Below are 139996 nucleotides of genomic sequence, written 5' to 3'. Positions count from 1 at the left end.
TGTTCGCTCAGAAGATCAGCTTGCCGATATACTGACAAAGGCAGTTAATGCTAGAAGCTTTGAGGATGCACTTTGCAAATTGAGTATCGGAGACCCCACTACTCAATTTGAGGGGGAGTGTTAGAAAAGGAATTGATTCTGCATTCATTATGGAGAATCAATTACTGCAATCAAGGATGAACATAATATATTTCAGAAAATAGAATGATATGTTTTCCTAGTTAGAACTTACCATGTACATGTTTCTACTCCCTATTTAAAGGGATCTCTACATAGTGAATTCATCATCTCATTCTAAACAAACCTAAACGTGTATTGTGCCTTCTTTATTCTAAATTAAAATGGAACATAGATATATTTCGATTAAATTATAAGTAAATTTTACAATCAAGAATTATTTTATATTTTAAATTTGAACCATCCAATTTATTTATGTATTATTGTATTAATATTAATAGAAATTGAAAGGTTTTATTTTTAGTTACTTGTTTATTGACAAATTGTTGAGTGCACACACGCTAAATATAGTACTATTAAATGTGATGCTATGCTTTGATTAAAGAGATGTTAGTGAGTCGCTAACTCAGCTCTCAGCGTTTAGTGAAGTTGTTAGTTAATTTCTTTGAACTCTATGCATAGTTTCTTTTCTTCCATTTACCTATTTTCTTCATTCTTCTTTCTTTTTCAACACGAAGCAGAAATGGATCATTTAATATCTATATTTAAGCAATCGAGTTTCATATAGCATGACTTAACTGCACTGTGGCTGTGTGATGGCCGATCGACGGGGACGATAATGGAGCGGATGACTCAAGGTGCGGGATAGAGGGCTTTATGGATGTGTGATTCTGAGTGATGGAGCTGCTTTTTTTAGATTTGGGTTATAATAATGTGGCATGAACAAGCTAGGATGACCATGTGCTTGTTTTAGGTCAATATATACAAAGATTGGCGAGAAGCCCATAATTGTCAAAATGTTTGGGCGATTAAATTTGGAGCTACTTGGAAATTAAGGCATTGTTTGGCAGCTGTGTGACTGCTGACGTGGACAACGACCGCGCGGTGGCCGGACGATCGTTGCTTTTTGACAATTAAACTGAGCCTATTAAAACTATTCTAATAACGATAATATTAGTGATAATGTTTGAGTTGGGAGGAATGAACAAAGGAGCCAACCAATTCTTATCAACATTCTTATCTTGAGGTAGTGCCCTCAGCCAACCAAAAATTATCATTATTGATGAAAATGACATTATTAGAAAAGTATTCACAGAGAATAAAAGTAAAATATCTTATTATTAAAACTCAAAACTTAATTAAACACCCCAAGACTTTTCATGCAATCACAAACTTGCAAAATTCTGTCCAAAATATCCACCATCTCATAGGCCGTGGCCGTGGCCGTGAATTAACGTTGTTTCTATTCCTACTGGAAAAGGAACCCTAAGATCCTGTGTGATGATCCTAAGCACGCATGGTTAAATTAGACCGCCTCTTCGGCCCAAAACCACCGTTCCCGAATTTTTGCCAAAAAATGGTATTAGTTGAATCGTAGCACTACAGATTTTTCTCATAAAAAGTTGTAGTGCAACGATCCTACACCTCTACACATGGCTAAATTAGTAGGCTCGAATTTGAATCACAAATCTAATTTTCAAACTAAAATTGGCAAAAAAATCGAATTTGTTCAACTTGTCTAGTTAAGATTCCAAAAATCAATAATAATAATAATAATAAAAACGTTGGACAACTGGTTCTATCTTATTTTCATCTTCATCTTCATCTTCATCATGCTTGACTATGCTCTCCCAGAGTGGACTTCCACCAACATTTGAACTAACTGTTTATATTTTTCTTGGTTATAAAGCCCAACCAAAGAACGGCCCATTTCTATGATTTGGGCCTGCAAACAAACAAAATTTGTTCAATTATTCGTTTATTCAATAATCGAGTCCCTTGCATTCATTCAATTATAAATATAAATTAAAAACCACTATGATGATCTATTGATTCAACGCCAATTCTACGGTAGCATCCTTTTCTAATTTATTACACCACATGTAGGATATAAAATTATTTAAATATTTACTGTCTCTTTATTATATAAAAATTGATTAATAGAGTTGATAAATTCAAACTAGGATATATTATATTTTTAAATTTAATTTTTGAAATAAATATTAATCAAAATGTTTTATATTATGACAATTTCTATTTTTGTGATAATTAATATATCAGAATAATTAATTTAGCAGTGGGACACTGTGAGACCAATAATAAGAGTGGCGAATCTAGGGGGCGCGAGGGGCGGCCGACCACCCGACTGCCAGGAAAGCCTAGTTTCCCGTAGGTGTTGCCGGAAAATTTTGTTAGTGCCTTGCGATCGGTCGAACAATTTGCTTTTTGAAGAAGAAAATGTTTATAAATTTTATTAACGTAACTATAGAAAGGCCCAGTTAAGTTTAAAGCCTACATGTCAAGGGCTTTGTCTATAAGCCCATTGCCGCAACAACAATCAATTAATAAAAATACACATCCTCTAAAAATAAAAATTTTGTTGACAACACATATACAAAATTGAAAATGTATACAATTAAGAAACAAGAAAAAATTATTAAAGTAGTATTTAATAATAATGATATTCACATCATTAATAATTGTGTAACGCTGATTAAAAAGTTTCAAAATTAAAAAGAAACTAATTATATGAGACTTATCAAAATTATAAAAAAGATTACTTTTTGGGTCTTATAGAATAATAAATTATTTCTTGGTTGAAATAAAATTTCTTGAGCCACGAGGAAATCTGTGTTGACCCCATTACAGTCTAGAAAATAAAGATATGAAAGTATGAAAAATAATACTAATATTATACACATAAAAGCTAAATAGTTGGTATAAATTTGATTCCAAGGGTATAACACTGGAATTTGAGAAAAAAATTAGCTAGTCAAACAAGTTATACCGTCATATAATTCTGATTTTCGACCAGTTTCTGACCTTACAGCGCTCAATTTGCGACATCCGGCCGGGTGGAATTATAGGGTAACAATTTACCCGGTCGCGTGAGATTTTCTAGACAGCGCAGTGTTTGTAAAACGGCCATAACTTCTTCTACAGAGCTCCGATTGAGGTGTTTAAGATACCCACGCAAAGCTCTTTCGAAGACGAAGAGAATGATATGCATTGGGGGTTGATTGGAATTCAAGATTTCCAGTAAAATTGTCTCAAACCAAGGCTGCTGCGCATCCACCTATTTTGCACCTTTTTATACACATTCTTAACAAAATGGTCAACATACCAACATAATAGAGAAGTAGATATAAACACGTCTAATAAGAAACGATATATGATCAAATTTATACAAAACCACCCTCTAAACCCATGTAAAATCCAAGTATGTCATGTGTCCAAGTGCGCACCAGTTAGTAACCCTCGGCGGTTACGGTCAATGTCCTTGATGACAGACATCACGTCTGTTGACTCCATCAATACCCCTGCGGGTGGACTTGGCCTATAAATAGGCATGCATCCATTGCATTCTACACAGAACATACACATTCATTCTTGCATACACGCTCTCTCCCTCTCTGCATAATCTTCCCGTCGAAGCTCTGCCCTCACCTTACTCCCGTTCGCCGGAGCTCTGCTGCTACTTTAGAGACGAAGCGTTTTTATCTTTGGGGACGACACGCCAAACCGAGAGCATTACCGGGGCGTATCTCGTCTTGCGGAAAGAGGACTCCTCGACTCGACTTACATCTTTACGGTTTATTGTTTCGAATTCCTCTTTGTATTCAGTTTATTTCGGTTTAATTTCTCCATTCTTCATTGGGTTGTACTACGCCCGGTTAGTGTATCTTTGTATCACAATCCTTTTTAACAACAATACTGAAAGATTAAAAATTACAAGGTAGTTTGTGATGGCAATAAAGGAAAGACAAGACTGAATTTATATGAAAAAGCTAATCCTATGCGGTTCGATAATACGACTCTGGAAAGAACCGACAAAGAAAACCCGAGAAGGATAGATGGGGGTGTTGTAGGTCAGGTTGAGGGTGTTGGATTAAGAGGTTTAGTAGAGTCGATGACAAAGTCAAAGTTGTAACAACTGACGCCGGTGTACATACCATCTTCATAAACAGTTTCAGAGAATGTGCCGTCAGTGGAGCTCTGCTCCGACTGAGTGTAGGAGTAAGGTATATCGCACTTCCCCATCGAAGCCACGTAGTGAACCGTAGCGATAGTCCTCGGATCCACTTCAATTGAACCCGTAGCAGTAACCGATGTTGTAATAGTCTTGGCGGTGTCCCACTCGAACGTCTCTGTCGCTTCAAAGCTAACTTCGATAGATTCGTCGACGATAAAAGGAACACCGGCATTGATGGTGGCTTTGACCCCCGCCTTCAAAGATGTGCTGCGGCTGAAGGTATAACTCTTGCTGTCTTGGTACGTTAACTGCACGTCTATTCCACCCTTTTCATTTGAGTGGTTGGTTGCTGTGGTGGTGCCGGCCAAGTAAGGCGTGACGTCATAAATCCTCGCGTCCTCCATCCGATACTTGACCTGGGAAATAGTCCTGTTCGTCACGAGCTCCTCTACTGTCATCCTTGCTTCGTTCACGATGGTGTCAGCCCCTGCGTTCAGGCACCGCGTCTTGCGTTCGTAGTCGAGGCTTCTGCAGAATCTGTTGTTGGCATTGCAGCGAAGTGCGATGGTGTCCCCGTCGACTCTCACAGGCCAGAACAGAGTGTCGGATTCGTTTCCAGGGTCCTCGATTGACGCATATATCCAATCATGCCCGTACTGCCAATACCTAATCATGATGATGACGGATAGTACTGTAACTGAATTGCAGTAAATGATTAACTAAAAAAAACTCGCACGTTTTTCCCTCACTAATTAGTGTTTTTATATATACTTTTTGAAATAATCGGATCTAATCCGGAGAGAGCCGTCGGGCTGGAGGTAGACCCGGTGGCCGGAATGCTCGCTGTTGCGATCCTCGGTAGCAAACTGCAAGTACTGATGGTCCTCCGCCCAGACGCCCCCAAGGTAGCTCTGGTTGTAGCCTTTGAAAGCGACGTGGCTAGGAAGTTTAACCAGCGTGCTCCAATTCACAAATTTTAGAAGGCCCTCATCATCCTGGGCATTTGGTACCACGTGGAAAGGGGTGGGGTCTGGACTGCCAGAAGCGTCTCCGACCACCCGGTGCCCGGTCTGGACGTGTCGGAGGAAGAAGACCATGGAGGTGTATTTATCAGTGGATATTTGCTCAAACAAAGTAGAGGAAGGGTCGGTGAGGTGTTCCACCGGCTTGGTGGATTCAGCCACAATCGAGTTGTTGTCTGGATTTCTCCGCCAGTATCTGTTGGAGCTGCTGAAGCGAAGGTGAAAATAGCTGTCGTTGATTGAGGATGGTTCCACTTCGATCTTCGCTCGCTCGCTGAACACGCTCTGTGTTCCCATAACTACCGACTTGCTCACTTCATCGCGGACTGCACAGCGCCCGCTGGAGTGAAATGATGTGATCACGATGAACCTTGTTAGCTTCTCCGACATCTTACTCCAACCTCCTAATGTAGACACATTTCACAAACAAAGTAAATCCACTATTATTCTAATAAACTCATAAACTAAAGGAGAGGATTCATGATTACCGCTTTCTTCTTTCCACCTTACTTATGTTGTGATGAATCATGATCTCCTTCACTCTATTCTATTTATACATACATTTAAGTGTACGTGTAGTTAATATTCTACTGTAATTGTATCACAAACAAATCAAGTTACAACCAGAGTATAATTATTTTTTTATCTATAGCCTATAGAGGGACAATCCAAAACAAATACGTTCACCACATCTTTTAAGAAATATGCATAAAAAGTAGGTGAAACAAATAACGGAATATGGGACACATTTTTATATAAAATTTATACTAATAAAATGTGAGTGGAATGAAGCAGTGGAATGTGAGACATATTTATCATGTCTAATAACAGTGAACCAAACTCCTAATCGGCCGACGTTCTAAATTGGCAAATCAAGACTACTAATAGTGGACGGATTTAATAATCCTTCCGTCCTATAAAAATATGTACACTTTCTATTTTCTTCCGTCGCACAAAAATACGTACATTCCATTTTTAGAAAGTTATATCAATTTAATAATATAGGTCTCACTATTTATTAATACTACTTTAACTACCAATCTCCTCATCTCTCTTACTTTACCATACCATACCTATTGCTCATATTTTTATAGGACTTAGGAAGTATGATTTAAATTTGTTGCCTCTCTTGTAATAAAGTAGAAAATAATGAAAACGTACCTCTCATAAATTTTAGCATCAATTATATTATTGTTATCTATGATTAATGCTAAATATGTTGTTTCTATAAATTTTAGCATCAATTATACCATTCTCGTACCATACCTATCTAATAATATAATTAATGCTAAAATAATGAAAACGTACCTCTCATAAATATGTTGTTTTATTAAATTTATTTGCCGAAATAATAATAATAATAACAATAATATAATTGCATCGGTTTTGGTTGGCTTTATTAAAAAACACGTGCTTTTCGATAAAACACAATAAAAAGTTGTATATTTTGTCTTGGTTCGGCATTAGTTTAATAATAATGCGCATAAATTACTAAAGAATAAGTGCGTTGTATTTATGACTCTCAATAGATAAACCTTAATTATTAGTTAATTTTTTATGTGTATACTTCAATTATTGCCTTTTATATATTCTAATATTTTCCTTGAAAGGTTTGTTTAATTTTTGGCTAGCCCCACCAGATAAACTTGTTTAAACAATATCCATTAACTGGCATTTAGAACGAGGATTTAATTATTTTCCTTAGATCGTAATCATAGTATGCATTGATGTGACATTATTAGGGTAGTTAGAACCTTGTCCCACATGCCGAATTACGGATATAGGAGTACATACATGTAATCAACCTTAGTTATCTTCAAAAATAGGAAACATGCCCAATTAATGCAAGTAGTTAATTCAAGTTGAATATTGTCAATTCAATTATTGCCGGCTCCAGTCCTAGGAGAATAACACTTTTCAAAATTAGGATATTAGTCTTATAAATTAGTACTGTACTATAAATTATTGATGAATTTTGATATTTTTCATGAATTTTAATTATGATCTTAAAATTACAAATTTAATGATCAGTGTCGATGTTCCATGGCTAATCAATTTTCAAACCTTGAAGTTCTACGTGACATATTTTTTCTCATTACGCTCATATTATCCAACATCGAATTCAAAAAGGATATTGAACGATGGCATTCGTGAATAATTCAAATTAAGCCTCATAGATTTCACGACTAACCACATAAGATCAAAATATGCCAAAAAATAATTATTCGGGTAGGGTTGGAAAAATTGTACACTTTCATATTTATGAATATTGTTCAGTTAAGTATATATATATATATGGTCCAGTAATTATCGGTGGGCTATAACCGCCGATAAACTTGACGCTAATTTAGGTGCGTCGGCGAGCCGCCAAATCAGCCTGTTAATTTATCAATAGATAATTCTACATGATTCAATATTATACATGTTTAGGTCAATTTAATTGTAAGCTAGCTTAAATTTAAAGATTTAGAGTTTTTTTTTAAGAATAGTAAGATAAGATTGATAAATATATAGATGTAGCACACTTATAGGCTATAGCCAGTTCCATTTTAACTGACTTTACTAGATATTTCTTAATTACCATTAGATCATGGTTGGTTGACGGGAAAGTAAAGTTGACAATGAAAATGATTCCTAAGAAAATGAATCTCGAGAATATGATTACTAGTAAATTTACTGTCCTTTGTTTGGAAAATCAAGATTTTAAATTTATGTTTAATTTAAACACCAAACTAAAAATATACTTATTATTATTTATTTATAAAAAAGAATAATAATGTAAAATATTTTATAAATTATTAATTACAAATAATAATGTAATTTATTATTATATTTATTATTACGATGGATAGTTTAAATATGGATTCTCCATCATAATATATAATAATATAATTTTAATTATAGTTATATGGAGTATTATACTCATTTAGTACAATAATAAATATAATATTTATGGATATTATAATTGAATAAATTTTATAAATTAAAATTGCACTATGAATTTATTGATTAATTATTAATTTGTAAAATATAGAAATTATTATTTATTATATGATTGATATTATATAATTATATTTCAATTATTTAATAAATTATTAATTACTATTATGAATTATTATAAAATATAGTTATAATTATGATAATTTTAATCATAGTTCTTTATTATACTGAAATTAAGTATGATTTATAATAATAAATTATTTGTAAAACATTGTAATTAATAATAATAATAATAATAATAATAATAATAATAATAATAATAATAATAATAATAATAATAATAATAAAAAAATTATATTGCATTAAATATGTAAGAATCCTAAAACTTGAAAAAAAATACCTAAGAAAAGTTAGGATTCAGAATCTTGGAAAGTTATACTAACTTTCATTGTTCTCGGATTCTGATTACTTTCCCATTTTGATTAAAAAAACGAAATAAACATAAAAATTTAAAATTTAATGAATCAAATTACTTTTTCAGACCGAGTCCTGGCAACCAAACATGACCTTAATTTTTTTCTTAATTTCAATTATATTATCTTGTAAACATGCTCTTTCGCGTGGTAGTGGTACTTATCATCACATACAACAAAATGGTTAAAGGTTAATGCTAAAATAATGAAAAAGTACCTCTCATAAATATGTTGTTTTATTAAATTTATTTGCCGAAATAATAATAATAACAATAATATAATTGCATCGGTTTTGGTTGGCCTTATTAAAAAACACGTGCTTTTCGATAAAAAAAAAAACAACAAAAACTTGTACATTTTGTCTTGGTTCGGCGTTAGTTTAATAATGCGCATAAATTACTAAAGAATAAGTGCGTTGCATTTATGACTCTCAAGAAATAAACCTTAATTATTAGTTAATTTTTTATGTGTATACTTCAATTATTGCCTTTAAACTTATTTGCAATGGAATCCAAGGTGGCGGAGATTATTTGATTGGTATTGTGTTAGTAGTGTTTAATTTATAACTATACAACAAATTTATCCAGCTGATCTTTTCTCATGGTTTTTTTCTGTTTTATTATAATCATCTATATTATTCTAGTCTACCATCATCTATTATATTCTCTTAATTAAATAGTTTATTCTCTTGTAATCATCATCTATATTATCAAATCTTTTCACAATAGTTTATTCTACCATCTATATTATCAAATCTTGTAATCATCACAATAGTTTATTCTACCATCTATATTATTCTACCATCATCTATTATATTCTCTTAATGCGCATAAAAAGTTTATTCTCTCTTGTAATCACCATCTATTATATTCTCTTAATTAAATAGTTTATTCTACCATCTATATTATCAAATCTTTCACAATCCAGTATTGAAGACATTAGATTTTTTAAATATTCGTGATTCAAATATAATCCATAAACAAAAGTTTTATTAATAGTTTATCAATTCTATAACCAGTGGCGGTTCCATATACTTGAGATATATAGTTAAATCGACATGGAGATATAACTTTTTTTTTGTCGTTATCTCAATTTTTTAGTAAGTCACTTCATTGTATATAAAAATAGATGAAATTTAAATGTTATTAGTTGAATTTTTTTTACTACAGAGTACTATTTAAATAGAGGTTATTTTCTAATTGAGAACTTATTTCAGTTTTAAAATAGTTTTTAATATTTAAAATAAAAGAAAATGCATCATATAATTTATAGAATTTCAAATATGAAGATAATTGAAAACTATAAATAATAAAGATTAGATTCAACTGTACATGCTTTTATTGTGTAAAAAACAAATGAAAAAATCAACTAATAAATTATACTACTCTATGTTTAATCGTACATTAGATAGATATTATTAATAATAGTAAATGCTTAAATTCAGTAATACGTATTAGTAAAAGTTAAACAGTTAATAAATCCAAACAAAAATATAGACTAATAGCAATAAAAACAAAACAGTTAACAAATGAGAGCAAAAATAAAAGACTAAATAGCAAAAATCACACCTAGGAGATTCAAACTTGGGTCTTACACTATAAAAATAGGAGTATTTTACCACTAGGCTATTCAGCATTTCGAGGGTACATTCGTACCCCCTTGGCCTTAACTATGTTCGCCATTGTCTATAACATTTCATATTTGTCAACTTTATTCAATATTTAGCAATTAAATTGTTTATATTATAATCTTTTAAATTTATTAGTTTTGTTTTTATTTTCTAATTTGTATCGATTTTATCAAAAAAATTTTACATTTGTATGTAGAAAATAAAATGATATTAATATTATGACTTATATTCAAAGTAAAATAATAAGTCTATCATGTGATATGTCATGTCACAGCTCAATTGTTGAAGTGAAATTTGCATGATAAAATTGTAAATTAGCAAAATGATAGTACAGAATTGACATTTTAAAAATATTTATATACAATTTTGAACAGATTCGGATAAGCTTTACAACTCGATAATCTTTTTGCAATAATATTTCTAATGTATGCAATAGTGTATCCATATTATCAAAAAAAATAATCTCATCTTTCTATTGTCGTCCATCCTATTGTCGTCCATCGACCAAAATTAGGCTTATACTGAAAATAGAACATTATTCCTAATTTATTACTCAATTTTTAATTTTTTTCTTTCCTGCTTTATTCACATTTCTCTGTCTCACCTCTATTTACCCACTTAACTCTTATACTCCATTTTGAGTACCAATTTCACATTTGAACTTGTATCATAATTAAATTTTTTATATTTTATAAATACAACTAAATTTTATTAGTATTATTTATTACATTGATTGCATATTAATTTTATTGGTATCAATTCGATTAATATGCTGATCTAACCCGAAACCCGAGCTTTTAAGGTTAGTGTTGTACTTTTATAACCCGATTAGCCCGCATCCGATTGACTTATAACCCTTGTAGGATTGGTTTGAAACTCGCTGGGCCGACCCGATTAACATCCCTGATTATACGAATGGACGGGACAGAAATTAAAATCTCAGATAAATTTGGAGCGGACCCTTTCTTTCATGATAGAAATTCGGATTTACTAGCAACGTCGTCATCATTATGAAATTATCTGAAAGTCATTATGAAATATACTATTTCACATTCATACCCTTTTATTATTAAATCAATTAAAAAAATTGTACACGTCACTTTTACAGCCATTTGATCAATAAAGCTAAGGTCAATGGGCACATTATTTAGATCTTAGTTTTTATATGGAAAACATTAGTAAATAGTAAATAATAATACAGGAAAAATAAACTCTCTAAATCAATAAAAATAATAAAGGTTAATTCATGTTTAACAAGGAGAACTAGAAATGCCTTGCAATTTCATAAATTGGGGCAATTCGCATATACTCTCTCCGTCCGCCATTAGAAGTTCCATTCCATGGCGGCACTAGTGCTGACACGGTACGGTATACCGTACCGAAATGAGCATACCACATACTGTATCGAAAAATACGGTATGAGAAAACACGATACCGTACCGATTTTTTCGATATATCGCATTTCGGTATACCGAAAAATTCAAAATGATAAAATTCCATCACCATCAAACATAGTTCATGACATTAAAAAAAGATTGAGGCCATTCCCACAACTCAACCAAATCAAGGACATTCAAAACAAATTCACTTTCAAAGATTCAAATTTCTTCACTCTCTTATTCTCATCTATTATGAGTGATGTTTCTGTTTTAGGATATAATCCCTTATATACTATTTGTGGCAGTTATTTTGATACAATGATAATTTATAAACATTCGCCCTTATATGTAGTACTCCCTCCGTCCTAATTAAGATAATACACTTTCCTTTTTAATTTGTCTCAACCAAGATGATACACTTTCCTGTTCACGGCCTGACCGGTCCGATTTTTAAAATACTGGAAATATCCATCCTATAAAATATGTCATATTTTTTTATCTGTTCTATAGAAATAGTCCACATCCATTTATGATAATCTTTTTTTCATTCTTTTTTATTTTATCATTTATGGATCACACTAGATAGTAGATAATTTAAATTACCTTTTTTATATATTATTTCTTACTTTACCAATTATATATTGAAATCCGTATTAATCCGAATTTTGTACAAATTCGGGTTAGCCCGTGTCCCGTAGGCCTACCCACTAGCAATGCTAAGGCCCATGAATATATTGGGCATCCAGTTAATTGTAGGCCCAATAACGGTCGGCCCACTATACTAATCCTACATGTCGTTCAGTTATTTGCCGCCGGTTTCACTTCCCCGTCGACCACTGAATTTATCTTAACCATGGCGGCGGCGGTTCCCTCCGGCGGCGTTCACCTGCTCCATCCTCGCCCGTGGCTGCGGAACCTCCGTCGAACAGCTCGGCCGCTCTCGGGAATCGCGGCATCTTCACGAGTCGACCACGCTGAAGAACTGTTAAGGCCTTATTACCTCAACGTGATCGGCGGCGGGGTTGCGCGGCGATCCAACGATAACTCCGGCGTCCTACACAGGATCGGCGGCGTCTTCTAGCAGCGGCTGTGCGCGGAGGATTCTCCGTCGGGCAGCGGCGAACTAGGTTTAGATAAACTCACGTATTTTGTGGGCAAATATTGTAATTCTTATTCATCCGTAACTTGATAAACAAAGCCCTATTTATAGACTAAGGACCCTAGGGTTGGTTCGACTTCTAAACCTAATGCATCTCGGGAAAGAACCAACAAAGAAAACCCGAAACGGAGCTTATAGATATGCTCGACTCATTAAAATAACTAAGTTACCAAAAATAAGAAAGACATAAAAAGGAAATAAAATCTAAAAGGAAAAAGAGAATCCTAATTCTACTTCGCGACGTAATCGCCGAATCGGAGAGGCGCGCGCCGAACTCTTCTTCCCCTTGTTGTCGCGACCGACGTCTGCATGTCGTTCTCGCCTCTCGCTGATCTTCCCTCCGATCTCTCGACGTCGCCATGCAGATTTTCGGCGTCGCCATGCAGCTCGGCATTGTGCTCTTCGGCGTCGCGCAGCTCGGCATCGTGCAGCTCGGCGTCGCGCAGCTCGGCGTTGTGTTGATGCGGTGGTTGCCTGGGAATCGTATTAACTCCCCCCTCCATAGCAACCTCCTTGTCCTCAAGGAGCACATTTGGAAACTTGCGCTGCACTAGTTCCAGCGGTTCCCACGTCGGCGACTCAGTTCCATCGGACCAACGAACCAACACATGCTCCAAGGGTCGATCATCGTGCCATAACATGCGTCTGTCCAACACCCGGACCGGATAGACAACCGGCCGATCTCCAAAGAATTCAGACGGCAGGTCCATGCCCATTCCCGAGTCGTTGCCTGCCACAAACGCGCGAAGGAGGCTCACATGAAATACGTTGTGGATCCTACTCCCTTCCGGCAAGCGCAATCGATATGCAACTGGTCCAATACGCTCTAATACCTCAAACGGGCCATAGTAGCGACGAGCTAGCTTGGCCGACCGTGGACGAGCCACCGAGTGCTGCCTATATGGTTGGAGCTTCAATAGGACCAAGTCACCCACCTTAAACTCCAAGTGGCGACGATGTTTGTTAGCGGATTCGCGCATACGCTGCTGTGCGCGTTCCAAATTTCGCCTTAACTCCACCAATAACTCCCCTCGTTGGCGTATCAATTCCGCCGCCTCCGGTGGCGTCGACCTCGAAGGTTCCGCAAAAATCAAGCTCGGTGGGTCCCGGCCATAGAGGGCCTTGTACGGAGACATTCCCAAGGCCGCATGATGGAAACAATTCAAAGCCAGCTCCGCCCAAGGTAGAAAATTTGACCACTTGGATGGACGATCGGCAGTGAACGCTCGCAGATACTGCTCCAATCCCCTGTTCCGTACCTCCGTCTGACCGTCCGATTGCGGGTGGTAAGCCGTTGAGAAGTTCAATTTCGTGCCACTAAGCCGCATCAAATCCTTCCAACATTGGTTTAAGAACACCGAGTCCCTGTCCGAGACCAACGTCTTCGGAAAACCGTGATGGCGAACAACTGTATCAATAAACACATTGGCCACTTTTATCGTATCAAAATTCGTCGGCAATGGGGCAAAATGTGCATATTTAGACAAACGGTCCACGGCCACCATGACTACAGTGTAGCCCCGTGATTGCGGCAAACCCGTAATAAAGTCCATGGAGACATCCTCCCACACTTGGGACGGAATTGGTAGCGGTTGTAACAACCCTGCAGGCTTCTGGGTAGAGTACTTCGTCGTCTGGCACACCACGCAAGCTTCGACGAACTGCTTTACCTCCTTCTTCATATTCGGCCAGTAAAAATCCGCAGTCACGCGACGCAGCGTACGCTCGAACCCAGGGTGGCCCGCTGATTTCGAGCTGTGGTATTCGATCAATATAGGCGTCCGTGCCGATGATCGTGAGCTCACAAATATTCGACGATTGTAGTATACCAGCCCGTTCACCAATGATAAATGCGGTAGGGCCCGCCCCTCCTTTATGTCCCTCGTGATCTCCCGCATCTCCGGGGACGAAGATGTTTCCCGACGAAGCAAGTCCACAAGGTGCGGAATAGGATGGGACGCTGCTGTGAGGAGGGCGCACGCGTGCGCTGCTTCGTCGCCCTCGTCGGCGTCCGAGGTCGTGTCTGTGTCCAGGTTCGCCTCGGCTGTCGAGGACGCGTCTTCGTGCAGGTCAGGCTGCTCGGCTTCCTCGCGGCGGGACAACGCGTCGGCTGCTCGGTTTGTGCTCCCCTTCTTGTACTCAATACGGAACTTATATCCCATGAGTTTGCGCGCATACAGCTGCTGATCCGGCGTTTGCACTATCGCATGGAGCAATTCTTTCAAGCTCCTCTGATCACTCCGAATGACAAACTCCCTCCCTAACAGATACTGACGCCATTTCTGCACTGATTCGACGATGGCATATAATTCCTTGTGATAAGTGGACGCGACCCGTCGTCGCGGACCCAGTTTCTTACTGAAGAATGCAATTGGGTGATTGTCTTGGAGTAGCACTGCCCCAATGCCCGTGTTCGAGGCATCCGTCTCGACGCAGAAAGTCTTATCAAAATCCGGCAGACGAAGTACGGGGGCTGTCGTCATTGCTCCTTTCAGGTCTAAGAAACTCGAATCTGCTTCCGGGGTCCATACAAAGGCATCCTTTTTCAACAGATCCGTCAAGGGAGACGCAATCAAGGCGTATCCGGCTATGAAGCGGCGGTAATAGCCGGTTAATCCCAAAAACCCGCGAAGCTGTCTCACATTCTTTGGTTTCGGCCAAGCCGTCATTGCACTAATTTTATTTGGGTCTGCTTTAAGGGATCCATTGCTGATCAAGTGTCCCAAATATTCCACGGTCGATTTGCAGAAAGAGCACTTTGATAATTTGACGACGAAACTATTGGTCTGCAGAACCATCAATACTGCGGACAAGTGTTCTTCATGAACTTCCATAGTCGGGCTGTAAACCAGTATGTCGTCGAAAAAGACAATGACGAACTTTCGTAGCATAGGTTGAAAAATCGCGTTCATTGCCGCCTGGAATGTAGACGGGGCATTCGTCAACCCAAAAGGCATCACCAAGAATTCGAAATGTCCGTCATGGGTACGAAAAGCCGTCTTAAATACATCTTCGTCATGCATCCTTATCTGATGGTAACCTGATCGCAAGTCAAGCTTGGTGAAAACACGAGCTTTACCCAATTCATCAAAAAGCTCGTCCGCTGTCGGGATAGGGAAATGATCCGGCACTGTGGCGGTGTTCAGCGCACGATAGTCGATGCAGAAGCGGAAGGTACCGTCTTTCTTACGAATAAGGAGTACCGGTGAAGAAAACGGACTGTTGCTTCTCTGGATGATACCTTGCTCGAGCATCTCTTTGACCTGCCGCTCTATCTCGTTTTTCTGAAAGTAGGGATAGCGATACGGCCTGACGTTGATTGGCTTCGTGCCTGGCAACAAATGTACCCGGTGATCATAGGGGCGTGACGGAGGCATCCCGGATGGCATGTTGAACACCGGTCGGAAGGTCTCCAACACTGTCGTGATGGGTGGTGTTAGATCAGCAGGAAAATCCTCCCGGACATCTTGTGTGGTAATAGTGGTTTCCGGTTCCAAGAGCATGATCTCAAAAACCTCTAACCCGATCGATGGAGACATCAAAGCAGCCAAGGACGTTCTGTCTATCTTGCGGGGCGGTGGTACCACCCCCTTCAAAGTAATAGGTCGCTCCTTGTGAGTGAATTCCAAAGTTTTTCCTGCGAAATCTGCGGTCACCTTGCCCAACGACTCCAGCCAATCCATTCCTAGAATTACATCTGGGCCGTGAATAGGCAGTATATGTAAATCCACCAAGAACACCGACCCTTGTACCTCCAACTTCGTCTGTTTGGACACGTGAGTGCACAGTAAGGCCCCCCCGTTGCCTACAACTACCTTGAACGGCCTTATCGGCGAGAGGGGTAAGTGTAACGATTCCGCAATCTTAGGGTGTAGAAAATCCCTGTCGCTACCCGTGTCAATTAAGACACACACCTCGTGGTCCTGTATGCATCCCACGACCTTCATCGGACGAGAACGACGACCACCGTCCATCGCGTGAATATGCGAAATATCTGTTGGCACAGACTCATCAACCGCTTGGTCCTCCGCAACACCGTCGTTCTCATCGTCCTCCTCCGCATAGCATAGCAATCGCTGTTTGCACACGTGCCCTACAATCCACTTCTCGGGGCAATAATAACACAAACCCTGACGAGCTCGCTCCGCCTTTTCCGCTTGGGATACCCGTATCATGCCGGGTCGCGGCCTTTCCCCACTGCGACCCACTGAACCCGTGGTCTGGCCCACGGCGGTTGTGACCGATGTGGATGTCGGTGCTGCCGAGGTACTTGACTGCCCCCGTCCATCACGATTCTGCCAAGCGCGACGAGGCACGGTTGAAAAGGCTGCCTGTGCCCCACGGTCATGTATCTCCTCCGTCCACTCCAAAATCAAGGCCATCGCGGCTGCCAATGATTCCGGTCTGTGCAACTTCACGCGCTCCTGAATGTCCGGTTTGAGGCCAGCTACGAACAAAGTGAATAACTCTGATTCCGGGACTCCATGGACCCGATTCAAATATTTTTCAAATGTATTGTGGTACTCCAAAAGTGATCCCGTTTGCGTGAGTTTGGCCAACAACCCAAAGTAATTTTGAAAACTCTTTCTATCGAAACGGTGGCGAACGTCCCCCAGAAACTCATTCCACGTGACGAATTCGTTATTCGCGCAGTAATTAAAGACCCATTCAGCTGCAGGTTGATCAAACAGCATCACCGCGTAATGTAATCGTTGAGCCTCGGGCATCATAAGGTGATTGAAATAATATTGGACTCTTGCGATCCAATTAGTCGCGTCTGACCCGTCGAACCTGGGCGGATCCATCTTTACCCCCGGTGGTCTGTCGAAACCAGGCACGGTACCCTGATATCGCTGGGGGGGGTCCCAGCATGTCGGAGGCCGGTCGTATGATTGATCGAACCCTCCGGGCGCCAGCCTCGAGTTGGGGGTTCCCTGCATCGTCCATCCCGGACCATGGCGACCCCATTGATCGCGTCTCAGCCTCGTGTCGGGTTGCCCCTCGCGTAAACCCCAATTAGGGTTTTTACCCCGAACAAATGTCCCTCCGTTGCGCATGCGACGTGTCTCATCAAATCCCCAATCGTCTTCGTCGTCATACTCTGGCGGATTCACCGCTCCGCGTGACCAAGAACTTCCAAGATTCCCGCCGCGGCGATCCGGATCTTCCCTCGCTGAATCGAATTTCTCCAAACGTTCCAACCTCTCCAAAACCTGAGCCAAGGTAGTAGTGTTGGTCTCTTCCCTGCGCGACTCCTCGGGTTGGCGAATCTCCCCCTCGCCGTCGTCCCCATGTTGTCGGTGGAAACCCCCACCGTCGCGGCGGTTCGTCCTCGGCGGACGACCCCCGAATCTGTATGGCGGGTAGGAATCGTTGTGTCCCCCCCCCCAAACGGCCTTGCCGTTATTGTCGAAACCTTTCATGAGTACTGGATGAAAGCACCAGATGTTAAGGCCTTATTACCTCAACGTGATCGGCGGCGGGGTTGCGCGGCGATCCAACGATAACTCCGGCGTCCTACACAGGATCGGCGGCGTCTTCTAGCAGCGGCTGTGCGCGGAGGATTCTCCGTCGGGCAGCGGCGAACTAGGTTTAGATAAACTCACGTATTTTGTGGGCAAATATTGTAATTCTTATTCATCCGTAACTTGATAAACAAAGCCCTATTTATAGACTAAGGACCCTAGGGTTGGTTCGACTTCTAAACCTAATGCATCTCGGGAAAGAACCAACAAAGAAAACCCGAAACGGAGCTTATAGATATGCTCGACTCATTAAAATAACTAAGTTACCAAAAATAAGAAAGACATAAAAAGGAAATAAAATCTAAAAGGAAAAAGAGAATCCTAATTCTACTTCGCGACGTAATCGCCGAATCGGAGAGGCGCGCGCCGAACTCTTCTTCCCCTTGTTGTCGCGACCGACGTCTGCATGTCGTTCTCGCCTCTCGCTGATCTTCCCTCCGATCTCTCGACGTCGCCATGCAGATTTTCGGCGTCGCCATGCAGCTCGGCATTGTGCTCTTCGGCGTCGCGCAGCTCGGCATCGTGCAGCTCGGCGTCGCGCAGCTCGGCGTTGTGTTGATGCGGTGGTTGCCTGGGAATCGTATCAAGAACTCAATTCCACGGCCGAAACGCCTGAACCTCCAATGAGCAGAAGCGCGGAGAAGGATACGGCGGCGTATTACCCGAAGCGAGGCGATTCTGGAGCTCGTGTGTGAGAGCTTAGCTTACAAAGGCAAGGGCTTGTGCATTGTCGCCGGAACCGGTTTCGTCGTCATGTGCTGACTAATTTTAATAATTTTATTGATAAACCCAATTACTTTGGATTTAGGTTGAGTTGCTTATATTTATGATTGCTAATTTACATCTGCTGGATTATTAGAAGATGGAATGGCTGAATTTTGAGTTGATTATTGAAATGGCAGGTGAAGCAATTGGAGACAATTAGTCCGCGTTGGGATATGGTAGAAGCGCCATGTGAGTATGCATCACATTGTGGAGGTTGTAAAACACAGAACTTGTTATATGAAGCTCAGGTTAGGGCGAAGGAGCAGCAGGTGCGCGAACTGGTTGTGCATGTTGGAAAGTTTTCGAATAAAGACCTTGATGTTGATGACATCATGAAGCCTATTGTTCCTTGTGATATCCAGTTCCACTATCGGAACAAGGTCAGTGTGAACAGATACTCCTGGTATACTTTTATGCACCTTATATTTTCCATTGTTAGGAAGGAGGTTCATCGAAAGAGTACTTGTTAGTTGCTATGTATGTTTTCCATGTAATGCAATCAGAACATGAATTAGTCATGTTTGATAATCATGCAATACTAATCTACAGGAATGAGATCTGCAAAACTAATGGGGGCTGAAATAGGGAGAAATGAGAGAAATTTACGAGTCTGATCATTTATGTGGCTATGTAGATGGAATTCTCCTTTGGGACCAAAAGGTGGGTGCCGGCAGAGATGTTACCACTAGAAGTTGAATAGCCTGACAAGTATGCTTTGGGATTGCACGCTCCTGGGTTTTTTGACAAGGTTCTTAATGTCAATAAATTCTTGTTGCAAAGTGATCCAGCAAACAAGGTTGGTTCATGTTTCATAGCTTACCGTTTCACATTAATAAAACCTATCATTTTTTGGTATCGTGTGAATGTTGCTGGATTTATTCACATGTTTCTATGAATCTGAGACAAGGTATGCATGTCTGCTGACCCAATGATTAGATATAGACATGCTAAGTAGGTTATTTAATGGTATCATATTCCTTTGTCAACAAGCATAGGAATATAATCTATCATCACATACTTGAATGTGTTTGTCTGTTGGAGTTAAACTAAGTCTGATTCTACATGTTCAGAGAGCTCACTACAACAGCCGCGTCTAAGATTTTTGATCTGGTAAGCCATAAGAGATGTGTTATAGCTTGTTCAAATGTGGATATGGTCCGAATATGACAGAAAAATGCACGTTTCTTATTTATTTTGCTGAGCATTATGATCATTTAAAGCAGCTGCTAATGAAGAGAATGGGCTCTTAATCGCACTGAAAACATAGAGCATAAACATAGTTCATCGTGGTTATTGTGCTTATAAGTGATTGCTGATTTGGCCTTTTGATAGAGTATATCCTCATCCTTGAATTCCATTTCTGGCCGTGATATTTTCTTTATTGAAAGGCTCATAGCCCGTCCTCAACCTATGTGCCCCACACAATCAATACATCGGTGGCTGATCCGGGAAACAGAACACAAGGGATCAGACACAGTGAAGAAAGTGAAGGTCGTCGTTGTCCCCCGCCTAAATCCACTATTGACACACATAAAACCAACTTGGACCCTCTCCTAGTTTCACACACAACAATAAACTAGCACAAGTAGAATAAAGAAATCAAAACCAAGAGGAAGACAACAAACACACAGGTGTCTAGTCTTACTTAGAGAGAGGCTCAGATTTTTCAACGATGAAGCTGAAGTTGTAAGCATTGACGCCGGTGTAAACACCATCAATCTGATCAGTCTCTGTGATTTTGCCATCAGCCGAACTCCTATCCTGCTGAGTGTAGGAGAAGGGAACATCGCACGTGCCCTTCGTACCCACATAATGAACCACAGCTACACTCCTCGCCGGCACAGGAACCGACCCCGTTGCCTTGATCTCTACAGAATTAGTTGTTGTGTTGTTCCACTCGAGCGTTGTACTGATCTGACTCATGATCTCAATGCTTTCCTCCCCAATGCCGGGGACACCTGCCGTGATTGAGCTAGTGACCCCCACAGTTATAGACACGCTGCGGCTGAAAGAATAAGATGTCTCATTTATATACGTGATCTCAACGGAGACTGAGCCTTCCTCGTCTTCGTAGTTGGTGGCGGTGGTGGTGCCGGCCAGGTATGGCGTCTCCCCGAATATCCTGGCGTCCTCCATCCGATACCTCACGTTGTAGATCTTCCTCTCCATCACTAGCTCCTGCACTTGCAATCTTGTCTCGTTCGTCAAGCTGGACACCGCCGCATTAAGGCAATTGTCCATCCCGTCGAGGGTGAGGCGCTTGCAGAAGTTGTTGTTGCCAGCGTTTCTGAGGGCGATCGTATTTCCTTCGATTTTGATTGGCCAGAAGAGAGTGTCTTTGTTGTTGGCCGTGATGTCTTCGGAATCCGCCCAAATCCAATTAGGGCTCCGCCGCCAGAACAAGCCCCAATGATCGGACTTTATCCTGACGTGGCCGTCGCTCATCAGCGACACCTGGTGGCTCGATAAGTCGTCGTTCGGATCGTCAGATGCAAACTGGAGGTAGTTGTGGTCATCGTAATACGCTTTGAGGTATTTCCCGTTGTTTCCTTTGAAAGCGACGCGCTCAGGCAGTTTGACCAATGTATCCCAATCCACAAACCCTAGAGGCGCGCCAACACTGTGTTGGTCAACATAGAAAGCGCTGGTGGAGTTGTTCATCATCACGCGCCAGCCGGTCTGGGCGTGGGTGAAGTAGAGCACACCAGATTGTAGGCTTGACTCGAAGAGCGTGCATGACGGCTTCGTTATGTCCTCGTCAGGTTTGTTTGACACGGCGACAATGGAGTTATCGTCTGTGCTTTTTTGCCAATATTTGTTGCTGTAAGAAAATCGGAGGTGAACGTGTTTGCTGTCGACTTCTGCTAGCTCGATTTCAATCTTGACGAGCAGGCTGAACATGTCGTCGTCTCCAGCAACGACGGAGCCATCGTCCTTGCGGTATACATAAGTGTTTGTAGCAGCTTTTGGGACGTTCAGCACAACAAACTTGGGAAGCGCAGTAGTTGCCATGTTTCTCTAACTAGGAAATTAACGCAACAATTTTATTAGACTTAACATCAATGTACACTGAAATAGTGATTTTTACCATTTTTGCTATGCCTATAAAAATTAGCCTTGTTTTCATTTTTTTAAGTATAAAAAATTAATTACTATATTAGTAATATTTCTATGTCAAGCCATATATGTATGTATACAGCTGATATAGAGAGTAAACCAGCATTAAAGCAAATATGTAGAAGTTAACAAGCAAGATAAAATTAACAATAACAAAATGTATACTAAATAAAATAAATGAAAACTACAAGTATACTAAAAACTTTAACGATATAAAAGACTAAAATATAGTAATACTTGAAAATAAAAGACGAGGAGAGAATATTACCAAAACTAAAAAGAAGAAATAATTGTGGTGTATCCTTCAATCTTTCAACTTTAGATGTTTCTTTCTTAAAATGATCATATCTCTATTTATATACAAATTTATGATGCTGCAACCAAATACTACATTAATTTATTTTCGTACATTGTGTTTTGCAAAATTACGTGGTGTGTTTTAATCCCAAAGATATTTAATTGTTTTCTTTGAATTATTAGAACTTTTACCTAATCAACTCATCAATCCAATTCAAGACACCTAATCTACCTATTAAGGACAAATGAAAAGATAAGATCCCAACATATATTTATATATTAAATTCTGTCGTTACCTAAATAAGGTTGATGACTCTGCTCCCCACTAATAAAATAAAAAAGAGGAAGCAAATCTCCATTTGCTTACTATTTATAATTATTAATTAATACTACTTCCTTATCATCCCAATTCCCAAATAAATTATAATCTTTTGTATTTATTGCTGTTTTTATTTTTTTAAATATAGTAATTTAATCAAGTGCATGTCTTGATTTTGTGTCGACCGTCGAGTAACATAATTTGGAAATAAACAATCACCCAACATTTATTATACGAATGGATGGGGGCCATAAAATCAAAATGATAAATTTGGAGAGGACCCTTTCTTTCATGATAGAAATTCGAATTTACTAGCACCGTCATGGTCGTCACTATGAAATCATCTCATAATTCCATTTTTTCTTGTTAAATTGGTAATTAATGAATAACATATAGTATATTATATTTATAACAAAATAACAATGAAAATTAATTGTTTGAAACTTTCCATATTCAGAAACTAGTCTAATTTTGATCGATGGTCCAAAATGGTAAAACTGATCTATTTTTTGATCGACAGAGGTATATAATCGAGTAATTTTAGGAAATGTCATCACAGTCATAAAATTAATTGACTTTCATACTAGATCAATTTAATGTCTGTCAATTGGTCTTTATGTACATTATTTAGATCTTAGTTATTATTTGAAAAAAAATATTAAATAAATAAAATTACATGAAAAATGAACTCTCTAAATAAATAAGGAGAATTAGAAATGCATTACAATTTCATAAATTGGGGCAGATCTGGATCTAATTTTGGACGAATTCGGGTTAACCCGTGTAGCGTGTACCGTTGTGTAGCGTGTACCGTAGACCTACCCACTAGCAAGGCTTAGGCCCATTCATACATCGGGCCGGAAAGTTAAATGGAGGCCCAATCATGGTTGGCCCACTATATTAATCATTTATATCGTCAACTGGTTGTACATGTTGGAAAGTTTTCGAACAAAGACCTTGAAGAAAAAGTTACTACCTCGTCCCACGTTGATTGTCACATTTACTGTGAGCACGTGTTTTAAAAAATGTAAAGAAAAATGGATTGAATAAATTAGTAGATTATGAACCTCACTTATATATATTAGTTTTATAATAAAATATGAGTAGAATTGGTTGGTGGAATGTGAGGTTTACTTACCATTTATGGTAAAGTGAAATGTGACTCTTATTGTGGGACGGATCGAAATGGTAAAATGTGATACTTATTGTGGGATGGAGGTATAATTGTTTGATGGCTTAATTTGTTCATGAATCACTTAATTGAATTTTAAGGTATGGAAAATTAACAGTTTCTCTTTCCTAACTAAAAACATGGAGTACTGAAAGATAAAAATTTACAAGGTAGTTTGTGATGGCAATAAAGGAAAGACAAGACTAAATTTATATGAAAAGGCTAATCCTATGCGGTTCGATAATACGACTCGGGAAAGAACCGACAAAGAAAACCCGAGAAGGATAGATGGGAGGTGTTGTAGGTCAGGTTGAGGGTGGTGGATCAAGAGGTTTAGTAGAGTCGATGACAAAGTCAAAGTTGTAACAACTGACGCCGGTGTAAATACCATCTTCATAAACAGTTTCAGAGAATGTGCCGTCAGTGGAGCTCTGCTCCGACTGAGTGTAGGTGTAAGGTATATCGCACTTCCCCATCGAAGCCACGTAGTGAACCGTAGCGATAGTCCTCGGATCCACTTCAACTTTACCCGTAGCAGTAACCGATGTTGTAATAGTCTTGGCGGTGTCCCACTCGAACGTCTCTGTCGCTTCAAAGCTAACTTCGATAGATTCGTCGACGATAAAAGGAATGCCGGCCTTGATGGTGGCTTTGACCCCCGCCTTCAAAGATGTGCTGCGGCTAAAGGTATAACTCTTGCTGTCTTCGTACTTTAACTCCACGGCTATTTCACCCTTTTGATTTGCGTAGTTGGTTGCTGTGGTGGTGCCGGCCAAGTAAGGCATGACGTCATAGATCCTTGCGTCCTCCATCCGATACTTGACCTGGTAAATAGTCCTGTTCGTCACGAGCTCCTCTACTGTCATCCTTGCTTCGTTCACGATGGTGTCAACCGCTGCATTCAGGCACCGATTCTTGCCATCCCAGTCGTGGCTTTTGCAGAACCTGTTGTTGGCATTGCAGCGAAGTGCGATGGTGTCCCCGTCGACTCGCACAGGCCAGAACAGAGTGTTGGATTCCGTTCCAGGGTCCTGAATTGACGCATATATCCAGTCATGCTGGTACTGCCAATACCTAATCATGATGATGACGCAGCTCAATTGATACATACTACTGTAACTGAATTGTAAAGATTAACTACAAAAACTCGCCTTTTTATATATACATGTTGAAATGATTAACTAAAAAAAACTCGCCGTTTTTATATATACCTGTTGAAATGATCGGATTTAATCCGGAGAGAGCCGTCGGGCTGGAGGAAGACCCGGTGGCCGGCAACCTCGTTGTTGCGATCCTCAGCAGCGAACTGCAAGTACTGATGGTCCTCCGCCCAGATGCCCTGGAGGTAGCTCTGATTGAAGCCTTTGAAAGCGACGTGGCTAGGAAGTTTAACCAGCGAGCTCCAATTCACAAATACTAGAATGCCCTCCTCGTCCTGGGCATTTGGTGCCACGTGGAAAGGGGTGGGGTCTGGACTGCCAGAAGCGTCTCCGACCACCCGGTGCCCGGTCTGGACGTGGCGGAGGAAGAAGACCGTGGAGGTGTGTTTATCAGTGGATATTTCCTCAAACAAAGTAGAGGAAGGGTCGGTGAGGTCATCCACCGGCTTGATGGATTCAGCCACAATCAAGTTGTCGTCTGGATTTCTCCGCCAGTATCTGTTGGAGCTGCTGAAGCGAAGGTGAAAATAGCTGTCGTTGATTGAGGATGGTTCCACTTCGATCTTCGCTCGCTCGCTGAACACGCTCTGTGTTCCCATAACTACCGACTTGCTCACTTCATCGCGCACTGCACAGCGCCCGCTGAAGTGAAATGATGTGATCACGATGAACCTTGTTAGCTTCTCCGACATCTTACTCCAACCTAATGTAGTACAGTATCACATTTCACAAACAAATTAAATTGACTATTATTCTAATAAACTCATAAACTAAAGGAGAGGATTCATGATTACCGCTTTCTTCTTTCCACCTTACTTATGTTGTGATGAATCATGATCTCTCCTTCACTCTATTCTATTTATACATACATTTAAGTGTACCTGTAGTTAATATTCTACTGTAATTGTATCACAAACAAATCAAGTTACCACCAGGGCATAATTATTTTTTACCGATAATCTATAGAGGGACAATCTAAAACAAATACGTTCAGCCACATGTTTTAAGAAATATACAGAAAAAGTAGGTGGGACAAATAACGGAATATGAGACACATTTTTATATAAAATTTATACTAATAAAATGTGTGTGGAATGAAGTAGTGGAATGTGAGACATATTTATCATGTCTAGTAAAAGTGAACCAAACTCCTAATCGGCCGACGTTCTAAAATGGCAAATCAAGACTACTAATAATGGACGGATTTAATACTCCCTCCGTCCTATAAAAATATGCACACTTTCTATTTTCGTCCGTCCCATAAAAATATGTGCATTCCAATAATATAGGTCCCACTATCTATTAATACTACTTTAACTACCAATCATCTCTCTTACTTTACCATACCATTTTCAATCTCTCTTATTTTATCAATTTTATTTTAATTCTCGAACCATACCTATTGCCCATATTTTTATGGGACAGAGGAAGTATGATTTAACCACAACAGAAGAGTCAAAGTATAAATGTCACTCAATGCTATCCAAGCCATTTAAGACATTTTTTTTGGACGTGAAATTTAAGTGGAGAGACTAAAATAGAAAAAAAAAAGTAGAAAAAAGAAAGAGAAAATAAAAAAAATATAAATGGAATACAATTAGTAGAAGTAGAGTCTATTATCATTTATGGAATTCTACCTGAAATTCCTAACATGAGACTAACTAAAATGGACAATACTACTAGTGGAATGTAGGAAGTATAATTTATTTAAAAATTGATCGATCAGACATGAATTGTGGCTCTTCGTCTCCACATATAATGATATAAATGACCTTTCAATAATAAGATAATGAAAAAGTAGCTCTCATAACTTTTTTGATTTTTTTTAATTGCTCGGTTTTGGAAAAATCGTGCCTTCTCGATTTGGAATTAAACAACAAAATGTACATTTTGTTTTGGGTCGGCGTTAATTTAATGATGGATGACTATGTGTAGAATCAGTACGTTATTTTAACACACTTGCTATTATGTAATCATTAGCTGATTTATTTATGTGTATACTTCAATTATTGTGTTTGAATAACTCATAGAGGGATCAATAATGCTTCAAAAATTCTTAGCATTGTACCAAAAAGTTTCAGTAGTAAAATTACTGACATTCAATCTGTTACGGACTTTTATGTCTCATATTAGTTGCGAAGCACTGTTCGGTTTTTATATTAAATGGGTTCCGTCTCCTAATAGTCTAGTATTTTAGGTTGTGTGATCTGTAATATCAGTGTTCTATTTAGAGGTAAAATGATTCGAAGTGGTGGTATAGGAAAGAGATTAATTGTGACTAACAAAGATGTTTGGGAGCCGACTTGGAGTGATGGTCGGACAAAGAGTCCTGAAGGATAATCGACTTTTATATATTCTAATATTTTCCTTGAAAGGTTTGTTTAATTTTCGGCTAGCCCCACCAGATAAACTTGTTTAAACAGTATCACTTAAATTAAATTAGTAAATCACGGGCATTTAGTACGAGGATTTAATTATTTTCCTAAGATCGTAATCATAGTATGCATACATGATGCATTGATGTGACATTATTAGGTAGTAAGAACCTTGTCCCACATGCCGAATTAGGGATATAGGAGTACATACATGTAATCAACCTTAGTTATCTTCAAAAATAGGAAACATGCCCAATTAACGCAAGTAGGTTAATTCAAGTTGAATATTGTCAATTCAATTATTGCCGGCTCCAGTCCTAGGAGAATAACACTTTTCAAAATTAGGATATTAGTCTTATAAATTAGTACTATACTATAAATTATTGATGAATTTTGATATTTTTTCATGAACTTTTAATATGGTCTTAAAATTACAAATTTAATGATCAGTGTCAATGTTCTATGGCTAATCATTTTTCAAACCTTAAAGTTCTACGTGACATATTTTTTCTCATTACGCTCATATTATCCAACATCGAATTCAAGAAGGGTGTTGAACGATGGCATTTGTGAATAACTCAAATTAAGCCTCATAGATTTCACCACTAACCACATAAGATTAAAATATGCCACAAAATAATTATTCGGGTCGAGTTGGAAAAATTGTACACTTCATATTTATGAATATTGTTCAGTTAAGTATATATATATGGTCCAGTAATTATCGGTGGGCTATAACCGCCGATAAACTCGACGCTAATTTAGGTGCGTCGGCGAGCCGCTAAATCAGCCTGTTAATTTATCAATAGATTTTTGGTGGTAATCTTCCACTAATACAATCATACTTTAAGTCTGACGGTAAAAGACGTGTTTTTGGTAGTGAATTAGTTTTCACATTGTTGGGGTACAAACCCATCCGAACAAACCCATCCCACATCGGATGAGTAGGGGAAGTTGGAAGGTGCATATAATTCCTGTCCAACCCCAATTAGTTTGAGGCCTTTTGGGAGTGACCCAAAAACAAATCCGTGCGGGCTTGACCCAAAGCGGACAATATCAAACTAATGTTGCAGTCGACGATCCTAACAAGTGGTATCAGAGCCCAGGTGGCTATGGGTTGTGCCTGGATGAGCCCCGGTTAGGGTCGGGCCCTGAAGGACTCAAAGCTAGAGGCGGGCCCAGGATGACCCAGGGGCCAGGGCTGGAACGACCCATGTTCGTGTCGACTGCGTTCCCGATGTGGTCTCGGTTTGAGGGGAGGTTTGTTGGGTTACAAACCCGTCCCACATCGGATGAGTAAGGGAAGTTGGAAGGTGTATATAATTCATGTCCAACCCCAATTAGTTTGAGGCCTTTTGGGAGTGACCCAAAAACAAATCCGTGCGGGCTTGACCCAAAGCGGACAATATCAAACTAATGTTGCAGTCGACGATCCTAACAAGTGGTATCAGAGCCCAGGTGGCTATGGGTTGTGCCTGGATGAGCCCCGGTTAGGGTCGGGCCCCGAAGGACTCGGGTTAGAGTCGGGCCCAGGATGACCCAGGGGCCAGGGCTGGAACGACCCATGTTTGTGTCGACTGCGTTCCCGATGTGGTCTCGGTTTGATGGGAGGTTTGTTGGGGTACAAACCCATCCGAACAAACCCATCCCACATCGGATGAGTAGGGAAAGTTGGAAGGTGTATATAATTCCTGTCCAACCCCAATTAGTTTGAGGCCTTTTGGGAGTGACCCAAAAACAAATCCGTGCGGGCTTGACCCAAAGCGGACAATATCAAACTAATGTTGCAGTCGACGATCCTAACACACATTTCCCTTGTAACAAAATTGAATCTTAGATAATTCTAGACAATTCAATATTATACATGTTTAGGTCAATTTAATTGTAAGCTAGCTTAAATTTATAGATTTAGATTTTTTTTAAGAATAGTAAGATAAGATTGATAAATATATAGATGCAGCACTCTTATAGGCTATAGCTAGCTTCATTTTAAGTGACTTTACTAGCTGTTTCTTAATTACCATTAGGCCATGCTTGGTTGATGGGAAAATAAAGTTGCCAATGAAAATGATTCCTGAGAAAATGAATCCGGGAATATAATTCCTAGTAACTTTACTTTCCTTTGTTTGGAAAATATCATGATTTTAAATTTATGTTTAATTTAATCACCAAACTAAAAATATACTTATTATTTTTTAATTTATAAAAAATAATAATAATATAATTTTTTTATATATTATTAATTACAAATAATAATGTAATTTAATATTATATTTATTATTACTATGGATAGTTTAAATATGGATTCTCCATCATGATATATAATAATATAATTTTAATTATAGTTATATGGAGTATTATTCTCATTTAGTATAATAATAAATATAATAATAATTATTATTATTATATATTTATAATATTTATGGATATTATAATTTAATAAATTTTATAAATTAAAATTGCACTATGATTTTATTGATTAATTATTAATTTGTAAAACATAGCAATTATGATTTATTATACGATTTATATTATAATTATATTTCAATTACTTAATAAATTATTAATTACTATTATGAATTATTATAAAATATAGTTATAATTATGATAATTTTAATAATAGTTATTTATTATACTGAAATTAAGTATGATTTATAATATTAAATTGTTTTAAAAACATAATAATAATAATAATAATAATAATAAAATTATATTGCATTAAATATGTAAGAATCCTAAAACTGGGAAAAAAATACCTAAGAAAAGTTATGATTCAGAATCCTGAAAAGTTGTACTAACTTTTCTTGTTCTCGGATTCTGATTACTTTCCTAGTTTGATTAAAAACCGAAACAAATACAAGAATTTAAAATTTAAGAAATCAGATTACTTTCCCAGATAGAATCCTGACAATCAAACATGACCTTAATTTTTTTCTTAATTTCAATTATATTATCTTGTAAACATGCGCTTTCGTGGTAGTGGTATTTATCATCACATACAACAAAATGGTTAAAGGTTAATGCTAAAATATTGAAAACGTACCTCTCATAAATATGTTGTTTTATTAAATTTATTTGCCGAAATAATAATAATAATAATAATAATAACAATAATATAATTGCATCTTGGTTGGCTTTATTAAAAAACACGTGCTTTTCGATAAAAACAACAAAAAGTTGTACATGTCTTGGTTCGCCGTTAGTTAATAAGCATAAATTACTAAAGAATAGGTTCGTTGCATTTATGACTCTTAATAAATAAACCTTAATTATTAGTTAATTTTTTATGTATATACTTCAATTATTGCCTTTAAACTTATTTGCAATGGAATCCAATGTGGCGGCGATTATTTGATTGGTATTGTGTTAATAGTGTTCAATTTATACAAAGATCGGTGAGAAGCCAATCTTTGGAGCTACTTGGAAATTTGTAATTAAGGCATTGTTTGGCAGCTGTGTGACTGCTGACGTGGACAACGACCGGGCGGTGGCCTCACACGCCGGACGATCGTTGCTTTTTGACAATGAAACTGAGGCAATTAAAACTATTCTAATTACGATAATAATAGTGATAATGTTTGAGTTGGGAGGAATGAATAAAGGAGCCAACCAATTCTTATCAACATTCTTATCTTTAGGTAGTGCCCTCAACCAACCAAAAATTATCATTATTGATGAAAATGACATTATTAGAAAAAAGTATTCACAGAGAATAAAAGTAAAATATCTTATTATTAAAATTCAAAACTTAATTTAATTTGTATAAGACGGGGTGGGCTTAATATAACAGGCCCATAAAGTTGGGCTGCTTTTGCAATCGTTATCTGTAGTATTGATTGGGCTTTTTAAGGTGGCCCAGTTCCGTGATTAGGTAACCAGTTAAGGATATAAATAGTGTGCGAATCTCTTTTAGATTCGTGATAGGCTAATCTTAACAGTTGTATCAGAGCAAACTTTCTGAATGTGTTTTTTAACATTCTCGATTTTCATTTTAAATTTCATATGCCAAGAAGAACTTATTCCAAATAAATTTATATGCCTTCTGCCCCTTAACTGAAATGCGTCTGTGATTTATATTCTAGGAACATAATTTTGTTATGCGTACAATCAGTTCGACGAAATGTCCCTCAAGCATTTTGTGATTGAGTATTCTCTCTTACTTTTTTTCCTTCTTTCTTATTTTACCAATTCTACATTAAACCCGTGTCATTCACAATGAGCCATATTTTTCATGGACGTGGGAGTACATGCATATACTAAAATAAAAAATATTAATTATTTATCAAACATAAACTTAAAACCAAGTAATTATTATCAGTATACAAATTTAAATTAATTAAGAACGATATTTGATGAATCCTGCTGAATGATTTAATATAGTATCAAAATATTTTATGATTGTTAATATATGTGTAGTAATTTATAAATTAAAATGGAACATAGATCTATTTCGATTAAATTATAAGTAAATTTTACAATCAAGAATTATTTTATATTTTAAATTTGAACCATCCAATGTATTTACATGTTATTGTATTAATATTAATAGAAATTGAAAGGTTAATTCTATTTTATTTTTAGTTACTTGTTTATTGACAAATTGTTGAGTGCACACACGCTAAATATAGTATTAAAGAGATGTTAGTGTATCGCTAACTCAACTTTCAGCGTTTAGTGAAGTTGTTAGTTAATTTGTTTGAAGTGCGTTTCTTCTCTATGATTAGTTTCTTTTCTTCCATTTACCTATTTTCTTCATTCTTCTTTCTTTTTCAACACGAAGTAGAAATGGATCATTTAATATCTATATTTAAGCAATCGAGTTTCATATAGCATGACTTAACTGCACTGTGGCTGTGTGATGGGCGATCGACGGGGACGATGACGGGAGAGATGGGGAGGACGACTCACGGTGCGGGATAGAGGGTTGTATGGATGTGTGATTCTGAGTGATGGAGCTGCTTTTTTAAGATTTGGGTTATAATAATGTGGCATGAACAAGCTAGGATGACTATGTGCTTTTTTAGGTCAATTTATACAAAGATTGGTGAGAAGCCCATAATTGTCAAAATGTTTGGGCGATTAAATTTGGAGCTACTTGGAAATTAAGGCATTGTTTGGCAGCTGTGTGACTGCTGACGTGGACAACAACCGCACGGTGGCCTCACACGCCGGGCCGGACGATCGTTGCTTTTTGACAATTAAACTAAGCCAATTAAAACTATTCTAATAAGGATAATAATAGTGATAATGTTTGAGTTGGGAAGAATGAACAAAGGAACCAACCAATTCTTATCAACATTCTTATCTTGAGGTAGTGCCCTCAACCAACCAAAAATTATCATTATTGATGAAAATGGCATTATTAGAAAAGTATTCACGTAGAATAAAAGTAAAGTATCTTTGTGATATATAATATTTTTAAATTTAAATTTTGAAATAAAGATTAATCAAAATGTTTTATATTATGACAATTTCTATTTTTGTGATAATTAATATATTAGAATAATTAATTTAGCAGTGGGACACTGTGAGACCAATAATAAGAGTGGCGAATCTAGGGGGCGCGAGGGGTGGCCGACCACCCGACAGCCAGGAAAGCCTAGTTTCCCGTAGGTGTTGCCGGAAAATTTTGTTAGTGCCCTGCGATCTGTCGAACAATTTACTTTTTGAAGAAGAAAATGTTTATAAATTTTATTCACGTAAGACCATCCGCAGCGGTGAGCAGCAGCATGCTCACCGCCGTCCTTGCCGCTGGCAAGGACAGAGCTCGTCCGCTGATGCGCCCTGCCGCTGGCAGGGTGGTGCTCTTAGCTAAGAGCACGTCCGTGCCAGCGGCAAGAGCACGAGGTGGCGACGTGGCAGCTTCTGATTGGCCCGTTGATTTATCATTTTTTATTATTATTTTTTTAATAAAATCGAAAAAATCTGAAAAATTCAAAATTAATAAAAAAAATATTTTCTCACTTCCTTATAATATATATCCATTTTTTCCACACTTTTAATTTATTTTTTTTTCATTATTTTTACCCCAAAATTCATACTTTCATCTATAAATACTCTCATTTCAAACACAAAAAATGACACTATACTGAACAACTCTCTAAATCTCAATTTTTATGAGTTTAATTATGTAATTTTTAATTTTTAGGAGTTTAATTATGTAATTTTTAATTTTTAGGATTTTAATTATGTAATTTTTAATTTTTAGGATTTTAATTATGTAATTTTTAATTTTATTTGTAATTTGTAATATTTATTGTGGTTTTTTAAATGAATTTTAATATTATGGAAATGTTTTTGTTTAATTGAATTTTATATTAATTGTGCTCGTCCTTGCGGAAGAGCACAGTTGTGGGTATTGTGCTCTTGCCAGATAGCAGGCATGAATAGTACCGCCCGGGCCCACAACCGTGCCGCTGGCAAGAGCACGGTTGTGGATGCTCTAACTATAGAAAGGCCCAGTTAAGTTTAAAGCCTACATGTCAAGGGCTTTGTCTATAAGCCCATTGCCACAACAACAATCAATTAATAAAAATACACATCCTCTAAAAATAAAAATTTTGTTGACAACACATATACAAAATTGAAAATGTATATAATTAACAAAACAAGAAAAAATTATTAAAGGAGTATTTAAAAATAATGATATTCACATCATTAATAATTGTGTAACGCTGATTAAAAAGTTTCAAAATTAAAAAGAAACTAATTATATGAGACTTATCAAAATTATAAAAAAGATTACTTTTTGGGTCTTATAGAATAATAAATTATTTCTTGGTTGAAATAAAATTTCTTGAGCCACGAGGAAATCTGTGTTGACCCCAACCCCATTACAGTCTAGAAAATAAAGATATGAAAGTATGAAAAATAATACTAATATTATACACATAAAAGCTAAATAGTTGGTATAAATTTGATTCCAAGGGTAACACTAGAATTTGAGAAAAAAATTAGCTAGTCAAACAAGTTATAACCGACGGTTGCTAATTTGCTATCCGTAGATGTTGATAAATTGATAAAAATATGCAATACGATTAATGTATCTTTAGATCACAAAATACCATTAATTTAATCTATTATGTGTAAAATAAATAAATTATGAATATATAATGATTTACTTGTAAACCTTGATTGCATAACATTTAGTCTTAATTAATAGAGGAGCTAGTGCACGAACCCCAATCAAGACGTGGACTCCACTAATCCCCATTATACTAGAAAATTGGTTTTTTATGACACTTCAAAATGCCACCAGAATTATGTTAACATTACACTTATATCTATAATGACACTTGAAGTAAGTGTCAGCCACAACAAAGGTAGTAATAGTTCATGTGTAAGTAAAGATCAATCATTGCTACACTAAAAAATGTAATGAAGAATCACATCTAATGGCACTAGAAAGTGCCACAACATGTTCTATTAGACTACACCAATATACTTGACTAAAATTTAAGGAATACCTCCATAAATATATATTATTACAATTTCATCTTACATTTTAAATAATTTACAATCTAGTCTACAAATTTCTATAATTTATATTAACATCCTTCAAATATTAATAAATTATATTTTAATCCTTCAAATACTTAAAATTATATTTGACTTATATATATATATAGTGTATATATAATATTCTAGTTTCACTTCCAACATACATAAAATTCATATTAAACTATAATTATTCATCCAACAAAATTTCATAAACAACAAATTCCAATAAAACGCGATATTTACATAACATAAGGTCAAAGTATCTAATGCCAAAATGTAACGCCATATTCACGACGATGATGATGGGGTGCGACTCAGGCAGCGCTGGATTTTCGTCGAGAAGAGAGCTCAGCAGCAGCAAGGCTGACCATGACGGCGATGGACTCACGCCTGGAACACGGTGACAAGGAGCGACCCCAACAGCGGCTGCTCGGTGATGACGGCAGACCGAGACAGCAACAGCGCCGCGAAGCAAAGGCAGCGGCGAGTTAGAAAGAGAAGTGACGAGGTTGAGAGGGAGGCCGAGAATGGAGGGATCGAGAGAGACATGTTGGACTGATTCTTTGAGAGTGAATTGGATGGAGAGAAATAGTTGCAGACGACACGTGCGTAAAGTCACCCATTGATTTAATGTAATCCATTTCCTTAATTAAAACACATGCCCCAAACTTAAAATTAATTCACATAGCACACAACATTTAAATATATCAAGCCAAAACTTCTTCAACTTCCCTCACCTTACGTGATCAGTGAACTCCCAAAATCAGAGAGCTCCAGTTACTCTTTTGTCTCACGCGATTCGTGTCTTTTTTAGAACGAAATGGAGCACAAGTTCAGGCTTTAAACGAATGAGGTTGGCTTTCTTTTTAAATAAGGACTATATCCTAAGTATATTTATTTTTGCGGAATATGTTTGTCATGCCATGTTTTTTTGTGTTGCTTTGAGACCTATCTGAAGTGGCTTTTGCCATGTATGGTTAATCGAATTCGGGTCTGACTAGGGAGCGAGTCCCTACTCAGGCTAGTGTACACCCCGAAGATCGTGAGCTATCTCTTTGAGTTGACCGGTCTAGTGGCTTGGAATGTGGCCACATTCCTTGTCATGTATGTTCAGATATGGTATGGTGATGTTGATGATGTTGAGGTTGATGATGATGACGTTGGTCAGATGTTTTAGTGACTCGGGCCCTTTCAAAGTTAAAACCCGAGGTCACTCGTTAATGGCATGATAAATAATTTTTATAAAATATTTTCGCCATGAGTCCACTGAGTGCATCAAGTACTCAGCCCTGCATGTGTTTTTTCTATGTGCAGATTGAGCTGTGACGAGCGCGGTGGGTGTTGAGCATAAAAGTGAAGAATTTCTTTTAAATGTTCAGAATATGTTGTGTCTTCATACATAGCATTATTCTACTCTCGAATGCTTCCGCTAAATATTGTTTCTTTTGAGTTCGTGTATTGTAGAGATATTTTCATTTGGAGTTGTTGATTGTTGAATTGATACTCTGATTTTATTCAAGCTATTCCCATTTGCTTCGAGCTTTGGTCGATCTGTCTTGTTTTCCCCTTTCTTCCCCCTTCTTTAATCCTCCCCTAGTCGCGATCAACCGTATTTTCTATCCTTAGAAAATGTGGGCGTGATAGGTACTCCACCCGGATAAATAGGCATATCCTGGAAAATCACTAATTGTCAATAACAATGAAGCACGTAGCTGAAAATTTTGCTTTTTAGATGCGCCATACGTTTCAACTCCTACTTCCCACAATTCCTTTAGATCAGCAATAAGTGGTTGCAAATAAATATCAATATTTTGTCCATAGAGATAACATAAAAGAAGACTCTTTCATGCACATCCATGGAGGAAGGTTATATGGAAACAATATGACAGGCCACGTGCTGTGTGATACACTCATATTTTTGAAGGGATTAATTCCATCTGACGCTAATCCCAATCGAACATTGCGAGATTCCTCAGCAAAATTAGGATGAAAACTATCAAATGTGCTCCATGCTGGGGAATCGGCAGGATGTCTCATTACCCATCCTTCGTACGACTTTCATCATGCAATCTCATATGGGATGCCGTTTTTGAAGACATGAACGACCTTTGCAACCTTGGTTTGAGTGTAAAATACCACAACACCTTTTGGGAAACCTTTCTTTTCTCACCCGTGGGATCTTATCAGTAGTACACCATCTAGGCTTATGGCATGTGTCACATGAAGTTTTGTTTTCATTCACCCCCAATATAGAGTGCAATCATTCGGACAAGCATCAATTTTCTCATAACCAAGTCCTAGCTTTTTCATCAATTTATCAGCTTAATAATAAGACTTTGGTAGACCAACCATGGCATCAGGAAACGCATCTCTTAGTAAGTCTAATAGCATATCAAATACCTTATTATTTAATCTCCCAAGACACTTTAAATGCAACAAACGGATTATGAATGATAGTTTTGAGAATTTAGCACATCCTTCATACAAAGGCTGGTTTGAATCATCAATCAATCTATAGAACTCTCTTGCTTGCCCATTAGCAATTTCAGAATCCATTTGGGAATTAGTACCGTCCGTATATCCATCTTCATTTGGAACTCCAAAGACATCATGAACTAAACCCTGCATATCATCATCACCTAAAGCCTCTACATTATTATGTTGGTTTCCACGCCTAGAAGCAAGAATACTAGAAAGTTCTCCATGAGCTATCCAATCCGTGTATCCAGGAATAAATCCATCGACTGTCAAATGTTCATACGCCTCGTCTCTACTCGCAAATATTGCCATTTGGCAGCGTTTGCATGGACACAATATCTTATCATTTATGCTTGCATTGCGAATACCATAATCTAAAAAGTACCAAAGTCCATTTTGGTACCCATCTGTTACTCTTGACTTGTCATCCAACTTTTATCCATATTAATAAATCCCTACCAAACCTATATAGATCATAAATTAATATAGACAACTTAGTCAATAAGAGAATGAATAGTCATATAAAATGTCAAACAACATGAGATAAACATATTAATTTTGTAATATTAATTGTGATAAATTCACAAACAAGTTATATGCAATAAAAAAGTGTTAGTAGTTATCTGTATTGAGTTTCCTGATCGATATCAAACTAAACAAAAATGTCAAACTAAAACCAAGCTTTATTGTACCTTGATTACCCCCTCCGCCATACCTGCCGCCGCTGGCCTCGCCCTCACAGCCACCACCTCTGACGACGACTTCTTCCCTAGTCTCCAACAAACCCAAGCCGTCGCCGAATTCCATCAATTCGTTCCACAAATGCCGCCACCACGTCAGATTCGTCCGCTCCGCGACGACGAGAATGTAGGCGACGAGGTTGTAGGGGTGGGCTGCATACTCGGCAATCCCGAGACTACAATCCCGTTGATTTCAGCCTGATTCCCCCTTCTGTGTTAATCCCAAAACTGCAATCCCATATTCTCCGAGGAATTGATCGGGCTCTGCTGCTGGTCTTTCAAGTTAGGGCTTTCCGAACCCTCCCCTCGTACTCCCGAAACTTGTCGTTGTTGTTATCATTCTCTTCGGGAAGGAAGCTCGTGCTCTCAATTCCGATTCCGCTGCCATTGTGGGAGGCGGAGGGGACGAATTTGTTCCGTTACCATTTCGTGGGCTTCTTCACTTTGGGCTTGCAGTCGTGGAAATTGTCGGCGGCGGCGGCAGCACCATTGACGAGGTTGGTTAAAGGTCGGACCTTGTTTGGGGATGAAGGGGATGAGATGATGGATGAACAAAGACAATATGTGTAGGACCAAATAGGTAGAAGTTAAAATTATTAATCCAGTCAAAATTAAGTTAATTGGCGTTGGCCGTCAAATTTTTGATGGAATTGTCCAAAATGGACCAAATGTGACCCGTTTTTATTGGTGAGAGACCGAATAAATCAAAAGATAATGTTTTAGACAAAAATCAAAAAATCACAATATTTTAATGACCAAAATGGGCCTTTAGTCTATTTTCTTTTGAGCACAAACATATCAAATTATCATAGCATGATTAAATATGTGAGAAAGATTTCTTTTTTCAAGCTCCCTGTCTACTACTTTTTTTTTCATTAAGTTTATTTCTTTGCCACATAGGGGTTATAGTCCTTGTGAAGTTTCCGGTATTTTGATAAAGGAGGATTAAGCCCAAATTGATTTTGTATGTAGTATCACTTTGAAACAGTGTAGACCTATCGATTATCATTTGACAGACATAAGTTTTGATGTTAGTATGGTGTAAACTTCTTTTGTAGGTAAGCATCATTAATAATGTAAATACTTCTGTGGGAAACACATCCGTGGGAGAGCAGGAGTATACACATCCGTGTTGACTCCATCAATGCCCTGCTGGTGGACTTGGCCTATAAATAGACATGCATCCATTGCTACACATAACATACACATGCATTCTTGCATACACGCTCTCTCCCTCTCTGCATAATCTTCCCGTCGAAACTCTGCCCTCGCCTTACTCCCGTTCGCCGGAGCTCTGCTGCTAGCGGTGCTGCTACTTCAGAGACGAAACCGTTTTATCTTTGGGGACGACACGCCAAATCGAGAGCACTACCGGGGCGTATCTCGTCTTGCGGAAAGAAGACTCCTCGACTTGTCTTACATCTTTAAGGTTTATTGTTTTGAATTCTTCTTTGTATTCAGTTTATTTCTGTTTAATTTCTCCATTCTTCATTGGGTTGTACTACATTAGTGTATCTTTGTATCACAATCATTTTCAACAACAGTACTGAAAGATAAAAAATTACAAGGTAGTTTGTGATGGCAATAAAGGAAAGACAAGACTGAATTTATATGAAAAAGCTAATCCTATGCGGTTCGATAATACGACTCGGGAAAGAACCGACAAAGAAAACCCGAGAAGGATAGATGGGAGGTGTTGTAGGTCAGGTTGAGGGTGGTGGATCAAGAGGTTTAGTAGAGTTGATGACAAAGTCAAAGTTGTAACAACTGACGCCGGTGTAAATACCATCTTCATAAACAGTTTCAGAGAATGTGCCGTCAGTGGAGCTCTGCTCCGACTGAGTGTAGGTGTAAGGTATATCGCACTTCCCCATCGAAGCCACGTAGTGAACCGTAGCGATAGTCCTCGGATCCACTTCAACTTTACCCGTAGCAGTAACCGATGTTGTAATAGTCTTGGCGGTGTCCCACTCGAACGTCTCTGTCGCTTCAAAGCTAACTTCGATAGATTCGTCGACGATAAAAGGAATGCCGGCCTTGATGGTGGCTTTGACCCCCGCCTTCAAAGATGTGCTGCGGCTAAAGGTATAACTCTTGCTGTCTTCGTACTTTAACTCCACGGCTATTTCACCCTTTTGATTTGCGTAGTTGGTTGCTGTGGTGGTGCCGGCCAAGTAAGGCATGACGTCATAGATCCTCGCGTCCTCCATCCGATACTTGACCTGGTAAATAGTCCTGTTCGTCACGAGCTCCTCTACTGTCATCCTTGCTTCGTTCACGATGGTGTCAACAGCTGCATTCAGGCACCGATTCTTGCCATCCCAGTCGTGGCTTTTGCAGAACCTGTTGTTGGCATTGCAGCGAAGTGCGATGGTGTCCCCGTCGACTCGCACAGGCCAGAACAGAGTGTTGGATTCCGTTCCAGGGTCCTGGATTGACGCATATATCCAGTCATGCTGGTACTGCCAATACCTAATCATGATGATGACGCAGCTCAATTGATACTACTGTAACTGAATTGTAAAGATTAACTACAAAAACTCGCCTTTTAGTGATGGTTTTCAGTCACTACACATGATTAAAAAGCTTGTCATTAATTCCCTCACTGATTAGCCTTTTTTTTGGGTAGTGTGACCCCATACATACATGTTGAAATGATTAACTAAAAAAAACTCGCCGTTTTTATATATACCTGTTGAAATGATCGGATTTAATCCGGAGAGAGCCGTCGGGCTGGAGGAAGACCCGGTGGCCGGCAACCTCGTTGTTGCGATCCTCAGCAGCGAACTGCAAGTACTGATGGTCCTCCGCCCAGATGCCCTGGAGGTAGCTCTGATTGAAGCCTTTGAAAGCGACGTGGCTAGGAAGTTTAACCAGCGAGCTCCAATTCACAAATACTAGAATGCCCTCCTCGTCCTGGGCATTTGGTGCCACGTGGAAAGGGGTGGGGTCTGGACTGCCAGAAGCATCTCCGACCACCCGGTGCCCGGTCTGGACGTGGCGGAGGAAGAAGACCGTGGAGGTGTGTTTATCAGTGGATATTTGCTCAAACAAAGTAGAGGAAGGGTCGGTGAGGTCATCCACCGGCTTGATGGATTCAGCCACAATCAAGTTGTTGTCTGGATTTCTCCGCCAGTATCTGTTGGAGCTGCTGAAGCGAAGGTGAAAATAGCTGTCGTTGATTGAGGATGGTTCCACTTCGATCTTCGCTCGCTCGCTGAACACGCTCTGTGTTCCCATAACTACCGACTTGCTCACTTCATCGCGCACTGCACAGCGCCCGCTGGAGTGAAATGATATGATCACGATGAACCTTGTTAGCTTCTCCGACATCTTACTCCAACCTAATGTAATATCACATTTCACAAACAAATTAAATCCACTATTATTCTAATAAACTCATAAACTAAAGGAGAGGATTCATGATTACCGCTTTCTTCTTTCCACCTTACTTATGTTGTGATGAATCATGATCTCCTTCACTCTATTCTATTTATACATAGATTTAAGTGTACCTGTAGTTAATATTCTACTGTAATTGTATCACAAACAAATCAAGTTACCACCAGGGCATAAATATCTTAAAATCAAAGATGCTTTTTATTATTTTATTTACTTTTTTGAAATTATATGTAGTACTAGAAAATAAACAAGTCAAACTTTAATCCTATGTATATTATAATCAATAATAAACTTAGATACTTCCCCTGTCAAATTTTTGGGGACGAAGGTTATAAAATTGTGTTAAATAGTGTGAGGGAGGAATAAAGTATGAGAGATAAAAGAGTGAGTAAAGTAAATGATTAAACAAAGTAATAGTGATTGAATGTTTTATTTTTTTTAGAAAAAGAAATGACCCAGTTTAGTTGGGACATTCCAAAAGGGAATACGACTCAACTTAGTTGGGACGGAGAGAGTATTAAAATAATTAAATATATAAAACAAAAAGAATTAAAAGAAATTGATATATTGAACTTCCTCAAATTTGCATCCCATAATTGCTGCTTGTGTTCTAGTATGTGATTAAGTTTTCTTCAACCATTTGTTTTACGCGAGAGTTTATCTTGTGGCTTGTTAAGGAGTAAGATCCTAAATCAAATTGATGTTAGATCAAATTTCTGTTTAATTGATTTAATCAACTGCACCTTTTCATGATTATCAATGACTAGGTGTTTGACATACCGACTGATACAACTGTATGACCTCAAGATGTTCGATAAAATGTCTGCACTAATTTTGGGTGAATTTCTTGTGGATCAATCAACTGAATATTGCTTTCCTTTCATCACTATTTCTACTGAGCTACCCAGCGAGAATTCTTCTATTTAGTAATCAAAATTTGGATATTAATCTAATATTTTCGACTAGCTGCTTGATGAAATGCCTGAACGAATGTCTGCCATCCAAATGTTTGTGAATAGTCGAGAAATAGTATTTTCCGTTTTCTTAAAATTTTTTAAATTCTATAATTTGGCATCTGCCCATGCCAGCAGCCGACGAAAAAAAAATGTTGGCATAAACATCTCATTTAAATTATTTAGTCAAATAGTTATATAAGTACATTTAAAACTATACTACTTACATGAGGAAGGCTCTGTCCCTGCCCAATCTAGCTCATATCCCTGCCCATTGGGCCTGTTGGCCCTCACGTGTGGGCCGGAATGACACATCGGACTTCCATCACGTGGGCAGACAAGAGAAGAGATAAAGAGATATAATCCATCATTGACTTTGGCCCGCTCTGATACCATATTAGAAATGGGCGTATAAAGGCCTTAATAAAATTTCTTCTTTTTCTCTCCATCTCTTTAGTCAACGGTTTTCTCTCATCTTTTACAGTTCTCTTTTGCTTCAATGGTGGTTTCTCCGTCAATGTGCTTCTCCAATTTTCACAAGGTTTAGAGTTAAACTGATTATGATTCTACCCCATGTCACAGACAGGTTACTAAGCAACATTATACCTTGTTCAAATGTGGATATGATCTGGAAATCGACATAAAATATGCAGTTTCTTAATAAATCCTCATCATCCCCTTCCCCTAACTCACAGCTTAAAATTTTATTTCTGGTAGTATCATTTCTTCAAACACAAGTTGTGCAGTCGCCTTCAAAATATATAAAACACACAAATAAAAGGTTTTATTTATTAAAAGGCAACACAGGCAATAATACATGTCTTATTGTGAGGGAAAAAACCAACTTGGAAGAAGTTGATGAAAAAAACCCTCATTCCTAATTTCACACACAAATGCAGAGGAATCAAAAACAACAAAGCGAAATTAGCAGGAATGTATTGATCTCGTCTTACTGATCAGGGAGAGGCTGATATTTCTCGACGGTGAATTGGAAGCCGTAATTATTGACGCCAGTGAAAACACCATCAATCTGTTCAGTCTGCATGATTTTGCCGTCGGTGGAACTCCTGTCCCTCTGAGTATAGGAGAAGGGAACATCGCAGGTTCCCCTCGTCCCCACATAATGAACCACCGCTGAACTCTTCGCCGGCACCGGAACCGTACCCGTCGCCGAAACCTCCACCGACTCGGCCTTCGTGTCGTTCCACTCCGTCTCCGTACTTATCTCAGCCGAGACCTCAATCCCCGCCTCTCCAATCCCGGGTATCCCCGCCGTGATAGTGTGAGTCACCCCCGCAGTCAAAGAGACGCTGCGGGTGAAATAGTAAGACCGAGTGTCTGTATACTTCAACGACACCGCGATCGATCCCTCCTGGTCCGCGTAGTTGTTGACCGTGGTGGTCCCTGCCACGTACGGCGTCTCATTGTAAATCCTGGCGTCCTCCATCCGAAACGTCACGTTGTAGATCCTCCTGTCCATCACCAGCTCCTGCACTTTAAACCTCGCCTCCTTCGTGATGTTGCTCAGCGACGCGTGGAGGTAATCGTCGTTCCCGTCGTCCGTGAGCCGCTTAAGGAACCGATTCGCGCGAGTGCTTTTCAGCGCGATTGTGTTTTCGTCGATTTTAACCGGCCAGAAGAGAGTAGTAGTGTCATTGGCCGTGGCGTCGTCGGAATCCGCAAAAATCGAAAACCAGGCCATCCGCCAGTACAAGCCCCACTGATCGGACTTTATCCGGACGTGGCCGTCGCGCATCAGCGAGACCTCATAGCCCGATAATATCTCGTTTGGATCGTTGGATGAGAACTGAAGGTAGTTTCTGTTATCCTTATACGCCTTGAGGTATTTATCGTTGTCTCCTAAAAAGGCCACGTGTTTCGGCAGTTTCACCAACGTGTCCCAATCCACGAACCCAATAGGCGCGCCAACGCTGTTTTTGTCCACGTAGAAACCCAGTGTGGAGTTGTTCAGCATCACGCGCCAGCCGGTCTGGACATGCCTGAAGTAGACCACATCATCCGATTGCTGGACGGGCTCGAAGAGCGTGCAAGACGCCTTCGTGGTGTCCTCTTCGGGATTGGTTGATACCGCCACGATGGACTCATCATCTTCGTTTTTTTGCCAATATCTGTTTTTCTGACAAAATCGGAGATGAACGCGTTTGTTATTGGTTTTTGATCGTTCAACTTCGATCTTGACGAGCTCGTTGAACTTGTCGCTTTCTCCATCGGCAACGGAGCCATCGTCTTTGCGGTATACATAAGTGTTTGTACCGGCTTTTGGGACGTTAAACACAACAAGTCTTGGAAGAGAAGTAGTTGCCATTTTCTCCAACTTCTGCAAAATTAACACAACAATTTTTTACAATAAAAAGTGAAATGGGAGTGGAATGGACTAAAAATGATATGTGATATTTATACGAAAATAGAAAAATGGGATATTTAATGACGGACAAAAGGGTATACTTTTAAGGCCTATGACGAATATGGCGGACAAAGTACTTTATGAGAATAAACTAAATACTCATTCTATCAGCAATAAGTACAAGTGTAGTGTGCAATTGACAGGAGTTTTAAAAAATTTAAGGCCAAAACGGGTTCTAGGTTCTTGGTACGATTTAAGTATGTATGAAATTAAAATAAACACATCACGTTTGAAACTCAAAGAAGAATGGAAGGCAAATACTTCCTCATAAATTAATACTACCTACAAAAGAAATTACGAAAAGATAAACTAAGAACTTAAATAAAATGAAAGAGGGATCGATGATTACCGAAATTTAGAAAAGAGGAAATGATTTTCTCTTGCGCTGAAGGTTTCTGAGCTATGTTGTGATTTCACTGAAATGGGAGGACTCTATTTATAGATAAGTTTGAAGTAGTTACTACTATTATAAGTATTGTTTCAGCTCGTTATTTAAATTGTAACTGGCCCCACCAATAATGTTATTTGTATTTTAGAAAACAGTTTCATTCATTTTTAGTAGTGGACCTCACATTCCATAAATTCATTTCTACTCACATTTTATTATAAAATAATATAAAATTAGGACTCACACTTTCTATTATAATATCTAAAAATCGGTGTCGAGTCAAATGGTGACAAATTATAAAAGACGGAGGAAGTATATTGTAAGTTGACGGTACACTCCGCTAATCATTAATACACACCTTATAAGAGAACTCGTACCTAGAAAAATACTAGTGTATTAGGAAAAAATTACCATTTAGTCCATAAATCTCACACTAACTTGCAATAATTGGGGTACAATTCTTAATATGAATAATTGCATATAAAATCATTATCTTCGTTTAATTTGCAATTGTAGCACCACTTTCAAAGTGTAGCAAATGTGTAAACATTTTTGAATTGCCCGATGCATCGTCCGCACCCTATAGATCGTCCGCGGACGATACGCGGATGATAGGGTATCGTCCGCCCACTGTGGGCGACGCGGACGATGCAACGCGTTTTTGTTTTTTTGTTTTTTTTTTAATTCTGAAAAATTTATTTATATAAATACCCCTATCCCACCTTCATTTGTAACCTTTCCATTCACTTTTCCACACTCAAATTACACTATAAAATGGATTCCAATGAATACCCAAGTCCGAATAGTCCAATGTTTGGGGGTGGTGCACGTTGGCCGGGTACAGACCCCGACGAATATCGGTCGTTCGACTCCAACACGCAGTAAGATCCCGAATTCAGTACGGTCTGTCTGACATGGAGCCGACTCCAACTCGCCCCGCCGCCCCTTCCCTCCGCACCGCCGCCGTCGCCGCCCCCGCCAGAAAGAAGCGGAACCGACACCGGGCGTACAAGGTGCCACCTTCGGAAACGAATTAAGAGTACGCCCCCGGGAGGACGAACTACCAACCGGATGAAACCCTCGTCTTGGCGAGGTGTTGGGTGGATATTTCGGAGGACCCGATATTCGCGAACAACCAAAAGCAGGTTGCATACTGGGAGCGCATTGCCGAGCGCTACAATGAGGCGAAGCCGCCGAGCGCGTACAAGCGCCATAGGGAGCAGCTCTGCAAGCACTGAGATCAGGTGAAGAAGCAAGTCAACCTGTTCTCGGCGGAGTATGAGAAGTGCCTGAGGGAGCAGGGTACCGGCGAGAGCTTGAGCGATGTGCGCGATAGAGTGCTGTTGTCGTACCAGTCAATGTACGGTGACTTCAAGCATTTCAACATTTGGGCGCTCTTGAAGTACAAGCAGAAGTTCCAGGGCGGGATTCTACCATCGGTTGCGCCAAAGAGGACGAGGACCACCGAAGCTGGTGCTTACATAAGCAGCGAAAGCGGCGCATATCCGGTGGACCTCAACCGGACGATGTACGGGGAGGAGGAGAATTCCAGCACACCGGTGTCTTCCCGACGTCTCATTGGCCTCAAGGCTGCGAAGAACAAGGGGAAGGCGAAGGCGACATCCTCCTCGCAAGCCGCGGCCTCCCCCATCGCCGATCCCGATCCCGATCCCGACCCCGACCCCGACCCCGACTCCGGCGGCACTTGCCTACGCAGAGTTGGCAGCGGCCGCCAACCGGAGGACGTTGTTGGACACGCACAACGCCCTCATGCAATGTCAGGACCCGGCCAAAGCCGAATACCTCCAGGGGATGATCGATGAGCTGCGCCGCAAGTTGGGACTTTTGTAGAGTAGTCAACTTTTTTTTCATTTCTAACTCGTGTAAAACTTTTTTTTAATCAATGTAGAATTTTCCGTTTTTAATTAATCGTGGTATTTTTTTAATTATTTTGCATTGACATATTTGAAAACATTTAAATTAATTAACAAAACGATAGTGAAACCTATAGGGCGGCCTTTAGGGCGGCTTATAGGGCGCCCCACTGCAGGTGGAAGGGTAGGAGGATAAAATGCTGACGTGGCGGTGTATAGGGCGGGCTTTAGGGCGTCCCTTAGGGCGCCCCACTGCTAATGCTCCTATGAGTACTGAATTATTGCAATTGGGATCATGTTATGATATGACTTATGAGTACTATATTTTTCTATGGATTGTTAGGGTTTGACCTAATTTATTTTGGAAACCTTTTGTATCTTCATATTCTATAATCAAAACCGATCTCTCTGTTCTTGAAATAAAATTATTAGCAAGTTTTATCATTCTCTCTTTTTTTCTCAGAAATCAATCTCTCTCTTGTTGAAACAAATTGCACCTTTTCTCTTTTAAAAAATGGAATAACTTCTTTAATTATTTTATATTAATATCCATGTTATTTTTAAAAAATGGAGGGAGTATTATTTTACTAAGTGTTAATTCAGAATCAATATGGATCAACAATCCACATCGCATTAGAATGGGTTGCAATACATGGTGTATGATCATCCTCAATATTTTAGAGGGATTTGGAGATAAGTTTTACAAGAGGCGTGGAAAATTAGTAATAGATCATCCAACAAAAGACAAAAGAAAAATATCATAATCAGCTGATAGATAGACAAGAAAAATAAATAGTCGTACCAACCAATCAAATTGAATGCTCATAAAATGAAATATGTATACTTTTGGCAGTTCGAGCAGGCTATGTTGTGGACTTTATAAAAAAAAATAACAAGGCATACCGACCCTACAAATTGAATGCACATGAAATTAACTAGGCATACTTTTGAAAGAAGTCTTTTTCTAGCTGGCTATGTTCAGGAGAACTTTATAACAAAATAATTGCATTGCTTAAACTTTATAAATATCACTGTAAAAGATAATTAAGTGGAGTTCATAGATCAAATGGATCTTTCTCTCCTAACATTATACTAATTTGTTTGGTCACATAACAAATTAAGTGGTCTTGAGTGGTCCATATGATTGAGCTTTTCTCCTCAACTAATACACAAGATTTGATAGTATTGCATGTGCCAATCATATTCGTGAATAATTGAGTGGTCGATAATATATTAATAGTAAAATTCACGTGTCAATTAGATCAATAGTCTCAATTTCAGCTTCACCGTTGGAAAATCTTTAATGATTCTACATCAACTTCTTCGTCTTGTTGATGACTCCTTTATTCCACTAGTTTATTGTTGTGTGTGAAATTAGGAGGGGTTTTTTCTCTTCAAACTATTTCATGTTGGATTTTTCCCTCGTATTACATACTCCCTAAGTCCCATTATTTTGTGAAACATTTGCTTTCAGTACGGATATTTATTATGTAGTGTTGTTTTGTGAGTTAAGTACAGAGAGAATAAAGTAAGATAGACAAAAAAAAGTAAAGAACTATATTTCCATTTGAGAGAAAGTAAACAACAAAGGAAAATGAGAATTTAATCTACGAATAATTATATCATTTTTCTTTTTTGGACATCCACTAATACTTGTTTCATTCAACTTTTAGTAAATCACTTCCATATTCCGTACAAACAAACTTGTGAGGCAAGAGTTGGACAAGATGGGGGTTCCGTACAATTACCCTTTTGGCACAGGAAGGTATTGTGTTGGTTTAATGATGTGGTAATAATTGTAATGGTTGAATGGGCAGGAAATCGTGGTCTAAAAGAATCGGACTGGGTTCGGATAAAGCCCAAGTGTCAAGCACAACGACCAATTTCCACGATCCAAGATGATCAACACGGACATTCACCCTAAAAATGGTTGATTGTTGCAGAGTCTGACGGCCATATCAAATGGACTTTATCTCCTAGCATTCTAGTTTTTTGAGGAGTCCTATTTGTTCACCTAACAACCTGTTTTAGTAAACGCAAAAACTGAGTGGTCCAAAGTTTCCACGTACTCCCTTCGTCCCTCTTAGCTGAGTCGTATTCCCTTTTTGCAAAAAAACAACTTTTCTTATCTCTTGCTTAACTCTCTCTTACTTTATTCTCTCTTCATCTCTCTACATTTTTCCTTTTCTACTTTATTATTCATTTGTTTAACTCACTTAACACAACTTTTCTTAAATTCCATACCGAAAAGAAATATCTCTACTATAGAGGGACGGAGACGGAGGGAGTACTATGATTGAGTTGTGGTCCAAGTATTACGTACATTCACGTGCCAATCAAATTCATCTACAATTGAGTGGTCCACAGAATGTGAAAGGTAATTACTTAGAAAGAGAGCCAAAGAAATGAGAGTTTACATGATTTTATGAAGGGGAGTAGATATTTTATCATTCATTCTTCCTAATAATAATAAAAGAATTCACACATATTTATATTTATTGCAAAAAGATCTCCTACAAATTAGAAAATAAATTAAATCCTAACAATTAAGGAATGAAAAATCAAATCCTAAACAACTATAAATCATAAAATAAGCTAAATAATAATATGGAGATTATCAGCTCACTTTGAAATAAAAGTAAAAGTCTAGGTTCCTGTATCAATTCTCCTACAGTTGAAATACATCATGCCCTTAAGGTGGAAGTCAGAAAAATGATTTTTATTGTCCTTGCTTTGATAATCGTTTGCAATCAAAAGTGCATCATTTAGCTACATGAGATTTCTTCATAGAGACATAGACGTAACTGATGATGACAACTAAAGGTTTTGGACGGTGGAATTTTGGATGAAATATGGTTTCCACCAAAGCTATTTCCTCCTCCAATATTTACTGCGATTCGTCATCGTTCTTGACCGTCTCTTCGATGATGTGATCAAACTTGACGTTGGTTATTGATAAATACGCAATTATCTCCACCATTTCTTCTGAAGAGCGGACCGAAAGTTCTCCCACGAACCATCTGGATTATTACTTTGGTAGTCTTGGAACCATTCCAATGCCAGATGGTCAAGCAACAGATCTTCTAACTAGTCATACCAACCAACCAACAGAGCTGGCTATGTTGTGGACTTTATAAAAAAATAACAAGGCATACCGACCCTACAAATTGAATGCACATGAAATTAACTAGGCATACTTTTGAAAGTACTCTTTTTTCCAGCTGGCTATGTTCAGGAGAACTTTATAACAAAATAATTGCATTGCTTAAACTTTATAAATATCACTGTAAAAGATAATTAAGTGGAGTTTATACATCAAATGGATCTTTCTCTCTTAACATGATACTAATTTGTTTGGTCACATAACAAATTAAGTGGTCTTGAGTGGTCCATATGATTGAGCTTTTCTCCTCAACTAATACACAAGATTTGATAGTATTGCAGTTGAAAGTGAAAACATGCAGTTAAATCATATAAATAAAAGTGGAACCCACACTTTATCTATGTGGACACACCTAATTGGATTACACTGTACATCTAGTTCAAAAACGTCATTCAAAATCAAGCTTCTGAATAAAAGCATTATTCACATTGAGAAAATTTAACTAGGTTTGCAAGCTTATCATTTTAATGGCCTCAAAAGTTTTCCGTGGGTAATTCGCAAAATTCTATGGACTGCTCAATTATACTCCCTTTGTCCCAGGGAAGATGACCCCTTCCTGGGATGGCACGGGATTTTATGCATATTAATTTTAAAATGTTAAAGAATGGAGAGAGAAAGTTGTTGGGTGTTTAAAGGTAGGAGAGATGAATAAAGTAAGGGAGATAATAAGTTGTTGAGTGTTTAAAAGTATGAGAGATGAATAAAGTAAGAGAAATAATGAGTTGTTGAGTGTTTAAAAGTATGAGAGATGTAAAAAGCAAGAGAGAGAAAAGGTTGTTAGGTGTTTAAAAGTAAGAGAGATGAATAAAGCAAGAAAGAGAAAAAATAATTGAATTTTTTAGTTTTTTCCTAAATAAGAAAGGGGTCATCTTGGTTTGGACGTACGAAAAAGGAAAATGAGTCATCTTCAGTGGGACGAAGGGAGTACATGATTCTGATTGGCACCTGAATTTAAGTCTGGACCACTCAATTATAAACTCTGGGACCATTCAATTTCTTACATTTCCTCAACATAGTGTTATGTGATCGGTCAGTGTTCGAAGAAAGACCACACTGTTCATTCCTCAATGAGGAAATAGGTAATTGGACCATTCAATTTCTTACATTTTCTTGCAATATTTATTTTCTTGCCGTTGGAAATTTTACCAATGGATAATATCTCTGGGTAAAAAAATTAGCGTCGTGTCTTTTACTCATGGCTATTATCCCTTGGTAATACCGTTTTCCAACGGATAAATTGATATTACCCACAGATTTGTTTCATTGGTAATTTGCTTGTTTTTTGGAGTGTGATGGTAAAATGAAGTAGTCCTATTATTTTTGCAAATGAAGAAACAAAGGCAACATGATTTAACCCCGTGGGTGTTAGGTGTTATTGAGTGGCACGGATTCATCCATGATCCATCTTTATTTATAGCTCAGGAAATTGATTCTTGACTCTTAAGAAGCAACTTTGAATCCCTTAATCACCTCTCTAACCATCTAATATGCCCACAACTCACAATATTAGTGGGCTGGAAGATGGAGATGGAGTCGTCGTGTTCGTTTTTCTGCTAATATCTCGTGAATTTTAACCGTGAGGGAGTTGATACGAGCATATTCCTAAATTATCTCTATATCTTATTATTCATTTAGCATTGATTTATCTTATCTTTTTCATAGTTAGTTATTGATTCTCCATATCTTTTGCTTAGGATATTATTATATTTGATTTACTAGATTTTGGTTGGATATTATTGTATCCCCATTAGAGGGACAAATAGAGGGAATAACATTATTTCAATGCTGGTGCGTCCATAAAAGTTAGTTTTCTTTTATATACATATTAATCCATTATATCAAATTATTTACAATTGTTACAATAATCCACCACAATAACTACATAAGATATAAGTGTAGTGTAATGTAAAGGACACGAGTTTTAAAAATTTATTGGAAATATATGGTCAAAATGGGTGCTAGGTATGAATACATACGTATGTATGAAATTAAAATAAACACGCCATGCGTGTTTGAAAGAAAAAGATGAACAAAAGAAACCTACTAGAAATTAATAGTACCTCCTAAGGTAATTAGGAAAACTTAAACAAATTCAAGGGGGGGTCGATGATTACCGAAATTTAGGAAAGATGAAATAATTTACAAATTCCAACACATTATTGGATATGGTGTTACTGTTACCATTTAATTAATTAAGAAGATATTATATACTGTAAATTACAAACATGGACATCGCCGGTTTGAGACTTGTGTATAGACATGCCCACCGGTTCCGGTTCCGGCAGTTAACCGCCCAACCGGAACCGGCGGTTCCGGAACCGGAACCGGAACCGGCGCAATATTCCCGAACCGGAACCGTCGCAATTCGGTTCGCGGTCCGGTTCAGGTTCAAGATATTTCGAACCGGAACCGTCACCGAACCGGCGGTTCGGGACGGTTCGGAACCGGCGGTTAACCGTGGAACCGCCGGTTCCGGCGCTTAAATCGAGGCAGGGGGATGGGGGCCGGTGGTGATCTTCAAAACCGGTCGAAACCGCCGGTATTTCGGCGGTTAACCGGCGGTTAACCGGAAAAACCGGCGGTTAACCGCCGGTTTAGTGGCTTTCGAGGCGGCGCGGAGCACGAGGCGACAATGGAGCAGCTTTTGCAGACGGTTCGTTGACCGAACCGGCGGTTTTATTTCGGAAACCGGCGGTTTTGGCCCGGAAGCAAGGTAAGAGAACTACGTGGGCTTTGATTCCTCAATAAAATTGTGGATACGTAGGCACCTCAACTTAAATTTGAAAAGTTTAACTTCGAAAGTTTAAGTTGAGCTCAAGCCCTTTTCAATTTTTTTTTTCCCCCTATTTCATAGATCATTCCGGATGCGGCTATGTTGTACTTGAAGATCATTAAAATATATTCCTCATTTGATAAATATCAAATGCGGAATATATTTTAATGATCTTCAAGTACAACTTAGCCGCATCCTGAATGATCTATGAAATCTTACCTTGGAATCAACCTTTTTTTCTTGCAAAATGTTGCCCATTTTCTAAGCAAACACATATCAGCACGCTATATACACATTGCTGCATTTCTAATAGGGGCAATTTGATCTCCCAAAGCAATCAATGCATCTCGAACACACATAGTCAGAACATTATTCAAGCATCTAGCATGGAAAAAATCAGAACAAACTATCTATTAGTACTAATTTTTTCAATGCTAGATGCTTGAATAATATTCTGACTATGTGTGTTCGAGATGCATTGATTGCTTTGGAAGATCAAATTGCCCCTATTAGAAATGCAGCAATGTGTATATAGCGTGTTGATATGTGTTTGCTTAGAAAATGAGCAACATTTTGCAAGAAAAAAGGGTTGATCCCAAGGTAAGAGAACTACGTGGGCTTTGATTCCTCAATAAAATTGTGGATACGTAGGCAACTCAACTTAAATTTGAAAAGTTTAACTTTGAAAGTTTAAGTTGATCTCAAGCCCTTTTCAATTTTTCCTTTTTCCCCCCCATTTCATTTTTTTTTAAATTTACCTTCCGAGTCCGACGAGGCGACGAGCCGACGCCCGACGACACTTGTAAATTATATTACATTGTTGTATGTTGTTGTATTATATACTTATGTGTAGCCAACATTTGTTGGAGCTAGCTAGACAGATTTTTCCATTAATTTATTTATGATTTTTTATTTTCTTATAGTAATCTTAGATTAAACTATTTATCTAATAATTAATTCATTTGTTCGATTTTCATTATAAAATTTGAAACAATTATTCACGGATGATAGATATTCACGTGTGATAGATAGTATTTGATTCCATATATAAAATATATTTATAAATCGACAATTTGGATGTGCCTATGAATCGACAATTTGAGTAGTCAGTCCACGGATGAAATTTTAATTATTTATTATAATAAAGTTATTGGTGGTGTCATCATTATCATGCCCATAACGGAACACTTAACTCCAAATTAATCCCCTTTAGAAAAAAAAAATCCGCCTCACTTTCAAGACAAAATTCCTTCGAAATCCGCCTCATCTTTCAAGAAAATATCATAATCATAGTGACCTTGGAAAATTATTAAATCTTTGATATTATTATTCTCTATATCCCAATTTAAAAAGTTACATACATTTATTTTAGATATGGATATTAACATTATATTAAATTGAGACGTTTATTTTGAACACCAAATTAAGAAATTATATTAAGGTTAAATAAAAAGAGAGATAATGAAATAAGAGAAATAATTAAGATAAAGTAAAATAAGAGAAAAAATAAATAAAGTGATTAGATGTTTTGGTTTTTTTTATCAAAAAATGACTCTTGAGACATTATATAAAAGGAATACGACTCAACTTAGTTTGGACAGAGAGACTTAATTAGAGAATTAGAGTGTTAAATCAAATCCTATGATATATTTATAAATTAATTCAACATAACTATCTAAAATTCTATAATCTTGTTTTAGCTCCATCAGAGCTAGTTTTTTCCCCATTAGATAAATTTAATTTAGAAAATATCATATCCAGTACATAGATATGAAAGTCTTAAAATGCCCAGAGTTGTTTTGGGGTAATTTTGGTACAAAATTGTGATGAATAGATGAATGTGATTACACCTTAATCTAGGAACTACCCATAATATTTTAAAGGTCAGCGTGCAAAACACATAGTTCAAAGACTATTTACGTAATTCACTCTAAATTTAAAATATTCTTTTGACAATTATTTCTTTCGTCCCAATTAAGATGAGATTTTTTTATTTACATGAGAATTAAGAAATTATACTCCCTCCGTACAAATAAATATTCTTAAAATCACTAATGCACTAGCCTTATGCCATTAGGCCCAATATAATTTGGGCCTACCTCAGCCCAGAAATTTTATACTACTATTAAAGGTGTTTTGCATTTATTATTCAGAACCAAACTATACATCTTTCAGTGAAAAATGTAGCACTAACAATTAAAAGTGATCCAAAACCCAATCCAAGATTTGGTGTGATCTGCAAATATGCAGCCAATTCCCACATAAGTTTGAGCACACCAACCCATCTCCATACTCACAGCTCATCGTGTCGACGGTGATCGATCACGGGAGCTCCCATCCGGCTGTCCGAGATGTACCGGACAACTAACGATGCGTGAAGAGCTGCGCCCACAGCAAGGCCACCTTCGTTGATGGTGAAATGCGGCGAGTGATGGAAGGTCGGCTGCTCCAGCGTCTCGTCTTTCATCCCAACGAAGAAGAAGTAGCCGGGCATGATCTCCTGATAGAACGAGAAGTCCTCCGATCCCATCAACGGCTGCATCTCTTTCACTCCGGCCGTGCCAAGCATTTCGCCTGCAACTTTCGTAAAGAGTTCGTGCAGATCATTGTTGTTCACGGTCGGGGGGAAGAAGATCTTGTTTTCTGCTTCGAAGTTGACGGTTGCGTTGCATCGTAGCACCGCGGCTTGCCCTAGGATAACCTGTGAAAAAATCAACGCTTAGCCGAACCTAAACATTCTTCGCGTTTATATGCTAGCCATAAACCTTCAAACACTCGATCGAATGTTTTCAATATACAAAATATGCAAAAACTAGAGCACTCTCAAGGTGGCCGGCCGGTGAAATTCAGATCACCACTTTTCTAGCTGGCAGGAATCGACAGCTCTACTCAGAAAACAAGAATCTCGAACAGAACAGAGAATCATTGAAGAAAACGAAAGCATTGGTGGTAGATCTCCGAGTTCATAATGTGACCGATGAACACAGGGAGTTTTCTTTTTAGTTCCAAATGTGGAGAAGTTTAAGCAAAACGCAACCAACTCAACGTGTCTAAATTAGTGTGGATCTTGAAGAAATACGAAGGCATAGTTCGAGGTTCCCAGCATTGTTACCTGTTCTATTCGCTGCTTAAGATGCAGCAAGCTCTCGCTGGAAAAGGCACGGAAAGTGCCACCAATTGTAACAGAATCCGGAATGACGTTAAACGCGTCTCCACCTCGGAACTTACCAACCGTGACAACCTGATCAAGCAAAAGAGTGAATTAAACAAGTGATGTATGGTCTGTCTTTTTCAAAACGAAAGAGATTTTTACCTGAGAATCGAGAGGATCAGCTTCTCGAGAGAGTAGATGCTGTAAGCTGATAATCACGTTTGATGCAGCTAATATTGGGTCTATCGAGTGCTGAGGAATGGCTGCGTGCCCGCCTCTCCCGCTTATTACAGCTTCAAAGAAGCCACTCCCGGCAAGGAGAGGACCAGGCCTAGTCGAGACTTCGCCTGGTGGCAAGAAAGTACTCGAATGGATACCAAAGATGGCCTCGACATTCTCAAGTGCCCCGTCTTCTATCATCTTCTTTGCCCCCCCACCTCCTTCCTCTGCAGGTTGGAAAACAAGCACAACTGTTCCCTGAAATATTAATTCAACGAACCTCAATAACTAGGATTACCAATTCTGATTGTGGTATAGATTTTCTGATCTCCCAGAGCAATTACAGCCTAGTCTTCGATGTACAGATTCAAACACTAGGTCCATATGTACATGAGCTGAGGCATGACAAAGCTACAGATAAAGGGATGAAGCTTCTAAAAATATAAACATCCACAACAGCGAGGGAGCTGTTCTACTTAGCTTCTCGTGATAATCGACTTGCCATTTTTATACTACCATTTCGATTCCAGTTTCAGAATTCTGCCAAGATCCCATATTTATCATGGCTTTGCCTTTCTTCATTTTTTAACTGTCTGCTTATAGAAAGATCATTTTCTAACTAGCTAATTCTATCCTTGCAAAAGCTTCATTGATATAACATACATGATTTATAAGACGGCCCAAATGAAACAAACATATTATGGCAAACAAAGACCAAGCCCGACAACAAAACGTGCCGAACAATAATAATCTCTACTAGGGATCAAACCTCAACTAAATCACCCTCACTAGCTCAAATCGACTCATTTGACATGGCCAGAACTATGATACTCTTGCACGAGCATACTTATGCACACATATCTCAGAAAAACAAGACATTTCATGTATAAAACAAAATCAGGCACAGAATATAATCAATTGTGATCTCATGAACATTCAAGAACACCAAGTATGGATGATCAAACGTGTTAAAATCATAAACGAGAAGTAGACCTTTAGGAGGTGGCTGTGGTGTTGAAGAATCTTAGCTGCACCAAGAAGCATAGCAACATGAGCATCATGCCCACAGGCATGCATCTTCCCATGGTTCTTACTCTTGTGATCCCATTCCACCATTTCCTGCCCAAATCAAACCCTTTCACATACACCAAATACCACCACAACAAAAGGGGCCAATCCAATCCAATCCAATCCAATCCAATCAAATCAAATCAAATCACCATTACCACTTCCTTCAATCAAAACAGCAAAAGCAACAATAAAACAGGAACCCAATTCAAATCACTAAACAAACCAAATCTCAGTATCAAACAGTCAAAATACCCAATCAACCATTTCAAGACTCTCACTTGAAAAAACACACACTAACACAAAAACACACAAACCTGTAAGGGAAGGGCATCCATATCTGCTCTAATTGCAACAAAGGGAGGCTCCCCTGTGCCAATATACCCAACCACACCAGTAATCGCAAAAGGGTACTTGTACGGAATCCCCATCTTATCCAACTCTTGCCTCACAAGTTTGCTCGTCTCAAATTCTTCATATCCCAGTTCAGGATTCTCGTGTATCTTTCTCCTAATCCCCACCATCCAATCAAAAACCTCATCTTTCTTGGCAAAGTTGAGGAAACTCTTGGGGATTTCATCAGGACTCAAAAAAATTTCTGCAAAAATGGGTTTGCAAAAAAACAAGTTGATGAAAAATAAGAATAACAGCTTTGAACAACTCATGACTTCTTGAATCGTCTCTCCCTCTTCTTCCCTCAATAGTTTTTTTCTTAATCAAAAATTTTTGGGGCATCAGCTAAATATTATTCAGCCCCAAGAAAAAAGATCAGTTTTTGAGTTGAAAATTTGTGTTTTTCTACTTGGAAGCTGCCTCCAATTTCGTAATAAAATACATAGTTGATTTATAGTGTTCCATTAATAAATTTATCATTCTTTTACTATCCAAAGAGCTTAATCTTAGTAAAATAATTGTGTGCGGTCCACTAAATTAATTAGTAGTAGTAATTACAAGAAAATATCACCCATGCATTTTACACATGTAGCATAACAAAATCGGTATTTATATTATAAATTTAATTCAATAGTCATCCAAATTTGGTGATCTCTAATGTGAGAGCCTCATAGGAGGGGCGAGGTTGAACATTTTATGAATTTTATTATTTTTTTAATATATCATAAATTTATAGCATATTAAGTTTGGAAGTAGAATTTATACTAAGTTAAGAATTGTGTATATTTATTAGAAATTAAATTGGATTGAATGAAAATCAATCTATCAATATAGTAGTAGTAGTATTACAATTAGATGGCACATATATCAATCACAATGATTAGAGATAGGAGTAGAATTACTAAAGCAAATGTGTTGGTAATAATAAAAAAAATACTATTGTATAGTTTGCACAAAATTAGGATGATTAGATGCAAGATTCTCCTAGTGAAACTAACCATATTTATGATAACTTAGATCAAAACGTAACACGTAATTTTACATAGCTCAATTTATTAAACACAACGTTTTCCAACAAGAAAATGATGTGCATTTTTTTTGCCATGAACCCTAATGCGTACAAAAAATAGAATTTTATGCACGTGCATCAAAAGCTCAAAATAGTAATTTTTTGGAATATAACAAAAGTAGGCGTAGATTTGACTTAGATTTAGAAAGGCCTAACATAATGCAACGTGTTGCACCGTCACAAATTACTCAATTTACTACACGTGTAGAAAATCATTTTTCTGATTGTAACATATCATAGCCCCTTTTCCGGCACATGATTAATAGAAAAAAAAAATATGCTTTTTTTAATTCACATTGAGGATCAATACGTCATATGCCACGTAGACCAATACGTCATATGCCACGTAGACCAATACGTATAAAATGCTTCATTTTTCATTTTCACCATCCTATAAAAATATGCATATTCCATTTTTAAAAAGTTATACTATCAATTTAAGTGCGTAGATCTCACTATCCACTAACACTATTTTAACTATCATTCTACTCATCTCTCTTACTTTACCATACTATTTTCTTCATCTCTTACTTTACCAGTTTTGTCTTCGTTCCCGTGGCATACCCATTGCCCAAATTTTTTTTTGGAACAGAAGGAGCAGTATTTGTGGACATTTTCCCATATATTAATGTTATAGTGTCTCCAAAAAATTAGTAGATTTGATAATCGTGATCATGGATTTTGAGGTATACATGACATAAAACTGGAAAATTCATGAAGCTGACTACTTATCTCAATAACAAAGTATAGTACATTTACTACTAATCAAATAAACTGATTATGCAATAGAGAGCAAAAACAAATATACTAGCAATATGAACACCTTGATACATAGTTCTATAATGCAATCGAAAGCCTCTTAATGCAATACTAGTAGGTAGGACCTCTCAGAAATTTGTCGATACATAGTTCTATAATGCAATCGAAAGCCTCTTAACTCATGTAGCAGAAAAAATTCACTCGCTTCGCGTACCAAGTCGTGTAGGGCTTTGATTCGAGACGAGTATAATTGCGGTCTTACCAAGGCTTAAACCATCCTGTGTTGTATTTGGTTTAGCGTTTAATGTGCTAAAGAAGCAAAACCATTTCACGCCCATCGAATCATCTTTAAGATTCTATTTGTTCAGTTAAGTAGTGCTCGATCATGTCATCTTCATCAACTGCGCCAGCGAAAAAAATGCGTGTCAAACTATTTCACGGAAAGATGGAAGAGGGATTTGGGAAGGATGACTCACCTTCGAAATCGTCATCATCAAAGTCAATATCTTCATCGATTTCTTCATCATCTTCAGCAGCAGCTGCAGCACCTTTCTGGATACACCGAATTGATGCAAGGAAAACTTGTTAATATCTCAACGGAGGCATATTCTAACTATAACGTGTTATCCTAATAATGCACAAAAAAAAAGGATAACAGCACTTCAACACAGTCGAACATGCCTAGAAGGAAAAGTCTATACTAAACGACTAACCAATTTGCATGATTATATAATAAAATGTGCAGAATCATGACAGCAAATAATGAAATGGAAGGAGGAAATACCGCGGAAGCCCTTCCACTTTCAAACCACTGCCTGCCGGAAAGTCTTTTCTCCTTTGGAGCAGAAAGTGCAGAATCCGGCATTAGCCTAAAATGGTAAAGAAAATTATTTACAAAGAAAAAATATATTCAGGTTTACAAATACATATGTTGGAGTACATGCATGCGAATCCAAATTTCTCTTCCTCCACGTTGATAAAAGAACAGAAAATGTAGTCTTCATTTATGAGTGCATTAGCATAGTGTTCAAAAAATACACAACCGACTCACAGGCTTTAAACAATATAAACAATACATGACAGCAAACATTAAATCAAGAGAAAATCATATCTAGCCAGCTTGCCATAGAAGGCATAATGGGATTCAAATCCATAACCCAATCATGAGATCGCCCAACCCACAAACTAGACCACCCGAGGGGATTCGTTCTCCTAATTCACGTTTCCATGGGATTAAATCATTAAAGAAAGATGTAAGATTATGAAACTCACTTGGCTCTTTCAAGAGCTAATTCTGCTTCAATTTTCTCACGCCATGCCAAAAATGAGTCAACAGTAACAGGTTCTCCATGTGGTATAATAACCTGAAAAGCACCGGAACCAAAAATATTAAATAAAGCAATGTAGAAAGCGGGATTGATTCCATATAAAAAATTCCCACAAGGTCTTTGTTTTTTGAAATTTCCACAAATTCATGATCCCTATAATAAGAAATCCAACAGATCATACAACTTAAAAAAGGTTTTTAAGTACATAGATCTTCAATGGTTTCTGCCAGCGACACAAGATTATGCCAATACTTAAAACTGACACTATCATGCCCATACAAAGGCATAACTTCAACTTGTAGTTCCATTTTTGGTGGCAGATGTGAAAAATCTTTAGGAAATATAGAAAGTGCGGAACCACCCTCGTAGCTGAAGGAATTTAGCATGATAGGAAGTAGTGAACATCCTTATGTAAGATAGTGATGGCACAGGGAAAAGCTTAAAATCTTCATATAGTTTTTTAATGGAAGGATGAATCATGAGAAGTAACACAAGGCATGTTTTCCACAAGTTTCTGAAAAGAAACAGTCCTTTAACACACAATTTCCACTTATCAGACACATTTAACTCAGGAAAAAAGAATACCTCGTCTTTTGCTGCCTCGTCTTCCTCATCATCATCATCCCCAGCATCTTGGGCAAATATTTCAGAGAGCCATTCCTGAGCTGATGTAACCAAAGTGTAAACCATTGCCATACCAAGATTTTCTGCTGCCTGTAAAATGAGCATTATAAAATACCTTGAGGTGTAGACTTGTAGTCGTGCGGAAGACTAAATATATAGAGATCAAGATAGTAGCTTTCATGAATCATGATTGAATAGAGAAGAAGCAATGCCACAATATACTCGCATTCACCCAGCACAGAGGGCTTCCTCCTTAATTTTCATATAATCATTCTGGTCAAGTTCTTGCATTTAAACTCAACCAGTCACTCATAGCTGATGGAATGAAGCCATCTTATGAAATATTATGTGAGAAAAAGAAATTATAAAGAGACATTCAATGAAGTTACACGCATTTTATGTCTCACCTCTTGTTCAAGCTTTTCCTTGAGAGCTCTAAGATCTGATGTGTGAATTCCTTTCAAACTGTAAGAATATGCAAACTCTTCAGATATAGAAAATTTCATCAGAAATTTGTTGGAACTTTTGGCAAAGTGCTTTCATGTTGAAGGTGTAGAATTAAGTCCTACCAAATTCTAAAATATGATTCGGAATTTACTGCTAAACTAGTGAATCAACACACACATTAAAAAAATTCACAGAATAAGATATAAGTGACCTTTTAAGATTGAGAAGCGGAGGTTCATCAGGATAGTTTTCTGTGTGTGAGAAAGTCAAGGCCAGCCGTACTGCCAAAAACAGAATTATGCCAAGAGCTATTAGTCACTTAAGAAAAAGCCATCATCAGGTACGACTTATGAACACAGCAGATAATCTTTAAACAAGAACAAGGGTGGCAAGGAAGTTGTAGAACCTGACGGGATATTTGAATCATCCACCTCATCATCCTGTTGAAATAAAGTAGCAATAAGACCAAAGCAATGAGCAATATAACTTAAAGGTTGACTCGTTAAGGTTTAGTCAATCATTATGCTGCAGTACATGCGAATATACGTTTACCTGGGGACTGATGGTTATCTCAAAACAACGATTCGAAGTATTCAGACCACTTTCGCTTGAATGAATTTCTGGTAGAAGCAATTCACTAGACAGATTAAGTTATAGGGTTTAGGCGCATAAAAAAGAGAAAAGAAAAGGACATAGCGCAACACAAACCTTTGAACTCATCCATAAGGATTGCTTCCAAGGCTTCGATTTCCATGTCCTGCTCCTGCTTGTAGTCTTTAAATATCATCGTTGCAAATCCAAATGAAAATAAAATAGAGAGTTAGATGTTTTGCAAGCGAAACCAGCTCATACACATTACACAATCAAAACTAAAGACGTTCAATCCAGACCATCGCAAATCCCAACTCCTAAGCCTTTCAAACATCACAATTTTTATATTTTTATTTTCATTTATTCCATCACGAGCACCATAACAGAATAATAAACTCAGCCACCAAATTCAGCTCAGCTCCTAGGATCTCAATTTGGGAATTTTCATCACAGGATCAGTTTCACATTTTCTCCGCTATCTAGCTTTGCCAAAACCTACTCAATAGCATTTTTATAAAGAGAAAATATTCAAAATCAAACCTCATTAAACCCAGCAACTCAAGACAAATTTTGACCCACTGAAAGAGAGAGAGGCAGATCGCCCCTCAACATTGAATGCATAGAATAGAACTATTAGCTCAAACAATTCCAAAATCTCATTGTATAAGGGAAAATGAAACCTTGGAAATAGTACTCAGTGCAAAAACCAGTCTGAACCCTAAAATCAATCTTCGGTATCAACAAAAAATCCGATTCAATTTCACGAACAATACCTGTCATGGCTTCGTTGATGAATTCTCCTCTCTCTTCCTTCGATTGCAGAAAGTAGCAGTGGTAATGAATACACTTTACAGTTTACAGAGAGAGGAAAAACCTAATCAGAATACAGTGGAGGCGGGCGGGACCCACAGTCTAATCTGCTGTGCTCAGCTGCACAGAGCCTCATACAAAAGCCTTGATCAAATTCACCTGAAATCAATCAGAGCCGTCAAAAAACAAATCTTGATGAGAATTTTAACTAATTTGATGCATGTAGGACAGGTGTAGCGAAGTCAATATACACCTTGCCGTGCCTGATTACAAAATTATAATTAAAAAAAAAGTTTTATTAGGATTTTCAAGAATCTCTCTTCCATGAGCTCTCTTCTCCTCTGTTTCATGATACTAAAAGGTATAGATAGCTATTGATCCCATTTCATCATCCACTTCACAGAGAGCACACACACTTCTCTACATCTTCTGGTTGTTTCTCTGCATATATAAAGCTAATATTTTGATGATGAAATTCGAACCGCGTCGGAGGAGAATAGCTGAGCTTTCTCTTAGAATGTGAGATCCAACAATTAATGGATTCTGAATTTTCCCTGAAATTGAGGGAGGAATAATCGGAAAAAGAAAACTTTTTTCCTCCTAATTTCTTTAGCCAGATCTAGCTCTCTTTCTAATCCCGATTAGCCTGCGTTGTCGGTCTATCTTTTCCTTTTTCTAATTTTGGTTTCATGCTGTAATTTTACCGGATTAGCCCTCCAATCTTCTCATCTAGCTTGTACCAGTGTGTTTTCTGGAAATCTTTTATCTGATTTCTGTTTTTCCCCTAAATTTTGTAGATATTAGAATGAATTCAGCTGCTGGTGCACGAGGGTTTGGGATTTTACTCGAGGGCTTTGTTTGATGGTGTTTTGCTCTTTGTTCAATTCGGTTTGAGATACCTAATTTTTGGGTTTTGGTTTCTGAATGGGAAGCTCCAGTGAGGAGCCTAGCAAGGCCATTGATATATCTGTCGGCGGGTTGGTTTGGGTTCGAAGGAGAAACGGTTCGTGGTGGCCTGGCAGGATTCTCGGCCCCGAGGAACTGCCTGAGGGCTGTGTGCCGACGCCCAGATCAGGGACCCCTGTGAAGCTCCTTGGTAGAGAGGATGCGAGTGTGTAAGCATTGAGTTTGACCCTAGTGATTGTTTCCTTGATTGAATTTAATGATTTGGTAAAATGCTGATTGTGTGCTTCTTTTATTGAATTGTTATGATTTATTGGATGCTGATTGTGTGTTCAGTCATATAAATGGTTCTGATTATGCTTTTAGATGGGAGAGGGGGAGAGATCAGTCATAAAAAATGGTTCTATTTAGAAAAAAGTATCACAAGAATGAAACATGGTTGTGATGATGATTCGAGTTTTGGTGAAGTTATCTCATATAGTAGTATGACTAAGTATTGATGTTGATATTGAGCAATCATTAAGCATACAAACTTTTCTTTTTCCTGCGGAACATAATTTGGAACCTATGCTTTCCCTTTGTCTCTAGAAACGGAGAAGAAAGAAGATCGATGTTGGTTTCACCAATTTTTTGTTATCTGAAAATTTGATTTTGATTTATATGTCAATTTTTCACTGTTGCTTCTTTGGTTGTTTTGCTGTATCCACATGTTTTTAGAACGGGATTTTGGATAACGTGTTATCAGCATTTTGACAATGCTCTGGAGGGTTATCAGAATTCTTAATTCAGTTGCCAAAGGTTAATAGTATTGCTCTTTAATGATCTGTTTCGTTCTAAAATGGAGAAGAATATCTGGTATGATGGGAATAAGTTTGATTCCGCAGATAAATATGGCGCTTCTCCTCCCTACCTTTTTCTGTACATATACTCTTAACTCTATAAGAAAGGGTAAGATTATAACAGGGAGCAGATTGTCTTATCTTGTTGGTTATGTAGTTTCCCTATTGTTTTGGCCTCCTTCCTTGCTTCAGTTGGTATGAACTTCAAAGGTGTTTTTAGATGACAAACAGAACTTGTCTTTCCTACACATGTAATTCATGCTGACTGTATATTGATCTAAATTCTTGTCAATACTCTTTCAGGGATTGGTATAATCTAGAGAAGTCGAAACGGGTGAAAGCTTTTCGATGCGGGGAGTATGATGATTGCATTGAGAAAGCAAAGGCATCTACAACTCTACTTTCCAAAAAGGCAGTCAAATATGCTCGAAGAGAAGATGCTATCTTGCATGCACTTGAACTGGAGAGTGCTCGTCTTGGGAAAGACTACCAGGAATCGGGATTGCCTTCTGAACCAAATTCACAATCTGGGGAGCAACCCCATGTTGGGGAGTCACCTTCTTCATCTCATCGTGTCGAGGGGGCTGAAGAAATGGATGAGAATTTAAGTATTTCCGTGGATGATCCAGAGTCTGCCCCAGAACCATCACATTCCGGGGTTTCATTTGAGGAACCATATCATGCAGGTGCAGTTAAGGAAGTGCCTAAGCGGCGGAGAACTCCGAATGACTCAGATGATGGAAGCGAAGGAGTAAAGCGTATGAGAGGACTTGAGGACCTGGGGATGGGTGTGTCATCATCGACAAGGAGAAAGAGATCTCAGGTTGCACATGTTCATGAATTCCTGAAAAAGAGAAACCGCCGCCGCCCTCTAGCGAAAGTTCTGGAGTGTACGCCCATGTTATCTGCTCCTGTTGTTTCTGATCAACAATCTAGTCCTACTGGATCTTCTGTTCCTGTAGCATCCGAGAGCAAGGTTTCTGAATTAGAATCAAATGAATCGAAGATAAACAACACTCTTGCAATGAATAACAATTCTGATAGTACCTGCGAGAATGTGATGTCGTTGAGCACGCATATGCATGCAGATGCAGATGCCTTCCTAGGATCCAAACCGAAGGAGAGTGAAATTTCCAGCATGCTAGAGATTCCAGAGAATGTATCTTCAAACGGGTTGTTCGATGTGCCTCTTGTTGCTGAAGAAAAGCAATCTGCAGGTATAATAAATCATCGGCTGGGGGTTACGTTGCTTTATCTGTGGTTCTTAACTCTCGATGCTATTTTTCTTTATTTCTGCAGGTTTATCCACAACTGATTGTGGTGCATCAGAAAAGGCTCAGGTCGGTGCTGGAGCCCAGTCGAGCCAGAGTAGTCATGTCGAGACTATGTCTTTAGGAAATGAGGAGCACAATGAGACGGGTTCTACTAGTTCAGGCACCGCTGATGTTCATGCTGTCGGCCAGAGGATACAGAAAGGTACTTCAGAGTGGCAGCTGAAAGGGAAGAGGAATTCTCGTTCGAGGAAGGTGGATATGGATGATGAGGCCGATACACATGTGACTGGTGTCGGACGGGATGACTTTGCAGCCAGCTCTAGTCGGAACGTGGACCCTAACCGGGTTGGTGGATCCCTTATATCAGATATACAGCTCGAAGACTTCCGTGGGTGGAGCTGGACCACTCACAAAGACTCTCAAACACGAGGATCAACTGCTGAAATGGCCGCCCCCCAGAGGCTGCTTCCCTATCGTCAGTCTCGTTTGACAGTTAACCCGAAGTACGACTCCTCCGATTTTTCGCTCAGGCACCATACCGCAGGTTCTGGATTGTATGATGTCAACGTGGAGGTGAAAACCAGCTACCGGCCGGAGGGTGTCCCGTATATCTCTCTGATGAGCAAATTGCGGGGCCAGCCCATCATCGGCCACCCATTGTCGGTTGAGGTGTTGGACGACGGCTTTTGTGATGATATACTCGGTATTTCTGAATGTTACAGCAGCAGCTCGGAGCTCCAAGGCACACTGAGCAATGCCTACACTTTTCTTCTAAATGACGACACGGCCTATGACCGGAAGCCGCGCGGGAGGCCGCCCAACAAGCGTCGTTCGGGGAAGAAACATCCGAAAACGAGGAGGAACGGGCTCTTATCGAAGAAGATCAGGACGCTGTCTTCGTTAACAGGTGCTCACAGGCAAGGCCAAGTACAGAAGAAGAAGCTGGCGGGAGAGAAGCTCAAGGGTCCTTCGATAGCCTGTGTTCCGTTGAATGTAGTTTTCAGTAGGATCAATGCAGCCTTGAACTGCTCTGCGCCTCATCAGGCTGCAACGGGTAGTGTCTGAAGATAATCTCCTCTGATCGGACAGACAGCTGTAGTGAGTTCCGGGAAGTGTACAGTGGCCGGAGTGGCGAGATTAGGCTGCTTTGGCTGTGTATAATTAGTTTGAGGTGTTCATCACTTTGCTAGATGAAATTGTAGACTGCTTTCAGAATTTTGGAATTAACTAACTTCTGATATTTGTTGATTTCAGTATTTGTTTTTGTAAATCATTCTTTCTGTGTGTGTGTGTGTGTGTGTGTGTGTGTGTGTGTGTGTGTGTGTTTAGTAATCTGCTGAGAAATGGTCTGAATACGGATGGTTGATGGCATGATCGAAACTAGCTGATAAAATTATAACTTTGATATTTTTCTTAATTGTCACGTTAATTTGTATTTGGAGAAATTTGATATTTTTCTTAATTGTCACGTTAATTTGTATTTGGAGAAAATTGTGTATGACGTGAAAGTTGAAATACATGACTTTTATGCAAATTTAAATACAACACAATTTAGTTGGGACTAAGAGAGTATTAGGAAGATCTTTTATTAGTGGAGAAAAGTATTCCATCAACAATACTAATACTCAGTTTGCAATATAGGAAACATCCAGCAGATGATTAGAATAACAAAAGTTTTAGATACACTAGTAAGAAAAGTGTCTCAACAAAAGCAGATAGTGGATTGAGTCTAAAACATTGAAAATGACATGAGTTAAACATATTAATTAGTGTATGATTGCCACATATTAAGCAAAAGCATACAATTCTGGTCATCTTTATAATGGATCCAAAATATTCTGTTCTTCTTCTTCATTCACCTCCAATGTTTTTCCTTAACCAAAACGATCATCGGATGGAACTAAACCTGATATGATCAGTATGTTTGCAGTATGTTTGTGAAAACACAATTTGTTTTTCAAAATATAATCTGTATGTTTAATTTAATATTACCTCATGAGTCATGATTATCAGCCTCAGGAACATCTTGTTCAGCCTGAAAAACAAAGAACATGTTATAGTAATAAATTATGAATGCCTAAGAGTAACCACAATGGTTAGGCGTGGCTGGGCTAGCTCGGGGCTGTCCATAGTGGCGGAGGTGTCCGCCCACGGGGCGGACGACGAATTTGGGGCGGTGGGCGGCGAACGACGGATAGGCGAGTTTGGGGCGAGGACGCGGCGACTCCGGGGCGGACGCTGCGGATAGGCGGGGCGCCTATAGTGGAGCGTGGGCGGACACGGCAGTAGGGCGGCGAATTTTTTGATTATAATTATAATTATAATTATAATTATAATTATAATTTTAAGTTTAATTCTAATTTCTTCACGTATAGTCGTTTTCTTCTAATTATGTATAGTCCGATAAATTTATTCGTAATTGCTTGAAACATTAAAATAAAAATTTTGGGGCTATTGGTGTCCACCATAGTGGGCGGAAACAAAATTTTGGGGCTATGGACAAAAAAACTGGGGCTATGGACAAAAACTGGGGCGAGACTATTAGGGTGTCCGCCTTATTGTGGACACCCTAAATCTAATTTGAATAATGTTATTCACCTCAATAGCATTTGTAGCCACAACATCATCATCCCCAACTCTCCCGCTCCCGCCCACGGGCTCAGGAACCTGACAACGACAACAACATAAAAATCGTAGTAAGTATATTACATATTGAAATATGCATTACAATTATCAGCAATATGTTTACCTCATCCTTTGGCATGCGAAAGTTTCGCATAAATTCAGATCTGTGTTCTATGGCCTCTTCACTATGTATTCCATGGCCTCAATCCATTCCAGACAATCAAACTCCTCATCCTTCATTGCCTGTCTCAGCATTGACACAAGATCTACTTCCTTTCCATTTCGTGGTTGAGCTTGAGCTTGTGACAACTCCAAAAGCTCCATCATCGCGGTGGCGCATCCTTTAATAGTGTAAAGAATGCAGATGTTGTTTCCCTTACTTCATGCGCTGCGGCCATTAGCTCCTGTATACTCCGGGCCTCCAAGGTGGCAGCGTCGGACTCAATATCCGAGTAAAGGGCAGCAGGTCGTTTGGTACTTGAAAAAAAAACAAATTATGTGAAAAAATATGTCAACAATGAATATGTATTCCTAGAAAGGAAAACCTATACACCAATCAGTACTAAACCTGTATATATAACCAATCAACAAACAAAACATACGATTCTGAACTATGAAAAGATATAATCTCATTGAAAATCTGTAAACATGAGAAATCTGTAAATGTGTAAGTACAAAGCAAACATTCTGTATAGTGAGCAATATGTACATTAACAGTTATAAAATATACAATCTGAACCCTTTCCTTTTTTCAGATTAACTACTGTTCATAGATATTGAATGTCCAATCATTTTTTTTCAAAAAAATAAATATAATTTTCAACTTTTATGAAGATAAGGGGGGGAGCATTACAGTTTATCCTAAACTACTGGTCATTTTGTCAGGAATTCATTTCATAGTTTAAGAAGATAAAATTAATGAAATTCTACACATGATTTGTGATCGAAAAGTTGAGTTTGGCGTTCTATAACCGATTAAATATCCACATTATGAACTAAAATCGACAATAAAAAAAACAGCCACAAACTGTAAATGTAATCAACCATAATGCAATCAGTAACGGTGATCTTCAACAGATACTCGAATACTAATAAGTTTAGGAATTATAAATAGTTAATACCTTTTGATTTCGGAAGATTAGTCGATTGTCCCATTTTCCGATTGATGACCTGAAATATCGAGTTTGAAATGGATAGGTATTTCTAGATAAAAATGAGTTTCAAAATATCGAGAATCAGTTTTGGAGAGCAAATGATTCAATTTTGAATAGAACGAAGCGTCGTGGAGAAGAATAGGAGTGAAGATGAAAGGACGTGTCTGGTACTCCATATGCGTGTCTCATTTTTCCATTTCGGTCCGTCCCACGTAATTTATCCAATTTTACATTTTACCATTGGCAGTGAACCACATATTTTACTAACTCATTCAACCACATATTCTATTAACCCATTTCTACTCATATTTTTATTATAAAACTAATATATAAAAGTAGGACTCACATTCTATTAACTTTTTCAATTCACTTTTCATTACATTTCTTAAAATTTGTGTTCGGTCAGAGTGAGACGAATTATCCCGGACGAATGGAGTATATGATTTTACCAAATTACCCTTTACAGATTCCGCCATGCAATTACAGATTTCGTTTTATGGATTAATCTCGGTCATAAAAAAATCAAATCTAACGACTTATATATAATCTCAGTTATTGTCTCTGACATTTCGTTAGGGTGTCAACAGTAAGGCGGACACCCCAATAGCCCCGCCCCAATTTTATCCATAGCCCCAGTTTTTTGTCCATAGCCTCAAAATTTTGTTTCCGCCACTATGATAGACACTTCCAATAGCCTCCAAATTTTATAATCAATTTTCATTTTAAAATGTTTTTAGTTTTAATCAGGTATAATTAAAATCATCACAGTGTAAATAATTAGAAAACGAGGTAATTTGGGCTGAATATTCGTTGTATTGCAAACGGGTAAAATTATACAACGAATAATTAAAATAAAATACAACTAAAAACTCCGCCACCGTCAACTAAAGATAATTAGAAAACGAGGTAATTGTGGCTGAATAGTCGCGACCGTACATTTTTAGAGAGTGAAAGTGTAAATAGTGAATTGAGGGATTGCGTGAAAATGGTGAAAAAAATTGAGGTGGATGAGTAACATTTATCGAAGTAAATAAAATAAAATAAAATTCCTGAAATGTCAGCCGGCGCGACGAGCGCCGGTCACTATAGCAGCCGCGGCTATAGGGGCGGCGCAAAGGAGACCCGCCGCATCCTCACCCCCAGTCGCCTATCCGTCGTCCGCCGCCCACCGCCCCAAATTCGTCGTCCGCCCCGTGGACGGACACCTCCGCCACTATGGACCGCCCCGAGCTAGCCGCTCCTGACCATTGTGGGTACTCTTAATAGGTTTCGTAGGGTCATTTCTGTTATTTTGGGTAACAGCATACGGAGGGGCAATTCTGTCATTGTATCTCGTTAGGGTTTATGTCCGATTCCCAAATCACACATATATTTCACTGCATCGTCTTCGTCGCTCTTCCCCAAGGCAGCCTCACAGTGAAACCCTCGACTCCCCATTCTCTCTATCAGGTTAATTCTCGCTCGTCAGCAGTGTGTAGATGCAATTCAAGCATTGATGATTCTTATTTGATTTTAACTTTGCTGTTTTGTATCAGAAATGGCGACGATTCCTGGGCAGCTGATATGGGAGATCGTGAAGAAGAACAATTCGTTTTTGGTGAAGGAGTTCGGGAACGGAACCGCCAGTGTGAAGTTCAGCAAGGAGCCTAACAATCTCTACAACTTGCACTCCTACAAGCACTCTGGTTTGTTTCTCGAACTTTCGTCCTTGTAGCTTGATTTCTCTTGTCGTTAATTGAAAAAATATGATACACATCATCCATGAAATTTTGTTCGTGTTTTTTTCGATTAAAGAGTGATAGGATTGATTCGGTTATTTTAAAAGATTTTTGGATTTATTATTCACCATAAAATTGTAAAATTGTTCCTGTTGTGAAGCATTTGTACGCAAATCTGGCCTCTCTTCCATCTCATATAGCAAATCTGTGTATTCCTAGCATTTGTACGGACACTTTTCAGTGCATCTCTATCTTGTTTTGTTTTATAGTAAGGTATTGCTTATTGCTTATGTTGCAATTGCTAAATAAAGAGAATTTGTACCTTTGCTGGATTGCTGAAATTTTCTAATTTGTTATCGATTGGATATCTGTTGAAAGTTGGCTGTGTATGCACTATCCATCAAATTGAACTCTACTCCGCACATATTTTTGCTAATGGATTGTGTTTAATAGGGTTGGCAAACAAGAAAACTGTGACCATTCAACCAGGAAAGGATCAGTCTGTGCTGCTTGCAACAACTAAGACCAAGAAACAGAACAAGCCCTCCACTTTGCTTAACAAGTCTCTCATGAGGAAGGAATTCAACCGCATGGCGAAGGCTGTTGTCAATCAGGTAATATAACATAGACCATGTTTCTGCTAGTGCTTAATGTATGTTATTTCCGTGTTTGCATTGTTTGAGTCTACACGATTCATAAACTCATCAATGCGAACTCTTAATGTGGCCAAACTGTTTTAGCAAAAATGCTATTAGTGTTGTTTATATGCTCAGCTCTCGTTTATGGTCTTATCTCATGAGTTTTAGAATCCTTTACTGTGCTAAATAACACTCTTTTAGATGGTGATCTTTATAAATGAAATAGATCTAGTTGATAATGTTGCTTAACTAAAAACAATCATATTTGTTTCTACAATTATTATTGCCCGAGTCCATGTGGATGATGTTTATTAACACCGTTTCTTGTGATTGCAGGTGGCTGATAACCATTACAGGCCGGACCTGAAGAAGGCAGCACTTGCGAGGCTAAGTGTTGTTAACAGAAGCCTCAAGGTTTCCAAGTCTGGAGCCAAGAAGAAGAACAGGCAGAGAATAATTGCGTAGATCTGGGTTAGAATATGTTAAGCAGCCGATGGATAAGCTTGAGTTTCTTTTCATGCCTATTTCGTGCACTTGTGCGTGCCATGGAGACCAAGTTTTTTGCAGTCGTCTTTTTACCTAAGATTTTATTGAGTGAGCTATGGTATTTATTTTTTTGGACCAATATATATGCATATAATCGCCCTGCTCCTTTATGTACCATCTTCTTCTCATTTGCCCTATGTTTATATACTAATCTTGTCAGATCGAGAATTTAGTTTGATCACCCCGAACCTGTTTGATCACCCGAACCCTATAGGAGTTAGGAAGAGTGCCCCGTTGACTATATTCCAAGAACCTCGGTTAGTTGAACGCGAATGTCTATTTTTGTTATACTTAGAGCATCCACAACCGTACTCTTGCCAACGAGTACGGTTGTGGGCCCAACCCCACTTTTTCTGCCTGCTCTTAGGCAAAAGCATAACACCCACAGCCGTGTTCTTCTGCAAGGACGAGTATAAGTGCCCTACCATTCTATTATTCAGTTTGAATAAAAACATTTCCACAATTAAAATGCATTAAAAATATCCGGAATAATATTATAAATTACAAATAAAATAAAAATTACATAATTAAAATCCTAAAAATAAAAATTGCATAATTAAAATCTCAAAATTTAAAAAGTACGTAATTAAAATCTTAAAAATTAAAAATTACATAATTAAATTCATAAGTGACTGAATTTCGTTCAAATGGATGATGAATGTGTGTATTTATAGATGGTTTTGAGATTAAATTTTTTTAAAAAAAATTCAAAAAAACGGTAATAAAACGGCTATATTTTTTGGAATCCGAATTTTTTTTTTGTATTATTTTTTATTTTTTTTAGAAAAAAAGAAATGCCAACGGCCAATAGAAACACGTCACGTCGTCCTGCTCGCTGGCAAGGACGTGCTCTTAGCTAAGAGCACGTCCGTGCCAGCGGCAAGAGCGCAGCGGCGGACAAGCGTGTCCTTGCCAGCGGCAAAGACGGACGGAGAGCTTGTGCTCACCGTTGCAGATGCTCTTCTACAACTTGGATTCATTCCATTAAAAACTGAATCATATATTAATAGGGCAAAGATGGAAAATTTTCCAATCCAAATAAAAAACACAATTTTTCATGAATTTCGTTGTTCGTTCTTGGCATGAGGCTTGTTGGAAAACTCTCCTTCCAGAATCTAAAATATTCCATGAGCCAGGTCAGCACTTTTCTCTTTACAACTTCATACAAAAATAAAATGCTAAGTAAAAGTAGAATCCCATAAAAATATGCCACAGTTTCTCCTAAAAGAATAATAAATATAAACTCAAATCACTACGCAACTCGTTATTAGAGGTTGGAAGACTTTTTGATCAAGCTGGTATCGCTGTAATTCGTAGGCAGAATATTAAGTCAACAATGAATCAAATTCCATCTTATAAATACATGATCAAAAACAACACAAGTGTTTTCATCTTCATGGAAGAGCATTCCTTAGGCAAATCTGCATCTTTGAAAGAATCAGCTCCAGAGACCGTCAATTACTCCGGCCATGGAGCCAAGAAAAGGCGCACGAGCTCGAGCTCGTGCTTCTCTTTTATGGAGGTATCGATTGATCCCAGCGTGAAGTCTCTCAAGCACTTGGATTCGGATAAGTTGAAGGAAGGAATCAAGAAATGGGCAAAAGCCGTCGCCACATACGCCCGCCAGGTCAGCCAGCGCCTCGGCAGCTCCCGGAGATCGGACTCCGGTGGATGAAGGGACATGACCGAGTTTGCAGTTTCCAACGTTTGAAGAGTTGATAAAAAAAAACAATTTCTAGTCATTCATAGCAGCCATAAAATACTAAAAATTTTGAACTTGTCTTTTTTTCACAATAAATCTCTCAAAAATAGTATTACTTGATATTTTGTAAATGTAAAGATGCTCATGGTTTTCAATTTATGTTTTGTTTTCCTAAATTGGTTGTGTTTAATACTAACATTGATGGAATTTTATTGGGTGAAAAATGAAAGATACGTAGGAATAAATATGAAATTGAAGTATAGACAGAAAATGAGCCGATTAACTAAAAGTTTCAAGCTTAAGGTTGTCGGAACTTATTACTTTTAACACAAGTTGTATATTTAATATTAGAATTAGTAATAAGTAAATTAAACCTCTAAATTAACTAGCATTTGTATAAAAAATATTGATTATAAATTTTCAAATAAATAATTTATACTGCTACTATTTAAAAGGGACATTTGAAATACTCGGCCCAATTCAATTCAATGGGGATCCAAGGTCAGGTCGTCAATTGATCCCATCGTCGGCCTACGAGGGCAAAAAAAAAAAACTACTAATAAATTCGGTATATATTTGGGGTGTTGTTGACTTTATAGTGCACCAGCTCCGCCTGGCTCTTCGGGATTAGGGTTCTAATCCTTTCTGCTTTAGTCTTTACCATCCATTGTCAGCAACGATCGCCACACCATTTTTGGCTTCTATACGATTTCCTAAATTGATTAAATTACACCATTAAATATATGCATGTCAATGACGTAACGAGATGATTCCAAATTAAAATGAAAAATATTACTATTACAAGAACTTCGTTATAATCCTCGTTGGATACTTAGAAATTGCCTCAACTTGGGAAACAAGGAAAAGCAGCGTGTTGGAAAACTCTCACAGAAACTCACACGCAAAATAAACAAGTCAAATTCGAAAATTCCCACATAAATTAATTATATGCTTCCCGTAAACTCAAAAGATCTAGGAGTTCGAATCATTATTAAGTCAACTCATTTTTAATTAGAGTTAATTAGCTCAAGTCGAGGTACTTGAGGTGGAAGTTACATAAACATTTTCTCATATAAATACATCAACAAAGAAAGCTCATATCGATTAGATGGAAGAAAATTCCATAGGCAAATCTTTATCTTTTAAGGAAGCCTCAGCACCTTCAGAGAGCATCAAGAACTCCGGCAATGGAGAGAAATGAAGGCATTCGGGTTCGAACTCAAAGGCCGGCTTCTGGTTCACGGAGATAGCCATTGATCCCGGTGTGAAGTCTCTCAAGCACTTGGACTCAGCCAAGCTCAAGGATGAAATCAAGAAATGGGCTAAAGCAGTTGCAAGGGGGGTCGACAGCTCTCGAAAATCAGGAAAATGACCTAGCATTCCGATAGGAGTCTGAGATCAAAGGTCTCGGGTTTAGTCCACCGTGACATGATTTTTAAATTTAATATTGCAATTGCAAAAAAAAGTGAGATAACAAATTTCATGGTAGTTCTAGTGATTTTAGAGTAGGACATGTTTTTCCACAATATGCAAAGGTGTTTTCTTAAAAAATATAAATGTATAATTCATATTCCCTATCTTACAACAATTGTTTTACAAAAACAAAAAACTAATTTTGGTACATAAAACATCAAAATCCGAAGTAATACACATATATAACAAGAAGCATGTAATGATGCTATACAACACAAAAGTCCGTTCCATTCGGACAACGACCATCACACCGGTCACTCTCACCTCTTCCGGACAGGTTCCAGGATAGCGAGGGCCGGATCGTATTCCACGACTGGCGAGGTCTCAGAACCGGCTATTCAACCTCCCTAGGCATCCTTTTTGGATTCTTGAGACCTTAATTCCTCGAAGCATTTCTCATCACCGTAGAGGCTTTTCAAGAGTTGTCTAGTACACACTTGTTCTGCTTGAGTCGCATTCTTCATCCGAGCAGCTCTCACCCACGCCGGCTCCTGTTTAGATGAAGAAAAATTAGTTAGAAACAATCGGAAGGGAAAATGCACCCACGGAAGTAGAATTCAGCGCCTACTTCCGGGACAATGCTCGAGAATCCAAATTTGATGAACAAGAGCACGTGTTCCATGACTAGGATCGCAGCAAGCCCGGGCGAGAGATTCCAGTTCCCTTCGCGGTCATACATGCACACTAGGAGGGCGCTATTAGTGCAGATCGACATCACTATCAGAAACTGAAAACAGAACGCAACCCGAGTTCAGAACATTCACAAGGTGAAATGATGCTAGGAAATGGAATTTTTCAAGAAACCTGAAAAATATTTAGCCACGCTCCGATCGTCTCTTCAGCACGAGGCGTGGGCCTTCTCATCATCGCAAGCAACTTCAGAGCATCTGCTCTAATCTCTGTTATGTTATTCTGCGAATCAACACGAAAATAAGAGATCGTTATACAACAGTTTTGCTATATTTCCACAATTTCCCACAAGAATTACAAAGCTCATGTATACTACCATTGCTGCGAAGGCGAATGCAAGAGGAAATGCACAAGCAAACATCATGATCATTCCGAACTGCAGCACCAACTCCAGAAAATCTGCCAGCATTTGTTAATATCCCGAATAAGTTCAACGAACTACATCAAATATGAACAGTTTAACATGCGAATCGTAGAGACTTCTGTTTTTTGTCATATTAAAACGACATAAGATGTCGTATATTACCATCGAAAAGTCCATCTTCGATTTCCTGGCCTATACTTGCATTGTAAGCAGGTTTAAGGTACTCCTTCTCGACCCTAGTAAAGCGCGATTTGCCAGTTGACGACCCTTTATCTCGCTTTCCCTTGTTCCTTCAAGTGGTGCACGAAGCTCACTTGTTTCAGATACAGACTCGATCACCCCGGAGGTGGACTAGAAGGCTAGTATAAAATAAAGAATGCGAATATACCTGACAGCTCTGTATTTCTTGAACCTATACGACAAATACGGAATAGCATTTTCCAGTAGATTCTCTATTACCTGAAACACAGTTACCGGGCCAGCACAAGCATAAGAAACCGAAAATGACTAAGTAAAGTAAAATCTACCGAAGAAAGGTGTCATTTAAATAATTTCTACCTCGGATATAACCAGACGTTGGATTAGAACTTGTCGGAGAGTTGTGATATTACGATGCAGTAGAGCATGATAAAATACTCCAATATACGATTGCATGAAATAGACGCCAAATACCTGCTTAGGCCAAAATTAGAGAGACTCGAATAGCTTTCAGACGACAAAGATTGTGTTCATCTTTCTGTCTACCTTGTATACTAAGCTGTTTGCTTTGTTCTCTGCAGTGTCGAATTTTTCATATTTAATAAGTTTCACAGCAACCTTGCCGCCCATCCTTGTGAAGTACTGGATCACGAGGAGGTAAACTGCCGTTAGACCAAACCTGGGAAATACAAACGGAGGAACACGTTTACAGCTAATAATTATTAATGCTCGAGTTTTCTTCATTTGATAAGCTAAGTTTCCTTTCAATGAGCGTAGAGTTGCGGGTTTTGTTTGTCCAATACTTACTTCAGAACATCTGCTCCTAGATCCTCGTAGAGATGAGCATAAGCTAACTCGAACGGTAGCTGGAGACATATGATGCTCAGTATGATGAAGGCGTCGTTCCTCACTCGTAGCAACCAAGTAAACCACTCTTCCCTCTGGAAATTCGCCTTTTCTTTCATTCTATCTATGTTTTGTTTCCTCATGTGTTCTGAGGGAAACCGAGACAAGCTTGGCTCCGTTTTCATAGATCTATACTCGCATTCCAAAGAGGCTGAATTATATATCTGCAGCCTGCATCACGGACAAGAGAAAACAAGAAGATATAACACGGGAGAGGAGAAATAACATGATGTCATTGAAGCAACACCGGATACACACCTAGCTGAAATGGCTGCATTCTTGCGTTTCCAGAATTGGAAAAACAGGACAACCCATGATATGAAGGACATGAAGAAAAACGGAAGAACCGCAAATTGCAACAATCTACATAAACAAAGGTAGGGGATTTTAGCTTCTTGGGGTTGATTTAAGTTAATAGAATATGCACTTGCAGAAATAAGTTTTAGATTTTACCCAAAGTCCATCAACTGCACTACAAGACCCAGCAAAGCCGGAAATAGTAACCACCTTGTATACATCCCAAGGAACGTAAAATAGGTGGCGATCTTCACGAGATGCATTGTTTGAGTAAAGCAAAGTTAGAATAATCCCTTAACAATTATGTCCAACAACTGGGAATTAGCATTTACCTTCATCCCATAATAGGCACATATATCATCGATTGGCTGGTGTGTGACGTCTGACCAGTTCATCGCCCAACTTTTTAGGAGTTGCTTTCGCTTCTTTTCATCTAGGAAAAAGATGGAAGACGGTTTATTGTAATATCTGTATTGGAACTACTATAAACATATGAATAGATTAGTACCATGCAGTGGAAATACTTCTTTGACGACGCCCATTGCCTCTAATTTCTGGAGTAGAGATTCGCCCGGTTTCCAGTGTTCCTCTTTACAATCAGATTTCAGCACTACAACAGACTCTGCGGTGTTTACCTGCCAAATTCTGCTTTAATCAGCATAAACTCCGGAAAGGGATTGTAACTAGATTGAATCCAACTTCTTGCACAATTTCTAACAAGATTAGCATTACAATTCAACCCTCTAATTTTTATAACGAAACAGAAACGAGTTCAATGGAACTATCACTGTAGTTCCATATGAACAATGGATTACCCCTTCACTAAATCATACTAGTAACATTGATTTAAACGAGTTTTAGGTATGTACGACTTACAATCCCGTATATTATGTGATTGTAGCAATGGAATCGTTCGCACCAACTGAACAATGAGCCGTCTGGTAGCCTAATGAAAGCTTCGGCCTCCTCCCATTCAAATGGAAGATCCATCCCTGAAGGCAACACGGGTCATTGCAAGATTAAAATCTACAGAATACATACATGCTAAAATGAGAGCTAACTGAATTAATCACCTAAATAAGTTGGCTTTCTGAATTGCAATGCAGCCGCAGCCCTTCCGATGACTTCATCCGATGCTGCCAACTGCAAATCAGGGCAAAATCGACGTCGTTTGGTATAGTTTTGGCAGGAAATCACAGAACCAAGAACTCTTAGCATATGTAAATCAAGAATGCAGCAAAATATGACTGATTCATACATGATTCGGTGAAAAGATCGAAACTTGAATATAGGAATCCAAGAGACAATGAAAAGATAAAAACATTACCTTGATGAATTCATTTTGAAGGCCATCATCTCTTTCAACAATGAGCCCATTTTTCCTGAGCTCATCAACAAGAACATCAACGCAATGAGCTCCCTCTCTCTCATCTCCTCTGTTTTCACCCCATTTGGGAACCGCCAATGCTATCTCAAACACACACCCTTCTTGTTCCCTTTCATTATCGGTCATTTCCAACGCCCCAAATAAGAAAAATGCACCTCCAAATATAATATTAAATTTTGTTCAATAATCTAAAATATAAGCAAAAAGGGTCTCTTTTCTCCTTAAATATAACTGCACATACTCTCTTCTCTCTCAAAAATGTCAAAACCTACATGAATCCTTGCCTCCTTGTTTTTGTCAAAACAGAAGAGATGACAATGAGAGAAATATGGGAAAAAGACGAAAATAGATCCTACTAGTAATAGATACACGAGCTCAGGGAGGGAGAGGCTTACACGTGGCAAACAAGACTGCTAATTTTTGTTTCTATCAGGAAAATAAATAAAACAAAAAATAACCACTTTGAGGAAACCTAACAATACACCATTGATTTCTACAGAAACAAAATAAATAGTGCTAAAAGGGGGAAAAAATTGGATCTTCAACATCATGACAGAAAAATGAAAATTTTGGAATAAAAATTTGTTCTTTTACACGTGGTCCTTTTCACATCTTGCTCCATGCAGAATCTTTGTTCTAAAGTTTGTTTTTTTGTTTAGGTGTTTATCCTAATTTACAAGAAACTACAATATGTGGTTGGAACTTTTGTTCCATACTAACCTTCTTCTTCAGTAGTAGTATACTAGTTCAGCTTTTGTTAATCATTTAAATCTGATGAAATTATGCAGAATAAATATCATTAAATGATCAAATGTTAGGAATCACATGGAATATAGAAAGTTGAGATACAATAAAAGATCTAAAATGGTGAAATGGACAAAATACAAAAAGTTTGTCATAGCTAGGCTAGGATGATAATAGAAGTACTCCCAACTAGTACTATATTTTCATGTAATATAATAGGTTCATGATTCATGAATTTATCTATACATTGATGTTACTTATACAAAGCTAAATATCAGTAATGAAGTGCATTAAAAAAACATAAATATGAAAGAAAATGTAATATTTTTATTTAACTGACGGATCTAATATCGAATAATTCTTTGGGTTCAATTTTTATAGAATTATTTTTTTTAAAGTATATATATATATAAAGGGTTGTGATCAATTGAGATTTTTTAGCTTAATTGAGAATTGATGTGCATTATCAGCCACCCCATTTTATTAAATGAGTGGTCCACAATATGCCACGTGAAAAATATTTTTAGATTAATTAATTATAAAAGGGCAAAATGGTAATCTCATGGTACATTTTATTCAATAAATACATTTTTTTAATTTTTTTCAATTTTTTTTTATTTTTTTATTTTTTTTGTCAACTACACACGTATAATGTCAACTACATATATAATTCATGTCAACTATAAGTTGTTGACATTTGATGTGCAGACTATTGATGATAATACCCCCGAGTTGACATAATCTATTTGCAGTTGACATTTTGAAAATATTTTGGATGAGTGGTTGAAAATACACACGTATAATGTCAACTACATATATAATTCATGTCAACTATAAATTGTTGACATTTGATGTGTAGACTATTGATGATAATACCTCTGACATAATCTATTTACTATTGACATTTTGAAAATATTATGGATAAGTGGCCGAAAATATCACCCTATATAAATTGGAATAATTTGTTTACGCGTTTCGGAAAAAATCGTTGCAACGGTAACTAACCCGACAATTCATCCAATCAAAGCGCAACATATCAAGATCCGACCCATTTCTCCTAACCCGGATCGGATACATCCTCCCAATTCGATTACAAAATATCTTCTACTGCACCCGTGGCACCCGATCCATGCTCCAAAAGCGAAGACATTTTAAAGGCTAGAAATCCCAAACCCTTCCCCCAAAATTCCGAAAGCCAACAATTCCAATTCAATCCGAATCCAATTCCCAATTTTTCAAATCCTCTCTCCAGAAATCGCCATGGGCAACGCTGAGAAGTTGATGCAGCAGATCATGGATCTGAAATTCACGTCGAAGAGTCTCCAGAGGCAGGCGCGGAAGTGCGAGAAGGAGGAGAAGGCGGAGAAATTGAAGGTGAAGAAGGCGATCGAGAAGGGCAACATGGACGGCGCCCGGATCTACGCCGAGAACTCGATCCGCAAGCGCAACGAGCAGATGAATTACCTCCGCCTCTCCTCCCGCCTCGACGCCGTCGTCGCGCGCCTCGACACGCAGGCGAAGATGACCACGATCAGCAAGTCCATGGGCAGCATCGTCAAATCGCTCGAGTCCACGCTCGCCACCGGCAACCTGCAGAAGATGTCGGAGACGATGGACCAGTTCGAGCGCCAGTTCGTCAACATGGAGGTGCAGGCCGAATTCATGGAGAGCTCCATGGCCGGCAGCACCTCGCTCTCGACTCCCGAGGGCGAGGTCAACAGCCTCATGCAGCAGGTCGCCGACGATTACGGCCTCGAGGTGTCGGTCGGCCTCCCGCAGGCGGCTGCGCACGCCGTTGCCGTGAAGAGCAGCGAGAAGGTCGACGAGGACGATCTGACCAGGCGCCTCGCCGAGCTCAAGGCGCGTGGTTAGGGTTTTGAGCTGGTTTGATGATTCTTCGCGCCTAGGCTTTTTCTATATCGATTTTGCTTAGGTTTTGATGTTCTATCTCTGTGCTATACTACTATTAAGGCGTGGATTTCTCCAGTTTATCTGATGATTCTGATTTCTGGTATTATGTGTATAATTTCCTTTTGACAATGCGTTTATCTCTCTAATCAATCAAATCTGTGTTACTGATTTATTTAAGGCTATGAATCCTGTATTTTGAATTTGATGCATTTGATAATTTGTTGAGGGATTATGATTTTTTATTTCCATTAAAACAATTGATGACCAAATCCAAGTAGCTATAACCAGTCTAGTGTAAGCTATGAAACACAATTTACAATCAAGTGATTCTCTACTTCTCCGGTCTTCAACCTTCAAGGCCGGAAAACGATCAGTCTCCGCTGCTAAAACACCAACTTCTGGAGCGAAGTTTTGTGGCCATGAGCAGCGGCCTATTATACACATCCTTGGTCGGCCATGCTGCTTGCGATTGTCAGGAAAGCAGAGATGGCAGCTCCGTGCACCAACGACCTGCAGCAGAAGACGACGGATGAAGGAGATAAGATGGTCGGGTTTTAGAGCAGAAAGATATGAAATTGGAGATGAAGTTAGCCTTACTCGGGGCTTTCTTTCTGGTAACCGAAATCAGCTGCTGATTTGAGTGCTCTCTGGTAGGTTTGCTTCATTGCTTCCTGCAAATGCAAATTAATCGTGTCATGCATAGAAGGATGTGATACGATCCCCGTTGGTCACCGACCTGCAACGAAGACACATAGGCTAGGAAGTAGGAACTCCACAACACATAGGGTGGATAATCTAAACATCCTAAAGCAAACTCTCATATGTAGACGAATCTAGGTTCGAACACTTCACCAAATTCGAGGTTATTTAGGAGGATCGAACGTTGACTCTATCATCTGTTTGATAAATCGAACGAGCACTTTGCTGTGAGGAAAAAGGAGTTTTAAGGAAAAATCTGTTGATACAAAGAAGCTTTGATTTATGCAACAAAGAAAGTCACAACCTACTTGGAAGCAAAATTAAATCATACTCCCTAAACAAAAGATGCAACAAATGAATTACTAAAATTACAAAAAGATGAACTTCGATTTGTAGCAATAATCCCAAGAAAAGGTTGATTTGAAGGTCTCACCTGTAGTTTGGATTCAAAATCTTCAGGTGACCAATTCAAGTTGCACTCTTTTAGTTCAAGTTCCCCGGCTACTACCTGCAGTAAAATATCCACGAGTTCTGAATGTTGTTCGAACGCAAGATAGTAAGGAAAAAGAGCATACTAATGGAATGACAAGATTCTGTGTAAAACATGAGGGCTGAGGCAATAAAATGCTTTCTTTAGATATTGAAAAATTTTGAAATTAAAAGAAGTTATGATAAGAAAAAAACATACCCCGCCCACTCCGGTAGCCATAGAAGGAGCTACTAAGACATTGGCCTTCCTTAAGACATCAACAGCTTCTGGTGTACAAGGCATATTCGATCCTAAATGGATAGAAAGTAGTTTAAGACGACGATAAGAGGACAACCACCGTGTCAAAAGGGGTTGCTAAATGTCGGGCATTACCTTCTACAAGTATGCGGCATCCCGAATTTACCAAGTTGATAGCATCGGACTGGTCAATCTCATTATGGGAAGCACAAGGAAATGCTACATCACACGTTTCATTCCAAGGCTTAGACTCATCATAGTACTTTGAACGAGCATAAGTCTTCGAATAGTCTCTGCAAGTAATGACAGTAATATTAATAAGTTGGTGATTTCTAAAAATACTGTAGTGCACACTGCCCACCAGAGAGCTTACGAACCTCAAACTTCGATTCTGAGCTTTAATGTCCCTCAAGAAAGATATTTTCATGAAATCAAACCCATCCTCATCCACCAAATAACCTTTTGAATCTGTGAATCATAAGCAAACAGAAGTGGGAAAATGAATGTAATTCTGTAGATAATTCACCAGACGTTCATTAGATATCGCATAGACAGCCTATTTTTCGATATCGAATGAGTAATTTGAGCCAAATGCCAAGCGAAAGCAAGTCCGTTGCATACCTGAGACTGTTATAGGAAGTGCACCATAGGCAATAAGCTTCTCCAGGACATGCATCGATATCTTTCCAGAACCACTAACTGCACATCTGGGAATTGAAGAACAGATGAAGATAAAACATGTTATTGCAAGATTCTAATAGCACCAAGTTACGTATCACTCAACCAAGGTATGCACATAACAGAATTCTCTCGAGAACTAGAGGCACATTTTAAGATGTTCAAGATTCAAGAAGAGTTTGTCTTTCTCCATGAGACAATTTTATATGTTTCCCACACATTTTTCACAAGTAAAAAAGTTAGAATATCAAAGTACAATTTCAGTAGTTGAAAAAGCAACATAGACAAGAGTATCGACATTGCACTACAGTGGAGAAAGAGAGAAGCTGAGGAAAAGCAAACATATGTGGTAGAAACATTATATTAGGCAAATATGTTTGCACAATATAACTGGTGAAGAGTAGAAGTAGAACCTCAGTCCTTTTAGTTCTTTATTCATGTCAGCAAGCATAAGTTGAGCGAAGAATACCTACAACGAGCAAGAAGGAGAGTTAGCAACAAACTAAGATTCAAGATTGCATACAAAAGATAAGAGAATGTTATTCACCAATCCATAGCCAGTAGCTTCCGTTCTGAGGCTGGAGCCAGGCCAGTTTACTCTAGGCCCGGTAAAACTTCCCTACACAAACATGAGTTTCAAATGATTAGTTATTAAGTAGCAACGAGTCTAGAACCTTTCATTCGTTCAATAAAGAAAAGTATATGAAGTGCACAGATGAATATAAGCAGATTTAACCTGAGAATGCCCAGTCAGACGTCTATATTGTCCATACAAATAGCCCATTTCACGAGTACCGACACCCATCTCCTCTGAAGGGAGATCCTACATTGTGAGGAAGCAGTCATAAAGCCAATAATGTAATAGGAAGAGCCTTCATGAAATGTAGTATCATGATAATACCTTATCGGGACCTAGATAGCGGTATAGCTCATTCATGAAGCTCTGGCAAAACCTCATGATCTGCACATGTGGTTCAGAATTTCAATAAGAAAATGTTAATTACATAATTTCAATATATTGACTCAGTCAAAAGTTAAATACGACCTCATTGTCACTTTTTCCCTTAGGATCAAAATCACTTCCACCCGAAGAGCCTCCAAGTCTGTATGGAGATAAAGCATTTTTAAAGGTCTGCATGAAAGAAATTAGGTGTTGTTAAGGTCTTTACTCAAAGTCCATTGAGCTTCAACTTCTAGGGGTTAGTAATGAAATTTTATATAGAGATAACAATGAGAAACAAATGAGAGATTTTCAACGAAGAAAAAGTCGAAAAAAATCATCAAAAGAAGAGAAAATGAGATGTACAAGGGTGACAAAATACTAACATGAAATTGTTTGAACATGGCAAAAATTTACAGAGAAATTTGGAATTTTATAGATCACAAGCATGAGAAACCTGTTCAAAACTGAGAAATTTTGCAATGCTCAAGTTCATCAATGGATGGAAGCGTAGGCCACCCCTGCATGGACCAAGTGCCTGATTAAAGTGGACACGATATCCGCGGTTGACATGTGTTTCACCCCTATCGTCAATCCATGGAACCCGGAAAATAACCGTACGCTCAGGTTCTAAAAGCCGCTCCATGGTATTTACAGAGCTGTAGTGTTGCAGCAGTTATAACAATGTCAATAAACATCATAAGATAACACAAATTCAAGAGAAGAGACACTGCTACGAAAACATAAGTTAACAACTTACTTGGAATTTTTTGAAATTACTCTCTCTAGAGAATGAACCACTTCTTGCACAGATTGAATGAACTCGGCTTCATGAGGATCTCTTCTAAGTGCAGCCTCAACAATAGATCCAGCCGTTTTTGACATGAGAGCTGTGCTAGGATTAGGAATCATGCTATGAGTGACCGAAATAGTAAAAACCTCACGTCTAGATACGATATGTAGCCCAAGCACAATATACAAACCAACCAGTCGTGCTCCATATATAGATAGAAGATATAAGAAACAAGAATACGAGGTTTTTAGCTCCACTTTAAGCAAGAAGAGTATATATACCAAATGGAACAACAATGAAAACATCAACAAGAAAAAAAAAACATTTTTACTAGTAATTTAAACAAAATAGAGAAAAAAAAGGACCCACCTTTCACAAAAATGGGTTTGTCAACGATTAATTTCTCTTTAGAAGCTTGCTGTAGGCGAAGAGCCTCTTTGTGAAGCAAGCTATTATTATGCTCCTCCAGAGCACTCATCTGCATATTCCTACTCCCTTCGTTTCCATAAGGGTTACGTCTATGCTTCCTTCCATACTCTCTACACACGGAACAGAATATCCTTGGTGTCCCATCCTTGACATCAACATACGCCCACTTATACGTATCAGCCCACTCTTCCCTCCATCTTTTTACGACCTTCTTCTTCCTTTTCGCAGATTGGGCCTTCGACAAATCCCGATCCTCATTAGAGAGCTGAGAACTCACCATAAGCTTGTTGTCAGCAAGGTCTTTGCCAGAGGGCTCGTGCGATTGAACACCAAGAAGAGAGTTATGCACAAAAGAATGTTCATCATCGCCGGGGCCTATTTCCAAATCAATCTCTTCACCAAGTTCCCGAACAAGATGATGCCTCTGAGCCTGTTGGATCAAGTTCATCTCATCCATTGTAGAAGTCATCCCAATCCCACCAGCCGGAAGCAACATTCAGCATGACAACGCAGCCGTTGGCTTAAATTGTTTATCGTCTGCAAAACTGAACAAGCACTGATTTAGGGAAGATTTAGCTTTGCTAACAAATCCTATGAAATAAATGGGATAATTATATACCAGTTAGAACTACTTCACAATCTCAAATAAGATCATATTATACTTTTATCAGTATTATATCATCAAATAAGTTACTAAAGCTTGAGCATTTTGCAATCTCCCTAATCACAATAAAACAAGAATGCAACAAAAACAAGCTACAGAGCAAGAAAGTGAAACATAACATACATGGCTTCCAATTTGAATCATTTTTCATTTAGAGATGAAACCAATTAAGCAAAAAAATAGTACTTACTTTACATGAATTAATTCCAAGTAACCAAGTTTAAGGTTCGTACACACAACAAAATCCAAATTGAAAAAGATTTGATTTTTTTTACCTCAAATGGAAATCTTGAACTATAATTTGAATCAATTAGCTCGGGACACACTGCGATAACTCACAATTCAAAGAGAGGGCTCATAATTTCAATCGGATTTTAATGCAGAAATTGAAAATAGTGATTTTGGGCGTTCTTGTGTGGGAGATTGCGAGAGAGAGGGGTTTTTTTAGGGGGGCAGAGAATGATTGGATGAAAGAAATGATTTTGTGAAAAATTAAACTACAATTCTTTTCGTCGTAAAGAAAATAAATAAAATACGCACCAAGTTCCATAATTTATTACCAGTACCTATTATGGGAATAGCCGAATAGGATATTGATTGATAGCAATTTTTTTAGTTTAAATGTACCTTCGAAATTGGGATGTCTATATTTATAGTACTAATATATGTTATAAAGATTACAGATAATCTTAGGAGTAATTTTTTTTCGATTAATTTCCATATGAAGTGTATGAAAATAACATGAAAATCATATGTACTTATTATATTGGTACATTGATAAATTTGAATCAAAAAATTAACAAACGGGTACAATAGCATCATTCTTGACGGCAGATTAACTGACAATTGAACTGAATGTAATAACTTTGATACTGATGCACTAAAAACTTAATTTTACAATTCACGTCCAATTTAAAAAATGGTGTATATTTCATCTATACATAAGATTGATAACCCAATAGTGTTTTAAAAATTACAATAAACAATGAAATTATCATTTAGGATAAATATTCGATTTTCTTCATTTGTCTTTGACAATGGAACACGAAGAGAAATCCAAAAAAACAATAGCAGCCACAAATAATTTAAGAAATTATGAAAATATCTAAGGCTTTCTGTTTATTAATTTCAAGTACTAGTATATATTAAGATCACATATTGCTCATTAGTGTCATATTCTCTATTGCATACATAAATGAAGGAAATGAGGTAATATAAATGATTTAGGATTTAAGATTTAGTAAGGAGATCAAAGGCTGGGAAACACAGTATCAACACGACATTGTTAAAGATACACAAATTCCTCCCCGGGTTATTGCAATCGGAGCTTCACAATTTTTTCTTTCTTACCTAAACAAAAATTCCTCACATTATAACCATAAACGAGATCTTCAGTAAAAGTATCCAATCACTTGGCCACCAACATTTTGCCGAATAGCCTCCTCATGATCCAGAACTCCGTTTGGCGTTGTGACCACTACATAGCCCCACTGTGGAATAAAGCATATCCATAAAAGTCGAAAAAAGTATCGTTGAAAATATGACATTATCCTTCACAACATAAACATACAGCTGCATAGTAGCATGAAAAGATAAACACACAGCATATAAGGCTGTCGAATAGAGATAAAACCAGATAGTAACCTCTTTAAAACAATTGTTTGGGATGTGCCCGGATCAACGTCTTAAGAACTGGTGCTTATTCAGCATCGTTCATAAAAACCAAAACTACGAATTTAGTTCCCTAATTGATCATTAACCAAAAAGTCTCTTGCTAGTGTCACCAAATTATCAGGTGATTCAGGTCTCTGACTACATATAGAAAGCAACTCGATCATATTACCAAATTCAAGAAGATGAGACCAAAGCCCTCACATGCTAAAACATGTAGTGGCTTTGAACAATATACGCAATTAAGAAATCGAATCAAATAGGACAAAATCACATCATTCAACTATCAAAGCCTAGATGGAACAGCACATGAAACAGGATTCAAATCACCAACGCATAACATTGTGCAGGAAACAATCAAACCTGGCGCGTTGGAAGCATGCGAGTTTTGTAGGTCTCCATATACTGAGCCTTAATGTCTTGTCTATAAGTAAGAGCCCGACAATCGTTCACCCTCCCCTGCAGCTGCACCGTTATCCTCCCCACCCTATGTGGATCATGAACTTGAAAATCCTTAACATAACCTGTCATTTCACCATCACTCTAAGCTTATTCACACCATTTTACATTTTTAAACAAGACTAACCCTAGAAAAATAGAACCAAACTCTTCAATACATTAAACAAAATTCCACCTTTACACACTGAAACATGGTTGATTTTGTGGATGTATGAAATCTAGAATTGAAGATTATAGCCTTTGTTCAGTCAAACCTCTCATCATTACATTATTCCAATTTATAAATTCTTCTACGATAATATTTATGGATCAATAACATGTGCCTCTCACATATGCTTAATACGCCATAAACGCCGAATTAGAATCCAATCTTGGTACGAATCATTTGAATATTAAGAAGTAGTAGAAAACAATTGCAAGACTAAGACTACCAGCTGTTAAAAAAAAGCATTTCATACCTCTGTATTTCATGATTTGGAGGAAAGAGGCGACGACATTAGAGATGGGCTTGAGCTCAGCCGAAGCGAATCCCCGCTTTTCAGCATTGACAATTGTTCTCAACGAATCGTTCAGTATTCTTCTTCCCATTTTGCATCCGTTTTCTTCACTTCTGCAGCTAAAACCCTTCCGCGATGCAGAGAAGGAGAGATGCTAAATTTGGGAGATTTTGAATTTGGGTTTGGGCTAAACAGTATTGACTCATTGGGCTAAACTAAAATTATTTTAAGAGTGAAAAAAATTCAACATTAAAAAATTAATTATAATTAAAAATCCTAACTTTTGATTGATTTATGGTCTGTTTTATATATTTCAAACCTTGCAAATTTTATTATGACTTTACTATGATTTATAATTGTCCCACGAAACTAATTTTCAATGAATTTGGTAGCTAGCTGAATTTTTCGTCGAAAAATTAGTCTCACGAGACAATTATAAACTATAGTTTATTTCGTAGAATTTGATAGTTATGAAATAATTAAAGTCAATAAAATTATTATTTAAATGATAGTAGTAGTATTTTTCTTTTTTCAATGCTCATAAAAGTGTGAATATAACATATACTACTATAATTAAAAAAAATACTCTTAGCTGCATTTCATCGAGATTGCCCTCGCAACAAAATATGGGGTGAATCATTTTATTTGTTGATATTAGTAATATATTCCACTATATTACCATAGTACTCGAAAGATGATGATATGAAGATTGTTTATTTCTAAAAAGATAAAATTGAAGGACGAAAAATGAAAACAAGGATGTTCAAACTTGAAATCATATTAAAATTCAAAAGAAATAAAATGTGGAACCACTTTTGGTTCCTGTTATGTTTACCAGCATCATCAACACCTATGATACTAAAGAAATGTCAAAATTGGGAGAGAAATATAAAACTAATGTCAAAATTGGGAGAGAGAACTGTATAAAACTATAAGGTTCATCTCCCTCAAGAAACCACAAGAATATATACTGTACCACAAAGAACCAAGACAAAAACAAATATATTATTCAGTCATATATACAAGTTCAGTATCTCTTCGCAGCACGAGCTGTTGCCACCGGCTTTTTGAATACGGAGGCTAGATCTGGGAGCTTTTCCGTCAAGGTTTTGTCTGGAACTCCGCTAGCAATGAAGGGTGATAACGAGGCAGTGTTTGTATATTTCCAGTGAAATTATGGGTAATCTCAGAGAGCGATATAAAAGAATCAGTCCTTTTTATATGAGGTGGCATAGTCTTTGATCATCTGTTTCAAATGCTGCAATGAACATAGACAGGAGTCACGTTAAAACAACGGACAGAATCAAGTCACGAAGTTTATAAAGAGGAAGAGGTTAGACACCTTCAACTCTTCATAAAGCACAACGAATATTTTCTTCAAGCGTTTATGTTTCTGCAAAACAGTAAGTGTTAGTCTTAGAAGAAGAACCAGAACTCGTCCACGCAAAAAAGGGTCTAGAATCTAGACATCAACAGATTTGGCACTGTTCACTGCGAAGGTAGCAGTCACCAATTATACTTTGGAACACAGTTATGAAGCTATAACAACATGAACGACCACAGGCATAAGATGACCACATAGGATTCTTACGAAATAAACAATAAGTGTACCTCCCCACATTGACGAAATGAGGACCTCATCTGCTCCAAGATGTCGTTATATTTTTTCACATCCCTACCTTTGTAAGCCTCAAGATCCTTACCAAGTTTACTAAACTCATCCCTAACAAACAGGATATATGAAAGTTAGTGGACTCAATTAGTCCAGAATCAACAATCAGAACTAGTAGGGCCTCGACATACCTGTACGACTCCAATATTTTGTTCAAGGAGCAATAGCTCTCGTACTTTTCTTGATATTCCTTCACATATTCTTTGTACCTGAGAAGTAGAATTGCATATATAACTAAGCTAGAAATGTAAAAGAACGTATAAAAAGGTTTGATGCCGTGGAAAATCTTCATCTACTCCAGGAAATACATAAGATCACTTTTTGTACTTACTGAGAAATATCCCTTATAGGACCCTTCAGCTCAGGCTGCTCCTTCTCAAATTTAGTGAATGAACAACTGGTATCATCTGAAGAAGACAATTTCTTTTGTTGCTGGCTATCATTGCTCCCAGTCAAAGCATCTGTTCGTCTATCATTCGAGACACTTGGCCTATTGGACTTCTGTTTCTTGCTTTGCTTAGTGGCACGGGGTTCGACTCCTTGTATTGGATCATGCTGCTGTTCTATTGAATTACCTGAAATTTTCCGGGAAGCATCTCCATAGGCTTCAATGCTAGCACCCCTGCTCATCCCAGCTTCCGCGAATCTAGTTTTACCTCTCACTTCTGGTGCTGTATTTTGCTGGGAGTTGATATCCACTTGGGGCTGATGATGTGCATCAAGAGGTTGGGTGCTTCTATGATGAGGTCTTGTTCGGTCATCAACATAATTTTCTTGGGCCTTCCTCCTATAAGGTCCATCTGGATTGCTGGAAATAACAGCATCTGGATTTGGTGAAGACATTTTTCCCGGATCCGCTGGGATCTTATTAGAAGTCTTTCCTCCACTGAAATCTGAGTTCCAGAATTCAGCATCCTTTCGTTTGTTTTCCAAATGTTTAAACGAATTTTTCCTCTCAAATTGCTTCTTAGATGCTGGAGCTTCCTCATTGGAGGGTTCTCGAAATTCACCCAACTCTAAGTCTGACTGCTCTCTTCGAAGTACACCATTCCGTCCATTCATCATCGGAGATCTATCGGCAGTACTCGGAATGTCAATCTTGGGAGAATACCCCCTGTGTGAGTTGAAACTAGGGCCTGTTTCCTTCACCTTACCTGTCATTTCAGATTTTCTGATATTGGGTTCTATGATTGGTGCATGTTTGTCTCCAACTCCGGTGGAAAACTGTAACTGCTGTTGCTCATTAAGCAAACCAGGTCGTTTACCAGCTCGTTTTTCTCCAGAAGGAGCCTCAGTCCATCCACGACCTTCAGAAGATCTTTGCACTGGCTGAGAATCGGAAACAGGTTTATGTGATACTGGTTGATGGTTAGGACCTGTTTGTTGATCGGAATAATGTCTATCGTTTTTGTAGGTTCTGTCTTCCATTAGGTCAACAGGCTGAGTGTCAATGCCTTGCAGAGGCCTATTAGGCGATAATGAGTTGTAAGGGCTCTCGCCAAAAAGAGAGTTTATAGTCCCCGAAACTGGTTCGGTTGAGTTTTTACTCTTTGACTTCTTTTTGCAGTGTCCCCTGTCTTCCAAATTATTATCATCAGAGCGTCTTTTAGAATTTCCCTTTGATGATCTTCCCTGAGTATCCGACTGACCATGTTTGAAGCCATCATTGACCATGCTACCTGATTCTTCATATCCTTTTCTCTCAGAGACTCGTCTTTCTTCGTCTGCTTTACCGGCAAGTACATTATTAGCCTGGGGCATTTGCAGACCATGGTCACATTCAGGGGAGTCTTTCTCAATGTCAATCTCAATCTCACCAAAGGGATCTTGAATATCTGAATTCCCTATATCAATAGGGTCGTTATCAGGATCTTGCAATTTATGCTTGGATTCATTCTCATCATCACTATTCATAATATCTAAATCCTCATCAGATGCCTGCTTGCTGCTCGAAGATGCATCGCTATCACTGTCATTACTACTACCCACAGGGCTTCGGCTTTTACTTTTGCTAGGACTTCCACTATCACTACCACTGTCACTACTATCACTGTCACTGTCACTTCCACTATCACTGGAGCTGCCTGCCACACTTTCGTTATTGTTAGAAGGATTTTTGTCACTTATATTTTCAGGCAAATTCTGAGTACCTATTTTCTCTATGATGTTTGCTAGATGAGTAGGTGTTGAATTCAATTCACCCAGTTCATTATTGGTATCTGTGCTAATGTGAATGCTAGGATCTTCCCTAGGATGTTGGTCAAACTTCTGAGGTGCAGGTGATTGGTCACGATTAACTTCAGGAGAACTGAAGACATATATAATAGTTAGAGCCCAACAAACAACCATATGCATACCAAAAGAAAGAGAGAACAAAAAAAAATGAGACAAGTAAACACACACCTTCTGCTTTGAGGTAGCTTCTTGGAGCTTTCCATCTCCACTCCTGTGTTTAGGAAATATCTCCCAGGAGCTTGATAAATTGCAATCTGTCAACAAAAATTAGGTAGTTGAAAGTATTTACAACTATTGCTAACCATTGCTATCAGGAATATCCTTACTTGTTTCAATATGGGCTCAATTCTCCGAGCCGAGTTGGGCATTGGATCTCCAATAGCTCTCTCCAAGGCCTGACAAAGAAAGGACATCAGAGCGTACTCATCAAAAGGCGGAAGGAAACTACAAAGTTGCAAATTAATTTAGAATCTTTATATAAAGTGCATTCCCCTCCCACATCCTCTATCATCTTTCAAGTACAAGTGGCAAGCGTGTCTTTGTAGTTCTTTAGCTATGGTCTTCGGGGAAGATTGAAGTAACATAATAGAGACAGAAATTGCTTAAATACCAGCTCACCTTAAGGCTCATTCCTGTAGACTGATGCTCCAGGAGTAGAGAAGTAATCCGACTCTTTAAATCAGTAGGTTTGGCCTCAACATTCAATTTAGATCTATCGCTGATGGTACTATTCCTTCTGTTGGCTGTATCTTTTTCAGAGCTCAAAACTTTATTCAGATTTTGAGTTGCCGCAAAATCCGAGACAACAGTTTGTCCCTTCCCAAAATCACCAATTCCGATTGGAGATGTTGAAGGACCAAGTTGCTGCTCTGGTTGGGAAGACAAAGGTGAGCGAGAAGAGAGCCTCCCCTTAGGTAAACCAGGCTTAAAAACAGACTTTGGAGGTCCACCTGCCATTATCACAAATATGGCTTACTAGTACTATATTAACAGTATAATGAAGCCACATAGAGAAATTTCTCGGTTCTGTTTCATGAATATACTGAAGAAAAAGAATGAAAAGAAGATGTCCTTCATTATTCAACTCATTTTTATAACATTTCAAGTTAAATTCTACACATTACCTGAAGTTGGTGCAGATTTTGGCTTCTTGAAAGGAGGTTCTTTCCGATTCTTGAAACTTCTCCATTGAGTAGCTGAAACAGAATCAACACATAAAGCTGGTAACAATCAGTAATAATATTGCTGAATGCTCTTTTGCCATACTACTTCCATACCATCTCAAAATTCACATCTATCAATTTTGACTCATTACAGATTTAAGTCGAGTCCCAGAAAAAAAAAAGAAGTCTTAGGTACAAGCAGAATACTATCTTTAAATTTAGTGGTTGGTAAGTCTCACATTATTTTTTAGTGAAGAGGACATCCTAAGGGGGAAGCTCCAGATTTTGCAATTAGCCTTAAGAAATGTTGTGGCTGTTTATTGAAACCAATATTCACTTCCAGTAGTAATTGACAAACCAAACCTAGAAAAAGTATAAATTATGGAGAAGCTGACAAAGAGAACTTTCATCAAATTAAGGACCACTTACACTCAGAAGCAGCAAATGCCTTCATTTGATTCTTCATAGCTGGATTCTGATGATCTAAAACAATTGATCTGTTATCACAAAAAGAAAGGATTAAAGAAACAAATAAACTGATAGGGATAAGTTCAACTTTGAACCCATGGAACCATCATGATCAGTGGTTACAAGTTAAATTTGAACAAATTTTTATAGCTGACAAAATATGCAGAAATTCATTCTTGCACATTCAAGGTGGAAAACAATACAATAAATATCAGTGGATTAGGTAGAATGTTACCAGTATCTCATATTCTTACTATTGGATCTTCTTTTATCATAACATCGAAACTAGGTAGAAAGTTCCAGCAAAGGTAAGACAAATTTAATTTTTTGGAATATTAATTAAGTTCTTTCACAAACACAAGTTGACGCGTAAAATTTTGATGTTCAGGACAATGGATTGAAAACCCCTGTAGTGTTTCGCTCTCAAGACTGGGATTGGGTATATATCAGGGGGGACTATTTACTATTAGAAGTGACACTGACACCCATAACAAATATGCACATGTAATCATATTATTCCAAAAATACCCACGTCATTTAATGCATGCCCATAACCAAAGCTCACCAGCCATCCCTCCCACAACCTTTGAACCCAAAAAAATTAAGAAAGTTATACACAGAATGAAATGAAGGAACTAGGAAAAGAGCAAGAAAGAAGATAAAGAGAGAAAAAGCAATGGCAGAATATTTTTAACCACACATCCCCAACCCTTCCGCCTCCTCCCCCAAACAAAAAAAAATATTTTTTCTCAGAGAAGAAATATTTTTTTAGGATAATAACCTTCTAATATCATCAGCCATAGCAGCAGGAATGTTTCAGATTATACAGAATCTTCATTTTACCTCCCATAAATGCAAATCATTATATTATATTGTAAAAACTACTAAAAAATATTTTAATCTGAGAAGTCCGTGTGCGAAGGCTGAACTAATTCTGACACCATGAGAAGTTCTGGAAAATGATACATACTTTCGTGATTTCATTTTGCGCTCGGCTTCTTCTGACAGCCTTTTGACATGATTTTTAGTTGATTCATCTAATTCTCGCTCTACATTAACCTTACGCCAAGTGCCTCCTGACTCTACAAGCAAGCCGTTTCCATCATCACCACTCTGACGTTCTTCATATACATCACATAAGTCCCCTGGTTCCCTGGACCAAGTGAATTTGATGGTTTTGTCCCCTACTTGAATAACCTGTTGAAAGAAAATAAGAGCACTGAGCATTCTAATGATGTATTGTCATCGAATATAACTGTATAATCTCATATCTATCCTGTGAAATCACCTCCAGGTAAAATCATATCTTATGAGCACTGTCAAAGTATCAATATACAAAAAACTTATCATCCTATGTAATACTAATCTATAAACTTATACATTAGAAGAACGGGGTAGTGCAACTCATACTCAAGGGAGGACACGCCAGGGGCCCAGGGTGCCAATAAAAATGCTAGGATGAGACAAATAACTACTCCCTCCGTCCCCGATTAATTGTCACTCTTTTCCATTTCGGTCCGTCCCTTAATAATTGTCACACTTCATTTTTACCATAAATGGTAAGTAGGTCTCACATTCCACTACCTCACTTCACTCACATTTTATTATAAAACCAATATAAAACAGTGAGTCCCACATTCCACTAACTTTTTCAACCAACTTTTCTTTACATTTCTTAAAACCCGTGTCCAGTCAAAGAGTGACAATTAATCGGGAATGGAGGGAGTACTTCTTTCTGGTGTTAATAGAAATAAGAAAGAGGCACAGCATTGCAGGTGGCTCTTCGGCTCTATGGCATTCTCAAAATGTCACCCATTTGGATGAAAGCTAATAACAAGTAGGCAGAGGAGGAGGGTAGCTAACAAATAATTTCTGAACAATAATCGACATGGTATTAATGTCAGCTAGGAGAAGAACTTACTAGTCCCAATGTAAAAAGGGGGCCTTTATGCAATTCACTGTCTTCAAATGTTTCTAAATTGAAATACCTACAAATGATTACTATATTCAGAGGCTCAAAAGGTTTTTCCTATAACTAGAGTATAACAAAGACATGGGACTGAAGTGCTAATTATTGAAGAGCAATCCTCTTATACAGCCCACATTCTGAATTTTAGCACAAAATGATATGTTTCCTATAAAATGTATCAACACAAAAACTCATGGGCTGCTCTGTGGGTAAAAGTCATCAATTGAGGGACATTAATCTGTAGTAATCCAAAGTCATCAATGGCAAGTCCTTTTCCCTCTTTGTTTCCTTCATTACCAAATTCATGGCTACTAAACTCAAAACTAAGCAATTTATGCTTAACTTATTCATATCAAACGAAAGCCAGCAATCTGCATCATGTTGCCGCAATAAGAAACCACCAGACCAAATAAAATAAAGAAACTCATATATTTTCTGTGCCAACCATCTAATTCCAGCAATAAATATGGAGCTCGGAATACAGTCTAGTCTCCAATTTGCAGTTAAACCCTATTTTCATGCTTCAATATAGATAGGCGAAAGCATAAGTTCACTACAAAACTAGAGCAATTAATCACAAAAACCAAATTATTCTAATTGTTCCCTAAACCCTCTCACCCAAATAATCAACCTTAACCGCATTTGAAAAAATTCAACCACAACACCAAAAATTGAATCCAAAAACTCACATTCCCACTAGCATTAGCGCCGAATTTGATGCGCGCCGCACCACCCTGCGCCTCCACTCGCTTGATCTCCTCCACAAGGTCAGCAGTCAGCTTAATTGCCATCCCGAAATTCAAAGGGTTCTCCCTAACAAGGCTGAAGCTCTCCTCCACCTGCAGCGAGGAAGCCGACGGTGATGATGCCGGCGGCCGGCCGAGACCGCGTGGGCCCCCGCCCATGGAGAGGCGGCTGGCGGGGGTAGGTCGGCCGGTTGGCGGCGCGTGAATGCTCCTTTTGCCGCCGCGGCCCATCTTTCCGGAGGCTCCATACATTGATTCCGGTTCCGACACCGGGTCGAGGCTTCCGCTCGATTTCTGCGGCGTTTGAGAGATTCAATCGCGGCGGATTCGGAAATAGTGGATTTTTTTTACCAGTGCTCTTCAACAAGGCAGGGGGAACTCGGCGAAGAGCCGACCAACAATGGTTGAATTTGGGCTTTTTTGCAGTTTTTTTCTTTTTTTTTCTAATTCACCGGTTTTTTCCCCTAAATTCCATACATTCCATACTTAATTAGCTATTATCTTCACAATGTGATTTAAGCATTGTCTAAATATATTTTTAAAATATTGTTTTTCCGTATAAATATTAAAATGATTGAACGTGTACATTAGATTGAGGCTACATGTCATAATATATGAATGAAACTTAATAAAAAAAATGTACTTAAAACACAACTGCTGTAATATCAATTTTGTGAAAATATCGGCATAGATCGATTAAATATAATTAATTTATAACATACTACCTAAGTACTTATTAATTTTCTACAATATTTTTAGTGTCACTACTCACTAGCATAGTTAACACACACAACTTAGTATAAAATTATCAATGTTCTATAGTAAATTATACTAAGATTGTCTCAAAATATGATAGTATGACTTATACTAAACATTGGACTATTAGGAAGTCTATGTTTTTACTTATGTACATCGAAATTTTATTGTGCTACTTTGGGTTAGGTTAATGTTAGCAAATAGCAAGTGTTCTCATTTTAAAAGACTAACATTTCATCATACTCCATATAACAAAAAAATCATATTTCATACACGAACTTGACAATTTTGAGTAAAACGTAATATGAATGTGTAAATAAATTATAAGAATCAAATATAGTACTGTAGTGTATGCCATGCGAAATTTACAATTACTCATTTGACATTGTTTGTTGGTTATGTCGTCTTTCGACTAGATATGATACAAGTATAATAGTTATCGGTTGATTAGTTAATTTGTCTTGATTTTATATCTAGTAGCTAAATAAAATTAAAAGTTATTGTAACTAGATATTTGGTACTACAATAAGAGCATTTTGAATGGATTGGATAAATGGTGAGGTAGAGAGAATTAACTATCATATTTATAATTTGTCATAAAAATTCATTCTTTAATGAACAGTTTGTTTGAGAAGGTATTATATATTTTTGAATTTTGAAAATGTATTTTTACTTGCTCGCACAACGAGGGAAAAAGTTAATTGATTTGTTAGCCTTTTGAACTTTCTTATCTTCATGGAGTTCATTAATTCATAAATATATTTTTAAAATGGTAAATGAAAAATATACCTTCTAAATTTATATTTTTTTATTGGAGATACTCTAAGTCTAAGAGGATTCACAATAAGGAGTCTTCCCATTGCCGTGCGGAGCTGCGGTCAGGAAGGCTCCTATTGCGGCCCCGAGGGCGGATGACGCTTTCTCGACGCTAATTGCGTGCTGAGTGATAGCCGTTCCGAAATTTTCATTTAAAAAAATTATTTATAATTTATAGATACAATTCATTGTACTTAATTTTTATATTATTAAACACTAAGAATTAAAACGATTTAAATTGAAGGACTTTTCAGAGGGTTGTGGATGGCCGTGATGACGTGTCAATAGGAAGTTTGGGAGGGCTCTCCCTTGCAAAATAATTATAATAGCATAAATAAGAAGAATAATCAATTTCCATAAACTAATCTAAAATTATTAGTATAAACTAATCAATTTCCCTTCTGCGCAAGCTAAGAAACACGCACGACACATAGTAAAGCTTCGATCTTTTCCTCACCATACTCACCCGCAACCATGTTGAAAGGTACGATCAGCATCATTGCAATTTCGATTTGTATTCGGTGGTGCTTTTTCTGCGACGAATTAGCTGTTTAGTTTTGGGATATTGAATTGTCGCCGCCGTCTAGATTGACTGTTCAAGTTTTAGGTTTTTGTGGTGTTCGTAGTTTGAATGTGTTTAGTTTAGAACTGTCTCGATGAAGATTTAGTTGTTTAGATTAAGCGAGGCAAAATTTAGTTTTGAACTTCCAGGATGAATTGAACTTTTTATCGGCTTGATGTGGGGTGAAGAGAATGTAATTTTTGTACAGCCTGGGGCACTGCTCCTGTTTTGATACATAATATCCTACATAGGGAGTTATCTAGCAACGATACGGTTTTGAATGGCAGAAATATCGGGGAAAATTGATTGTCAAACTAAGGTGAAGCTGAATGCTCGTGTTCTGGAATTTAATAGATGTAGTTTTATCGTTTTAATTTCACGAACGATTGATAGTAGCGAAAACTGGCATTTTATGTAAACTACTACTCTCAATATCATAGTGAAGAGAACATATATATGGTGTAAACGAAACGATAATTGAGTAGGATTTGCCAAGCTTGGCACACATATGTTAGATGATCGCACCTTGCAAATTCAGGAACTCGTTACTTTTTATACATGACGTGCTTATCATCGAAGGAACTTCATTATCTCAGACTCCTTATTAGGGATCTTGTTTTCTCTGTGATATTTTTATGCAATTTGTATTGTCTAGCACTCACTGCTCCAAAATCATAATAATGTATAATGATTTTTCAGTAAGTGTAAAGTGGCAAAAGGAAGTGTTTTCCAATATGGAAATCGACACTACCCAGCCCCCATACGTTTTCAAGTGCCAGTTATACGACTTAACAGGAGTTCCACCAGAGAGACAAAAGATTGTGGTTAAAGGTGGCTTATTAAAGGTATAGAAGCAGTTGTTTATTAAGTGAGGGCGTCTTATTGACCTTTTAATGAGTTTTGTGGTTTTGTTATAATCTTAATCAACAACAACATGCCTTATTTTGCTGCGGGAACAATTTTGAGATTTTCAATATAGTGTGAGTTCATAATATTGATGCATTCCCTTGTGACTTTATAGGATGATGCAGATTGGTCAAAAGTAGGAATCAAGGAGGTAGTTGTTTTCTTAATTGGATAAGACCCTTCATAATCGCAGTAAAACCTGAGTCATACTTACTCTGTTTGTTCAGGGCCAGAAACTAATGATGATGGGAACTGCAGATGAGATTGTAAAGGCTCCAGAGAAGGGGCCTATTTTTGCAGAAGACATGCCAGAAGAAGAACAAGTGGTTGCTGTTGTAAGTCCGTTTGTATTTCCACAACTTCAAAGAAATAGTACTAAAGAGTAAAGATGAGGGCTTGCTCTTTTCAAAATTACCCACTGATATCTCGGGCTGGTTAAAACTTTTTCTATATACTACCATGATTTGGTCAAATGGGGAAATATTGCAAGTAAATACAGTTGGACGTTTTTAAAACAATATAATAATAGATATTAGTATTTTTGCTATTGTATGATAAGGTCGCTATAATTGGATTTTCTCCATTTGAAATAAAGGCAGAAGGTTGGAGGTTATCAATCAAAAGTTGAAATCTCTCTGTTCCCTTTATCAGTCTCGCTGCTTAGGGAGTATTCATATCAGATTGGGAGCTGTCTTATTCTGTGCCTTATTTATTTCTTAACATATATTAATGAGAATATGTTGAGAAAGTTAAGTTTTTCTCAATGAAAAACAAGTTTGACTATGTAAAAACTAATCCTTCTGTGCAAGCTGCACATGTTTTTTGGAAGATTTTTGTTTGTCTGACACCTTCGCATACTTATATGTGATTTGAACTTTAAAAAAAGTTGATTTGCATTGATCTGATCTGGTCACATTTGCTTCAGGGTCATTCTGCTGGATTAGTAAATCTGGGAAACACTTGTTATATGAACTCTACGTTACAATGTTTGCATTCAGTCCCAGAATTGAAATCTGCCTTGATACAGTAAGTATCTTTTTGACCTGAAAAAAAGTTTTAGCCTCAAAATGTTTGTCTATGCTACCACAGTTGGTATTATATGTTGTCTGGTTGTTTTTCAGGTATCCTCCGCCTGTAAGAAGCAATACCGTTGACCAATCTTCTCATTCATTGACTGTTGCAACAAGGGAATTGTTCAACGAGCTTGATAAAAATGTCCGGCCAGTGGCACCTGTGCGATTTTTGACGGTATGATCTGCTTCAGTTCATATAACAATGTCTATTGTTTCAATTTTGGGTTAATTTTGAAATACATGGTAACCGGTCAGACATCAGAACATGTGCTTCTCTCAAGGTTTTCTCTTTGTATGGCTATATGTATGGACCTTGTTTGAATGTGTATGGGATGATTCGCAAAGCTGATTGCTGAATCACATTTTCATGGGCCGTTTATTTGTGCCTGTTTTCAATGCCAATTGTGTTAAACTGAAATGTTCTTGTGAGAGATGAAATTGCAGAACCGCAAACCGTTGCATGCATGAAAGTATCTTGCTACTCACATGAGCTATGCTAATGGGCCTTACTATATTGTCTGTTAACTAACAGTTTCTTTCATTCTCTGGATTTCTCTTTTATTGATCATCTACTTTTGTAGGCTTTGCGGAGCAAGTATCCTCAATTTGCTCAGCTTCACAATGGAGTTTACATGCAGCAGGTATGCAAACAAGGATGTCATCATTCTAAATTCTGTTTTGGATTACTAACAATGGAATTTTCTCTCTAGGATGCTGAAGAGTGCTGGACGCAACTTTTGTTCACCCTTTCGTCAGCACTGAGATCTTCTGGTTCAGGGTAACACACTTGCCGGATGTTTCTTGTACTGAATGTTTGTGGACAAAGTATTATAAAAACAATAACTAATTTTTTGGGGTCACTTTATCTTACCTGATTTGAGTCATTAATCATCAACCTTTCCTCATTACAGTATTTACACTCTTATTGGGTTCTGTGTTTTTCATCCCTCTTATTAATTCAAAATTTTACACATTTGACATTGGATAAAAATGTATTTACTTTCAATTAATTTCTTTTGCAGTGAAGATGCAGATGCATTGAAGAAATTTTTTGGTATAGACCTTGTTGGCAGGTCTGCATTAGTTTCTTCTACTATTATTAACCACTGACATTTGATGTTATATGCGCTTTAACAATTAACACCACTGTTTTGTATACTGGCATTCTTGTAGTTCTTTAGGTGCTATTGTATGCCAACTTTATGTAGTTAATTCCAATGATCTTATTAAAATTTTAAGCATAGAATATCATGCCTTTTTGCATGATCTATATGCTTTCTTTGCTCTCAATCTTGTTTCATTGCTTAATCCTCGGCTCAATGGTTCCATCTTTAATAATAACTTAGCATGATTTATGGAGATAGGTGCTTCTAAAACTTGATAGGAACTTGTACTTGATATTAAGTTTTCAATTAACATTATCAAAATAGGTGTTCTATGTTAATTCAACATTTTCTAGAGCATCTACCCAAAAACTAGTTTCAGAATCATAGAGTTCAATCCATAACACATTGAAAATGTGTTTGAGGAAATTATATTATATCAACTGCTGTCTGTAACATAATTAACAGTATCTCTTTTGTTGTTTGTGACCAGAGTCCATTGTCCTGAAAGTGGCGAAGAAAGTATGGAAACAGAATCTGTTTATTCACTTAAGTGCCATATTTCGCAGGAGGTGAACCATCTACATGAAGGTTTAAAACGTGTAAGTTTGATATGGTGGTGATTTGTAGTATAAAGTTCTTACCTCAATATTTGCTGAGTGTTTTACATTATATTCATTTTTACTTGAGGTTCATAGCAGCTGTTCATTCTTTCTATTTCTAAAGATTGCTAAAAAATTTCCTCTATCCCAGTACATATCATTGTTGTGATAACTGAAACCTATGTCTTTTCCACGTGGTATGATATACATTGTCAGTTATAGACATAGATGTGGCTACTTGGCTTAAATGATACAGCTTTGCTTTGTCCACTACATTTAAGATTCCTATGTCTCCATCTTGTGTTCAGGGCCTGAAATCAGAATTGGAGAAGTCGTCGCCTTCTCTGGGTCGGAGTGCTGTATATACTAAAGATTCTCGGATAAATGACTTGCCAAGGTATTACATACTCAACAATTTGCTTTACATTTTCTGAACACTGCTATGCTTTGCACGTCTCTGCACATTGTTACTCTTAAAAGATTTATTTGTAATATATGATAGTACCTTTTTACCAGAAAGTTCTGCCTTTTGCAAGTTGACTAATCCTTGTGCTGTCAACAACAGATACCTGACCGTTCAGTTTGTCCGGTTTTTCTGGAAAAGAGAAACAAACCAGAAGGCCAAGATTCTGAGGGTAATAGTTCTTTCCCCTTAAATGAACTTCATTTTTCCCTAATGGTGGAATCCATGATTAAAACTTCAAAGATGTAAAACTAGAAAATCATTAGGCCATAACCCGTAATCTATTTAATTAATCTTGCAAACATATACACTAAGTTGATTACATATATATAACCATATACTCATACTCCAGTAAGAAGTGAATATCACTCATGTATCCTATCTATAGATTCCATACTCCATAGGAACATTTTAAAAGTTTTTTTCCTCATTGAAGAATTTTGTCACTTATTTCCTAATTCATTCTGTGATATTTCACCAACCTAATTTGACTACGCATATTTGTTAATAGGTTTAACTTTGTATTATAGAAGCGATACAAATTTTGTGATTCTTAAGTTACATTGACATCCCGTTGGTTCGATTCAGCTCATGGAAACTTAATTGTGTTTGCAGAAAGTGGATTACCCCTTGTCGTTAGATGTGTATGATTTGTGTTCTGATGATCTCTGCAAAAGATTGGAAGTTCCTAGACGGGTACTAGCTTGTGCACTGATTAGCATTGTCATACCTTTTTTTTTTCCTCTAGTTTTATGTTCTTTTTTTCTGTTGATTGTATCCTCATTTCAAACTCCAACATATTTAGCTTCTAAGAGACGAAGAAGGGAAGAAGGCTGGTCTAAAAACTAATGAAAGTAGCTCAACTAAGGACAATGATGTTAAGATGACTGATGCTGAGGTTAGCAATGTATCTGACCAGGGAGTTTAACTTGCAATAAAACAAGAGCTATTACCCTGCGTGCACATATTTTCTTTAGGGTCCGGAATGAGTTTTTATATCCTATGCAGGGACCATCGAATGCAAGTGGGGATTCGTCTGTATCTGCACCTGGAGAAGGTAATCATCCTTCAAAAATTTTCCATAGAACCTGAACGATACCAAGAAACATACATACTTATAATTTGAGTGTTGCGTTAGAACAGACAACAGTTGCAGCAGTCTGTGTTTATATTTTATGGGAATCTGAAATGGGCCTGTTTATAGAACGATACATTGCGCTTTCTTGGCTTTTGTGGGTGCAACCCAAGTTTCTATACCAGTCTAACTCGAACTGATCTCTCAACTGTGCTCTGTCTGTTGACTTGCTTTCTCCTTTTAGGTACTCCCCCTGAGAAAGAGAAACACTTGACAGGAATATATGATTTGGTTGCTGTGCTTACGCATAAGGGTAGAAGTGCTGATTCTGGGCATTACGTTGCGTGGGTTAAACAAGAAAATGGTTGGTTTTCGATGAACTATTTTTACTTTTGTACCATATTCTTCTCATCAGATTGTTTCATTATGCTTCTTTGCAACCACAGGCAAATGGATTCAATTTGATGATGATAATCCAATTCCACAACGGGAGGAAGACATCACAAGACTATCTGGAGGCGGTAAGCGCACTGCATAGATCTTCATTTCTTTCCCCACACAATTCACAGGATTACTTAGAAAACACTGTTTCCCCACATGCATTTTTTGATGTAAACATTTTCCTCAATTTCAGGTGATTGGCATATGGCTTATATCTGTATGTACAGGGCTCGCGACATCTCCATTTAGCTTTAGGCCGAACGATACCATCTTTCTATTTGAATACATAGTAGAAGTTTCTACATCCAAGAGTCCATTTGTTCGGTTACTGAGATGTTATATTTTTCTAATTAGTCCAGCCATATCTGTCACAAATCTTGCTTGTATACTTCCTTATCTTTGTTATTTTCAATGCATTGGTTTGAAATTTTCTTTATTTAACTTGTTTTCCTTAAATAGTATGCATATGTCAAAAGATTTTGCAGAAATTACCAGAAAAAGGGTGAAATTTGAGACAATATGAATAGTATTGTCTTTAAAATTATATTATTAGCACATGAAGATATTTCTCAAAAGATTCACTCTTGTTATTGCCTTAGCATCTAGCTATTTTAGGACACTTCAAAACACCAGCAGATTTTGTCAAGTCCCTCACTCGCATCCCATCTTCAACTTCAAACATTTGATCTGGTGCATAGTTTGGCCTCATTGTGGCACCCGCATCAACCGTTGTCGTGAACGAGGCTCCATTCTCGAACACATCCTCGATAGATTTGAAGTTGCCGGTGAGACCACTATCCCATGTTATCTGCTTGTCAATAGATCATTTCATTATATTTCACCACGTGTAGCATCTATTTTCTATTTGCACATTTAAAACGTGTTGATAAAATATTAGACGTCGTGTACCTCCTTGTTGCCTCCCTTTGGAGCAATGAAGAGGTTTGCTTGGCTCTTGATGCTAGGGTTCATGCTCCCTCCAATTGCATATATCCCCCATCCTAGGTAAAGGTTGTTGACAACATGTGCATATCCAAATCGAATCCTACAAAACATCACATGATCTTAGAATGAGAAACAAGAACAATATATAATCACAAAACATACAAAAGCATAACATACCTTGGCATTCTTTGTACGCAGTTCGGGCCGAAATGGTTGAAGGCAACTGTGACCCTCATGTTTTGATCCCTTCGAAAGCCATCATCGTGCCCGAGAAGCATCACTTTATCTTGATACCTAAACCAGTTGTTCGATATTGTGATGTCTGTTGATCCTCTTGTGACATCAATCAACCCATCCACACTGTCGTACATTGTGTTGTGATCGATCCATATCCTCGAAGATGACACAACCCTGATCGCGTCCCCGTCTGTTGGGCCCAAATGCATGATCTCCCCTCCCGGGCCCTTCACCGGGCCGGGCTCTTGCGGCTTGCAGTCATGGATGTAGAGGCCATGGATAATCACATTATTGGCCTGATACATTATTAAATGTCACATTCCCCTATTACTAATTAACTCATTCTAAATTTGTAAATTAGTGTATATTGATTGCATTTGATTTACCTTTTTGATAAGTAGGCATCCACCATTTGCAATGTGGACATTGGCACCTCTTGCATCAATCGTTGTCAAGCTACTAACAAGGAGGGGTTTGGCAAGGGTGATGTTCATGTGCCTCTTGAATGTGATCCAAATCTTGCCTGTGATGCTCGTCATGGCATGCCTCAACGTACCGGGCCTCGGGCTCAAGGGGTCGTCGCTAGGGTCCGTTACTTTGTAGTTGATCACGTCATCTCCGATGTTGTTGAACATTTGACCCGCGAATCCAACGGTGCACGTAGCTAGTTGTTGCCGGTTTCTCCGCCAGTCCGGGTTCGTTCTCCAGCACTTGTCGATGACGTTCATGTTATCGACAGTTCTTCGGGCCTCGACCCGGCCTAAACTCAATAGGATGGCTATTGAGATAGCCCGGATCAAACACAAGGTTATACCTTGCATGGCCCTTGAGAGCATTGTTGAAGATTTTTTGGAGGGATTTTATGTGTAAAAAGTGATAAATATATAAATAGATATGCTTTTTATATATTGAGAAATTAATATTTTGTGCATGGGACTGAGAATGGAAATGATGGGGCTTTTATACATGTTGATGTAAACTGTTAATGGTGTTTGGTAATGGTACGGCTCTCTTTTTTTGTGGTGGAAATGACTGGGTTGAAATGAATGGTGGTGAGATAAGTGTTTGTGCTTCAAAAATTGCAAATCAATGTTAGTATATGAATGAGAGAGCTTAATTTGTGGAAAACAATACGAACTATTTTTCATGTCAAGTTTCATTGACTAATTTAATGTACTAATAGTTTTCCACTAATGATGACAAACAAATAAAATCAAAATAACATGTATTAAAAAAAATCAAATCATATTAATATATGCAAATATGATACAAACCAAACAAGATAACTCATCCCAAAAGACTAGCCTGTTAGGAAAGAGCCTATATACCTCATATCAGTTGTTCTCACAACCGATGTGGGAATTGAGTCTGTAACATTCGACCCTCCTTTAAGGGCCAACGTCCTCGTTGGTCTCGGCTGAGTCCGTAACATTTGACCCTCCTTTAAGGGCCAACGTCCTTGTTGGTCACGACTAGTTTTTTGCCAGGCCACCACTCCGAGTTCTCGTTGGTCACGGCAGATTCTTTGTCTGGCCACCACTCCGTGGGTCACCACTCCGAGAGGTCCCAAACGCACTCGTTGGTCACGACGAGTTCGTTGCCCGGCCACCACTCCAAGCCGTTTGGGCTCTCAATGAAAGCACCAATTGATACAAACCAAACAAGATAATTCATCCCAAAAGACTAGCCTGTTAGGAGAGATAGTTCATTTAGTCTATATATCCCACATCAGTTGTTTTCACAACCAATGTGGGAATTGAGTCCATAACAAAATACTACTCTATTATGTCATATATGCATTCTTATTGAAGTAATTAGATGAGTAAAATAAATATACACAATTTCATATTTACATTACCATAAGTGAATTACTCTATTTTAACTAGCTCAAACTCTTATACCTTCGGTCATTATGCTTAGGTATTTGAAACCTGATAAATACTAGTATACTATATATTTAAACTTGTAAAGTGTATATGTTATTAAATAAATTAAAATTATAGCAGCAGTTGTTTACCAATCTCAAAAAACACTAAAACCTCATTTGGTATGCAATAGTACTTCTTTTGTCTAAGATAAGTTGTCATATTTGGGAGATAATATGAGATTTGATAAGTTTTCTTGTTTAGTGTGCTAACTAGAGAAAGAAAATAATACTATATTGATGGGGATAATGACAATAGAATTGAATGTATTAACGATTAGTACTAGTATTTATTTTTAAAAGTGAGTTAGTACTACTCCATATTTGTCCAAGTACATCACCACCTGTCACAAATCATGGCTGTTAGAATTTATTTATTTACTGTGCAGTGTTATCCAATGTATTGGATTATAATGGGGTAGGTTGTGGACTTACCTCACCATAATTTTCAAAAAATTAAGAAAAAAAAATTCCTATGTCACCGACTCACCGTTATCTTTTGGTTGGATAATCGGATAAAATTTGACAATCTCTTCCAACTTATAGTATATGCATATAAATTAAATTCATCAACTATTTCATACAATAACCAGTGATAAATCATTATACAATATTGTTTAATGGCACGCATTTATCAATCAAGAAGTACAAATTCATTCGATAATATTTTAGTTTCAATTTTAGATCAGTTTTACAAATCCAACCTTTTACTTTAGGTAAAAGAAAATCGGAAAATTTATAAATATGGTAGGGTAATTGCTTACTACTTAATGCAAGATTACACACATAATTAAAAGATTACAATATTTTTTATTTATTTTAAGAGAAAATTGGTGTTTTTTGCCATGGAAAAATATGGAGTATAAAAAAGAAGAGAGAGAAATATATGAATCTGATAAATAATGTTAGACAGAGAAAGGGGAGGAAGAAACATTTTCCCACTCTCTATACGTACAAATCATTGTATCTACACGTAGAGAGAGAAAATCTGAATCCTCGTTGCTGTTTTGTACTAATCGATGTCGTATTTGATTATACACACTCCGGCGGAAAATGTTCGAATCTGAATCCGACACCCCGTTGCTGCTCCGATCTTCGTTCGATTCCTAAACCTAATTCGGTTTTTTTTTGATGAAGTGAAAGCAGGAAGGGAAATAGCTAAAATTAGTTGTTTTGTGAGGTTCCTTTTATCTATTGCTGTTGCTATTATTTCTGAATTCTCGAGTGTCGGAGAGAAATGGACGGTGGTGGTGGTGGAGAGGTGGCATCAGCTGAGGCGGGTCCACCTGCGCTGCTCGACTGGAAATTTTCCCAGGTCTTCGGCGAGAGGACGGCCGGCGAAGAAGTACAAGAAGGTAAATGATGAATTAGCGGATGAGGAGGGATAATGTTTGCTTTGGGTTTGGATCTGTTGGTTAGGGTTTGGGTTGCTGTGGATTTGATCTGTTTTTGGATCGTTAATGGATTGAATTGGTGGAAATTGATGGGGGTTGATTGGGGATTTTAGTGTGTGTTTTGCATGTCAGTGTCTTGTCTAGTGTGTTGAGAGATGATCCAGAGGTGTAGAGCGGATCGAGTTCATTGTTAATTTTTCATGTTTATCATCTGTCTGTGTTTGTTTTCTGTCCATTTTTTGATTCCTGATGTTTGCTAGTTTTAGAGTTTCCTTCAATGTTTGTTTTTTTGCTGTGGCTTTGAAACTTTTTGCTAATCATGAGTCTGGATTTGTGAAGAAGATATTGTATGGATTGAACTGCAAGTTTCAATTTTTATGTTGACAGAGTGAGAGTTTTCTTATTAACTCCCTGCATGCAGTAGATGAGGCGTTGTCATAGCTACTATAACCTTGCTCTGTAGCACACGCTCATTGGAGAACTTGCAGAAGTTCATATCGTCCCCTTATCATTTATTCCTTCTGTAGCTTTGAGTAATTTGATGGAGGAGGCAGCATAAGATGATATATGGCTTCGTTAAAGTTCAATTCTTGGCTTCTTGCTGGTATTTTACAAGTGTTGGCCAGAATATGCTGACATGTGATCTTGATCATGGAGAGATTTATACTAAGATGCATTCTCTGTTCAGTATGTCGTGCAAGCATACGATCAATGCATATTTTAGGATTATGCCATTTACATAGATATGGGGAAAGAGTCCTGAGCACGGACTACTTCCTTGTAAAAGGAAATTATTAGTCTATTCTCATTGTTGCAGTATTGATTGCACCTGCCCATTTCATTGCATTTATGTTATAAACGGAGAGAACAAAGATACTAAAAAGGAGCTACTGCATCTACTTTTTGCCAAGTTAGGTACAAGTGACTCCTCTTCAGATTTATTTAGTGACCGCTCTAGGTGAGTCTAAATTTTCACAATTTCATTAACAAGGAATTAAGGATTGATGTAGCGGTGAAGGCCAAGTGGCTGGACACATCATCAGTGTTAAGGTTCTAATCTTCTTTGAACTTGGTAATGAGATTCTGGATTATGAAATGACATACTGATTCTCTCAGGTGTATCTGTAATGAGTTTGGATGTCTTCCAGGGAGATACCTTTTCTTGTATGTGTTGGGGGGGGGGGGGGGGGTTAAGAAATAAGGTTAGAAAATTTGCTTTCTCTAATATTACACAGTACGAGTGCTTCTTTCTACTGTTTTGTCTATCACAAGAGAATAGGAAGACTTTCCAGTTACTGAACTTGTATGAATCTCAGTGTTGCTACCTGTTGTAAACTTGTGCCTGTATTCTAAGTATCTTGGAACATTTGGTTGAACTTGGCTCTTTTGGCTCATATCACATGATTTTCTTTTTTCCTCATTATTGCTCAAGTAGTCCGCTTCCATTGGCATCAGCAAAGATTCCAAGATCAGCATTGATTTTTTACCTTTATGTTTCTTTCAACATCTACAGTTGATATCATATCAGCAATTGAGTTCGATAAAAGTGGTGACCATCTAGCCACTGGTGACCGTGGTGGAAGGGTTGTGTTATTTGAAAGGACTGATTCAAAAGAGGTGAAAGTTCAACTTGCAAGAACACGTTCCATTTTATGTGTATTCTGTTAACTGTTACCTGAAATTTTTGCTATAAAATATTTTTCTTTGCAGCATGGTCGGAATCGTAGAGACCTAGAGAGGATGGACTATTCAGTTGGTCGACATCCTGAATTCCGCTACAAAACTGAATTCCAGAGCCATGAACCTGAGGTACTTTCTTGGCACTTGCTTGTCTGCTATTATTTCTTTTGCTTTCTGCACCATGATATTTGCATATAATATATATCTCTGATATATAAGCCTTGTTTTAATGATTTTCTTTGTTCCTTTAAGTCTTTTACTCTTCTTTATGTTCTCCTATTTTCCTAATGAAAAGTTGAATGGAAGGCTCAGTCATTCTGATGATGCTTGCACATATCTTGAATCAGTTCGATTATCTCAAAAGTTTGGAAATCGAGGAGAAAATCAATAAGATTCGCTGGTGTCAGGCAGCTAATGGTGCTCTGTTTCTTTTGTCTACTAATGACAAAACCATCAAGTTTTGGAAGGTGAGAGAGGTTCAAGTTTCCATTACATTTTGAAGAAATGTGTGTTGATAGTTAATCAGAAGATTTTTCATTGTGCTCGTCTTTTCCTCCCTCTCTGCATTGCTGTAATCTTGTGCTGTAAACAGGTCCAAGAGAAGAAAGTCAAAAAACTTTCTGATATGAATGCTGATACATTTAAAAGTGCTGGAAATAGTAGTGTTGCCAGTTCCAGTATTTCTTCTGGTCTGAAGCAGGGTCTTGCTAATGGAAACTCTACCGACCGGTCCAACAACTCTTTGAGCAATGCCTTGACATTTCCATCTGGGGGTATCCCCTCCCTGCGGTTACCAGTGGTATTTGTACACAATTAAGCTAGAGTTTCACGTTTTCATTTAAGAGTAATAGTCTCCTGGGAAGTGTTCCTCTAAATGTTTTGTGTTCATTTTTAGATTTTGAAAATTCTAGGGCTTTTGTGTTTACCGTTTATATGTTTTTGCTGTTCAATTCCACTGATTTCTACTTCCCAATCATTCTTCTTTTTCTAATGCTTGATTATGCCACGTATAGGTCACAAGCGGCGAGACAAATCTCGTTGCAAGATGCAGGAGAGTATACGCTCATGCACATGATTACCACATTAATTCTATCTCGAATAACAGGTGAAGACCCATACTATTTTATCTTATTATATCTGCGAAAGCTTTTTAGCCTTGAAATTTCGTATGCCGCCAAACTTTTAATACAAGCTTGATTGTTCAGTTATTCTCTAATATCTTATACCCCTTAATGATGCCAGCACCTTAGTGGTGAAATAGCAAGATTAAATTTAATTGCTCCAGAAACTCAAAGCCTACTTATGGTTCATAGTTTGGTTGGGTATTTTCTAACTACAGATGGAGGAAAAGAAATGCTTCTTTTTGTTCATCGAGTTGATTAGAATTGTCAAAGAACCTTAGTAAGTAGCACAAGCAATTCAATACATATCTTCTTTCCAGTTCTCACATTTACCCCGCACACAGATGTGCTGTGATAAATATTTTTCTGTACAGTTTTGGTAAAAAGTTTTATGCTATTGAATTTGTATAGAAAGACCAAGAGGATAACATATAAAAGAATCAATTTGTTTCCTTTGAATTGATTCTTTAAATAGTGTAATCAGACTCTGTGATCCATGCTGCAGTGACTAGTAAGTCAATCGCCCTATTTTGTGGTTCATTAACTACAAATGCGTGTTAGGAGCATTAAATTATTAGAAAATACATTTAAGTCAACTGCTTTTGTCCTTACTCCATAGATATAGCTGCGACCTACATAAAAATACATTTAGGCTTGAAAATCCTCCACGGATAAGAGGTAGAGACAGGATTCAGCATGTTATGTTTTCTGCAATCATATTTTATGCTTGTTAGCATCTTTTGCTATTGTAGTTCTTTCTCATAAATTTGTTTTAATGATTTCTGGCCTAATTATTAATCTTTTTATGTTCTGCAGTGATGGTGAAACATTTATATCAGCTGATGACCTACGGGTTAATCTTTGGAACTTGGAAATAAGTAATCAGAGTTTCAATATTGTCGATGTTAAACCAACAAATATGGAAGACCTAACCGGTAAGCCATTCTTCTGTTTCTATTGGTTAGGATCCGGGTCCCAATTAATTGACCATTTTCTTGTCTCACTGCAGAGGTGATCACGTCAGCAGAGTTTCATCCTACTCATTGCAACACGTTAGCATATAGTAGTTCAAAAGGATCAATTCGTCTAATTGATTTGCGTCAATCTGCCTTGTGTGATTCACATTCTAAGCTGTAAGTTCTGTGCTGGCCATTTATATTTTTGTTATATGCTCCTGTTGTTTCATCAGTTTGATAGCTTTTATAGTGGGCTGTCAAATATTGGATGGTTGTGAGACTTTTAAGTTATTTTCTTGTCGAAACAGTGTTCTTCAACTCTGGTCTACCTTGCTTACGAATGTGCTATTTATTTTTGAGACATTGACATTCCATCAATAAACAGATTTGAGGAACACGAGGCACCTGGCTCAAGATCCTTTTTCACTGAGATAATTGCTTCAATATCAGATATCAAATTTGCAAGGAATGGCAGATACATTCTGAGTCGTGATTACATGACCCTTAAGGTACACTTTTTTAGTTGGTTCTGTATATTTCTTACAGGGTTACTGCATTTCTAGTAATACTTCCACCTTTTAGCTGGTTTGTTTGGTGACAGGAATTGTAAATTTGTTGAACTGTAGTTTTTGGTGCTGGAGTACATAACAGTGAATAAACGACCTAATATATACATATATTTATAGCTAGCCGTTTGGTGTGTCAAATTTTTTCTAGATGTTGAATTGCACCAACTACTCATATTGGATCGATAGATAGGTAGGAGTTTGACATGTCTAAACATTTACCTCAAAGTGGAATGCATTAAATTATTATGGCCTTATTTATTTAAGTACTAATTGGCTGAAGAAATCCTGTTGTCTTCCTCATGGTTTGCTAAATATGAGAAGATATCTATCTCACTGCATGCTTATGCATTTTAACATCAGCATTTAATAGTCTTATTTAATGTTGACCACCATCCTCTATTCTCTCACTGTTCCATGTTTGTCTTCAGTTATGGGATATTAATATGGATTCTTGCCCAGTGTCGACTTTTCAGGTTCACGAATATCTGAGACCAAAGGTGAATGATTCTATCTATTTAGGACCATTTTATCCTAGGATTTTGAACAAATGTAGTTGAACACTTGAACTGATCAAATTACTCTGCCGATGCCCAGCTATGTGACCTCTATGAAAATGATTCCATTTTTGATAAATTTGAATGCTGCTTGAGTGGCGATGGCCAACGAGTGGCAACTGGTTCTTACAGGTATATCTAATTATTTGTTTTGCTATTTATCTTCTATTAGTAAGAAAGTGCAAGTAAACTTATTTACTATTTCCAGCAATCTTTTCCGTGTGTTCGGCTGTGGTCCTGTGAGTACGGAGGCTACAACGCTGGAAGCAAGCAAAAACCCGATGAGGTACTTTATTAGAATATGTTATGTGGTTATCATACTCTGATCAATCATACTACTACTATTTTTCTTATTGCTAAAAATTATTCTTCATTTTTCACACCAGGAGGCAGGTCCAGACCCCGTCGAGGCCTTCTAGATCCCTGGGCAGTAGCATCACCCGTGTTGTCCGAAGAGGTACCCTTTTCCATCACTGACATCATATTCTATCCATGTTATTTTTCCGTTTCTGTACTGAAAACAACACTGGCTTATACATCGCAGGTGCAGAGAGTCCGGGAGTTGATGCCAACGGGAATTCCTTCGATTTCACTACAAAGCTACTCCACTTGGCATGGCATCCATCCGAAAACTCTATTGCCTGTGCTGCTGCCAATAGCTTGTACATGTACTACGCATAAAACTGAGCTCCTCCACGACCTGGTCATCATTCTCGGTAGCCTATTTTGAATGCTTCATTCAGCGGATTGAGGCTCTTCCATTTTCTCACGTATGATTTCCCTGGCATATCGCGCCAGGGTTCCAAAGTTGTTATATGTAGAATCTCACAAGCGAGCAAATGTGTCGTTGAACCTCCGCGAAAACTGCCTTCTCCATCTTGCTTCTTTCGCCTTCTAAATTTCTTTTATTTTTTACTCTCCTCTCAAAGAGAAAGATGCTCTCACCACCAGTGCTGGATAGAAGTCGGGAAGGAACGCGGTCGTAGCTCTCCTACAAACAGAAGGTGTCTTATATTGTCTCTAGTTTAAGTTAAATGTAGTTTTTACTTGAAATCTTGCTGGAGAGGAGGAGCTGATTAACTTTGATGGATCACTCTTTTGTAGGATATTTTGGCCCTTTTCCCCCTTTTTTGATAGAGTTTTTATTGATATTTATTTTGTAAAAGTATTGGGCGTTTGGGTTCTATTAATTTGTACAATATTTTTCAGTTGCATAGAGATTGGTTGGGCTGTAGGTTTTTATTAGCTCAAGTTGCCTAGTACTAATACTTGTGGTTTGGTTATAATAAAATAGCTATTCAGATAGCCAAAATAATATACTTGCTTGATAATTTAGATATCATAGTTGCCCTTTTTCCTTATATTTTGAGTGTGTTTACTTTGTTGTGTGTATGTTACTAATGTTAGTGGATAATAGTACTATTTAATTTGGTATATCTTCAAATTATTTTGTATTTTTTGGAAACATTCATTATATTTGCCTAATTTCGAACTACATATTAATATAGGGATAGTGAGGGGCTAAAATCTCATTTTATGCTGCAAGTGTTAATGATTCTACAAAGTACTTACAAATATAAATTGAAATACAACTTAAGCTGATTGACCAAATAGTATAATAAGAGGTTTTTGGTTCATGATGTATTATGCTTGGTTTATCAAATTAAATCCCATACCTTATTCTTAGATTGATAATATTATGATAATTAGTTATAGTCACGCCTCTCAAACTAAAATAATCACACAACTTAATTCTAGATGGATAATCATATGATAATGAGTCATGACGACACTGGAAACTAATTTAGAATTTTCTTGTTCATAAAAAAGTTTCTTTATTTGGCATCCACAAAAATAGTTTTATTCAATTATTAATTACAGTATTATTAAATTAAAAAATTTACCTACCACTTTATTTACTCATATAATTTACTGTATATAATTAAAACATTGTCGCAAATTTAAACTGACGGAGGGAATATTAAAATAATAAAAGTCGAAGAAAAAGTTGTTCCATACTTCCATTTGATTTATTTGACTCCTTTCCTACCATAAAAGTTTATCCATGCCTTTTAATAGGCTCCTTTTATGGGTAAGATTAGGAGTCGAAGTTTACATAAAGATGTAAAATTAACAACCACAACTTGATGTTTCACCAAATTTGTCTAGCTATAGACACAAATTTCAACCCTAGTTTCTACCTATATGTCCTCTCAAATTTAATTTGTCGAGTATTTTCCTTGCATATAATATTGTTGGAACTACTAGTGTTTTGTCTTCATTATACAAATGTATTTTATTTGAATAAATATATTAGTGGCTAACATGAAAGAGTAATAATAATAGTAATTTAGTTTAGTGATAAAAATCTCTACGTTAATTATTAAGTACTATTCCCTCCTTCATTAAATTTTGTTAAATTTTGGCTGGATACGAGTTTTAAGAAATGTAATATAAAGTGAGTTAACAAAGTTAGTGGAAACTAGGTCCTACTTTTATATATTAATTTTATAGTAATAAAATGTGAGTTAGAATGAGTTAGTGGAATATGAGCTCCACTATTAAAAATGATAAAACGTGAAATGTGATAAATTTTATGAGATGAACAGAAATAGAAAAATGTGACAAAATTTAATGAACCAAATGAGTATTTCTTAGAGAGATAATAACTAACTGAAATGAAGGGTATAATAGTCATATGAACCATCACGTTTTAGGTGTATTAAATGCTTTACTAAACCACTAGAAAATGAATCACTTTTTAAATGAATCGGAATTATGCAAGTATAACCGTACCCAAAATACTAAATACTACTATTGTATACTACTATATAATTAATTGCATATTTGAAACGACGACGTCGAGATAGTCGGCTAGCTATTCCACGCGGACTTTGCATCAATCACGCATATGTTAATCTCACTTGATTTCAATCGTTGTTGTAAACCCATACAAATTATAAAAGCTATGTTGACGGTGCAAAAGTTTTATTATAAACAAAAAAATAATACTAGTAAATTGATTTTAGCATATTCAATTAATCAAGCATATTAATATTAAGATTAGAAAGCATTGGAAACATCATTATGTGGTATGTTTGGAATAGTACATTTTTTAGGACAAGTAAATGCAAAATTTGAATGATAAATATTGACCTAATGAAGTTTTTGTCGTGTAGTGGCATGCATCTTTCACACAAAGCGAAAAGCGAACTAATAATCAGTTGTTGGCCTAATCTTAAAGCCCTTACAAACGAGGAACCAAACATTATTCATTTTTAGTGCCACATCGTGTGCTTCCTTCCCCCCTTTTGTAATTAATACACCCAACTTTCCATTAATACTATTTCATTAATCTTTAAAAATATTTTATTGAATTTATGTAATAATCTCTTCGACCCACAAAATAGTTTATATTCAAGTCGATTTGTTAGATAAGATTGAGTTATCGAATGATTTTCAGTTGGATAAATATTAATGTCTGATGCTTAATTTTGGGACAACAATTGTCGTGTATGTTTAGTTTTGACTTATGAGTCTTGATCTGTGTGATAAATTAATCTCGGGTCAATTCAATCTTGGACAATCTCAAAACATGTTAATATTAAACGACCGAGAACTACTCATATGGAACATGTTTTAATAAATAATAGTACTATTAAATAGATTATAGCATGAGCGGAGAATGAATCTCATTAAGTAGAATATGTTTTAAGTAGAGAAATGACGAGCCATGTATAGTAAAGTTGTAAATTATAAGTAGAGAAAATACTATCATTGGTGCATTTGAACATTTCATGTAGTAGCTCTTTAGCCTCACTTTCTTAATTAGTTTTGTTTTCCTTTTAGGTATTCATAATTCACATTTACTAGTCAATAGTATGTTGTGGATAATATCATTGATGAACATATTTTTTAAATGGATTCAAATATATAAGAAAGGTAATAAAGAAAGAGGTGGTCTTGTATGAGGTCGTCCTCACATGGAAACACATAAAAATCCCTTTCAATTATAAATTGTTAAACTTAATCGGATATACAAATAATTTCATGCATCTTAATTCATGTGAACTTTCTAACATGAGACTTTGTCATGAAGGAAAGAAAAAACCAAACATGAAATTTTCTTTCTATTATAATACACAAGAGCCTTGTGATATGAAATTCTTTTGCAAGATATTGAGAATATTTTCTCAACTCCACTCTAATTGTCGAAAAAAGAAAGTGGAGGAATATTTTCTCAATTCCACTCTAATTGTCGTTTTTTTTTCTTTACTCAACCACTCACATTTGATTTTATTGATGCTTGCATCAATTGAGAATTTTATAATTTCAACGAAAACGAATTTAAATTAAATAAATAATATATTCTATTCAACTTTATTCGTCTAGTAGTACAAATGCAATTGGCGCACTTTTATCATCCAAGCAAACATGCTAGATTCCTCATGTTAAAGAAATTGATTTCTTGTCATAATGCGTGTAGAATTTTGTCGTGGTGCCTCATTTTAAAAATAAAATAAATCCAATACTCTAATCATTTAAAAAGGAGTAAAAATTTGACAATTTTAAACTGTCCACAAAAATTAATCACTTCCCGTTCAAAGTAACTATCTTACTTACCATTTATTACTCTCAATAGTATATCAATTTATTTATCGTTGCAGCAAGATCTGTCCCTCCGTTGCCAACTGCGCTACGCCCCTGCGGGCATATCAATTTATTTATCATTTTCATCATATGTTCCACCACTTTCTTCAATCACATTAAGACTATTCACTAACCATAATAGAAAAGCTTGTCCCACTACGAGTAAATATTTCACGATAGCCTCAATATAGTTTGAGTTCTCTTACATAAATATATATTGATAGAAAATTTGCAAAACCTGTCTCCCGTCACTAATACCATTTGTTTATACCATACTATAATCACTATTTCTTTTAGTCATTATTGATGCTTTATCCATCTCAAATTAAGTGAATCTTTGTTCTATTTCTTTTGAGAATATCCTAATTTAAATGAGTCATTTTCTCTTTTAGCAAATTAAACGAGTTATCTTTTATTCAAAAGTAATTCTCTTTTATGCTTTATTATATCTTCACTTATCAACATTATTCTCTATCATATTTTATGATCTCTATTTAACTCATTAAATACCATTTTTAAAATTTATAATAATATTTCAATACTTTTATCACCGTGACCTATTTTTGGAGGTGGAATAAAAAATTATTATGAGTACTACTAGTATTATAAATGTGTGTGAATATATAAATTACATATAAACATATGATGGGGGGTGGTGCCATGTGTTGGGCCTTCATTATTGAATATTGGGCCCATTGGATGACGGCCACTCGAATCCACCCAAAATTACGACTTCGTGTATTCCTCTCCCAAATGGACGGCTGCAGTTAGCCTACTTTCAAAAATGGACGGTTCAGATCTTCCCGATGCCAAGCAAATGATGCTCTCTCTTGATTTGATCCATCACTATTTCCACTGCTTGGCTAGCACGCAGCCTCGGCTCAGCTCGGCTAAAGCCATATTGTCATCTGGCTCGGCTGCCCTTAATCACGTTTATCTTTGTTAATAATGTGATTAGTGTTTATAGTCTTCTCAGTAAACTAATTCGTTTTGGATTTTGCTTTTAAATTTGCATGTGATATTAGGGCAACTATACTCTTTGTTTTAAAACTAACTCTGTAAATCTAACATATTAGTGCCAAATACCTAGATTAGATTTGTAAACAAATTCGTTTTATTTAACACGTTTTTTCATATAGTCAAATATTGAGTTGAGGCATAAAGCACGTGCTATATATTATTGGAGCTATTTGTATCATTTAAAATCTTATACTCCATCTATCCCACTTTAGCAGTCTCGTAGACTTTTCTGCACCCGTCTTATAAAAATGATAATAAATAGTCAAAGTGTAGAAATAATAAAATAAGAGAGAGAATAATGTAGAGAATAATTTTATAAAATGAATGCAGAAATGGTAACGAGACTGTTAAACTGAGACGGAGGGAGTACTACATAACCTGCTTTTTAGAAGTTTTAATAGTAGTAAATTATGACAATAGTAAGATCATATTATTATTCAACGAAAGAATGTGTAAAGTGGATTTAACTAAAAGTGTGACGAGGAAGAATATGCTAGTTTACAAAAATCTTCTAAAAAATTCTATTTGAAAGACTAATGATCATTTGTTAAAGGCTAACAAGGCCCTTTTCTTGCCGGAATTTGACTTAGGGTCATCTAGTTTATATTTAAATAATCCTATTTTTTCTCCACATATTATTCTGTTGGTCCCTCCCCTTTGATTAGAATAATCTAGAATTATCTACGCAATTAGTTCCATAACTCAGCCTATAAGCATAGAGCAGCCAAGATTTGGACAATCTAATCTAATTATTATTTTCTAACAATAATTCAACTCATAATCAATGAAGAATTAATTCATCTCTACCTTCACTACACCTCAAGCCTCCTAAGCCAAAATCCAAACTTGTCAATAAACTCTGCTGCATCACTGTGTGTGTGTGTGTGTGTGTGAGAGAGAGAGAGAGAGATCACTCTCTATGATCTATATGATGAGCTCTAGTCATCGCTCTCACGCGGACTTGCAGTGATCACTCACCTCAAACAGAAGAAAAAAAATATTTTTTTACAAAATTCTTCAAAATCTTTCACCCCTTTGAAGAAATCAATCAATACTTCATCAAACTCCACAAAACATGATGGCCCTTTTCTTCTTCCATGATCCAAAGACAAAATTCTTTCACATATTTTGATCTTGATCTCGAAAAAGATCACAACTTCCAGAAACCCTTTTTCCTCAATTTTCCAAAATCATCGATTCTCATCAAGCCCATCTGAAATTTCGCGTAAAGATCGTTTTTTTCGTGAAAAACAAAAAAAATGCAAGACCCATCGCTGTATTCGCAGATCAAAGCGCAAGTGCAGCAGCCGCCGCCGCCGCAATTCCCAGAGCAAGAACACCTGAAATGCCCCCGCTGCGATTCCTCAAACACCAAATTCTGCTACTACAACAACTACAATCTCTCCCAGCCGCGCCACTTCTGCAAGAACTGCCGCCGCTATTGGACGAAAGGCGGCGCCTTGCGAAACATCCCCGTCGGCGGCGGCTCCAGGAAGAATTCCAAGCGCGGCGCCTCCTCCTCCTCCACCTCCGCCACAAAACGCCCCGCCGCCGCATCGTCGTCAAGCGTCAAGAGCGAAACGGCCGAGCCGCCGCCGCTGAAGGGAGAGAATTTCGCGGGGCAGTTTGGGAATTTAATGGAGCCGAGTGGCAGCTTCAGCTCTCTATTGGGTTCCAGCGGGGGGCATTTCGGTAATTTCCTAGACGGGTTGGGCACTACCGGGCCCGGGTTGCGGGTAGCGGGTCAATTTGGCGATCCGGGTTCGGGTCAGAATGTGGATCCGAGTGTTTTGGAGAGTGATGTTAGTGTTAGCAACAATGCTGATGGATTCTTGAGCATCCACGGCGGAGATGGCGGCGGCGGTGGTGGTGGAGGAGATGGTGGCTGTTGGGATGGCGGAGGGAATGGTTGGCCTGATCTTGCCATTTACACACCAGGCTCAACTTTTCTGTAGTGTAAAAAAAAGGTGAGCAAATTGAGATATTTTTATTTTCAAGAATCCATTTTAAATTATATATATAATGGTGGTGGTGATTGTGTTATGTTATAGTAGTATGAATATTGAAGTAATTTGGTGATGGGGAGATGATCAATGTTGTGAGTTGGGATTCCTCATTGGCCATGATATTAGAGTTCTATAGTTTATATTTATAAAATAGTTTTTTCTTTGATGATTTTGTGTGTTTTGGGACTTGTATGAGCTTTACAAATAGTTGAAATGGTAATATATTATGGAAATAGAATTTTCCCCCCTTCATTTCAATTGGCTTTATGAATATCAATGCGACCCACATTTTCTTGAGTTTCTTTTTGCAGTGTGTTTGGTTGTACTTGCTTTGATGAGTTTGATATTCCAACTGAGGAATTAATTGAGATTGCTATGGATGGATTCATGCTATATTAAGCTCTGAATATGACCTATCTTTGGAGTGGTTACAATAATCTAAAATCCATATAAGATGAAATGAATCATAATTAAACCAATTTTGGTAATAAGATGACATTGACAACTTCTATTTGCATTTTGAATTAGAGTTTGATGTAACTATATCACTGGCTTGTGATTTATGTGAAATAAAAGGAGTTTTTTAGATAGATTAATGTTGTGGAATAGGAAACCATAATTCAAAGTTACTCTCTCCGTCCGCCATTAGGAATCCCGTTTCTTGGCGGCACGAGTTTTAAGAAACGTGAAAAAAAGTGGATGGAAAAAAGTTAGGGGAATAAGGGTCCCACTGATATATATTAGTTTTAAATAAAACGCGAGTGGAATGAGTTAGTGGAATGTGAGACCTATTACCATTTATGGTAAAGTTGAATCGGGACTCTTATTCACTTGAAATGGAAAAACGAGACTCTTATTTGCGGACGGGGTGAGTAAATGTGTAGCATATCAATTTTCTTTAGCCGGATTGACATCACATTTTTCTCTAAGAAAGAGGGAAAATTGAAAACCTTTTGTACCTAATAAATGCTCTTTTTATGGATTCACTTGATAACTAATTAATTATTAATCGCGTGCTATATATGGACGCTATTTTTTTAATCAGTACTACATTAGATTCTTCTATCACGTAATTATAACAGATAAAGTAAAATAGGAGGTTGAAACACAATTTTTATTATATTATTTAAATTCCAAAATTTTACTTTTAAATTTCCCTAATCTAGTACTCCGTAGTACTGAAATTCGAATGGCATTGTATGCAGTTTTGAAATAAACACAATAAATAATTTAATCTTTGAATTGGTTTTGAATTAAGAAAAGAAATGAATGATGATTAATGTTGAAGGTGGGCTCAGTTTTAAGTTGAATGGGCCAATTAGGCCCACCACCAATTCGAGCCACGTAAATGGACCACTTTTATTTATACTCCTAATATTGGACCAACTCAATTAGATATGCATAGTTAAATCGGAACCACATGTTTCACCGGGAATTACCATCGACTCAAACGGATTGAATCAGAACCTGATTTTTGGTTCGGGTGATCCACTTTGGTTTCAATATTTTCGAACCATGAACCAATAGCGAAGGTTTGAGTTCAAACTCGGGAAAATTTGAAAAAAGAACCGGTAAAAAACATTTGTTGCAAATATAATAAAATTATAAGTTTCCTAAGACAAATCCATGATATAGAAATATTCACTTGGGTACAAACTTAGTTGTATATTGTATTGATAATCTTGATATATATGTGTAATTGCATGTGTAATTAATTAAATATAATGAGGTCATGTGTGTCTCAATTAGATTGCCACTTGATGGAGTTGTGACAAACAAATTTCTTGACTTTGGACTTTTAGAATTTATTGCTCTCTTCATAATTTGATATTGAAATATATATTGCGATAGTCTATCAATTCAATGAGCACTAATACAGATAAATTCAATGAGCACTAAAACTGATAATGCCAAAAAAAAAGAGTTGCGCATTGTCAAAAATAGTTGATTTTTGACTGGTTTATACGTCATCTTATATTATTTAAAAATGATGAAATTAAAACGAATGGATTCTAGCTGTTTAATTTTTTTTTTGTTTTGTTTTGTTTGCAGGTTGGTATAAATTGATGATTCGAATTCTGTATCTAAGTATCACATGTATATAATAACTATGATAACCATTTAATGTAGGATATTTGATATAATAGAGATTAATCTTGATGGATACTTATATAATAACTATAAATATATTAACTAAAAATATATTAATATTAATATATCTAGTATGTATTTATAATAATAATTTTCTATAGCAAATTAGTGATTCGTTACACTTGATGACTTCATTATATATCTCAATAGTATTTTGTTAATCCCATACTTGTCAAATAAACATTTTCAAGCATACAAATTACATCACCTTATCTTGATTCTTGACTATATATGGCACCTCAAATTGCGTATATTATTTTTAAAAAATGCAATGCATCATAAATGTGCTAGTTTCATTATGTCAAAAAAGGAATATCGTCCATTAAAAAAGTCAACCAAAAACTATTTCCTTTTCTCATCAAGTAAATGAAAAATAAATGAACAGGGGCAATGAGGGTGGACCATGGTCTCCACTGCCGCAAGAGGGAGAAATGGACCCTCAAAATATTAATTAAGTTGGGTCATTATGTGACATATATGATAAATTAATATGTGGATTTGAAATTTGGACATCATAAATTAATGCATGCGTTTGGTTCAGTAAATCCAATCCAATGATTCTGTTTACATGGTTGGAGCCAATATCTTTGCCGCTTTCATCGCTTTCATTGTCCCTTCTATACTTGTAAGAAATACTACCTCCGACCCGCACCGCATTAACTGTCATATTTACTTTTCTGCACTCGTTTTGTGAAAATGATAATAAATAGTTAAAGTCGAAAAATAGTAAAATAAGAGAGGTAATAAGGCAGAGAAGAGTCTTCTTTATATTATTCTCTTTCTTATTTTACTATTTTTCCACTTTAAGTATTTATTATCATTTTTACAAAACGAGTGCAGAAAAGTAAATGTAACCGTTAATGCGGGATAAAGGTAGTACTATATATTTTAAAGGGTTATTTGCCTATAAATACATGAACTTTTTAATATTTTTTGAAATTTCCCATAAACTTTATTTTTTGAATATAAATGCATAAACTTTAAACTTTTCTGATTTTTCCCTAAATGATAAAATTGAAACTGATGTGGCAACTAGTAAAATTTAGGCAATTCATTTGATTTAACTAATTTTAAAAATTTTAAAATAAAAATCCACTTCATCTATTTTCCAACAAAAATCATCCACCTCACTTCTTTCTCCTTTATTTCCTTCTTCCCCGGAACTGCCGAAGTAGGAGAAAAATCTGTATTTGGTACAATTCCACGTTCTCCCTCGCTACCTACCTGATTAGTTACAGTTTGAGACAGGAAGCAATCCTCTAACACTGAAGGCTGAAGTTTGGGAATTTTATAGTTGGTGGCAATAAATGTAACAACAGTAGAGAAATAACATCCAATTGTGATATGATAAGGAAGAGAGTGAAGGGAGAGAGAAAGATGAGCGAGGAAGAAGAAATATATATCAGAAGTCTCACTGGAAATCTCCTTCTTGGGCGAGTTTGGGAATAAATCAAATACAGAATTCTTCTCCTACTCCGGCACCGGCAGCAAATCCGATACAGATGTCTAAGGCGAGGAAGAAAATAGATAATAAATATTTTTATGGGCGATGAAGAAATCTCCTTTATTTTCTTTGAGACGAATTTGGGGAGTAAATCAAATGCATAAAAGTAAATACTCCCTCCGTCCAGTTTAAGAGTAAAATTTAGTTATAGTATGGGTTTTAAGAAATTGGTGGAGTGTGTAATAAATGAAGTGAGGTAGTGGTTGTTGAAGTGTGTAATAATTGAAATAAGGTAGTGAAAAGTGGGACCCTTCTGACTTTTTGTATGTTTAAGATTTTATTTTGTTTTATTTTTATGAAAGTAATGACATGAAGTAAAATTTTATGGCCAAATATAGTAAATTCTAAATGAGACTCTTAAACTGGGACGGACAGAAATGACAAAACATGACTCTTAAACTGGGACGTAGGGAGTAGGATTTAAGGAGATTTATTCTTACTCGGCAGTTCTGGGGAGAAAAAAAATAAAGGAGAAAAATGTGAGGGGGATGATTTTAAGTAGAAAATTGATGAAGTGGATTTTTATTTTTTAATTTTCAAAATTAGTTAAATCAACACTACGCCGTTTTAGTGCATTATCTAAATTTTAGTTGCCACGTCAGTTTCAATTTTTTCATTTGGGGAAAAATAAAAAAGTTTAAACTTCATGCATTTATATTCAAAAAATAAAGTTTGGGGAAATTTCAAAAAATGTTAAAAGTTCATGTATTTATAGGCAAATAACTCTATTTTAAATTGTATATTTATAAATATACAAGAAATTAAAATATTTGAATTTTGCGAGCACAAGAGTACTAATCAATCGCCAACTTAAAAAACTGTTAATTAAAATCACAATTTCACAACAATTTCGGTCGAAGTCAAAACTCAAATATTGCACGTGAGTTGGATTTAACATTTGTTGTTTCATCAAAATTTACTTAACATAGACGGTATTGAACACATAATTTTGTGCTACGGTTAATTAGCTAGCTTAATATAGAATGTGTGGATGTGATAAAGTGAGTGTAATTATAAATGTCAAACTGAAAATGCAAGGGTGTCCATACAAATAGGAGTAAATTTTGGATGGTAATACATATATACACACATGTAACATCTTAATGTGTTATCTACCTCATTCTCCATGCTAGTCCACCTTTGACACAATTTTAAAGTTTGAGGGGACAAAACCATATTATTATTAATTCCAATTTGCCTGATTTTTCTCCGGCAATGGCCCCCTCGGTCCCGTCGTCCGCAGCAGATACGGTGTTGCAGGTGGAACGGAGCTCGATGATACATATGGTGGTATTTGGCCTCTTGGCCAAGGAGAAGAAGAAGAAGAACGTGACGAAAAAACCCTTCTTGTTCAAGTTCCAATACGACAAGAATAAGCCTTATATTTGGATCTTGAATCACCCTGTCACCATCGCTCTTGCCCACTAATCGCTCGATGCCATTGAGAAACGGGACGACATGATCTTGTTTGTCTTTGATTCCTTGCCGGTAGGAAGATTTCCTTCTTCCGGCTCTATTTGTGCTGGAAGAATTACTTCCATGAAAGGGTGAAATGAATGGGCCAAAAAGTGTAGGCTAGAAGTGTGATATCTTAGGATCCAGAATAGAAGGTCATCGAGAAAATGTATATCGTTATATTTAGAAAATACGTGATTGAATTTTTGAAGGTTAAGATAATGCGATACATTAAAAATTGATAAGTTTGAAAAATATATCTTAGTATATATGTATTATCAATAGTTAAATGAATTATCGTATTCATTGAATTAGTATGATGCTACCTATATGCATTTCAATTGTTCTAAAATACTAGTGTGAGAAAGGAGAGAAACAAGCCTCTTTATTTCAATAAAGATTTATTTTGGTTACGTACGTTAGATCAGCCATTTAGATAGTAGTACTATTTATTAAATATTATTTTTACTGTTCTTCTAATATTAATTATAATGTAATATTAAATTTATACATTAGCTAAGCTTAAAAGGCTCAAAGGAGTTCATATATGGCCCAAACGCAATATTGTTACATTTTTGAAATATTTCGTGGACCAAATATATTACAAACTCAACACATACTGTATTAAAAAGTCAGTAGTATTATTTATAAAATATACTACAAATCAATACATCAATGCATATAATAAACTCAATCACATAGTGCAAATTCAATCATATATATTACGAACTCCATTTACATTAAACTAGATCTAGTGTCTATGTATTACAAATTTTATAAATTATTTGTGATTTTTATCTTTTAAATTACATTCGATTATGATGATAGTTGTTTCTATTTTTATATTTAATTTCCACCGTTTAATTTTTGTAATTTGACATGATTATTGTGTGAAATCGAGGTCTAAATTCAGTACAATATAATGTCGTTAATAGGAGTGTATTATAAATGTAGCGATTATAGTTAATTCCGAATCAGATACTCTATTTAAAAAATCATATTTCATTTTCTATACAAATCATTGTACGAGCCACCTTATCCATCTATATAAACCCCAACACTAATTAAACTTCAATTGCGCCACACAAAAGCCTGCCTCAAATTAATTGTGGTTTGAAAAAAAAAATATATAAATTGTTTCTAACTTTATTTTTTCGTGATGTAGTGCATGATGGTAATTACCTAATTGGTACTAAGTGCCATGCTCCTCTCACTCCCACGAACGTTACATTCTCGTACTCCACAACGTGTCCTCCTACCTTTTCACATCATCAAAACAAACACAATCCGATCATATCACTGGTAATGATGTTGCATTGCATACCTCGACTCTATTAAATGTACCAAGGATACCACTAAGTCATCACCGGTATCTCTATCTCAAATGATTGGATTGTGTTGTTTTGATGATGATGGTTATAGTTGGGTAGGAGGACATGTTGTGGAGTGCGAGATGTAACGTTCGTGAGCCCGAGAAGAGCATGGGACTTAGCACTCAAATGAATTATCGTATCCATTGAATTAGTAGGATGGTATACATAGCTCAATTCTAAGAGAGGGAAAAGGGTAAACAAGCCTCTTTGTTTCAGCTTCAGTTATATGGCTATTTAAATTGGTTAAGCACGTTTAGATATTAATTAAATGTTTTTTTTTATTTTTTTCATCTAATAATAATAATAATAAAATGTATACATTAGCTAAGCATAAGTGGCCCAAAAAAGTTCATATAGGGCCCAATGCTTGCGCCGCAACTGAGCCCATCTGTATCTCTATAATTAATTTTTTATTGGAATCGATCAGTTTTTCTTTAAATTTGGGGTTTTTATTTCTTAAAGAAATGGTGCTATTTGCGATTATAATATTCCATCATTTAAATAAAAAAATGTTCAATCATTGTACCAAAAAAAGGAGTGCAAGTCTGAATGCTTGTTCACGATTTTGAAAAAAGTTGGATAGTAATAACATTTTGATCCTCTGTATGACAATAAGCTTTCATAATGGAGCAAATCTAAAAAAAGCACTGTGATTTTGCAAAATAAGAATAAATTGACTAAGTTTTTTTATATGGATCTTGACCTCACCATAATATTGTTTTCCATTTTTCTTCAAAAATTATCTTATTAGATTTAAAAAAGATGATCAGTAATGATTCCTTATTTATTTATCTCGGTAGACGTCTTATCTATAGGAAAATTATCTTGAAAGGAACAAAGATGTTTGTATTGATTGGATATTTGTGTAAATTTGTGTGCCAATGAAACTTTTCCTTTTCTAAAAGTTCTGATCCGATCGTTGTTCTCAATTAATTTGTGTTTCAATTGTCAATATTATTATTACATAAACTATTAGTACTATGTTATTTCCTAGCTAATCAAAGAGAAAAATTATAGTAATATAACTGAACACTCGAAGATGTAAAAACAATAAAAGTAAATATCAATAATGAACCCATCACCATAATTTACAACAGTTAATTTCAAGTATATATAGTATTCATGTTAGTTTGCATGACCAATAAATTACGATAATTAATGATTCTTAGTAGCATGCAGCTAAAAGTTCCATTCTAGAAAGTATAGGAGTGAAACGAGATTCCATTATGTAATTGACCAAAACAAGGTTAACAATAAAAAAATTCCTAACATATCAAAAATAAAATTGATTGACTAGGGTTGGCCAAGGTAACGTAATATGCATGTATGTGCTTATTAAATTAATACAAGAAATTGCAAATTGTTGAGTGCTACTTTTCGTCATAGTCCACCCAACTAAGCACATTAATGAAGATATCAGTACCCTAATATTTAAGTGTTAAAGATAAATATACTAATAAAATACTAGTAGAGATCATCTCTAAAAAGAGGACTACTATGTCATATTAATATGAAGCTACTAATATTTAAAACTTATCTCATAATAAAGTGAAACAATATGCACTTGTCCAATGCGTGTAGGAATTTGCAAGTTTTGTATTTACGTACATCACTCAAAAAATCTGTTGACAACCAAATGTACTTTAACTAAATTGCATTAGATAATAAATACGTGTAACTAATTCGTATACATTTAAAAAAAATGCTAAGATGCTGAACTGGATTATGCATCCGAGTTAAATCATCGTCTGTCTGAAATAAAATAATGTAAAGAGATGTGAAACTAAATACGATTATATATTTATTAGTACTACTATTCTTTTCATTAAATAAAATTTACAAAATATTATTTATGACAAGCTATAACGTTTAGAAATTACATTTAATTGCTATAGTTCCATTATTACGACCACGCGCGACAATTTATGTAATTGCTATACTTCCATTAATTTAATTGCTAAGAGTAAATAGTTTTTATATATGATTTTTATGATTTAAAAGATAATCCTGTCCAGTGGCGGATCCAGGATCCGGAAATGGAGGGGGCGGAATATATAGTATTAGCTTGGTTTAGTGCGGACATGGCTATTTTTTGTTGTTCGGGGCGACGCCGGAGGCAAACGGAGGGGGCAGACATGGTAAATTTACATCCCGATAAGGGAAAAATAGTCGCACGGAGGGGGCGACCGCCCCCTCCTGCCCCCCCTAGATCCGCCACTGATCCTGTCCATCTACAAAAAGGAAAAATAAACAAAATGGAAAATTACACCAATCACTAGACAAAATGTATATAACAAACTTCATTTGAAGGCCTAAATCATCAATATTGTTGTAGACCTAATAATATTATTAACTAGTGTCATGGCCTCAATAACTTGTAATATCTGACCATATTTAAATAAAAATACTATCATATTACAAATATAGCGATATGATTATAGTTAATTCCGAATTGGATTATCTATTAAAATGATACCCCATTACATTAATTTGTATACAAATCATTAAATGTTTGCCACATATATTTTCAAAATCTCCTTAATTTAATTAGGCCATTTGTACCCGACAGTTATTACAAACTTTTATAGTTACAAAAGTTTATGTATAAAGCCATCGAATTAGAATCCCCTCAACGGCATATTCGCCCAAAGTTATGGAAATTGGAAAGAGAGAAAGTGGGTTTCCCAGGTGGAATGGGACAGTTCCATTCCATCAGAATATTCCCTGTATTAATTTTACTATTAATAAATACAGTCCACCTATATAAATAATCCATCTCTTAACCTCAATTTCACCACAAAAATTAAGAAAATTTTAAGTCACGATTCTTCCTCGCAATGGCCGGAACTACAATAGTTTTCGACTTCGACAAGACCATTATCGACGTGGACAGCGACAATTGGGTCGTCGACGAGCTTGGCGCCACCGACTTGTTCAACGAGCTCCTCCCCACCATGCCGTGGAATTCTCTCATGGTTCGAATTTCACCAATATCTTTATTTATATTAGTAATATTTGAACATGATTATAGTGCATGCATTTTGTGGTTTGTCATGCACAAATTCTCCTATTCTTTTGAAAAATTTATTAATGTTGAAATTCTTTTTTATTAAAAAATTGCAGGATAGAATGATGAATGAGCTACATGCACAAGGGAAAACCATTGAAGATGTGAAGGAAGTTTTGAGAAGGGTTCCTATACATCCAAGAATTGTGCCTACAATCAAAACATTACATGCTTTAGGGTATTTTAATTCTTGGCCATATGTTTTACTAGTACTATTTATTATTATTATTATTATTATAAAAATTCTTGAAATTTATTTTTTATTAGGTGTGATTTGAGAATATTGAGTGATGCAAACCTATTTTTCATCGAGACGATTATTGATCATCTTGGAATAAAGGATTGCTTCTCCGAAATCAACACGAATCCAAGCTATGTCGACGAAGAAGGGAAGCTTAGAATCTCTCCTTTTGTTGATTTTGAGTCATCACCTCATGGCTGCACTCTTTGCCCTCCAAACATGTGCAAGGTAAACCAAACTTCAATTTTAGTATTTATTAAACTTTTTTTGTGTATCTTAAATTAATTGTTTTTTGGAGAATTTATGACTTTGACGATTCCTAGTTTTGAAGACTCTATTCTGTTAAACATTTACTATTTTAAATAGATTGGGACCCCACAAAATCTTGTCATTACATACTAATGTTATAAATTTTATCTACTAGTCATAAAAAAATGCTGGCATAAATTAGCAATAGTCAATAATTTAGTTTATTTTATTTAATCACAACATTTGAACTAATAATTGTTTTGCATTTTTAATCTTGTTGATTAAGGGCATGATCATAGATAGAATTCAAGCCAGTTTAGCTAAGGAAGGAAGGCAAAGGATCATATACCTTGGAGATGGGATTGGTGACTTTTGCCCGAGTTTGAAGCTGCGAGACGAAGATTTCATGATGCCGAGGAAAGACTTCCCCGTCTGGGGGCTAATATGCGGAAATCGTGCGCTTTTGAGAGCAGAAATCCTCGAATGGATCGATGGCGAGGACATGGAGAAAATTGTGATGAAGCTTATAGAGAAGATCAAGATTCAAGATTCAGTTCAATTGCTACCAGTTGATTTCAAGATTGAGGCAATGCCAATTGCCTTACCTCAATCAGTCAAAGTTCAGCAATAGTACTTATTTTTTTTAAAATCTATAATTTGGGTTGAATAAGAATATGTGGAGTTTTTAGCCACTATTTGGTTTATGCATTCTTATTATGATTGTGAAGGAAAAGGTTAGTTAGATTTTGGTGTGTTTTGTGAAGAAAAAAGAGCATATGTTATGTTGCTCATCATATTTGACTCTGTTTGTGTGATATGATCAAACTTCAAAGTGATGTAAAATATTTGAGGTTTTTAAAAAACAAGAAAAAATTTCATTTAGTAGTATTAACCATTTAATCTTTTGGATTTGGATAGAAAGGTAAAATGCCAATGCTTGTAATTATATCAAATACTATAAGTTGAAGATAAAATGTTCATAATATGAAATGGGATTTAATTAAAGGTTATAAAGTTGGACTGCTGCTTAGACCAACAAATAATGTTGGATGAGTTAAAACACTATCATCTACTCATAAAGAAACATCACTAATAAAGCCTGCATATATTTTTGAGGTCTTCATCCTTCAACTTATTACCACTCAATTCCAACCGTCTGACGTGAATCAACTTTTCCATTCCTTGCAGAAGAGGATCATGGAAACTCCTTTTCAATCCGAACACCCTAACACTTGATATGCAATCACAAAGACCAACATGTCTTCTGTTGTCCAAAAATAAGCTACAATACTCTTTAGCTTGAGAAACTAAAAGAGGATCACAAACTTGACAACTTTCCTTTCTCATTTTAGCAACCCCATCTTTGTTGTCATTCTTCCTAAGAAATACAGCAAAAGCATGTACTATATCATGCATTTTACACCATTCTATCTGCTCCCCCGACTCACTTTTCTCAATGTCTTGAAACAAACTACGCATTGCTAAATTTCTCAAGTTCTCTCGCCCTTTGAGTTCCACTGCACCATTTCCACTATCCGAGCCTAGATAACCTTGCGCCATCCACTCTTCTATTAGTCTATCTGCTTGAATTTTGTGATCTTTAGGATAGATGGCACAATATGAAAAGCAATGCTTAAAGGTGGGGACAAATCATTGTAGCTTAGAACTAAATGAGGAAAAAGATCTACTTCCACATTTTCCAATTGCCATATTTTACTCTTCTCTACATCTTCCCACTCTTGCAAATTATATTTGAATTGCAAAAGTCCTCCCAAAACATTTGCAGCAAGAGGCAAGCCACTACACTTAGTAGCTATTTTCTTGCCAACAACCTCAAATTCTTCCCACTGCACCTTTCCTAAGATTGATTTTCAGGGGCTCCCACTCATCGTATTTCTCTGTCCAAACGTCATCAAGAACAAGAAGAAACTTCTTTCCTGAAATACACTCTCCGAGTTTTTGTAGTACCAATTCCAATTAGGTTGCCTAAAGAAATAATTCCTTCTGGCACACTCCCAATAATTCCTTTTAGCAATTGCAGCCAAATCAAACGGATCAGAAACACAAATCCATATTCTTAATTCAAAACAACTCTTCACCCCATCCCAACTATAGAAAGAATTTGGGTATCAGCACTAAGTAATTTTTTCACAATATTACCCTTATTCCTCTCTACGTCTGACCCGCGAACTTTCTCAAATTCAATCAAAGATGTGGATTGAACTCGACAAGAATTGGGCACGGGATGATCAGTTGTAGGCAGAGAGATGACAAATTCAAAATCATTTTTCTCCTTTAAAATCTGATCCAGTATCACGACGAACAGAAACTTTCTTGAAACATAAACATGAAGATGAGAAGAAGGAGCAACATACCATTTTCTTAGGCTCGGGCTCAGGCTCAGCAGAAGCTTCGATGTTATGTTTGAGAAGAGAGTAGTTCCATTCATCCAAAATGTCGTCCATCTCATAAGCTGTGTTTTCAAGCTTCTTCAACCAACTTTTGACGCTTAGATCGTTCACTCCTCTCTTTTCTGCATCATCCAACACATTTTCTGATAGTCCTTAACTTGTCTGAAAGATATAGAAGCTCCTTCTCAACGCCTCTCACCAAATTGACTTCATACCGAATGTTATCTTCGATAATAGCTGCAACTCTATCTCCACAACAACAGAAATCACAGCTTCCGCCATTATCACCAGCTTAGTTACTACCACAATTTGGAGAAGTATTTTTCTATTATATTTTCTTATCTTGGTTTGGTTGTAAGGTGGAAATCAATCCATAATCTGGATTTCCAGCTTTAACTCAATTATTGATGCCATACCCCATCTTTTTGGAAAATGAAGATGAGGTTTAGATTTTTGACGTTCTTATCCGAAATTATATTCGCACAAAATTTAAAATTATTTTTTTCTACAAAGAAATTCAGCAATTTTTTTTATATAAATTCATTTACTCCCTTGACCCGCAAAATATTGTCTAAGTTTGATTCGGTACGAGTTTTAAGAAAGGTGAAGTGTTGGAAAGTAGGATCCATTTATCCAAAATGAAAAAAAAAAGTAAATTAGAAAAGATTTCACGGACAAACCAAATTAGTAAAACTGGAGTTTGCCCGTTCCGGTCAGATAATGATGCCTTATCTCGATGCTACAGTGTATAATTGTGTGGTAGCCCATTTATGAAAAAAGCTAAGCCCGTGTTATATATTTTTGCGGCCCATTTCGGTAGACGTTATTTCAAAGTCGGCCCAAACCCACAAACATGTTTGTACCAGCAAATCGCGAAGCCTGCATCAAACCGTGACTTTACAGCAAAAAAATCAAGCATAGATTTGCAGCTCCGATCAGATTTATTCGAAGGTGAATTCGAAATATCTTCAATCCAGTACATTATACCGAACCTAGAAGCGTCAAGATCATATGTTTTTGGGAAAAAGGTTCGAATTCAAGCTTCAAAAATCAGAATATTTCTCGGAGGTTGTTTAACGGTTTCAGCTCCGAATTTTCAGAGATCGACGCATGTTACATGCCTTCTTTTTTCCTTAATAAATAGGAGGATCATCACGCAGCAGAGGGGAACGGAGAAATTTGGGGGGAATTTGCTGGACAAATACTGGAAGCGTTTTGGACGCCAACTGTTTGATAGATTGTCAGAGAGAGGGTAAATTATTTAATTTGCAAAGAGATTTTTATACAAAATTTGAAGAATGCGTGTCAGCCTTTTATGTGAATAAAAGAAAAAGTTTCCCATATTGGAAATCTCTAGGAGTATACTATTTTGGACTCAATTGCGAATTTCGCCTAGTATCTCTAGTTCCTGAAATTGACCTTCATTTGTTTTCCACTTGAATTACAATGCTTGTAGTTATAAAAATAATAATGTTGTTGACCTTGAATGTGTTCATGCTAAATAGTTAAAAGGCCATAGATTTTATTTGGAATAAGGCCAAATAAATTTTATTGCTACATACATGAAAAGCTTGTTATCTAATAAAAATTTATCACAATAGCATCTTATGTAAATAAAATAATACTACTAAAAATAAAACAAATAAAGCTTACAATATAGTCAACATTATGAGATTGATGTATACTATAACTTATTTCATCATATGGTAAACTATTTCGGTGCATATATCTTGGAGAAGTTTACACTATATTTATAGAAGATGCACCATAATATAATCCTCATCCACATGAGAAAGAAAAGAAAGCTCAAAATCAAGATTTAGAAACTTTCACTTCAAAGTTGGGACCAGCAAAGCTCTGCATTGCTTCATATTCACGACTCTCAACCGTAACAAGAACATGAAAGGGAAGATCTTCGCCTTGTAAATGCACTTGTTCCTCTACAATCTCTTTTGCACATATCACCGCTGATTTGCAACAATGTTGCAACTGTATGTTTTGGAGCGTCGGTATGTCTCCAATTTCAAATGGGATATTCTCCAATCCTCTTAAACTACTAAGACGAAGCTTCTCAAGACGTGGAAAGATGGAGCTCCCTCCTGCAGTCCAACGTTCCAGGCCATGGCACGCAGACAATCCTAAGAATTTGAGGCAAGGGAATTGGCCTTCGAAGATTTCCCACTTTCTTGTTCCAAAGCATCCACACCATAACTTGAACTTCTCAAGATGGGGCAACCGACCTATCTTTTCCAACATCATTTCCCACTCAAAGTCATATCCCACCATAAGTTCCAAACTCTTGAGGGTTTGGGGAAATGTGATCTTATACAAAGAGGCATTCCCTATAAAATCACCCCAGTAGGAGATATGGAGGGATTCTAAATTACACAGATATTTGATATTGCTTAGACAATAATAATCCTCCCGGCTCATTCCCTTGCTCCTTGAACTCTTCATCCTCAATTTCTTGATATTGGGAATTCCCTTGCTCCCTTCATAAGTCAGCCTCAATTTCTTGATATTGGGAATTCTCTTAACCACCTCTTCATCGCACTTGAAATTATGTGCTCCCTTAAGTACCACTAGATTCTCCATGACGACAGCATCACTAGGAGGATCTGGGAAATATAATCTTGAATCTACCACTATATGACTCAGTTGAGTCATTTTCCAAATCTCCATAGGCGCAGTCGAGTAATGCAGACAAGAAACGATCAATTTCCGCAAATTCCAAAGATGATTGAAAGTAGAAAAAATTGAGGACATTCTCTCAACTTCAATAGAGAGGTGGCGCAAGTTAACATTCTGAGACACCATAACAGACACTGCATGGTTGCTTTCGTATTGGAGAAAACGCAATTTGTATGCGAGTATTGACCTCAACAATCCAAAATTATTGCACAGTGGAACATTTCCATGCTCACAAATAATCGAACGAGCATGTGGCATAGATTGCAAGTCAACAAAGACTTTCATCTTTGAAATGTTCCTGCGTATAACAATGCGGCGTTGCCCATTTATGCCTCGAGGACTAGATTCTCCTATCACGTGATAAAACCCTTCTCTCTTTCCCTGGTTCACGCATAGATCTCTTACCAAATCATGAACTTTGACCACTTTTGTGTTTCCAGTTGACCCCAACACATGAACTAGAACTAGATTTCTATCCACCAAGTCCTTTAAAAACCCTTTCCCAACGGTTTCCAAACTTTTGCCATCTATTGGTTTAAGAAATTCTTCACAAACCCATAGTTTGATGAGCGTTGAGACGCTTATTGCATCATCTTCCTCAAACACACCCATGTATAAGAAACAAGGCTTTAAGTAGACTGGCAAATGATTGTAGCTCATTTTCAACAATCTCAAGCAATGCTTATCATTGTCCGAATTTACAACTGAAGTTAGGTTGCTCCTTATTGATTTCCAACACTCTAGAGTGTGTTCTGTTTTCCTCAAAATACCTCCTACTACTACAATTGATAAAGGAAGACCTCTACAATTGTTTGCAATTTCTTTTCCAATTTCCTCCAATTCAAGGGGAAAATGTTCTTCTCCAAACACAGTTTTGGTGAATTGGACCCAACTACTAACCTCATCAAGAAATTTCATTTGATAGCTATAATGATTGTTTAATTGAGAACCCAATTGTGATAGCCTAGTCGTCACCATTATCCGACTGCTATTCTCATTGTTAGGAAAGAATTGTTGTATCTCATTCCAAGACTCAATATCCCACATATCATCCATTACAATTAGAAACCTTCTACCCCACAAAAATTGGTAGAGCTCTATTCCCAATTCTTCTTCACTCCTTTTACTTAGTTGTTCCTTGTCTTTTTTAGTGACTTGAGAAAGAAGTTCACACAGAACCAGTCT

General features: G+C 37.1%; 19 protein-coding genes and 1 long non-coding RNA gene across 27 annotated transcripts; 7 read left to right on the top strand and 13 right to left on the bottom strand.

Moving 5' to 3' along the window:
• Positions 1-3857: 3857 nt before the first annotated feature.
• On the bottom strand, positions 3858-5761 carry LOC121767463. Its single transcript, XM_042163733.1, has 3 exons — positions 5661-5761; positions 4922-5576; positions 3858-4816 (listed from the first exon to the last, which is right to left on the bottom strand). The coding sequence occupies exons 2-3, from the start codon at positions 5560-5562 to the stop codon at positions 4048-4050; spliced, it is 1410 nt and encodes a 469-aa protein (XP_042019667.1). The 5' UTR covers positions 5563-5576; positions 5661-5761; the 3' UTR covers positions 3858-4047.
• A 14474-nt stretch (positions 5762-20235) lies between these two features.
• LOC121767490 lies at positions 20236-22566 on the bottom strand. The gene is made up of 2 exons (XM_042163767.1): positions 22429-22566; positions 20236-22065 (listed from the first exon to the last, which is right to left on the bottom strand). Exon 2 carries the CDS (start codon positions 22053-22055, stop codon positions 20685-20687), a length of 1371 nt encoding a protein of 456 aa, XP_042019701.1. The 5' UTR covers positions 22056-22065; positions 22429-22566; the 3' UTR covers positions 20236-20684.
• A 1505-nt stretch (positions 22567-24071) lies between these two features.
• On the bottom strand, positions 24072-25953 carry LOC121768348. Its single transcript, XM_042164823.1, has 3 exons — positions 25902-25953; positions 25159-25810; positions 24072-25021 (listed from the first exon to the last, which is right to left on the bottom strand). Exons 2-3 carry the CDS (start codon positions 25797-25799, stop codon positions 24253-24255), a joined length of 1410 nt encoding a protein of 469 aa, XP_042020757.1. The 5' UTR covers positions 25800-25810; positions 25902-25953; the 3' UTR covers positions 24072-24252.
• Positions 25954-39806: 13853 nt separating this feature from the next.
• On the bottom strand, positions 39807-41544 carry LOC121768349. Its single transcript, XM_042164824.1, has 2 exons — positions 40893-41544; positions 39807-40672 (listed from the first exon to the last, which is right to left on the bottom strand). Exons 1-2 carry the CDS (start codon positions 41531-41533, stop codon positions 39904-39906), a joined length of 1410 nt encoding a protein of 469 aa, XP_042020758.1. The 5' UTR covers positions 41534-41544; the 3' UTR covers positions 39807-39903.
• Positions 41545-43317: 1773 nt separating this feature from the next.
• Positions 43318-45451, bottom strand: LOC121769380. Its single transcript, XM_042166176.1, has 2 exons — positions 45330-45451; positions 43318-44893 (listed from the first exon to the last, which is right to left on the bottom strand). The coding sequence occupies exon 2, from the start codon at positions 44879-44881 to the stop codon at positions 43505-43507; it is 1377 nt and encodes a 458-aa protein (XP_042022110.1). The 5' UTR covers positions 44882-44893; positions 45330-45451; the 3' UTR covers positions 43318-43504.
• A 9812-nt stretch (positions 45452-55263) lies between these two features.
• Positions 55264-58442, bottom strand: LOC121769011 (IAA-amino acid hydrolase ILR1-like 4). The gene is made up of 5 exons (XM_042165650.1): positions 57934-58442; positions 57542-57667; positions 56492-56806; positions 56291-56419; positions 55264-55879 (listed from the first exon to the last, which is right to left on the bottom strand). The coding sequence occupies exons 1-5, from the start codon at positions 58279-58281 to the stop codon at positions 55472-55474; spliced, it is 1326 nt and encodes a 441-aa protein (XP_042021584.1). The 5' UTR covers positions 58282-58442; the 3' UTR covers positions 55264-55471.
• A 1347-nt stretch (positions 58443-59789) lies between these two features.
• LOC121769012 (RWD domain-containing protein 1-like) lies at positions 59790-63747 on the bottom strand. Its single transcript, XM_042165651.1, has 11 exons — positions 63601-63747; positions 62945-63010; positions 62789-62856; positions 62643-62676; positions 62448-62517; positions 62197-62254; positions 61751-61879; positions 61110-61201; positions 60622-60706; positions 60314-60389; positions 59790-60238 (listed from the first exon to the last, which is right to left on the bottom strand). The coding sequence occupies exons 1-11, from the start codon at positions 63605-63607 to the stop codon at positions 60186-60188; spliced, it is 738 nt and encodes a 245-aa protein (XP_042021585.1). The 5' UTR covers positions 63608-63747; the 3' UTR covers positions 59790-60185.
• A 167-nt stretch (positions 63748-63914) lies between these two features.
• On the top strand, positions 63915-67923 carry LOC121769010 (uncharacterized protein At1g51745-like). 3 transcript variants are annotated; one of them, XM_042165648.1, is made up of 4 exons: positions 63915-63998; positions 64435-64752; positions 65683-66596; positions 66679-67923. In XM_042165648.1, exons 2-4 carry the CDS (start codon positions 64562-64564, stop codon positions 67716-67718), a joined length of 2145 nt encoding a protein of 714 aa, XP_042021582.1. In that variant the 5' UTR covers positions 63915-63998; positions 64435-64561; the 3' UTR covers positions 67719-67923. The 3 variants fall into 3 exon arrangements, with proteins under 3 accessions (XP_042021582.1, XP_042021580.1, XP_042021583.1); XM_042165649.1 differs by lacking the exon at positions 63915-63998 and adding an exon at positions 64007-64156; XM_042165646.1 differs by lacking the exon at positions 63915-63998 and having other exon boundaries at positions 64006-64752.
• A 389-nt stretch (positions 67924-68312) lies between these two features.
• Positions 68313-70555, bottom strand: LOC121767748. 2 transcript variants are annotated; one of them, XR_006043194.1, is made up of 4 exons: positions 70400-70555; positions 69403-69755; positions 68646-69320; positions 68313-68559 (listed from the first exon to the last, which is right to left on the bottom strand). It is a non-coding gene; the product is annotated as an uncharacterized LOC121767748 (long non-coding RNA). The 2 variants fall into 2 exon arrangements; XR_006043193.1 differs by having other exon boundaries at positions 68313-69320.
• A 1195-nt stretch (positions 70556-71750) lies between these two features.
• LOC121766620 (60S ribosomal protein L28-1-like) lies at positions 71751-73451 on the top strand. The gene is made up of 4 exons (XM_042162904.1): positions 71751-71881; positions 71968-72117; positions 72604-72764; positions 73125-73451. The coding sequence occupies exons 2-4, from the start codon at positions 71970-71972 to the stop codon at positions 73251-73253; spliced, it is 438 nt and encodes a 145-aa protein (XP_042018838.1). The 5' UTR covers positions 71751-71881; positions 71968-71969; the 3' UTR covers positions 73254-73451.
• A 3274-nt stretch (positions 73452-76725) lies between these two features.
• LOC121767955 (anoctamin-like protein At1g73020) lies at positions 76726-80497 on the bottom strand. The gene is made up of 16 exons (XM_042164296.1): positions 80292-80497; positions 80038-80107; positions 79841-79956; positions 79473-79599; positions 79297-79397; positions 79121-79212; positions 78926-79030; positions 78569-78838; positions 78308-78440; positions 78122-78235; positions 77952-78022; positions 77726-77853; positions 77516-77598; positions 77314-77421; positions 77078-77236; positions 76726-77000 (listed from the first exon to the last, which is right to left on the bottom strand). The coding sequence occupies exons 1-16, from the start codon at positions 80475-80477 to the stop codon at positions 76857-76859; spliced, it is 2007 nt and encodes a 668-aa protein (XP_042020230.1). The 5' UTR covers positions 80478-80497; the 3' UTR covers positions 76726-76856.
• Positions 80498-82219: 1722 nt separating this feature from the next.
• On the top strand, positions 82220-83183 carry LOC121768416 (ESCRT-related protein CHMP1B). The gene has a single exon (XM_042164920.1). The coding sequence runs from the start codon at positions 82356-82358 to the stop codon at positions 82965-82967; it is 612 nt and encodes a 203-aa protein (XP_042020854.1). The 5' UTR covers positions 82220-82355; the 3' UTR covers positions 82968-83183.
• Positions 83184-83223: 40 nt separating this feature from the next.
• On the bottom strand, positions 83224-88439 carry LOC121768415 (NADP-specific glutamate dehydrogenase-like). Of its 3 annotated transcripts, none has more exons than XM_042164918.1 (16): positions 88212-88439; positions 87213-87817; positions 86811-86940; positions 86508-86709; positions 86156-86242; positions 86012-86071; positions 85847-85933; positions 85658-85729; positions 85524-85579; positions 85054-85139; positions 84810-84900; positions 84568-84725; positions 84394-84485; positions 84139-84213; positions 83604-83677; positions 83224-83516 (listed from the first exon to the last, which is right to left on the bottom strand). In XM_042164918.1, the coding sequence occupies exons 2-16, from the start codon at positions 87766-87768 to the stop codon at positions 83441-83443; spliced, it is 1902 nt and encodes a 633-aa protein (XP_042020852.1). In that variant the 5' UTR covers positions 87769-87817; positions 88212-88439; the 3' UTR covers positions 83224-83440. The 3 variants fall into 3 exon arrangements, 2 of the variants coding, with proteins under 2 accessions (XP_042020852.1, XP_042020853.1); XM_042164919.1 differs by having other exon boundaries at positions 87213-87809; XR_006043368.1 differs by having other exon boundaries at positions 83442-83516; positions 83604-83742.
• A 707-nt stretch (positions 88440-89146) lies between these two features.
• Positions 89147-90744, bottom strand: LOC121767468 (40S ribosomal protein S15a-5-like). The gene is made up of 3 exons (XM_042163736.1): positions 90525-90744; positions 89971-90131; positions 89147-89426 (listed from the first exon to the last, which is right to left on the bottom strand). The coding sequence occupies exons 1-3, from the start codon at positions 90652-90654 to the stop codon at positions 89328-89330; spliced, it is 390 nt and encodes a 129-aa protein (XP_042019670.1). The 5' UTR covers positions 90655-90744; the 3' UTR covers positions 89147-89327.
• Positions 90745-91323: 579 nt separating this feature from the next.
• LOC121768540 (dentin sialophosphoprotein-like) lies at positions 91324-99297 on the bottom strand. Of its 2 annotated transcripts, XM_042165077.1 has the most exons (13): positions 98760-99297; positions 97072-97298; positions 96063-96130; positions 95595-95666; positions 95089-95420; positions 94797-94865; positions 94639-94724; positions 94386-94543; positions 92567-94319; positions 92367-92444; positions 92175-92286; positions 91906-91956; positions 91324-91821 (listed from the first exon to the last, which is right to left on the bottom strand). In XM_042165077.1, the coding sequence occupies exons 1-13, from the start codon at positions 99066-99068 to the stop codon at positions 91771-91773; spliced, it is 3366 nt and encodes a 1121-aa protein (XP_042021011.1). In that variant the 5' UTR covers positions 99069-99297; the 3' UTR covers positions 91324-91770. The 2 variants fall into 2 exon arrangements, with proteins under 2 accessions (XP_042021011.1, XP_042021010.1); XM_042165076.1 differs by having other exon boundaries at positions 92567-94543; positions 98760-99296.
• Positions 99298-100737: 1440 nt separating this feature from the next.
• Positions 100738-107049, top strand: LOC121766605 (ubiquitin carboxyl-terminal hydrolase 6-like). 2 transcript variants are annotated; one of them, XM_042162887.1, is made up of 18 exons: positions 100738-100872; positions 101650-101795; positions 101972-102007; positions 102084-102191; positions 102782-102882; positions 102978-103104; positions 103511-103570; positions 103640-103707; positions 103952-104002; positions 104526-104634; positions 104943-105031; positions 105200-105269; positions 105713-105793; positions 105903-105995; positions 106106-106154; positions 106417-106536; positions 106619-106693; positions 106807-107049. In XM_042162887.1, exons 1-18 carry the CDS (start codon positions 100863-100865, stop codon positions 106860-106862), a joined length of 1449 nt encoding a protein of 482 aa, XP_042018821.1. In that variant the 5' UTR covers positions 100738-100862; the 3' UTR covers positions 106863-107049. The 2 variants fall into 2 exon arrangements, with proteins under 2 accessions (XP_042018821.1, XP_042018822.1); XM_042162888.1 differs by lacking the exon at positions 105903-105995.
• Positions 107050-107101: 52 nt separating this feature from the next.
• Positions 107102-108716, bottom strand: LOC121766606 (probable pectate lyase 1). Its single transcript, XM_042162890.1, has 4 exons — positions 108182-108716; positions 107736-108091; positions 107523-107658; positions 107102-107421 (listed from the first exon to the last, which is right to left on the bottom strand). The coding sequence occupies exons 1-4, from the start codon at positions 108629-108631 to the stop codon at positions 107209-107211; spliced, it is 1155 nt and encodes a 384-aa protein (XP_042018824.1). The 5' UTR covers positions 108632-108716; the 3' UTR covers positions 107102-107208.
• Positions 108717-110637: 1921 nt separating this feature from the next.
• On the top strand, positions 110638-117211 carry LOC121768377 (serine/threonine protein phosphatase 2A 55 kDa regulatory subunit B beta isoform-like). The gene is made up of 14 exons (XM_042164861.1): positions 110638-111074; positions 112627-112730; positions 112824-112922; positions 113141-113260; positions 113386-113592; positions 113807-113898; positions 114731-114849; positions 114924-115047; positions 115256-115379; positions 115868-115936; positions 116034-116125; positions 116202-116279; positions 116380-116450; positions 116538-117211. Exons 1-14 carry the CDS (start codon positions 110957-110959, stop codon positions 116672-116674), a joined length of 1554 nt encoding a protein of 517 aa, XP_042020795.1. The 5' UTR covers positions 110638-110956; the 3' UTR covers positions 116675-117211.
• A 5227-nt stretch (positions 117212-122438) lies between these two features.
• On the top strand, positions 122439-123902 carry LOC121769301 (dof zinc finger protein DOF3.1-like). Its single transcript, XM_042166063.1, has one exon. It carries the CDS (start codon positions 122923-122925, stop codon positions 123616-123618), a length of 696 nt encoding a protein of 231 aa, XP_042021997.1. The 5' UTR covers positions 122439-122922; the 3' UTR covers positions 123619-123902.
• A 9064-nt stretch (positions 123903-132966) lies between these two features.
• On the top strand, positions 132967-135797 carry LOC121768813 (inorganic pyrophosphatase 1-like). The gene is made up of 4 exons (XM_042165368.1): positions 132967-133127; positions 133276-133397; positions 133487-133688; positions 133996-135797. The coding sequence occupies exons 1-4, from the start codon at positions 132990-132992 to the stop codon at positions 134338-134340; spliced, it is 807 nt and encodes a 268-aa protein (XP_042021302.1). The 5' UTR covers positions 132967-132989; the 3' UTR covers positions 134341-135797.
• Positions 135798-139996: the final 4199 nt, after the last annotated feature.

The sequence above is a fragment of the Salvia splendens genome, chromosome 15, assembly GCF_004379255.2.
Source record: "Salvia splendens isolate huo1 chromosome 15, SspV2, whole genome shotgun sequence".
NCBI classification, from domain to species: Eukaryota; Viridiplantae; Streptophyta; class Magnoliopsida; order Lamiales; family Lamiaceae; genus Salvia; species Salvia splendens.
Note: the sequence above shows the minus strand (reverse complement) of the source record. Positions and strands in the feature narration are given on the sequence as shown.

Coding starts and splice junctions, on each gene's coding strand:
- LOC121767463 (XM_042163733.1), bottom strand. CDS start 5,562: ATGTCGGAGAAGCTAACAAGGTTCATCGTGATCACATCATTTCACTCC. Junction 4,817..4,921: donor AGATCCGATTATTTCAAAAA/GTATATATAAAA, acceptor CATCATGATTAG/GTATTGGCAGTACGGGCATG.
- LOC121767490 (XM_042163767.1), bottom strand. CDS start 22,055: ATGGCAACTACTGCGCTTCCCAAGTTTGTTGTGCTGAACGTCCCAAAA.
- LOC121768348 (XM_042164823.1), bottom strand. CDS start 25,799: ATGTCGGAGAAGCTAACAAGGTTCATCGTGATCACATCATTTCACTTC. Junction 25,022..25,158: donor AAATCCGATCATTTCAACAG/GTATATATAAAA, acceptor CATCATGATTAG/GTATTGGCAGTACCAGCATG.
- LOC121768349 (XM_042164824.1), bottom strand. CDS start 41,533: ATGTCGGAGAAGCTAACAAGGTTCATCGTGATCATATCATTTCACTCC. Junction 40,673..40,892: donor AAATCCGATCATTTCAACAG/GTATATATAAAA, acceptor CATCATGATTAG/GTATTGGCAGTACCAGCATG.
- LOC121769380 (XM_042166176.1), bottom strand. CDS start 44,881: ATGGCAACTACTTCTCTTCCAAGACTTGTTGTGTTTAACGTCCCAAAA.
- LOC121769011 (XM_042165650.1), bottom strand. CDS start 58,281: ATGAGTTGTTCAAAGCTGTTATTCTTATTTTTCATCAACTTGTTTTTT. Junction 57,668..57,933: donor TGGATGCCCTTCCCTTACAG/GTTTGTGTGTTT, acceptor TGATTTGGGCAG/GAAATGGTGGAATGGGATCA. Junction 56,807..57,541: donor ACCACAGCCACCTCCTAAAG/GTCTACTTCTCG, acceptor TTAATATTTCAG/GGAACAGTTGTGCTTGTTTT.
- LOC121769012 (XM_042165651.1), bottom strand. Junction 62,518..62,642: donor TGATTCAAATATCCCGTCAG/GTTCTACAACTT, acceptor TGTTTTTGGCAG/TACGGCTGGCCTTGACTTTC. Junction 61,880..62,196: donor AGGAAAAGCTTGAACAAGAG/GTGAGACATAAA, acceptor CTCATTTTACAG/GCAGCAGAAAATCTTGGTAT.
- LOC121769010 (XM_042165648.1), top strand. CDS start 64,562: ATGGGAAGCTCCAGTGAGGAGCCTAGCAAGGCCATTGATATATCTGTC. Junction 64,753..65,682: donor GGTAGAGAGGATGCGAGTGT/GTAAGCATTGAG, acceptor ATACTCTTTCAG/GGATTGGTATAATCTAGAGA. Junction 66,597..66,678: donor TGAAGAAAAGCAATCTGCAG/GTATAATAAATC, acceptor TTATTTCTGCAG/GTTTATCCACAACTGATTGT.
- LOC121766620 (XM_042162904.1), top strand. CDS start 71,970: ATGGCGACGATTCCTGGGCAGCTGATATGGGAGATCGTGAAGAAGAAC. Junction 72,118..72,603: donor GCACTCCTACAAGCACTCTG/GTTTGTTTCTCG, acceptor TGTGTTTAATAG/GGTTGGCAAACAAGAAAACT. Junction 72,765..73,124: donor CGAAGGCTGTTGTCAATCAG/GTAATATAACAT, acceptor TTGTGATTGCAG/GTGGCTGATAACCATTACAG.
- LOC121767955 (XM_042164296.1), bottom strand. CDS start 80,477: ATGACCGATAATGAAAGGGAACAAGAAGGGTGTGTGTTTGAGATAGCA. Junction 80,108..80,291: donor TTCAAAATGAATTCATCAAG/GTAATGTTTTTA, acceptor CCTGATTTGCAG/TTGGCAGCATCGGATGAAGT. Junction 79,957..80,037: donor CAGAAAGCCAACTTATTTAG/GTGATTAATTCA, acceptor TGTTGCCTTCAG/GGATGGATCTTCCATTTGAA.
- LOC121768416 (XM_042164920.1), top strand. CDS start 82,356: ATGGGCAACGCTGAGAAGTTGATGCAGCAGATCATGGATCTGAAATTC.
- LOC121768415 (XM_042164918.1), bottom strand. CDS start 87,768: ATGTTGCTTCCGGCTGGTGGGATTGGGATGACTTCTACAATGGATGAG. Junction 86,072..86,155: donor AGGGAAAAAGTGACAATGAG/GTCGTATTTAAC, acceptor CCACATGTGCAG/ATCATGAGGTTTTGCCAGAG. Junction 84,901..85,053: donor ACTTCCTATAACAGTCTCAG/GTATGCAACGGA, acceptor TATGATTCACAG/ATTCAAAAGGTTATTTGGTG.
- LOC121767468 (XM_042163736.1), bottom strand. CDS start 90,654: ATGGGAAGAAGAATACTGAACGATTCGTTGAGAACAATTGTCAATGCT. Junction 90,132..90,524: donor CCAAATCATGAAATACAGAG/GTATGAAATGCT, acceptor GTGAAATGACAG/GTTATGTTAAGGATTTTCAA. Junction 89,427..89,970: donor GCATGCTTCCAACGCGCCAG/GTTTGATTGTTT, acceptor TTTATTCCACAG/TGGGGCTATGTAGTGGTCAC.
- LOC121768540 (XM_042165076.1), bottom strand. CDS start 99,068: ATGTATGGAGCCTCCGGAAAGATGGGCCGCGGCGGCAAAAGGAGCATT. Junction 97,299..98,759: donor GCGCTAATGCTAGTGGGAAT/GTGAGTTTTTGG, acceptor TTCTTTCAACAG/GTTATTCAAGTAGGGGACAA. Junction 96,131..97,071: donor CGCAAAATGAAATCACGAAA/GTATGTATCATT, acceptor TTGTGATAACAG/ATCAATTGTTTTAGATCATC.
- LOC121766605 (XM_042162887.1), top strand. Junction 103,708..103,951: donor CTGAGATCTTCTGGTTCAGG/GTAACACACTTG, acceptor TTTCTTTTGCAG/TGAAGATGCAGATGCATTGA. Junction 106,155..106,416: donor TGTATCTGCACCTGGAGAAG/GTAATCATCCTT, acceptor TTCTCCTTTTAG/GTACTCCCCCTGAGAAAGAG.
- LOC121766606 (XM_042162890.1), bottom strand. CDS start 108,631: ATGCTCTCAAGGGCCATGCAAGGTATAACCTTGTGTTTGATCCGGGCT. Junction 108,092..108,181: donor GATGCCTACTTATCAAAAAG/GTAAATCAAATG, acceptor ATAATGTATCAG/GCCAATAATGTGATTATCCA. Junction 107,659..107,735: donor TGCGTACAAAGAATGCCAAG/GTATGTTATGCT, acceptor GATGTTTTGTAG/GATTCGATTTGGATATGCAC.
- LOC121768377 (XM_042164861.1), top strand. CDS start 110,957: ATGGACGGTGGTGGTGGTGGAGAGGTGGCATCAGCTGAGGCGGGTCCA. Junction 113,899..114,730: donor AATTCTATCTCGAATAACAG/GTGAAGACCCAT, acceptor TATGTTCTGCAG/TGATGGTGAAACATTTATAT. Junction 116,451..116,537: donor CACCCGTGTTGTCCGAAGAG/GTACCCTTTTCC, acceptor TATACATCGCAG/GTGCAGAGAGTCCGGGAGTT.
- LOC121769301 (XM_042166063.1), top strand. CDS start 122,923: ATGCAAGACCCATCGCTGTATTCGCAGATCAAAGCGCAAGTGCAGCAG.
- LOC121768813 (XM_042165368.1), top strand. CDS start 132,990: ATGGCCGGAACTACAATAGTTTTCGACTTCGACAAGACCATTATCGAC. Junction 133,398..133,486: donor AAAACATTACATGCTTTAGG/GTATTTTAATTC, acceptor ATTTTTTATTAG/GTGTGATTTGAGAATATTGA. Junction 133,689..133,995: donor GCCCTCCAAACATGTGCAAG/GTAAACCAAACT, acceptor TTGTTGATTAAG/GGCATGATCATAGATAGAAT.